The following is a 143,605-nucleotide window of genomic DNA, read 5'->3' as shown; positions in this document are numbered from 1 at the left end:
TTTGTTGGGGGGGAATGCGTTCTGATATTGACTCTTTTATTCGCAGCTGTCCTGTTTGCGCCACAGTCAAGCGGTCTCAAGGCAAGCCCCCAGGACTACTGCAACCACTTGAAACACCCTCCAAACCCTGGGAAGTAATTGCTATGGATTTTATGACGGATCTCCCTCTCAGCGGGAGGGAAACTGTTTTATGGGTTATCACTGACTTATTTTCTAAGCAAATACATTTGGTTCCTTGTGCGGGGATCCCCTCCGCTCAGAAATTGGCCCGCCTCTTCGTGTCACATGTCTTTAGACTACATTCGTTTCCGCGCAAGATAATCTGCGACCGCGGCAGTAGTTTTGTTGCAAAGTTTTGGAAAGCTTTTCTCAAATTGGTGGGGGTGGAGCAGGGATTGTCTAGTGCGTACCATCCCCAAACGGATGGCCAAACCGAACGTGTTAATGCTGTACTTGAATGTTATTTGCGCTGTTATATTAATTACCACCAAGATAACTGGGTAGAACTGTTGCCTTTTGCAGAATATGCTTACAATAATGCTGTACATCAGTCCACCGGTTTCAGCCCGTTTTATGCAATATATGGACAGGACTTCGGTCCTATCACCCCAGTAGAAGATTTGGAGGGGGAGGGGGATACTGACATTGCCTCTTGGGCACACACCCTCCGCACCACATGGCCCTGGCTGATTAGCAACCTTGACTGAGCCAAGCGCAAATACAAAGCACAGGCTGATAAACATCGGTCCCCCGGTGGAGATCTACAAGTGGGTAACCTGGTATACCTATCCACTAAAAACCTGCGTTCCACCCGTCCGTGCCATAAGCTCAATGCTAAGTACATTGGCCCATTCCCCATCACTCGCATCATAAATCCTGTCACGGTGGAACTATCTCTCCCAAAAACCTTAAGGCGTGTGCCCTCGTTTTCCACATCAGCCTCCTGAAACCCCATTTTGCTTCTCAGCAATGGCATCCAGAACTGCCTCCTGAACAGCCCATAATGGTGGGGGGAGGAGAACATTTCGAGGTCTCCAAAATCCTAGACTCCCGTATTCACCGTGGGGTCTTGCAATACTTGGTCCACTGGAAACACTTCCCCCCTGCCTATGACGAATGGGTTCGTGCACGAGATGTCTCCGCTCCCAAACTCATCAACGCCTTTCACTTTGCCTACCCAGACAGGCCAGCCCCCTTGCAGGATGGGAGGGGGCCTTAAGGGGAGCAGGATGTCAGGCTGTTATCTCGGTTTCTATGTTGCCTCTGTTCCTCTGCTGAACCGTCCAGACTTCAAGGACGGCTCCACATATCAAAGCCTGGGAACGCTACTCCTGGGAAAGTGTGCTCTGTTTATGCTTTGTGTGCTTTGTAATCTCCCGCCGTTTTCAAGCTTTATATTGCCAACTAACGAGCAAGTCACTCATAGCTGTCATCTTATTCTCAATGCACTGTATTGCCTATTTGACCAGTAAAAGCCATCTGCTTGGATTCTAAGTGTCTCTGTGGTGATTTCTGGTTCTTTGGGTCAAGAGCTCACAGTAACACAACTTGAGCAAAGTTGTTGAGGAACCCTCTATAAACATTTGTGAACCCCAAGAATTGCTGCATTTGCTTACGGGTGGAGGGTGGTGTCCATTCCACCACGGCTCGCACCTTTTCCGGATCCATGGTTAGTCCCTGGTGCAAAATTATGTAGCCTAGGAAAGTTAATTGGTCCCGGTGAAATTCGCATTTAGATACTTTGGCATAGAGTTGATTTTCTCTGAGGCGCCGTAATACTTCTTTGACCATGGCAACATGCTCCTCGTAAGTCTTGGAGTAAATAAGAATGTCGTCTAAGTAAATCACCACTCCCTTAAACAACAGGTCATGAAGTATCTCATTAATTAGTTGCATGAAGACTCCCGGGGCACCTTTTAATCCGAAGGGCATCACCAGGTACTCGAACATCCCAAAACAGCTAGAAAACGCAGTCAACGGCTCATCCCCCTCCCGAATCCTTACTTGATAGTATGCTTCAACCAAATCCAGTTTTGTAAAAATGCGCCCCTCCTTTAGCTGGCTCAATAAATCAGAGATCAGGGGGATGGGATAGGCGTTAGTTTGGGTGACCACATTGAGTCTGCGAAAGTCTATGCACAAGCGTAAATCACCCGTCTTCTTGTGCACGAAAAAGGCAGGGGCGCAATTTGGTGCGGAGGATGGTCGAATGAACCCCCACGATAGGTTTCTGTCTAAAAAGTCTCTGAGTACTGACTTTTCCTTGGGGCTCATTGGATAGATTTTGCTCTTGGGCAATGTACCTTCCCCCACTACTTCAATGGCGCAGTCCGTTCTGCAGTGGGGGAGTAGCATATCACACTCCTGTACATCAAAAACATCAGCATAGTCCAAATACTCGGGGTAGTTGAGGAGGGGTAACAGCATTATTTAGCTGCGCCGCTATGGCGGGTTCTCTCACCGCTATTCCTTTGTAATGGCGGTTGCATTGTGGTTGGGCAAATTCTATCATTCTAGCTGCCCAGTCTATAGTGGTACTGTGCCCACGTAGCCAATTCACCCCCAACACCATGGCGTAGCGAATGCTTGGTGCTATCGTGAAATGCAACTGTTCCCAGTGATGTCCCACCCCCATGGCAACTACCGGTGTGATGGTCCACCGGTCCTCCCCGAAATTCACTGCCATCCATTTGAGCAAACTGGATGGGTTGGGGTAGGTGTACCGCTTTTACTTTTAAGGCTTGAAACGTGTCCTCATTAATTAGGGTACGGGCGCAACCGGAATCAACTAGGGCCTTTACACGAATCTGGGGGGCCCCCTTGTAGGACTGCAAAATAATTTCTAGGAACATAGTGTCCTCTACATCGCTCACCATTCTTGGAGCTTCAGGTTGCACTGGAACAAGGGTCTACGGGGGTGCCCCATCCTCCAACTGGTCGAGAGTTGGGACCAGATTCAGCGCCGGGATCCCCCAAATTCCCTTTTCCTCTGGTAAGGCAGTACTGTCCCCGCTCAGGACAATGGCATTTGTAATCCGGAGCCCGGAGGGGCCAGGTAATGGAACGGTGAGATCTGCTGAAGGGACTTCTGCATCAAAATTGAGAGCGAAGGGACCCTTCCATCCGATGGTGGCGGCACGTCCAGCTGCAGTGCTCCTTCGATGGCTGTCTTTTCCCGCCCAAGCCGCACTCCCAGGGTGGGAATTCAGGACTGGCCGTTCCGGCTGTAACGGGCAGGCTGCAGCGAAATGGCCTACCGCCCCACAAATGAGACAAGCTCCACTTAGAAACCGTTCAGCCCACTCAAGTTCAGGAGCTGATCTCCGTGGCGGCGGAGCGGGTACCTTAGGGGTTGCTTGCAGGGTCGCTCGGGCTTGCTGTGGCCCCATCGCCTTCGCCTTGCGCTTACAGAGGGAGAGAAGTTGTCGACGAATCTCCACCTCTCCCGCCAACAGTATCCATTCTTCGAGGTTAGGCTGGTCTCTCTGCATAAGACTCCAACACGGTATTTCGGGATTCAGCCCCTCCCGAAAATACTGTACCCGTGTGGTTTCACTCCAGTCCACAATCTTACTGTCAAGCCGTTGAAACTCACGGGCGTACTCCCTGACTGATTTAACGCCCTGGTGCAGTTGGAGGATGGCAATTTTAGCCTTCTCGCTCCGGAAGGGATCTTCAAAGCGTCTCCATAACGCTCGCATAAAGTCATTCAGAGTTTGCACGGACCAGGCCCGAAGGTCAAACTGTTGAATCATCCATTCTGCTGTTTCTTGCAGCAGGGACAACAAATACCTGACCCAACTGTCTTCCGTGGGAAAGGTGTGTCCCTGCTCTCTCATAAAACTGTCCACATGATGTAAAAAGTAAGGCAGCCTTTCCGCTGACCCGTCAAACGTTGCTCGTAAGTCTCTTTGTGGGGCGTATGGGGGCGGTTGCGGAGCAGGCCATACCGTTTGAGGCTGACCCAGCGGCGCGAGTCCCCCTGGGTGCCCTGGAGCAGGCTGTCCTGGGACTGGCATTCCCAGCTGGCCTGTAGCCGGCATCGGTAATCCTGGTTGGCTGATCCCAGTAGACCTGGCCCTCCCAGCTGGGGTGGTGCTGGTGGGAGCGGGATGGGGGCTGGTTGAGTTCGTTGTAACTTCCCCATCTCCCACCACATGGTAGCCATTTTGTCCTGCACCTGAGTCAGTTGTTCCTGTATGTCCCGACTCTGGTGTCGTAGGTACCGGACCTCGTCCTCGCCCTCTCGCGCCTCGTCCCCTTGCACCTGAGTCAATTGTTTCTGTAAGTCCCAACTCTGGTGTCGCAAGTTCTGGACCTTGTCCTCGTCCCCTCGCGCCCGGCATGGAGAAACTGTCCCAGTCGGGGGCGTCTAGGAATCCCGGAGGGTGGTCTCCCACTCCGTCTGCCGATCCACTCGCTTCTGCTTTCGGAGGGGAAAATCCGAAGCCGAGAGCGGCCGCTCCACTGGCTCCAGCATGCGCGCCACCCTGGCCTGCCACCCAGCCCGGCGTTGGGCAAGTCGCTCAGCCCTGTTGGGCTCTGCTCATCCTCCTCCTGGATGCGGCGCTCGGCTTCCGGCCCGGCGATTGTTTCGGCCTTCTCCTGGATGCGCTGGGCCACCTCCCGGGTGCTCTGGGCCTTCTCTCGGGCACGCAGGGCCTGTACCTTAACCTCCTCCCGGAGGAGTTGGTGGAGTACTTCTCTGGCCATAGCTGTTCTCGGTCTCCTTTCCTGGGACGACCCGTCATTCCCCTCTCCAGAGGAATGGGTGAACTCCGCCGCTGCCGCCATGCAGCACTTAGGAAAGAGGCTCAAGCCCCATTCCCCACAAAACAAATCAAAGAAAAAAAATTAAAAAGGAAAAGTGTTTAGTCTCATAATGTCAGCTCTGGGCCCACTAGGCAAAATCCAGCAACCGACCTCTAGGCAGGAATTCCATAGACAGTTGGTTTATTTAGAAAATACACAGCGAGATGCAGGAATTGACTAGGAAACAGCAATGAGACTAATGGGGGTAGGAATTAGCGTACAGTAGATATAAAGCTGGAATGAAGCTGACATGAACTTTCTGGATGACTCCTGGTTGCCACGGCAACCCACCGTTCTCAGGGAGTGGTGAGACAAAACATCACAGAGTTGAACAACAAGTTGACCTTGGAATACCATCTGGTCTACTGCTGAATATCAGACAGAGTATCAGGCCATGCCTGACATTTTGGGTGCACACTTCCTTTTGCAAGCTCCATGTGAGGTGTGCACAGGATTTCCTGTTTGTTGAGATTTTAAATGGACAGGTAAAATCATTACCTCTCAACACTTTGATGGCAGTTTTTCAATTCCTGCTCCAGGGAGAAATGACCAATTTGCAGTAACTAGTTTAGTAGAAGAAGCATTTGGAAGTTTCACACCTTTGCACAAATAAAGTACCTTAGTCTTCATAACCTAGAGCCTGGTTATTGGGAGTAAGGATGCTGGGAGAATGAATTAAACCTCTCTGAGGAACAAATTCCCTGAAGGAGAAATGATACCACTTAGGGAGAATGTGCAAACAGTAAGGAAAATTATGAGAAGTGTGATGGAAACTTCATGACACTGTCCTCTACTGGCGAAAGGGAACCTGATTCCTAAATTTGAAATTCCTCTACTGCTATATGTAGATGACATCCTCCTTCTGTCTTGTACTCCTATTACGGCCCATTCCTGAGGTTGGGGGCCGAATGTGGTTGGGAGGCTTTCAGGGCCTTACGCCAGCGTAAGTGCCACTTGCGCCATCCAGAGAGGCCTGGATGCTGGCATGAGTGGAGTTCTGCTGGCAGCGGCAGGTGGTGGAGGGGGAAGGCACGGGGCCGGTGGTGCAAGGGTTGTGCCAGCACCTGAGAGTCGCAGAAGCAGCTGCTGGCAGCCAAAGGGGCATTCTCGGAGGTGTTTCTTGGCCTAGCATGGTTTCTAAGCCCTTTTGGCTGAGGAACGCCCACTTTTGGTGGCAGAGCCCATAGAAGCCCATGCACTCTCCCTGTCCCGTCTATTCTGCGCCTCATCCAGGCGGCTCTGGAATCCAACTAGGAGGATGACCAATGGGGCACACCAGGAAGTTGCAGCACCCCTGTAGGGGTGGGGCCTGGAAGGCGGGAAATTCACTCATAAGTGGCACTTCGAGGCTGGGCCTCATTTGACAGGTACGCCTTGTATGGGCTGGCATGCTGCTGGTCAGCTCCGCGGGGTGGGGACTTTGTGAATTTCCCCTCCAACTCCTAACTGTTGAGGGACTCTGCCTGGGCCACCCCTGGAAATGAGAGCTGGGGCAGCTCGGGCTTGAGTCTTCCTGGCAGACTTGGAGTGTGGGTGGACGAGTTCTCAATGCTGGCGGGAGCCTGGCCTGCCCTGACCCTCTCCACTGGAACAGTGGATGTGCAGACTTGCCCTCACAACAATGGTAGGCACTACTGACTACCTCTGGGAGTCTGCCTCTGATCAATCTTTGTGGGGGGGGGTTCAGATGCCAAAGTCTGGCTGCCAAGGAGAGGGGCTTGCTGCTGGGTCACAGACGCTCCCCCAGTCCATCCTGACAGCCGCCCTTGGAAGAGCACACCCTGCTTAACCCCCGACCCCTCGGACTGCACTGCCACCATTCACTCAGCTGCTGCCATGGCCACTGTCAGGCCTCCACAGCCTCCATGGGCAGCCTGATGCTGAGCCAGTCGGGGTCAAAGATGAGGCAGGGGCTGGGACCATCTCCATGCCACAGCTGCCAGACCTGCCTGGCCCAGATACTGGCCAGGTGTCTGGTGGGCCTCCCCCCTCACAGCCTTTTTTTGTTGCAGAGATCACCTTTGGCCAACTCAGGTCCTCCTGCCCCCCCACACACACTACCCACGAGCCTGATATCTCAGGGAGGAAGCCACAGAGCTACGGCTGCTGGCCGCCACCCCCAACAGGAAGGCCTGTGGAGACCGTTCCCATGTTCCTGCATGCGATGCCCCGGCTGACAGCGGCAGCCCCGACCAAGCGAGGGTCACCCCATGAAACAGCCATCTCCCAATCTGGGTGCGAGCTGAGACTCTGTGGGCCAGGCAGCATGAGGCGGCAATCGGCAATGGGCAGCCCCATTTGTCATCAATCTCTGTAGTGATTCCCCCACACACCTGGACACTGGCCGGACCTTCAGCCCCCTGTACTGCCAACCCGCCCATTTCCTCTACCCTCCCCTTCAGCCCAGCAGATTCTAATAAATGCTTGATGCACACTGTTCGCCTGCTCATTGCTCAGGGAAGGGGGCGGTGGGCCTGTGTGGAGCTCCTTCACCCAGGCTCGGCGGGGGAGGGGTCACCAGGAACCCCTTCTTGGGTGCCCTTGCATCTCCTGTGGACTTGCCCACCATCTCTTGGGGGTCGCAAGCGAGGCCAGAGTCTGAGCTGGGTTGCAGCACCTCAGCTGGCTGCACTGGGTGGACAGCAGGGTGGGAGGAGGTCGCAAAAGAGCCCCTGGTGCTGCAGTTCTACACCCTGACACAGCTCAGCTTCATTTGCATGGCATCCTAGTCAGCTCTCGGCATGGCGAAACTGCCTGCCCCTCCAATCTGGGGGCGCAAGAATGACACCTGGGGCTCATTGGCAAGGTCCCTGACACGTACATGCCCCTGCAAAAACAGAAAAGCAGGAAAGTGAGCTGGCGCTTTGTGCACAGAGAGGTAGGATACTGTTTGCTATGTTTTCCACTGGATCTTTCAGATAAATTCATAAATCATTCATAGTCGAGTATAAAACTTCTGTTTCACTTTCCTTCCCCATCCTCTGCTTCTTTTGTGGAGTTCTCTATAGGCCATTCCTGAGTGCTGCAGTCGCTGGGGGCTGCTGCAGCACCTTTGGGGCTGCAACCAGGCTTAGCTGGGGCTGACCTGCTAGTGGTGCCAACTGGGTTGGGAAATTCCTAGAGTTTTGGGGATGGAGCCTGGAAAGGGGGAACTTGGGGAGGGGAGCGACCTCAGCTGGGTATAATGCCATAGAGTCTACCCTCCCAAGTAGCCACTTTCTCCGGGGAAACCGATCTCTCGTCTGGAGACCAGTTGTAATTTCAGGAGATCTCCAGGCCCCACCTGGAGGTTGGCACCCTAGTTGCCACTGAAGTCCGTGGCAGTGTCCAGGAAACAGTCCTGCATTTCAGAAGCAGGGCCAGACTCAGGGGCAAAGGAGACGGCAGGAGCATGGCTGCGTGCCTTTTTAGCAGCTCAGCTGCTGCTTCTCCCTTGCAACGATGGCTTGTGGGGTCGAGTTGGGCATTGGGCCAGCCTGTTGTGCCCCCTGAAACGCCCACCCCTCCCAACCTGTTCCTCCTCCCTAGAGTTCCCTGTTGGTCTTTACCTTGAGCTTTCCTGCGCAGGTGGTTCTAGCCTGTGACCACAGTCTGTAAAAGGGGAGGAGGTCAGGTCCAATGACCGAGTGGCTGGAGGCTGGTGTTCCAATGTTTCCTAGGTGGGCAGGAAGAAGACATTTTCTTCATTGTATAGCTTTAAAATATCACCTAATTAAAATATTGCAACACTGCAATATCAGTTCAGTTAATTACTTCAAAGCAGCTATTCTTTCTTGTCTTTTTCTTTTTAAAAAAAAGGCTTTACATGGTCAACAGCCCTGCCCATAATAGGGCTGCTGCATCTGGCCCTTTTCCCTGCTCTGGGAAGAATTTCTGTGTCCATTGTGAAAATCTGGGTTTGTTGGAAATTCCTCTCTCCAACTGAATCAGCCTTTGGGATCTGTGAGACCCTGGAGACCTTTGACAAGAGCGCTGCCACCTTTCCCTTCCAAAGCTACTTTTGAAAAGTGGGGAGGGGACAGAGAAGCGCAGAGGGCCACAAAAGCCTTCTCTCCATGGGCTGAGTTGGCTGCCAAAGGGAACTGGCTCAGCCTCCAAAAGTGGAGCTGTATTCCAGGGACCCCAAGGGAGGGAGATGTTGAATGGAAAATACGAGGACAGTTTTGTGACGATTGCGGGAGAGCTAAAAAGTCTCAGAATGTCCCAAAGGAGAGCTACACTTTCCTCCAATTTGAGGGCTATGCGTAGAAAGCCAGGAAGAAGTCTCTGCAAAAGTAAGTGTTATGTATGTACATAGTTAGGCGATATGCAGGGGGAAACTTAGGAGCTTGAGTCTCAGGCGAAGGATCCTAATCCCTGCACATGCCATTGGCCCAAACTGGCACGAGCCATTGGCCCTAAGCCGGCACGCGCCATTGGCAACCCGGGGCTGTTCCCCCCTATCACAGATCAGAGAGGGTCAGGATCTGCCCTTGCTCTTCTGGCTCTATTGACTCATTAGCCCATGCCCTTTTGGAATGCCGCTTTACGAGGAACTTCGATCGTGCTATATTTCCCCCCTTTTAATATACAAATCCAATGCCTCTGTGACTGACATAATGCCTTTTTTACTAAGCGATAGGGACCCCAAGGCTACATTGTCAGTGGCGAGATTTGTTTCAGTCCTTATATCCCTCCACTAGATATATGCTGCTCAAGATCAATTGATCAAGGAGCTTCTAAGGGATAAAAGGAAAAGGATCAGAGGGAAAGTGGCCGCGGGCGGCCAGGGGGGCATATAAGCAGGGCCGTTTGCACTGTGTTCTTCTGTTCTTCATTACAATAAAGCGTTGTTGTTGGAACTCCGTCTCGACCTCGTGTGTCCTCCCCACGCGGACTTAACAGTGGCGACGAAGGCTGGTAGGCAGTCCGGCTCTCCTGCTGAGATCACTCTCTCTGAAATCACCTTCGACTTCCGCGACCTCACAATGCCCGGTAGGCAGACCAGCTCGCCTTGCTGAAATCCTCTTGGCACACCAGAGACGTAACACCTCGCTACAATGGCCACCAGAAGCTCGATAGAAGCGTTCAACTCCGCCAGCCCCAGTGAATGGGAGAGCTACGCCGACCGGGTGACGTTCTTCTTGGATGCCAATGACATCACCGATCCCGGCAAAAAGCGCTCGCTCTTCCTCAGCATGTGCGGCCCACGGACCTTCCAGCTCGCCCAGTCCCTACTGGCTCCTGCGAAGCTGGGCGAGACGCCCTTGGCCAACATCTTGGCCGTGCTGGGGAACCATTTCACACCCCAGCCCACATGGCTCGCTCGCCGCCTGCCCTTCCACCTGCGGGACCAGGAGCCCGGCGAGTCCGCCACTGCGTACCTCGCGGATCTCTGCCAGACGGCCCGTTTCTGCAAATTTCTGGACCTTGACGGCACGCTGCTTGACCGTTTCGTCTTCGGCCTGCAGAACGAGAAGGTGCGCCGCAGACTCATCGCGAGGAAGGACGTCTCCCTCACGGTGGCCGTTGAGGAAGCCACGGTGGCTGAATCCTCCACGTGGCCTGACCGTCTGGGTGACCGCAGCGCTGCGCCTCCTCTGTCTACTCTGGCTCCCGTCCACTACGAGAGCGCCAGTGACGAGGACGTCGAGGATGAGGCCCACAAAATGGCCACCCGAGGGCACCGGTTGCGGAGCCCAATGGCTCACCCGTGCGCCAGCTGCAGAGAAGCCCACAACCGCCGCACTTGCCGTTTCCGCTACGCGGAGTGCTGGGGCTGCGGCAGGGCAGGCCACATTGCCAAGGTCTGCCGCTCCGTCAAGAAGGGTCGTCTGCCCAGCTCCAGAAAGATGGCGTCGCCCACCCCATCCATGACATGGCCGACGGTGACTGTGCTTCTCCTTGCCACTGCCGCCACTCCGTCAAAAGCACCCACCTCCACAGGGTCCACGGCGTGGAGAAGGTTTCCTTCTCAGTCGAGATCGAGGGCGCCCCTTGCAAGATGGAGGGTGACTCGGGCTCGGCCCTCTCCATCATCTCCTTGGACACTTTCCGTGACCTGGGCCACCGCGCCTGCCTTCCCCAGCTGCAGCCGACCAGCAGCATCATCTCCGATTACCAGCATCGTCGGGTGCTGGTCCGGGGCATCGCTTACATGAACGTCCGGTTCCAGACATGTTCCAGTCACCTCCGCCTCGTCATGGTCGACGGTCCCTGCTGGGCCTCGAGTGGTTCCTGGCCCTGGGGATCCACCTCGCGGGCATCCACCACATCAGCCAACCCACCCTCGACTATGTCTGGTCCGAGTTCGAGGAAGTCTGGAAGGGCCTGCTCGGCTGCTACAAGGGGCCGCCTGTCCGCCTGCACGTCGACCCTGCCGCCACCCCCATCCGCCTCAAGCCACGCCGGATCCCCTTCGCCCTCAAGGACCGGATCAACACCGAGCTTGACCGTCTCATCGCTCAGGGTGTCCTGGTGTGAGCTCTAGTCCCGTGATAATCCCATAAACAGACTCAGCAGGCAGATGTCCTACAAAAAGCTGATTTATTAGGAAAGTTCAACGGAAAACAGAAGCCAAGAATCAAAAGGACACTAGTGTGGATCAATTGTACAGTGCATGGCATAAATACATAATCAAAAGACAGATAGCCCAGGGTACCATGGTAACCCCCCTCCCAAGAGCGACTTCCAGAGGTTCCCATGAAGGGAGTCAAAACACTTAGGGAAGGAATAACACATTGGCCTTGGCTGGCATCAGGCTCACCCACAATATACCATTCTCAGGCGATGCCTGACATTCTGCCTCCCCAAAGGCCCCCTTCACCCCCCAGGAGCGGGTTTGTGTGGTGGCGTGGAACTCAAACCAGACGGGGGGGCAGAGACATCGTTAGCACGCACCCATTCATTTTGAGCAGGACTGAAATGTTTCCAACAAACCAAATATTGAAGGGTACCACGGTGGATACGGGAGTCCAGGATTTCAGATACTTCAAAATGCTTATCCCCCCCCCCCCCATTTCAATTACCTCAGGAGGTGGCTCAGGGTGCCACTGAGGGGAGGGAACGTGTCGTTTGAGGAGATTAATGTGAAAGACCGGGTGAACTCTTCGTAGGGATTTGGGCAGGGAGAGTTCAACTGTCACCGCATTGATAACCCTGGAAATGGGAAAGGGTCCCACATATTTGGCACTAAGCTTTCTGCACGGGCGGGTGGACCGTAGGTTCTTGGTGGAGAGATATACCAGATCTCCCACCTTGCAATCCCACCCCGGAGATTGGTGCTTGTCAGCCTGAGCCTTGTATTTGTGTTTGGCTCGTTCCAGATTTTTAATCAGCCATGGCCAGGTTGTTTGAATTGTACGCGACCATTCGGCTACATCAGTTCCACCCTCCTCCTCTGAAACATCAATATAACTAATGGGACCAAACTCCTTACCATACACAACTTGAAAAGGGCTGAGCCCTGTAGACTGGTGCACAGCATTATTGTAAGCATATTCAGCAAAAGGTAGTAGGTCTACCCAATCATCCTGATGGTAATTGACATAACAGCGTAAATAACATCCTAAGACAGCATTTACTCGCTCGGTTTGACCATCCGTTTGGGGATGGTAAGCACTCGACAGCACCTGCCCCACCCCCACCAACTTAAAAAAAGCTTCCCAAAACTTAGCTACATAGGTACTCCCGCGGTTGCTCACCACCTTGCGCGGGAAGGAATGATATTTGAAGACATGTGACACAAAGAGGCGGGCCAACTGTGGGGCGGAGGGAATACCTGCACAAGGTATGAGATGGACTTGTTTCGAAAATAGATCAGTGACAACCCAAAGTACAGTCTTCTCCCTGCTGAGGGGGAGATCAGTCATGAAATCCATTGCAATTACTTCCCAAGGACCTGCAGGGGTTTCCAAGGGCTGCAATAGTCCAGGCGGCTTTCCTTGGGAACGTTTAGCGGAAGCACAAACTGGACAACTGCGGATGAAAGAGTCTATGTCTGAACGCATGCCCGACCACCAAAACTGTGCACAATAAATGCAAGGTTTTGATAAACCAGAAATGCCCTGTGGTTTTAGCTCCATGAACCAGATCCAACACCTCCCTGCGTAAGCCTTTTAGTACATACAGTTTAGCATCCTTGTACCAAAACTCCCCGTGTTTGGTTAACTTAGGTGGAAGGGTCTGGGAAGAAAGTTCTGCTTGATAGTTTTGTAGAAGGGCTTCCCTGAAGGACTGCGACAATCCCTCCACTCCCCACACCTCGGGAGCAGCACCCGTAGATTTCTCGGGCGCAGGTGGAGGGGGTGGAGCGGGCGGCTCAGCCGAACTTTGCACTTCCTCCCCCTTGGAAGGTGGTTGCTGTAGGGCTTGGGTTTGAGAATGAGTTTGGACAGCCAGGGTGGGTAACAACCCCCATTGAGCTGGGGTGAAAAGGGATTCAGTGGGCTGATCAAGCTTACTCGGGTATTGGGGAAGCCTGGACAGAGCATCCGCCAGTAGGTTTTGCTTTCCAGGAACATGTTTCAGCACAAACCGGAACTTAGAAAAGAAATCCACCCACCGCACTTGTTTCGCGGAGAGTTTACAAACTCCGGTTAGAGCTTCCAAGTTTTTGTGATCACTCCAGACCTCAAAGGGGACTTTAGATCCTTCTAGATACTACCTCCATAGTGTCAAGGCATGTTTAACTGCTGCTGCCTCCTTTTCCCATATCGGCCAATTGAGTTGAGATTGGGCGAACTTCTTAGAGAAGTATGCGCAAGGGTGCAGCCGGCCGTCCTCATCCCTCTGCAGAAGCGCACCCCATTGCTACTTCAGAAGCATCTACTTGAACTATGAAGGGCTGTTTGCAGTCAGGGTGTTTCAACACTGGTTCAGAAGTGAACAGTTGTTTAAGAGTGTCAAGCGGTTTGACATTGGAGGGTCCAACTCACTCCGGCAGAAGGCAGGACAGCTGCACTCCCCTTCCCCTTCGTTTTGAGAAGGTCGGTGATGGGTAGTGCAACTTGTGCGAAGTTGGGAAGGAACCCTCGGTAGAAATTTGCGAAGCTGAGAAATCTTTGCACCTGTTTCCGAGTTGTGGGTGGCTCCCAGTCAATCACTGCCTGCACCTTCTCCGGGTCCATGGTTAACCCATGATGTGAGATAATGTAGCCTAGGAAAGTCAATTGCTGTTGGTGAAATTCGCATTTAGACACCTTAGCATAGAGTTGATTGTCTCTGAGACGTTGTAGCACTTCTTTAACTAGAGCAACATGCTATTTGTAAGTTTTGGAGTAAATTAAGATGTTGTCTAGATAAACTACCACCCCCTTAAACAGTAAATCGTGTAGGAATTCGTTAATTAACTGCATGAAGACCCCCGGGGGCCCTTTCAAGCCAAAGGGCATCACCAGGTATTCAAACATCCCAAAGCAACTTGAAAAGGCTGTCAAGGGCTCATCCCCTTCTCGAATCCTAACGCGGTAATAGGCTTCAACTAAGTCCAACTTAGTAAAAATGTGCCCCTCCTTCAGTTGCCCCAAAAGATCGGAGATGAGGGGAATAGGGTAAGCGTTTACTTGAGTCACTGCATTGAGTTTCCAAAAATCAACACACAATTGTAAATCGCCCGTTTTCTTACGCACAAAAAAGGCTGGTGCCGAGTACGGTGCTGTGGAGGGGCGAATAAAACTACGAGCCAAATTCTTTTCCAGGAACTCGCGGAGCACTGTCCTCTCAGTAGGACTCATGGGATAAATTCTGCTTTTAGGCAGTTTGCCATCCCCCACCACCTCAATAGCACAGTCTGAAGGGCGTTGGGGGGGTAGCATGTCACATTCCCGTACATTAAAGACATCTGCAAAGTCCCGATACTCGGGGGGTAGTTGGGACGAATTAGCCACCTCCGATGTCAGAGCTAGAGTTAAAACGGCTACTTCTTGACGGTGTAGTTCGCATTGCGGGCTGTTGAAAGCTAAGATTTTGGCTGCCCAGTCTATGGTGGGACTGTGTCCAACTAACTAGTTTGCCCCCAATACAACGGCGTAACGAATCCCGGGGACAATAGTAAAATGACTCTGTTCCCAGTGCTGACCTATACCCATCACTACCCCACTTGTGCAACGGTTTACTGCCCCCCCTAAAACCACTGCCATCCATTTGGGCAAACCGGACTGGCGCTGGTAATGGCACAGCTTTCACTTTTAGAGCTTTAAAAGTGTCTTCATTGATTAGAGTGCAAGCACACCCCGAGTCTACTAAGGCTTTCACCTGTACCTGGGGGCCACCTCTATACTTTTGTAAAATTACATCCAAATATACAGTCTCTTCTACATCTCTCACCATTAGTGGAGCCTTGGGTCAGTGGGGGGATCTGCAGTGGTCTGCGGTGTCGCTCCGTCTACTGCATACCCTGTCCGTTTTTTGGCTGTTCGAGGGGCGTTACGAGATTCAATGCAGGGGAGTCCCACTGTCCACCTTCCTTGGATGAAGCGGAGCTGTCCCCACCCGGGGGAGTTGTAATTGTAATCATGGACCCGACGGGTCCGCCGTCGAAAGATCCTTGGAGGCCTCCTCGATGTACATTAAAGGCGCTTGGGGTGCCTTCCGCCCTAGAGTGACGCTACGATCGGCTGCAGCACTCCTCCGAGTATTTCCCCTTCCCCAAGGAGTCCCCTCCGCTTGGGGGTGTTGGGTTGGCCGCTCCGGGCGCTCCGGGCAGGCTGCGGCAAAATGACCCATGGCACCGCAAACAAGGCAGGCTCTCTTCTGGAAGCGCGTCACCCGATACTGTGAAGTTTGGGCTTGCCTCCGCGGCGCAGCAACCAGAGGTTTGGTAGGGAGCTTGGCCCCTTCCTTAGCCCGGTGTCGGGCAATGGACACGAACCGGTGGCAGCTCTCCACTTCCTCCGCCAGCAGAATCCATTCCTCTAGGGTGGCCAGATCCCGCTGCATGTAAGCCCAATTCAGGATTTCAGGGTGTAAGGCCTCCTGGAAGTAATGTATACGGGTGGCCTCGCTCCAGTCCACAATTTTACTAGCGAGTCTCTGGAATTCATCCGCGAACTCCTGGCAAAGGACCCCTGGCGAAGTTGTAGAATGGCGGTTTTGGCCTTCTCACCTTGGAATGGGTCATCAAAACGACTTCTTAACGCTCGCATGAACTCATTGAAGGAGCGAACGGATCGGGCCCTGGTATCGAATTGTAAAGTCATCCATTCAGCAGCCCTCTCTGTCAATAAGAGACAAGACAAATCTCACCCAACTGTCTTCCGTAGGGAAAGTGTGCTCTTGTTCTCTCATGTAACTATCCACGATGCAGAAAGCAAGGTAGCACTTCCGCAGGCTGCTGCCACGGCACCGCGGGTGCCACCGGCTGGATTGGGGCGGCCGGCTGAAATGGTGCCGCCGATTGGAGTGGGACCACGGGTTGAGCCGGCTGGAGAGGGACCCCCGGCTGAACCGGAGTGGCAGGTTAGAGCAGTGCCGCCGGTTGAGCCGGCCCCCCTCCAGGAGGCTCCACCAGCTGAGGCAGTGTGCCAGCGTAGGCCAAGGACTGGGCGGTGCCCGCAGTCCTCAGACGTGCGGGAGGTATTTAGCTCCCTTCGGAGCAGGCGACAAAGATTATGCTATCTACCAGGGTCAGAAGTCAGAGGCGTCGTCAAAGCAGGCAGGAGTCAACGGCCGGAAAGATTAATCAGAGGCAGTAGCAGGAACACAGAGAAACTGCACGGTTGCTTCCGCAAAGTGAAAGCATGCCTGCACTGCCTTTATCAGTCAGTGCACTTCCAAGCTAGGCTTCATCCTGAAAAGACTCAGCACCAGTTCTCTGTCTGTTTAGCCTCTCCAAGCGAGCACTCCTCCTTTTACCCTGCAAAACCACATGCTGCCGAGTCCTGATATGCCTATCAGGTTCAGGTGAGCTTGGAGGGCTGCCATTCTCAGCTTCTGCTGCAGGGGTTGGGGGAAGAGTAGCTTCTGTCTGCCCTTGTTCCATCTCTCTGCCTAGCTGTGGTTCCTGCTGAGTTGTTTCAGGCTCCTGTGCTACTGACTGCAATGGAAGTACTGAAGGCCCAAAGGCAACCTGTTCCTCCACTTCAGCTTCAGAGTCCTCCGAGTCCTCAGCTCCCAAGGCAGGGCCCATGACAGGCAATCCTGGGGTCGGCGCGGTTACAGTTTGGGTCTGGTGCAAACGTCCATACTCCCACGCTAGAACGTCCATTTTGTCTTGCATCAGGGCCATCTGCTCCAACAGTTCCTGATTCTGGTACTTCAACGATTGTATTTCCTCTTCGCCCCCCCGTACGGAATCGTGCGCATGAAGGCCCTGGCCCGGAGCTACGTGTGGTGGCCGGGCATCAATGCTGCAGTAGAAGAGTGGGTCAAGCATTGCCACCGCTGCCAGGAGTCATGTCCAGAAATGCCACGCGCACCAACCCAACACTGGGAGTCAATGCGCACGCCCTGGTCCCGCATCCCCATTGATTCCGCGGGGCCTTTCCAGGGTAAGACATTCCTGATTGTCATTGACTCCTCCAAGTGGCTGGAGGTGATAGATGTTGGGTCAATGACCACGCGCTGGCTCTTTGCGACCCACGGCTTGCCGGACACCGTGGTCTCTGACAACGGGACTTAATTCACCTCGGCCGAATTCCAGGGGTTCCTGGCCAACAACGTAATCCGCCACATGACCTCAGCCCCATTCCATCCCACCACCAAAGGCCAGGCGGAGCGAATGGTCCGAACAACGAAAGAGGCATTACGGCGCATGGATTGGGGGGACTGGGAAGTGCGGCTGGCCAACTTCCTACTGGTCCAACACATCACCCCGAACTCTGCATCCGGCAGAAGCCTAGCCGAGCTCCTCATGGGCCGCCGCCCAAAGACCCTGCTTGACAGGCTGCACCCCGATCTGGCACCGGAGTGCCCAGCCCACAAGGACTCTACCGCCACCCCAAGGGTTGTTGAGCGGGACGATCCGGTCTACGCCCGCAACTACGGGGCAGGACCTGCCTGGATTCCCGCCACCGTCCAGGAAGCAACGGGCCCGGTGTCATACAGGGTCATACAGGGTCGCCACCCCAGAAGGGCGAGTACTTCGGCGTCACATAGACCAGCTCCGCCGCCACCCCGTGGATCTGGCCAACGCTGTCCCTGGCCTGGCGACACCAGCGCGTTCCAGTGCTGCAGACCGAGAGCAAGCTGCGGCGCCGGAAATCCAGCAGCCGGAGGACCTACTCCTGGCCAGCGAGACAAGCCCCACCGACTGCTCAACGGAAGATGTTCCCTCCGTTGAGGGTGCGACCAACCCTGCTCCAACAACACCACCAGCAACCCCCATCCCAGCGCCGCGCCGCTTGCAACAAGTACGAGCACAACTGGGCTACCTCAAGGACTTTGACTGCTCCTGCATTGTCCGGACTTAGGGGGGAGGGGTGTTATGTATGTACATAGTTAGGCAATATGCAGGGGGAAACTTAGAAGCTTGAGTCTCGGGCGAAGGATCCTAATCCCTGCACGCGCCATTGGCCCTAAGCCGGCACGCTCCATTGGCAACCCTATCAAGGATCAGAGGGGGAGTGGCCGTGGGTGGCCAGGGGGGCATATAGACAGGGCTGTTTGCACTGTGTTCTTTAGTTCTGTTCTTCACTACAATAAAGCGTTGTTGTTGGAACCCCGTCTCGACCTCATGTGTCCTCCCCACACAGACTTAACAGTAAGGTTGCCAACTCTGGGCTGGAAAATTCCTGGAAATTTGGGGGTGGCACCTGAGGAGGGCAGGGTTTGGGAAGGGGAGGGATCTCACTGGGGTATACTGCCATAAAGCCCCCCCCCCCTCCAAAGCAGCCATTTTCTCTAGGGGAACTGGTCTCTGTAGTCTGGGGTTGTAATTCCAGGGGATCTCCAGGCCCCACCTGGAGGTTGGCAACCCAAATAGGCAACTGGCCTGTGTGGCTTGCAAAGAGGAGGATGAGTAGTGGAGCTTAATAAAGGTTTGTAGCCTCTGTAATCAATTGCCTTCACTGAGCAGCATAGTAATTGACTGGGCCTCAAGATCGAACTTGACATTAATGTCCCTCACATGTTTTATCCAAATGTGAGCAGTGGGAATTTTGATCAAGTGGCTTAGTTTATCAGGTTTTTTTTTTAAAGTCACCTTTTCTCAAAAGAGAGCATGTGTTGGGCACTGCCAACCCCCTGCATTCTCACAACAACCCCACAAAGTAGGTTAGGCTAAGAGAAAGCGATTGTCTCAAGATCAGCCAGCAAGCTTCAGAGCAGAGCAGGGATTTGTCCTGAGCTCTAACCACTACACTACATTGGCTTCAATATTGCTGCTATTAATTCATATTAAATCTGGCTGTCAGGTATAATGTGTATTTTAGTGGTTAGAGAGTCAGACTAGGTCCCAGGTTCGCACGCCCACTCTGCCAAGGAAGCTTACTGGTGATGGTAGATACTCCGCCTAGCCTACCTCACAGGATTGCTGAGAGGATAAAATGGAAGAGAAGAGAGTGACGGAAGCCACTTTGGGTTACCTATTCTCACCACCTAGGGATATATTCTGGGAGAGCAATGGAAGCAATTTTTTTAAAGCAGTCTTTATAACAATTCCTGAAAGCTGAAACTTCCAGGAGGGCACATGGAAGATCCCCAATGGGGTGAAGTCCCGCCAACGGCCCCTCCAAGCTAGGTCCCTCAGCCTTTGATGAGGAAGACAGAGGAAGCATTACCTCTGCCTTACCAGGAGGTGTCACTGAACAGTTGCAAAGCACTCAAATTATGCTGCCTTTATGGATCAAAAGAGCACTGGTTGATCTGATGGGAAATGCGAGATCTATTTCGTATGCATGTTCCTGTTGGAAACGAGCCAAAAGAAATATAAGAGAAGTTCTCTTCCAGGACAGAGGCAGTTCCCTGTTTTTGTTCGAAAGAACTGTAGATTAAGATTTCCTGTTAATAGTGTTGCCAAACTCCAGGTGGGGTCTGGAAATCTGGAATTACAGCTGATCTCCAGATGACAGAGATCAGTCCCCCTGGAGAAAATGGTTGCTTTGGAGGCTGGACTCTAGGGCATTATACTCTGCTGAGGTTCATCCCTCCCTAAACCTCACCCTCCCCAGGCTCCATCTCCAAATCTCCAGGAGTTTCCCAATGATGAGTTGGTAACCCTATAGGGGTGTGAGAGGCACGGTAGAGCTGCCAACTCTGGGTTGGAAAATTCCTGGAGATTAGGGGGTGGAGCCTGGGGAGGGACCTCAGCAGGATATAATTCCAGAGTCCACTCTCTGAAGCTACTGTTTCTCCAGGGATACTGATCTCTGTGGTCTGGAGATAAGTTGTAATTCTGGGAGATCTCTAGGCCCCACCTGGAGGTTGGCAACCTTACAAACACTGCAAAAATGGCCCTTATCTGGCTTATTTCAGTTTCCTGCTCTCTGGTCTTCTGCTGTTACATTTTAGCCCCTAACTTCTCTTTTGATCTCTGCAACCAAAATCTTGACCATGTTTTGAGCCTGTTCCCTTTTTGTCTTCCATTCTGCTCCTGGACTGAGCACAAAATCTTACGCTTTCCTTGAAAAGTCTTCCATGGCCATGAGTCCCCTCACCTTTTCCTTTTCACATCCCTGGCTTTCACCTTTGCTACTCCACTCAGCCACCCAAAGGTCTGCTTGCTCACACAGATGACTCTGCCCTTTCTCCCTCTTGGTGATATAAAACATTATTATTATTAAACACATCTGTAAATTAGAAACTTTTGTCACTGGTTGATTTGATACACATTCGGAAACATTGATAATTTTACAACAGATGCTTGTGTGAGCAAGTGACCATGCTTAAAGATCTATGACTGGTGCTACTACTTTACATCTGGCCACACAAGATACAAGGGTTTCTAATTTCTGGATGTGTTTTTAATAATCATGTTTTATATATATGGCCACTGAGGAAGGCCAAAGAGGCCAAAACGCATATGGTCTGTTAGTCATTTATATTATGTATATCATCAACTGGTTGTATTCTGAACCCTAAAATATACACAGTGAAATAAAGAAGATGTAAGAAGCAGTCTCTGTAAGTGCATGGTTTATTAATGACTGCCAGTTCAGGGAAAGATGGGCAGGCAATTAAAATTACCTTGAGGCCTTTCTGTCTTAAAATGAGGCTTGTGGAAAACAGAGCTTGGAAATGCCTGGGCAGGGACTTCCTTGAGTCTACTGCCTGTCCATGAGACGGGTATTTCTGTTCTACATCAACAGACACATGCATAGCATACTGGTAAATTAAGACAACATTCTGCAGGCACAGGTCTGGGTTCCTGTATGGAAAGTTTCCCGTTCCCCAAATCCTTCCGCTTCTCTGGATTCCACCCCACATGTGCTTTGGTTTGTTCCATGTTGGCTGGCATTATGAGGTAAAGTTCCTGCCCAAGCTGGACTGTTGCATGTAGTGTTCCTTTCTTCCGGGTGGCCTTGAAGTACTTTAGTTATTTGGAGGGGGGGTGCAATACCCAGCCCTCCATTTCTAGGGACAGTTGTATGCATGCCTTCTTTGCAAACAGTTTAATTAATCAGAATGTCATGGAATACATAAGTACCACATTTCAAGTGCTTAGGCAGCCTGTAAGACATGATCCTGATCTGGATAGCCCCAAGCTAGCCTGACCTCCTCAGACCTCAGAAGCTATGCAGCGTCAGCCCTGGCTAGTATTTGGACAGGAGTCCTCCAAGGAATGCCAGGGTCGTGAGGCAGAGGCAGGCAATGGCAAACCATCTCTGAAGGTCTCTTGCCTTGAAAACCCTATAGGGTCACCATAAGTCAGCTGTGACATGAGGGCAAAAAAAAAAGACACACAACCATTTTCAGTACATTGCGTCCTCTGTTTTGAGGCATAAAAAGGCTCAGTTTCTAGATTTTACTAATAATCAGTGTGAGCTGCATTAAGTGTATCAAATTTCAGGACTCTACCTCATTGGGTAGTATCCAAACATGTAAATCCTCTTGGGAGTAAGGAGTGATCTCAGATGCATGGTTAGGATCTCTTGCAGTTTAGTAAAAAGCTCAGGACCTCTGACAGAATCACTCTATTTGGAGGGTTTGCTTATTTTCACACCTTTGGGTTATTTGTGCTTTCCTACATTTTTAAAAAACCTGTGGATGGATAGAATGTGAATGCAGGATTAGATTTGGGTTTAATACTACATATTCTTTACCTACTGAGGAAATGAATTGCTACAGTGACAGAGAAACACAGAGAAGGACTCAACTTACAGGAGAACCGAAGGAACATAACAATGGAACTTGCGGAAAATGAAGACGGAGCAAAACCATCTAAATCTGAGAGATCTGCAAGGAACTGAGGCATGGGGCCCAGTAATCCTATATAAAGGGAGCATATAAAGTGGTTCTAAAAGCAGGCAGTAGAAAGGGGGAATTCAGATCTGGCCTGTGGTGCTGAGGGCCTGCCATCTCCAGATTAGGAATTCCTGGAGATTTGGGGGTGGAACCTGGGGAGGGGAGAGTAGCAACCTCAGAAGAGTATAATGCCAAAGAGTCAATCTTCCAAAGCAGCCATTTTCTCCAGGGGAACTGATCTCTGTAGTCTGGAAATCAGGTGTAATTCCAGGAGATTTCAAGGCCCCACCTGGAGGATGGCTACCCCATGGGAGAGGGTGTAATCCTTTCTTCAGTGTTGTTTTCCCAATCTCAATGGGCTCTTTCCCCACAAGCTACTGTTTGTTCCAGGGATTAAACATAAAGATACTCATGGGAGTACCTGACTGTTTCTCCCCAGGGAATGACTTAACAGCTCTGGAGGAGCACCAGCAGCTGGGATCATGCTGAACCCAGCCTCCTGTAGTGTTGGCATCACTAAAAGTCAATTCCTCTCAGACCTGGGCTGTGGCAACCAGCTGGTGAGCCCACAGCCACTCTCATCACAGCCAAAGCCCCAGTCCAAGCTGAGCAGACCCGTCACTTGGCTCCGCTTCCTGCATGGCTTTCTAAAAGTCCCAGTCTGTGACGAGGGAAAGGATGACTCCTCCACCCCTTTCCCTCCTCTTTGTGTCCAAACAAATATGCCTTCTTTTTTTACTATAGGACAGTCATCCCTTACTTTAGCAATGCCTCTCCAAGAAGAACGTGCTTTACTCAACATCAAGAGGTCACTTTGTGTTCAGACAGAACACTCTTGGAAGAAATCCAAGCGACCCCAGCCAGGCGCATGCTACACTGTGGCGTGGGAACCTCAATCAGGGCAAAAGCCACACTCCCTTCCAGAGAGCCGGAAATGCTCGAGACCCTCCCCTTCCTCTTGTGTCTCAAACTCTTGGAGAAGGGGTGAAATTGCTTCTGGGAAATCATCTCTGTGCACATTTCTTCCTCCTCCCCCCACCCCCTGCCTGTTTGGCTTGCTTTTTCCCCTAAGTGCTTCCCCACTTGACTATTTTAGCTAAGATTTCCATTTCACAATTCTTGATTAAAACAGCCTGTTCAGAAATCTTAAAAATTCTGTCTTTTCAACTGATTCATTGTCTCCTACAAGTATGTCCCACACCTTTACTCCTACTCCTGGAAAGGTGCAATCTGAGAACTGAGAGGAAGGGGAATGGATCAGACTCTTTTGGGTGAACCTACAATCATCCTCCTGAGAGCAACACCCCTAAATGCTCCTTCCCCTAGGAAATGGGTGAGGGGAATATCACTTCTTTTCTCTGCTTTTAAGGATCCATCAGTGCCATGAGCCGTTGCGCTAACCAGTCTGTGCCCCCATCTCAGACCCATTTGCATACTTAGCAACCAACACACCTTACACTAAGGAAGGGGCTACTCTGCTTTGTTTAACAGGCCTGGAGATCTCACGCTATTACAATGGATATCCAGACAACCAAGATTAGTTGCCCTGGAGAAAATGTCTGCTTTGGAGGGTGGACTCTATGGCCTTTTAGATATTGTAAAAGTGGCTGGGCCTCTGATCACTGTCCATCCGACATGGCAGAGGGGATCATAATGTCTCAGGGATTGCAGCTGGTTGGATTTAATTGTTAGGAAATTAGCTGTTCAAAGAGCCCATTAGGGCTTGATTGAGATGAACCCTTCTCATGGCAGAAGGGAGTCTGCCTCTGAAAAGGAAGTGGAGTTTGAATGCTGTCAGAAACAGAGCGCGCGCACTGCCCCCAGGTGGCAGAAGCACCTGAGTGGTGCACGATATTTCTCTCACTCTTTGGGTACATGCTACCCCTGGAACTTCTCACTGCTCAGATAGGTGGGATGCATGTGATTATATTCACATGCAGTTATACTCCTTCTTTGTCTTAGCTGTTTTGGATGCAACTTGAAAACCTGTTTTGTACCCAGCCCTATCTAATCCAGTTAAATCAGCAACACATCCTCTGTTCCATTTGGAGGCCCCACGAGCTGCAGAGCTGGGACATTTTTGGCCTGCCCTGAAATAACCCCCCACCCCCGCTGAACATCCAGCCTGATGAAGACTTGTGGACAACTTGCACACCGGTTCTTGTAGGTTATCCGGGCTGTGTAACCGTGGTCTTGGAATTTTCTTTCCTGACGTTTCGCCAGCAACTGTGGCAGGCATCTTCAGAGTAGTAACACTGAAGGACAGTGTCTCTCAGTGTCAAGGGTGTAGGAAGAGTAATATATAGTCAGAAAGGGGTTGGGTTTGAGCTGAGTATTGTCCTGCAAAAGTATTGTCCTGTAAGTATCAAGATAATGTGCTAATGAGGGTATGGTATGTTAATATGGAACCATTGTATCCTGAAGTGATCTGTTAATGTGTGTAATCCAAAACTAATCTGTATGGCTATTGTTGAATGTTGTCTTTGTCTGGAGGTTTTTCAGGGCAGGAATACTGCAGACTTGGCCAACCTGAGAAATCAGCAGTGGCTGAACATGGACTGACACAAACAGGACACAGGGTCTTATTCCAAGACACTGAAAGACTGGACAATTCTACCAACTATTTTGTCAGATTGCACAGAGAAGCCATTGAAATTCATAAACATCAGCACAACTTTAACAGAAAAGAGGAGAGTTTAAGAATGAATAAGGCTTGGCTTCCTGCCCTGAAAAACCTCCAGACAAAGACAACATTCAACAATAGCCATACAGATTAGTTTTGGATTACACACATTAACAGATCACTTCAGGATACAATGGTTCCATATTAACATACCATACCCTCATTAGCACATTATCTTGATACTTACAGGACAATACTTTTGCAGGACAATACTCAGCTCAAACCCAACCCCTTTCTGACTATATATTACTCTTCCTACACCCTTGACACTGAGAGACACTGTCCTTCAGTGTTACTACTCTGAAGATGCCTGCCACAGTTGCTGGCGAAACGTCAGGAAAGAAAATTCCAAGACCACGGTTACACAGCCCGGATAACCTACAAGAACCAATGAACTCTGACCGTGAAAGCCTTCGACAATATTTTTAACTTGCACACCGTTTTGCGATATTTTGCTTGGTTCTAGTAAAAGGTGTTACACAAATTTTGTTATAGAATTTTTCTGTGGACTTAACAATCTTTTTCTCCTTTACACAACCATTAAGAAAACACTCCATCCACCCCCCTCACATCTGGTTACCCCTGTCTTTGTTTTTAGGAGTGACCTGAAAGTTCTCCACACCACCTTTAATGCTACCTTTTTATGGCTTCTTGTTATTATTCACAATCATTTCCCTCCTCCTTTCAGCAAGGTCTGCTCATGACCTTCCCGACAGAAGTCGGTTTCAGGTAGCCGGCTCAAGGTTGACTCAGCCTTCCATCCTTCCGAGGTCAGTCAAACGAGTACCCAGCTTGCTGGGGGTAAAGGGAAGATGACTGGGGAAGGCACTGGCAAACTCCCCATAAAAACAAAGTCTGCCTAGTAAACGTTGTGATGTGATGTCACCCCATGGGGTCAGTCATGACCTGATGCTACCTTTACCATTTTTTCATTCTTTAAGTGACCTCAGCTACTTGGGGATCATATACTTAACATGCTGACCTCCCAACTTTATGTAACCAGTCATATTTCAGTAGGAGTGAGTGGGTTATGATGTTTTAGTGTCTGAGTAGGATCTGGGAGACACAGGTTCAAATCCCTGCTCTGCCATGGAAGGTCGCTGGATGACCTTGCGCCAGTCACTCACTCTCAGCCTAACCTACCTCAAACGGTTGTTGGGAGGATAAAACGGAGTAGATCAGAATAGGGTTTCCACCTCTGGGTTGGGAAATTTCTGGAGATTTTGGGGGTGGAGCCTGGGGAGGGTGGGGTTTAGGACTAGAATCCACCCTCCAAAGCAGTCATTTTCTCCAGGGGAATTGATAGGATTGCCAGGTGGGTGGTTTCAGTGGGCAATTGCCTGCCAATCCACCCAGCTTCTCTGGAGTGGGGATTGTGCAGCCACGCATGATGCAATTATGTCACTTCCGGATTTACTCCCAGAAGTGACATAATTGTGTTGTGTGCAGCTGTGTGCATGATTGCCCCAGCTCCCTAAAACTTCCTGCCAATGAAGAGGGGGTGCCTGGCAACCCTAGGAATTTATCAGTTGAAATTCTGGGATATTTGCAAGCCCTGCCTGGAGGTTGGCAGTATAAGCCCCTTTGAGTCCCCATTGAGGAGAAAGAAATGAAGTAAATAAAATTAATTAATTGATTGATTAATTAACAGTGAGAGTAATGTATCTTATAGGTCAAGCGGGCAATCCTAGCATACAAAACAGACTCTTGAGAAATCGCTTAAAGCAGAAGCTTTTTTACATTATTATTTTTTTGAATAAAAGGACCCCCTAAACAAACAAGAATAAAAGTGGTCGTGCAGCTGACTCACATGCAGCCCCCCCTTAAATTAGGCATGACTCACTCCTGGGTTCTGACTCACTAACTGAAGACTTCTGGATCTTTGGGATTTCCCCCCACCAAATCAGAGTTCAAAGCAACAATCAGAGATTTGCCACAAAGAACTAGAAATCTGGGCCCCAGACAAGGTGCTGTTTGGCTGTGTCTGTGACAGCTCAATGGCCCATCCCCACACATCTGGAGGGCTGTCAGGTTGTAATCAAAAACACAGCCTGTCCTCCCGGCTCAGTCAGCTTTGGCCTGCTTTGCAAAATGACCTAATACAGATTCTCTACCCAGTGAAGGAAAACACGACCTGTTGGAAAAGGCTGCCTTCTACCCATCTGTTATCATATCTGCTTGTGGTCCGCACAATTCTTCAGCTGTCAGGCATAGATGTAGGATTGCCAACCTTCAGGTGGTTACAAAAAATAGACACTTCTGTGCAATAAGAAGCTAAACCCAAAAGCACACAGAAAACTATATAAGTATATCTTAATCAATCTCTAATGCACTAATTATCATAGAATTATCATAGAAACATACGAATTACTATATACAATGTCAATTAAATATAGATGTTATATACACACAAGTAACATCATTCCAGAGTTCATAATAAGGTAAGTCAGGTAAGTACAACCATAGCAATATATCTAACAATGTCTTTTCTATTCTTGGACTAAAAAGGTTTGAAGTCCCAAGTGAGGCACGAGGTTGAAGAGGAAGATGGCCGTTTCAGTTCTTAATTTTTCATCAGTTCCCCTTCAGGCACCTATAACTTCATAAGTACTACTGAAGGATGGGCTGTGGCTTTGAACACCTGCAAAGAGGTGCTATGCCTCTGGGACCTCGCCCTCACCATTCCAGCAGGAATCTGAGTACAAGCAGAAGGGATGGGTTTGCATTATGGCCAGAGTTAATTGAAATGGAAATTGAATTTGAAGAAAGGAGAAATAGTACTTATGAAGTAAGTATGTTCCAAAAGGTTTTGAAGTGTAAGGATGTGTCACTGGCCACCAAGATTAGATAAATTCATGCCATCGTCTTCCCTATTACTATGTATGGGTGTGAAAGCTGGACATTGAAGAAAGCTGATAGGAAGAAAATAGATTCATTTGAAATGTAGTGTTGGAGGAGAGGGTTACGGATTCCGTGGACTGCCAAAAAAACAAATCAGTGGGTTCTAGATCAAATCAAGCCTGAACTGACCCTAGAAGCTAAACTGAGGCTATCATATTTTGGTCACATCATGAGACGACAAGAGTCACTGGAAAAGACAGTCATGCTAGGAAAAGTTGAAGGCAGCAGGAAAAGAGGAAGACCCAACAGGAGATGGATGGACTCAATAAAGGAAGTCACAGCCCTCAATTTGCAAGATCTGAGCAAGGCTGTCAAAGATAGGACATTTTGGAGGACTTTGATTCATAGGGTCGCCATAAGACGGAGGTGACTTGACAGCACTTAACACACACACACACACAGTTCTTCTGGTTACCAGATCTGAGCCACTTTGGTTGCCAACCTGCAGGTGGGGCCTGGAGATTTCCCAAAATTTCAGCAGATCTCCAGAGTGCAGAGATCAGTTCCCCCTGGAGAAAAGGGCTGCTTTGGAGGGTGGACTCTATTGCATTATGTCTTGCAGAGGTCCCCCTCTTGCCAAACACCACCTGCTTCACCCCAAATCTCCAGGAATTTCTCAACACAGAGCTGGAAACCCTACTCGTTTGGCAAATAGTAACCAATCTCTGCAAGGCAAAACTGACCTGTTGGGGGATCTAGCTAGCAGCAGTGTTTTGAGATGGAAAAGAGGTTACTTGGGCAGTATAGAATCCATACACCCCGCACTCCACAGACTTTGGCCATATAGTCACAGCAGCTGACTGATGAAGAGCTCCTCATGGGGCCTTTGCCTTATATTGGAGAGAGGCTCATAACAGCCTCTTAAGACACAAAGGCCATGGGTTAAGTCCTGGGCCAGCATCAAGCAGATTAATGGGAAAGGAGTGGTATGATAATAGTGTTGCCAGCTCCGGGTTGGGAAATACCTGAAGATTTTGGAGGTGGATCCTGAGGAGGGCAGGGTTTGGGGAGGGGAGGGACTTCAATGCCATGGAGTCCAATGGCCAAAGCGGCCATTTTTCCAAGTGAATTGATCTCCATTGGCTGGAGATCAATTGTAATAGCAGGAGATCTCCAGTTAGTACCTGTAGGTTTCAACCCTATATAATAATCTTCACGCAGTCACTTACCTCTCACTCTCAAGCCCCATACTTTTATTGTGGCTAGTCCCTCATGACCCCTCTCTGACTTGAGGATACTCCCTGGCCTAGTAGCACACCTTATGCATCCCTTCCCTTCTCCACTTCAATCACGTTCACTTGCATGGCTCATCACACCAGCTGTAAGCAAGGGGCTTGTGAGTGGGTAGAAGTTTGTCCCCTTGCCTTCTTTGGTGGGAAGGCAGGTTGTGGTCCAACTGCCTCTGGGTCACTCTGCCTTCCTCAAGCCTAAAATATGAGTGAAAGCAGGCCCTGGGCTGTGATTGTTATCCTTATCGATTTATTAAAACAATTCTATCCTGCCTCCAGCATGCCAAGAAGGGGTAAAGCAGCTCACAAAGGAGGCACCTTGAAGAACAGAAAACAATACTAAAACAATTAAAAAACTAAAATCATCATAAAACAAAACCAGACAAAGGAAAGTACACACGAAGTGTCCTCCATGAACAGCCCAGTAAGGCAAGTAGAAATCAAAACCTGAACTTCCTCGTCTTCTGGGATGTCCTGAAGTTCTGGGAACTAAAAGGAATTTGTGAACTTAAGAAACTAATTCTGTACCATCTAAGCCATCTAAGACCTACGCCTTCTCTGAAGTGAAACTTAAAAATTAGCTCTGGTTCTAGGCTTTTTCTAACCATCATTTTCCCTCCAAAATTCATCTCTTGTACAGTGTTCAATAAAATCTCTTTTACTTGTTTGTTAACTTGGAAAAAAAGCCTCTGGTGTCTCATTTCTACTGAGGTAAAATAAAGTAAAGGGGACTAAAGAGGAAAAATTAAACTCCAATCAAAACATTTGACAAGCAGTCTCTCTCTCCCTTAGCACACATATGGAGGCTGTAACTATAAAATGATGAGGAGTTGCTAGGTTTGAGGGACACTAGAGCAGAAAATCTCTCTAATAAAACCCCATCTGGTGCACAAAGACCAGTACTTGCCAGGCCGATCCTATCATAGTATACTATGCACATGTTGAGACCAACCTGTTCTCATGAATCCCAAGACCTTTTGTAGCTCTCCATCAGAGGTGGTAAGAGTCTGTAACTGTTGAAGGAAGGAATCCAAAATTGTCTTCGAGCATTGCACAGAGGTTTCATAACATGCAACCTCTTCTACAAGTGTAAATGAATCAGCATCAATAGTCTTCAGTGGATGTCGTGACAGTGTATCTGCGACAACTAAAGTCTTGCCTGGACGGTATTCCGCCTGTGGGTTACATCTCATCAGATGCAGAAGAGTCTGTGGCATCTTATTGGTACTTTGTTCAAGTCTTTACAATTTATCAAGGGTATGATTTGTGAAAAGCTGGAAGGAGGCTAGACCGTGAAGATATTTGGAAAACCTTTCACATGTCCGAACAGCTGCTAAACAACTCCTTTTCAATTTGGGCATAACAAGTCTCAGAATGTGTCAGTATTCTGGAGCAAAACATGACAGGTTTCAACTCTCCTTCAAATTCTTGGAGGAGCGCACCGCCCAGGCCTAACCTGCTAGCGTCCGCACACACAGTGGCGCGGCGAGTGATCTCATAAAATGCTAGTACAGGCATCTGAGTCAGAAGCTGTTTTATCTTCAAGAATGCTGCATCTTGGTGTGGGCCCCAGAGCCAAGCAATTTAAACAAACCCACGCGGGTGTGAAAAGCTGAGTACTTGGGCGTAGAGGCAAAACCAAGCCCCAAATTAAGCACATCCAGCTCTGCGTTGGAGAAAGACCTGTTAGACAGATTTAAGACTAGGTTCTCCCGTTGGGGTTCCTCCTGCCTTATTGTATTTTCTTATTAGCTCCCAATGGAATGGGCTGCTAATGTTTAAGGGCGGATTCACGGCGTTAAGCACATATACTTCCTGAGTCCGATCACATGTTTGCTGACACACTCATTGGTCAAAGTTCGTAAAGGGGACGAAGACAAAATAAAAATGGAATAAGTTGAAGAACTTTTGAATTCAACCTGAATAATCTCCCATAAGGAATACATACTGGTGGGCTTAAACCTTATTGCTGAGGTAAGAATGACTAGCTTTAGAGACTTACCTTAAACTTTGTATCTAATGTTGTATGATAAGCCGGCATGGTAATATGTAATTTGTATAATAACATTTCAGACTGATGAAGCCAAATAATTGGTGAAAGCGCTACAAATATCCGGGATAGCGTTCCCTCTGTCACCTTCTTTGGAGCAGCAAGAGGTGTTCCAGCAGACGTTGATTCTTGACACTTGATTTTGGACCTTGTTTCATTGGAAGAGAGCCATTGTGCTTTATTTAAATATTGCGTTCACATTGTGAACAGCTTTGTATATAATTGTATTTTTGTGATAGTTTTCATGTATTAGCACTGTTGTTTGATGTTTTGCACCTTTCTAGAATATATGTTTTTGATATATTTGCCTGCACTGTTTTCTTCCCACCATCTGGAGGTTGGCAACCTTAGCCCTTTCATTGTGCTGCAGTTAATTGGGTGGTGTGGCTGGAGAACCAATCCTGGGCCTGCTAGTAGGACTCCTTAGTAGATGGGCTTTATTGGCACCGTGACCCTAAAGTTGGCCAGTCCCAAAAGAAAAAGGCCAAAAGTCTTTGTATATATTTTTAAAAAGATGAAAGGGGGGGTTTAAAATGTATACATCAATCATTTATGTATATCTCCGCTTCCTGTGGCTCCGGGGAAATTAATCACAGGACGTGTATCCTAAGCTGTGGTTTGTGTGGTGAAGAAATTTATTGCTGAAATATCATAAAAGATCTGGCCATTATGTGGACTTAAACACACACACACACACACACACACACAAAAGTAAAAAAAAAAAAAAGCACCGTCCTGGATTGCTAAAGGCTAATTTAGAGAAGCGGAGGCTGATGGAAGACAGACTTAATTGGAGATGAGTCGTGCTGCTCTGGGATAAACTTCGAAGCATTCCGTTCACTGAGTGCCAGTGAAACGAAGGACTGAATTGCTCTTGACAGACAGGAGCGGATTAGCCCTTTAAGACCCTGGGAGAGTTGCTGGTGGGCTGCTGCCCTACAGGTAGCTGGCAAGACAGGAGCAAGCTCAGCCAAGCCCCTGGGGCAAATTCTTGCAGTAAAGTGGCCCTGGGGTAGGGTTGCCAACTCCAGGTTGGGAAATACTTGCAGCTTTTGCAGGTGGAACCTGAAAAGTGTGGGTTTGGGAGGGATCTCATTTAATCTTAGATTAAATGTGATCGTTATGAAATCTGTTTTTTGGATGTCTGGATCAGTTGGGATGGATCTTCTATTTGTACTAATATTTATAAGAAACTTACAGATGTTAACTCTTTGCTGACTTTTGACAGTTTCCACCCTCAACATCTGAAACGGAATTTACCTTATTCTCAGATGTTGAGATTACATAGAAAGTGTGTTAATATTACAGATTTTTTAAGACAGACCCATGTGTCGAGGGGAGGGATCTTAGCAAGGGTTAATGCCATAGAGTCCACCCTCCAAAGCAGCCCTTTTCTCCAAGGGACTTGATCTCCATTGTCTGAAGATCCACTTAATTCCAGATTTTCAAGCCATACTTGGGAGTTGGCAGCCTTACAAGCCAGAAGGCAAGAGCCAGGGTTCTTTGGGTCCTTTGGCTCTCAGGGGTTGCCAGGCCTGATAACCGGCAGGATGGGGGGAGGCAGGTACCATGGGGGGGAAGGGATGATCACTGTCTCCCCCCCCCCCATTTGGCTGGTCTGCTTCCACCCATCAACCAGCTGAGCATCAGTTGGCAGCGGTTGCAAATGCATACGTTTGTCTACTATAACCTGGCAAGCCTGCTTAGACCAGGCTTGTAACATGGTATCTATGGTGCTCAGCTTGGCAGGCCCAGCCCAGAATGAATTGTGATTCTTTTGTTTGTTTATTTCTCATACGATTTTGTAGTTTAGTACTTCTTGTCTTTTTTTTAGGCCACTTTGGGGCCCTTGAGAGAGAAAAGCAGTCTTAAAATGCCCAAATAAATCAACGTCAACACTGTTAGCCAGGTCTGACTGAGCACAGTAGCCCCTGCAGGACTGCCAGCACCACTATAGGGGGTGTTAGGCTCACCTGCCCCTGGGCCCTTTGGGCATCCCAGTCCGCCCTTGCCGATGATGAACACATTTCTGTTCACTCAGTTCATAATAGCTCATTCCATCAGAGCATTCCTCATTCGCCCTTCCCATTAGGGTGCCCTGGCCATGCAAAGCCGGTTGGAATAAGAAGGTCCTACTCTGCCCCTTCCCTGATATGGGTAGCTCAGGATAGCCCAATCTCATCAAATTTTGGAAGCTAAGCAGGGTTGGATGGATGAGAGACCACCAAAGAAGTCCAGGGTTACGATGCAGAGGCTGGCAATGCCCAACCACCTCTGAATGTCTCTTGCCCTGAAAACCCTACGGGGTCGCCATGAGTTGACTGTGACTTGATGGCACTTCCCACCACCACCACACTGCTTCTGAAAGGTTCCAAAACTGGGCTTCATAGTAGGTTACTGAGGCCTGACAGGGTCTGGGATCTACACAGTGGGCCCCTGTGGACATCTCTTCTGACACAGATGGCAACAGGCAAAAAAATTCAGCCTCTGAGACCGGCAGGCAACCTCTAGGTTAGCCATGCCTGGCATAAATGGCAGCAGCCTTTGTTTGCTAGGTCAGCTGTTCAGGACTGCCTGTTCACTGCAAGTCTCGCTTGCAGTCCCAAGGCTTGCCTTGGGTTTAAGCCTTCTTCTTGGGATAAAAAGGGATCTAGAGAGCTGGAGGTTTTCAGCTTTTGCTATTACTTTTTGCTTGCCCTGTAGAACCCCACGGATAGAAATGCTGCTGTGGATGTGTGATGGTATTGCCACTGATATTCTTCCTAGTGGAGGTGCTACAGAATAAAAATGGAACAAAAGACATGCTGGCTCAGACCAAAGCTCTGCCTAGCCCAGCACTTTGTTTCTAAAAATGCTGAACAGGAGGTCTCAGTAAAGCCAACATGCAGTGCCTGATGGAGAGGACGCCCTGTTATTTAGACCCAGCATCCACTAATCAGAGAGAGGCTCTGTCTAAACATGATCCGCTTAGCCGCCACAGGCTGTTATTAAGTGTGCACATAGCCTGTCAAACCTTATCAACTTGCAGCTCTGGAGAGTCCTCCATAGGCTTTTCCTTCAAAATAGGAGTTGCAAAGCCATTCCATTGACAGTGGTGATACCTGGCGATCTCCCAGAGTTACAACTGATCTCCAGACTACAGAGGAAATGGCTGGTTTGGAGGGTGGAGTTTATGGTATTATCATTATTTGGTTATTTATAGTCCTCTTTCCTCACGGATAGTCCACTAAAATCCTTCCCAGACTCCATCCCCAAATCTCTAATAATTTCCCAATCCAGATCTGGGAACCCTAGTGTTTGTGCGTATGCACACACACGCACACACCACCATTAGTGTGATGGATCTGCAAGGTTCAACTCACAGAGGTCACCAACTTGGTTGAGAACGTGGGAGCTTCAACAATTTTGAGAAAGGGTCTGTTAGCTGGGCTTTTTATGACCCAGGGATGGGCAGCACATTCAAGGCAGACAAAGGAAGTACTTATTAAACAACATATTGTACACTTATGGAACTCTCAGCCAGTGTGGTGTAGTGGTTAAGAGTGTTGGATTAGAATCTGGGACACCCAGGTTGGAATCCCTACTCTACCATGGAAGCTTTCCAAATGACCTTGGGCCAGTCACAGACTCTCAGCTGAACCTAGTTTACAGGGTTGATGTGAGGATAAAACAAAGGAAGGGAAAATGATGTAAGTAGCTCTGGGTCCCCATTGGAGAGGCAGGTGGGGTATATAGAAAGTAAATAAATAAATGAGATTGAATGGTGTCTGCTAGCTCGGACCACTTTAAGGGGGAATTAGAGGAATTCATGGAGGACAGGTCTATTACAATGCAACCCTAAGAAGAATTAGTTTTTATATCCTGCTTTTTTCTATCATAAGGAGCCTCAAAGCTCCTTCCCTCCCCCCCACACACACACAACAGGCAGGTGGGGCTGGGAATTCTGAGAGAACTGTGTCTGACCAAGGTCACCCAGCAGGTTTCCTGTGTAGGAGTGGGGAATCAAACCCAGTTCACCAAATTAGTCCGCCACTCATGTGGAGGAGCAGGAAATCAAACCCAGTTCTCCAGATTAGAGTCCACCACTCATGTGGAGGAGCTAGGAATTGAACCTGGTTCCCTAGATTAGGTGCTCTTAACCACCACACCATGCTGGCTCTCGCTTTTCTGAAAATAAGCTGCATTGTTAGACTTCACTAGGATTCTGAGTCAGCCTGTTTAGGATTGTATTGTTCATGGCTATTAGGATGGCTTAAGGGGTCCTCCATTGTTAGAGGCAGCACAGTTCTGAGTGCTTGTTTCTGAGGGGCAGAAGCAAGAGGAGATTTTGGCCTCTGAGCCCCTGCTGTGGTTTGAGGGCATCTGTTCAGCCCCTGAGAGAAGCACAATGCTGGGCTAGGTGACCTGTCATCTTGCTGGTGGCATTCTCTATGAAACCCACCATGAACAAGGCTCCCAAAATGGGCTGTTCATACTTGCAGCCACACATCCACCATCTTCTTGAAAACCATGCACGTTCTAATTCACTTAATAGATTTGCGGTAGTTGCTTCTCATTGCCAAACTATTCCATAACAGTTTGCAATTTTAGGTGGAATGTTTGGTCATACGAACTGGCATCAAGTGTACACAAAATTGCCACCATCCAACAAAGAGTGACGAATACTTATTCACAGATTTCTCCCTCAGTCCCCTAAATTGTTTGCAACTCTGCTTAAAATGTTGCATCTCTTTAATAAGGCAAAGGACAATCATATGCATGGAGAAATGTATATGTGGAATTCTGGAAAACAGGGAAAACCCAGAGCAGAGGGGAGGGACAAGACCAACAGACTGAAGCAGCATTTGATTTGTTGATATGTACATCTGTCATGCAAATCAGGAGAACTTCTTTAGTGGGCGAAGAATCTGCTATGACCTCTCTTTTTAAGTGATGTCTGTCTCCACCACCAGAGACCTCTTTACCAGAAGGGTGCAGCTTCCAAGGTTTGCCACCCACCTTTGTAGCTTCCGCGTCATAAAGGAAGGCTGTCACACACAAAAGATGCTGGCCCAGAAACATCATAAATAGGTATAAATATGAATCATCTCTCCTCCCCTCCCCTCCCTCCAAGCTACATCAGAGTGTCGTGGTTGATTTCCCTTTGGAAGACAAAGCCTGTTTGAGCCGCCTTTTCAAGTCCTGCATGTTTGGGGATTTTGGTCGGACAAGGTGGAGCCCTCTTCGTTTCTCCCCGTTGCAGCTGCCAATCATCCGGCTCATCTCCTGGCAAAGCTGCTGAAAGGCTTCGTGGACCCCCTCACAGTTCTCCCGTGCAGACACTTCAGAGTAGGTGCAGCCCAGTTCGTTGGCCAGCTGGTGGCCTTCTTTGGTGGACACCTGCCTGGCTCGCAAGAGGTCTCCTTTGTTGGCCATCAGCAGCAGCGGGATGTTGGCATTGGGGTGGATCTTGCGGACGTGCTGGTGCAAAGGGCGGACGACACGGTAGCTGTCATAGTCTGTGATGGAGTAGACAAAGACAAAGCCGTCTGCCCAGTAGATTGAGCGGTTGATCTGCTCTTGGCAGCAGACGTTGTCGCTCTCGTCCTGCTGTCAGAACCAGAAAGGACATGTATTAAAATAAAGCAGGGAAACGATACTAGGGATGACTGCCCATCCAAAAAACCTCGGGTTGCCTGCTCTGAGTTGGGAAATTCCTGGAGATCTGGGGGCAGTGCCTGGGAAAGAGGAAGTTTTGGAAGGGGAGGGATATCAGCAGGGGTATGAATTTAGGGTTGCCAAGCTCCATGTGGGGGCTGAAGATCTCTTAGAATTACAACTGACCTCCAGACTACAGAGGCCAGTTCCCCTAAAAGAAATAGCAACTTTGGAGGATGGACTTTATGGCATTACATCCCCGCTGAACTCCCTCCCTTCCCTAAACTCCGCCTTCCCCAGGCTCCACCCCCAAATCTCTAAATTTCCCTACCAGGAGTTGGCAACCCTAGATTTGATGCCACAGAATCCACCCTCCTAAGCTACTATTTTCTCCAAGGAAACTGATCTCTGGCGCCCAGTTGTAAATCTGAGAGATTTCCAGACCTCACCTGGAGGCTGGCAACCCTATCAACACCAGAAATAAACCATTATGTATCCAGGTAAGAGATACATCTTGTCATGAAGCTGGGCCTTCAGGCTGCCTTCACTTCAACAAATGGAACTCTTTCAGCTACAAAGGCTCTCTCCAGACCAAATACCTGCCGCCTATGTTTAGAACTGTGCCTGTCATTCATACTCATACATGTGACCAGACGGGGTCACAAAGATCAAGCCTAAGGAGCCACCCTACATTCAGCTCCCAGAAGCCCACTTATCGCACCATTTTGATGGTATGGCACAGCTGTAGTGCAGAAAACAGGGGGAAGGGAAGGGAAGAAGGAAGGAAGGAAGGCCTACACTACAGTGTTGTAATCATCCACCTACCCACTCACGCACCCTTGGTCCTTCTGCTAAGCGACTTTCATCCCTACTCTGATTGCACGCAGCGTTTCTCTCCGCCTAATCTCTCACTTTCCATCCTGAGTTTTTGCCAAGAGCACTCTGTTCTGCTGGCTTCTCCAGGGCCCTGCCTTTGGTTGCCAACTCTGGCCTGGGAAACTCATGGAGGTTTGCGGGGGGGGGGCTGGGGAGGGCAGGGTTTGAGAAAGAAAAGGACCTCAGGAGGTTATAATGCCATAGAGTCTCCCCTCTGAAGTAGACATTCTCTCCAGGGGAACTGATCTTTGTAGGATGGAGATCAGTTGTAACTCTGGGATATCTCCAGCCTCCCCCCCCCCCAAGTTTAGCAGCCCTAGCCCTGCCCCCCATCAATTCCTCTTATCCACTTGTCATTTGTCCACACTCCCCCTGCCGGAGTCGCTAAATAAAACACAAGGAACTCTTCAAAGGTCCTTTTCACACCTGGATGGCTTAAGTATCTAGACAACCTTTGCATGGTAAAGGCCTAACCTTTCTTTTCTTCTACTAGGAAATAGAATGTGCTATCACTTTTTAGAACTAGGGAAAAAACACACCTGACAAAACACACTTGACAAAAAAGAGGTGTCCTTTAATAGTAGGATATCTGGTTCAATAATGGGGTGGGGTGGGAACCATGATTTGTACTGGTACATCTGAGTGGGAGAAAGAACCACTGACTGGAAATCAGTATTTTGGAACAGATCTAAAGAAAAAAGCAAAGAAACATCCATCAGCTCCTTCAGTAACTGGAGGAAATGGATGCAATAGTTCAAATGGAATGTGGCAGAATGCAAGATAAAGCACTCATAAGTTATTTTTAGAGGACATGCCTCCTTAATCATCTCATTTTAACGGCATACACAAATAGTTACTATTTTTTGGTCAGCAGTTCATCAGTCAACAACCTCCTTGATCTGCTTTTGGCTTCTTTTGTTTAAAAACAACAACATTTTAGGCAAAGTTGTGCCTGACCAGTTCCCTGCCACCCCACAGCACAGCAAGAATGTGCCATTCCGACTCTAGTTAGGAGATGCCTAACCATTCCTGTCAGAGTTCCGGCAACCCTGGGTTAAAATTAGGAAATATTTCTATACCCTCAGCCTGGAGTTTGGCTTAATTTTTTTCTTTTCTGGACAGCATGAGAGAGTAATTTTTGTTGGCAGTGTATGCACTCCTCCCCCCACCCTTGCCTTTGATTAAACAAGTTTCGCAAGATTTTGGAAACCTACAGTACTTTAGGTCATAAAATTTTAATAGGATAATAGAAGTGAGCAAGCATAACAGAGCTGTAATACCTCTATCACTCAAGCCTCTCCAAGGGCCTTGATAACAAAGCCCAATACGCTTTTCTCCAGAAATGGAAAACAGCTGCAGAGAGGTTGGTTGAACCTGGTGTGGGGAGTAACCTGTGGGAGAAGAACTTGGGTGAAAGGTACATCACTGCGTGGTTCTCATTACCCAGGGTTTGTGAGGTTGCATCAGGAAGGGACTTAGAGGGAGGAGGGAAGAGAATACCTGGGGAGAAGGAGGGGACTCGTTGGAAGAGCAAACATGGAACTCTAACTGGGCTCAATTTCTGACTTATTTTTGGTGATATTTATTTGGAAAAATAAGAAGTTAGAAAACTGGGCATGCCAATTCTCCTTTTTAGATGCAATTATATGAATGAAATATATTGCTAATTTTTTTTTTGCCGTCAAGTCATAGCTGACTTATGGCAACCCCGTAGGGTTTTCAAGGCAAGAGACATTCTGAGGTGGTTTGCCATTGCCTGCCTCTGCGTCACAACACTAGTAGTTGAAGTGAAGTGAAATTTTTATTGTATATAGCCATTGGCCATCACAATTTACTAAAACAAATAAATAATAATACAAATACAGTAGATTAGCAAATAAAATATTAAAATAGAGAATGGAATATCCCTCGCTGGCACTGACTCCTCCACCCATGCAGCCTACCGGTGCGAGTCCCAAGGTGCGGGGACCCGAACGTCAGGTCGAGCCATCCACCCTGCTCCCCTCAACGGCGGTGGCCCCTCCTCCCTCCGAGATGCCCGTCAGCATGGTTCCCAAGGTGCAGGAAGTGGAGGGGCTTACTGATTCCTTCAAGGAAACTCTCCGTCGCAGTTGCCAAGCAGAGCTTTCTGCCCAAACCCTCCCGGCTTTTCTGATTGAACGCGGAGGTTATTGGTACAAAGATTCAAAGTTGTATGCTCCTAAGATACTGCGGGGGAGGTTTTGGGTCTGGTTCATGGAGCTAAGACCGCAGGACACTTTGGATTTCTCAAAGCGCTACATTTGCTGAGGAGACAGTTTTGGTGGGCGGACATGCGATCAGACGTGGATTCGTTCATCCGCAGTTGCCCAGTGTGCGCTGCTACCAAGAGACCCCAGGGAAACCCCCACTAGACCCTGGGAGGTAATCGCAATGGATTTTATGACTGATCTACCCCTCAGTGAGGGGAAAACAGTACTTTGGGTGATCACAGATCTGTTTTCGAAACAGGTGCATCTTGTACCTTGCGCAGGTATCCCTTCCGCCTCAAAATTGGCCCGTCTCTTTGTGTCACATGTCTTTAGACTGCACAGTTTTCAGTGCAAGATAGTGAGCGACCGCAGGAGCACATATGTGGCTAAGTTCTGGAAAGTTTTCTTAAAATTGGTTGGGGTGAAACAAGGACTGTTAAGCGCTTTCCATCCCCAAACAGATGGCCAAACGGAACGGGTGAATGCTGTGTTAGAGTGCTACTTGCGCTGTTATGTTAATTACCACCAAGATGATTTGGTAGGACTGTTGCCCTTTGCTGAATATGCTTACAATAATGCTGTGCACCAGTCCACTGGATTTAGCCCTTTTCAAGCTGTGTATGGACAAGAGTTTAGCCCCATCGGCCATGTTGATGTTTCAGGGGAGGAGGGAGGTGGCGATGTGGCTGAATGGGTGCACACAATTCAGACAAACTGGCCATGGCTGATAAAAAAATCTGGAACTAGCCAAACGTAAATATAAGGCTCAAGCTGACAAACACCGTTTGCCGGGTAAAGAGTATGGGGTGGGCGATTTGGTTTATTTGTTCACCAAGAATCTACGATCAACCCACCCGTGCGGCAAACTCAGTGCCAAGTATGTGGGTCCGTTCTCCATCTCCCGGATTATCAACCTGGTGATTGTAGAACTCTCACTCCCCAAATCTCTAAGAATTCATCCCGTGTTTTATGTCAGTCTATTGAAACCGCATGTTCCCTCCCCGGAGTGGCATCCTGAACCACTGCCTGCAGCGCCTGTGATGGTGGGGGGGGGGAGGAACATTTTGAAGTCGCAAAAATCCTGGACTCGCGTATCCACCATGGTTCCCTCCAATATCTGGTCCGCTGGAAGCACTTCAGTTCTGCTCAGGATGAGTGGTGCGTTCTCGCGATGTTTCCGCCCCTCGCCTGGTCTGCGAATTCCATGCTGCCTATCCTCACAAGCCAGCTCCCGGGAAATGAAGGGGGGGGCTTTTGGGGGGGCAGAAAGTCAGACATGGTCTGAGAAAGGAATGTTGTGGTTTCTCCAGGTGCTGGCCTTGGCCATCTCTGTGTCCTGTAAACAGTGTGTTTAGACTGCTCTCTGTGGGAAGTCTCCTAGCACCCTGACAGCTTCTGGGAGGGGGGTTGCCATGGTATCCAGATCTACCCCAATTTGCCCTTTGCTCTTCCATATATGCCTTGTACTGTTCCCATAGATTTCACTAGTGTCCATTTGACTCCTGGCTTCTGTTAACCTGTGGATTTTCCAATAAATCAACTCTCTTTGGACTGCCTGTCTGCTGATGTCTGTTTATGGGATTATCACGGGACTAGAGCTGACAGCTAGTTTTGTATATGCAGGAAGAATAGGAAAAAAAAGTAGGGAAGCATTCAGAAGTGGGATGTTCCCCTCCTATTCCGAAGTGGTACAGTTCATTCTACCAACTTCTTCCCACCCTATTCAGATGCATGTGCAAATCTAGCTCTCACAGTATTTTAAAAGAGGGGAGTTCTCCTTGTAAATACATATCTATCCATTTATTTAGTTTTCTGACTATCCAAAAAAACTTTTATTCTGCTCTTGTCTTACAATCCCTAGATCAACTTACAATAAAATTCTCAACTTAAAACATCAAAGTGTAATAAATTGCTACCACAGAACAAAAATTGAGAGTGAGAGATATGGAATCTGCCAGATGATAAATACCCCCAAACCCCAGACATTGTTCAACAAGACTGCAAGACTGTGCCCATTAACTTAAATCCAGCGCTTGCTGGGGTTGTTTCTAAAGGCCGGAAGAGAGGAAGTAAAACGAGCTTTCTGGGAGACAGTTTCAGAGGGTAGCTGTGTCGGGCTGCAGTAGAACAGCCAGATTCAAGTCCAGGAGCACTTTATAGAGACCCACAAGATTTTCGAGGTATAAGCTGTTGAGAGTCTGATAAAGGGAGCTCTTGACTCTCAAACGCTTATACCCCCAAAATCATGTGGGTCTCTAAGGTGCTACTGGACTCGAATCTAGCTGTTGTGGGGGACAGAATCCCACAATCTTGAGGCTGTCTCACATCATTTTCACTGCTGTACATCTGAGCAGCACACCACACATCAGGGATTCTCCAGCAGGGTTGGACTGAGATGCTAAAATGGACACCAGCAATGAAATAGTGACCAAGGACAAGGGAAAGCCTTCAACTGCATTTTCAAGCCTGGGCGGCCATTTTACCTCCAATGAAACAAAGGGCGTGTCCTGAACCTGCAAGGAGATCTGCTCTCCATCGACTGTGAATTTCCTGGAATACAGGGCACCTAGAAGAAAAGATAGATCATAACGGAAACACCAAATGCACAGCAAATTTTCTACCCTCTGGCTGGGATGACCCAAACACACCAGCCAACTAGGAAGTGCCTGGATTGCAAAATTCCCATGGTAGCTGACTCAGCTATAGCAACATTTCTATCAGTGGAGGAGCAAACCCGCCCTGACCTGGATGGGCTAGGCTAGCCTGATCTCATCAGATCTCAGAAGCTAAGTAGGGTCGGCCCTGGTTAGTATTTGGATGGGAGACCACCAAGGAATACGAGTTGTTATGCAGAGGCAGGCAATGGCAAACCACCCCCAAAAGTCTCTTGCCTTGAAAACCCTGCTGGGTTGGCTGTGACGTGACAGCACTTTATACGCACACAGAAGCAAAACCCCTTCTCTGTACTTTTAGGGGACACATAGATGAGGGTAGCCCAACAGCTCATTGGCTGGGAGGTATTCCTGGGGACATTATTGAGAAGCACCTGATCTCACCTGGCCACCCTGGATACATGAATACATTGAAGAAGTGGCAGGCATTGATGTCAACAGCAAGAAAACAGGGTCCTGGTCAAGCCACCCAGAAGAATGAATGAATAAATAAATGGGGATTATTTAACATACTACTGTTATGCTCAGCTTATGGCAAAATATGGGGCAGGGGTAATTCAGGCAGGGGAAAACAAAACACACACACAGCTCTGCTCTGAGGATGCTCCCACCTCTGCAGAGCATACTCACTGCACAGTGCAAAGGGCTACCAAGATAATTGCACTGGGCTAGTTAGACAATATAATAACTGATTACAAAATATCTATGAAGGAGGGGAGTCGAGTATAATGTGTGTGTGGGGGGGGGGTTGCAATAGGGTGTTAGGGGCTAAGGCACAACGAGTCTGCCCTGCCCTGTTTCTCTCCACCCCTTGGAATCCTTGACAGTGAAGGAGGCTGGGATGCCAAATGTAATGGGACAAAACGGGATGAATATGTGGCTGGTGACTTCCTATCACAACTGTATCCCCCACAGAGCACCATGTCTACAGGGGTGAATATTAGCCATTCACTTATATGGGGGATAGGAACAGGGTGCTGCATTGGGGTGGAGGAAACAAAATTTGTCCCCAGATCCGAATGACTACACTTTGGGAAGGTTTTGTCCTTTCCCAAATGGTTTCTCTAACTGTAGTCCATTCATCTGTCTGATAGAATTCAGTGGCTTCTTTTCATTTCTGTGGCAGAAAGTTACAAGTAGAGTTGCCAACATCCAGTTTGGGCCTGGTGGTCTCCCAGAATTACAATTAATCTCCAGATGACAGAGATCAGTTCCCCTGGAGAAAATGGCAGCTTCGGAGGGTGGGCTCTGTAGCCTCACATGCCTGCTGAGCATCCTCCCTTCCTTAAACTCTACCTTCCTGAGGCTCCACCCACAAATCTCCAGGAATTCCAAAACAAGGAGTTGGCACCCCTACAAGCTGGGCAGGCAGGGGGCAGGCAGTGCTGATTTGCAGTTTGGCAGCAGCCTTAAAGCCTTGGACTCGCAGGCTGGTAAGCTGGCTTCCAACTTCTGTATAGCCAGATGAAGGTACCCACAGAAGGCTGCTCAGGAGAGAACAGAGTCAGCCAAAGGTGCTAGGAAAATTAAGGGCAGAGGGGACTTCCGGTGATGAGCTGGTCCTAGCAGACGTCCCTTGGGAAAGCTCCCAAGGGAATCCAAGAAATGCTTCGAATTGGAGTGCTTTTTAGCACACCAACCCGGTTCTAAATAGTGGACCGGGGTACAGGAATTCCTCTGCAGCCTGAAGAAAGCGGTCTGACTCCCATACTCTCCGAGGGAGCTTTTTTAAGTCCCCCGGAGGTGTGGATGGTGTCCCGCTAGGCATCGAGGGGAGATTGCATCACCGTAAGCGTTCTCTTTGGCATTAGGCTTGGACCTCCATTACCTATAACCACCTTATGAACTGTTTTAATGAAGAAAAACCTCACCCCCCAAAATCTAAGTGAGTAACAAGAATTTTTTTGATCTTACTGGGAATAGAAGGTTGAACTGACTGGCAGAATTAACTGGGAACTCTGCACTCTCCCCCCCATCGTATAAAGATCTCTCTGCTAAGATAAGATATCAGATAAAGCAGCAAGGACTCTATCAAGTTGATCTGGGGGTAGACTAAACAAGTGAATTCTTTGACTGACGTGGCAAGCGCCAATCAGATATTGTGACGTTTGAGGGGTAGGGAGAAATAAAACCCTTCCTCCCCTTGGTCATGCTACCTTTTCAGGGCCGGGACGGTCCTCCAGCCATGTTCTTAAGATCTATTTTGAAGTACCGGAAGACCTCTAGGAAACAATACTATCGCAATGCAAGACGCCTGCTGACAACAGGGAGAAGGGAAGTACAGAAGCACGCAGGACCGGAAGTGAATTCCCTTGGTGCACCAACTAAAAGGTCTGCCATCTAAAACTACAAAAAGGGAACGACGGAAGGTCCGCAGATACACAGTTTCCGGCCGACTTCCTACTTCCTGCTCCTTGCCGATCTAGAGCGTCTAAAACAATTCGATGGTACTTCAAATTTTAAAAACTTATTTTCTAGCTGTTTTTTGAGGATTTCTAGGAGAACGTCTTAGTGACTAAGCTCAACATGAACCACTAATCTATCCATACTCTGGAAAAATACTCTTTCAGACTTGCCAAAATCGCTGAAGTAAAACATCAAAATATCTTTAATTCGTCAAACCCTCGCAAGGAAATATGGAGGAAAAAATTGAAGACATGTTTGCTCAGCAAAATAAGACATCTGCAAGACAGCACGATCAGCTGTTAAAACAACAGGAGCAGATGTCAAAACAGATGGAATGGATAATTACTATGATGAATTCTTTTACCCAGTTAATTACTCAAAAAATGAAAGAAGACCTTAAATACCTAAAAGAACCTCTAGATCACAAGAGAGACGAAGAACAGAAGAATTCTGTAGAGGAAATGAGAAACTTCAAGAATCTAAGTGTAACAATCCAGCTGTTAACAAGAGATTTGAATATGTGTGAATTTGATCTCTGTTTCTCTAACCTGCCTGATGAACTTTTCAACATCTGCTTCGAGGACTCAATGAGCAGGAAAACTGGAGCTGCCAGAATCTTCTTTTTTGAATCTGGGATGGAACAGACTACAGCGTGGATTTACTATGAAGACCATCTATCTGCTGAAAGGGCTTCACTAACAACTTTCAAGAATGATCTCCAATGCCTACTGATAATGGGGAAAAGAAGGAAATGCTGGAAATTCTGGGCAAAGGGACTAATTTAAAGGAGTTTGGTCTTTCTCGGCGATATGGAACTGGTTAAAAGGACTGGCTTAAACGGAAATACAATAATATTTGATATTGATTTACGAATTACATTATGTTGGAATTTAGTGCTGGGGCGAAATGGAAAATTAACAAAGCAACTAATTTTTAATGGAAAAGGAGGGAGGTGTAGGGGAAGTTAATATTCTTTTTATTTTTTACTTTATTTTTTAGACTATTTATAAATACTTTTTAATGGTTCCTGTTTGTCTTTATCTTTTATATAGTACCTCAATTGTTAAATTGAGTGTTTACTTTTGGGAATAATTAATTTTCAATGGGACCATTTAGAATTTTTTTTGATCTAATCCCTTATTTACATCTTTTATTAATCTCATATTAACTACTGATTTAATGATGTCTACACTTTTTATTAATTTTATATTAGGTATTGATCTAATAATGCTGAATACGATTAAAATATATTAGTTAAAATATACTTTGTAGTAACCTTGTATTATGTACTGATTTAATAATGTTAATAATAAAAAAACAAAAAAAAACATTGGGATTAGTTCCATTAGCAAAAGTTTACACGATTTATTTTTAGATGGAAGAGGGTGAGGGGGAAGTCACTATATTGTTATATTACTTGTTTTTTTATTGTTACTGTTATTCTTATTATTGAATATTGTCTTTATGTTTGGTATGTTAATTGAAGAAAATAAAAAAAATATTTCAAGAAAAGAAAATTAAGGGCAGAGGGGTTTAGGAAAGCAAAGCTGGGAAAAGGACTGGTCCAGAAGAGGCAGGAGTCAGAGAGAGATGGAATCCTTGGGAGGGCAAACAGGCATCCAGGAGAGAGTGAACCACACATATTGATCAGAAATCCCCCATGACATCTAGGCTGCAGCAGCCTTGTTCTGTTCTGGAATGAGAACACCATTTTAAACAGCCCTAGAGAGGCTGCATAGCCCAGATTTCTTGTGCTGATGAAATCTTTCATGGTAAGGAGGTAAATAACATCACCTGGTAAATAGGAAGCCATTAAACCTCTATGAAAAGGACAGGACATTTGTTTTCTCCAGGCAGTCAGCACCCCTAGCTGCAAGGTGAACTGAAGGGGCCACTTTATACAGTATTCCCCATAAAGATTTGCCCACATACAAGAGCCTACTATATATTTCTTCAGAAGTAAGTCTCTTTAGCAAACAATTCACTTGTCCCTGCAAATTAATTACTTCTTATACTCTTGGAGCTGGCTGATACCCTCTCTGGGCAGTAACAAATCATTTGTCAGTTCTTGTTCTCATAGAGAGGTGTTGGACTTCAGTACTGCTTTCCACTTTGTAGCTATGCAAAAATCACTGCTCATTTTTATTGTTTAGGATTATAATAGCACACTTGTGAAATAACAGTCACTACAAAATAAAATAAACAGAAGCTTTGTTTGCCTGGAATATATTTTAAAACACAGTACTTAAGTCTAACCCCCCAAACAAGAGGTGATAATTTATAATTGATTTATGAATCTGCTCACCAGAAGAGAAACAGGAAATTATTGATTAAGCTGACAAAGGAAGGAGAAGGGCAAAATTTAAAAAGACAGTAGCCTTAAGTCTCAGAAGTGCTTTGACTGTCCATATAAGGCAGCTGGGGGATGCAATTGCATATTAAAAAAATCACTACAAATCAGGTGTGAAAGAATATGGGGAAATGCCCCAGAAAACATAGGAGTGCATGAGATTGCCAGCAATATTGTCTAGGTTGTCCATTAAACCTGAGTGAGCAAATAACGGCAATTCCAAATTAAAAAGCTATGGAACCGCTCTATGAAATGAAGATCATTCAGCATGCAAGTTCTCTTTTGAATAGATCAACTATTTTGAATAGAAAGAACCAGGGACTTCTAGACATTAATAGTGTTTGGTCCAAGTCTCCAGCAATTTGAAGAACAGTACTTATCTGCCACAATATCTGCTACAGATATTGCCTGTTTTCAGTCTGCTTCAAGCACTGCAGTAGGGCTGGTTGCTTAACTAAAACAATATGCCGTCCCCATCCCTAATTCTGTAGTAGCAAATGACCAGCATTCTTGTAGCTCACTCCTGCCTATTTCTCCCCAGAGGTCAGAGCCAGTGAACTCCCTTCTGAGTCCACGGGAAGAGGACAAGGCTGTTGGAAGCCCAATAGAAAGGGGAAGAAAGAGAAGCGATGCAGTGCACTTTGCACTGGGAAATGGATGGGTAGATGATGCCACCAGTTTATCATTAATAGGCCAATGAAAAAGAATTGGCTTTTGTTTTGAGTGTCCCTACTACCATGTTTTTTAAATCTCCCATAAGGTTTTTGGAGCCAATTTTCATAACTAAATTGGAGGCTGAATTGTCAAGGACTGTCATGTTCCAGAGCTACATCTCCATGCCAGGGAAAAAGAATTACCTGAACTTTTGCTTCCAATGAACACCAGCCCTGCCTGGGGGGGGGGGGGAGTGGCAATTCCATGAGCTTCTTATGTCAGGGAAAGGCACCACCAGCTGTGGGATGCAACCCATAAACTGAATCATGGAGCAGTTAAAGCACCTGCCCCACTATATTAAAATACCACACCCACATTCTGTAAAAGCAGTGAAGAATCCTTGGAACCATAAAGACCAAAGAGAAGCTTCCCTGCACTATAGCAGGGGGTTCCAACTCCATGATTCTATGCTAGTCAGCAATCTCGCTCCTGCACGTACAGCTGAAACTTCCAGGCAGTCTTCAAAGCAAGCCCCAGGCAGAGAGCATTGCAATAGGCCAGCCGAGATCTAATCAGAGCATGGATACCTGTAGCCCAAAGGCTGCCACAGAGGCCTCAAACTAAGCTGGCCAAAGGGGTGCTGACAGGCCACAGAGGAAATCCAGGTCTCTATCTGGAAGCAGAGATCTAATAGCCACTGCAAGCCTGCTCCTTAACAGTTTTGGGTGTTGTGCATTTACGTGTTTGTATGCTTTTACTGAATTATTTTAACTATTACTTCAAATGCTGTTTTCATGTTCACCGCCTTGGGGACCCTGAATGTCGACCTTGCATACTGCAGTTAAAGGTAAGGAATCCCAGCAAGGAAGCCTCCTTAGCAATGGAGTTCCACAAGGGGTGGGCTTTGTCACGTAAGAGTTTCTGTGGAGAGCCTGTGGGAGCCTTGCAATAGAGGATGACCATCCCTGGTCAGCTCTCTCTTGATGTAAGGAGAACGTTTATTGGGGGGGGGGATCAGCTAGGTGCATTCCCCAAGGACCATCCTAGCAGTGAGGGGGCAGCTCTTTCCTCTGCCATGGAATTGCCCTTAGGCGAGCTGCCTTCTTATGCCCCTCCCCAAAAGCATTATGGGGATACTGGTCTACATTGCAGGGCTATGATACACTTAAAAAAAACTAATGTCTATAGATCAAGCAGCTGTTAAAGGCATTTTAATTATAGATGCCAACCTCCAAGTAGGGCCTGGAGTTCCCCTTGAATCACAACTAATCTCCAGCCAACAGAGACCAGTTCCTCTAAAGAAAACGGCAGCTTTTGAGGGCGGACTGCGCAGCATCACATCCCTGCTGGGTTCCAACCACTCCTCAAACTCCACCCTCCTCATGCACCGCCCCCACATCTCTATGAATTTCCCAACCTAGAGATGGCAACCCTTACTGGAGTAGACCATGCTAGGCTTCGTCTCTGATCAGTTTGCAACCCCGTTTGGGTCAGCCGAATCTTTCAGACTTGTGTTTTGTAACGGTACCAAAACAGACACCTCTGGGCTTGCTTTTTTAATTTAAAAGAGGTGTTCAGTTCCATTATTGGCACAACACAGAAAACAGGATGGAGTTTGCCCTCATTTGTTCAGCTGACGCCAGCAAGATTCTTTGATCCTGTTTGCCAGGCACACCTCTCCAATTCAAAGACATTCCCCCAATTCTTTTCCATTAAAGTGGATATAATAGTGACTAAAAATAGACTGTAAATAGCAGAGCTCTGATTTATCACTTCTATAGCCAGAGCCAATTAACTAAAATATGAACCTTTTGGATGCCTGAAAAATATTCTGCCTGCACGCCCGAGGTTTTAGAAGGGCACAAAACCAAGAGCCAGGAACAGAAGGGGTGGGGGAGCTCAAAGAGCATCCCAGAGGCCTCTGACTAACAGTGCAATCCCGTTCAGAGTTACTACAGTCTAGGCCCATTCAAATCAATGGCCTTAGTCTGAAGTACCTTTGTATAAGACTGCACTATCTGTCACTTCTGCAAGCAAACCAACTACACAAAATTCTTTTTAAAATACTTTCAACTTCTTTTTTAATGTTAATAAGCACCTGAAATATGTAAGCAGCCTGTCAAAATCAATGGAACTGACAGGGGGGCAGCCCCACAGTCCCACAGTAGCAGAACAAAACTTTAGTCCAGTGGCACCTGAAAGACCAACAAAAAATTTCTAAGGTATAAGCTTTCATGAATCACAGTACAAATGAGAATAAAGGTCAGTTAGCTTGGCCGAGGGACCTTCATTCTCACTCAGTTGTTTCTGACACAGTAAGGTTTGATACATGAAAGCTTATACCTTGGGAAATTTTGTTAGTCTTTGAAGTGCCACTGACTCAAGAAGAAGAGCTGGTTTTTATACCCTGCTTTTCTCTACCTTAAGGTATCTAAGGGGCTTCAAATCGCCTCCCCCACACACACACACAACAGGCGCCTTGTGAGGTAGGTGGGGCTGAGAGAGTTCGGAGAGAAGTGTGGCTAGCCCAGCAGGCTTCATGTGGAGGAGCGGGGAATCAAACCCGGTTCTCCAGATTAGAGTCTACTACTCTTAACCATGCTGGAAAAAGTGTGCTTATTACATGATCCAAATCTAGGTTGGTAAAACAAGTGACAGTCCCATTAAGAGATTTTAACACAATAAACTGATGAATAAAACATCCATAACTAATAATATAGTTAATTGGGGGGAGGGGTCTACATGCCATTGGACACGTGCGCCCCTCCAGCTTGTTAATCTTTTACAGCAAGAAACCACCACCCCCTCCTTCAGTTCCTTTCCCACCCCATTCTGAATCTCTTGGGATACCTATACTGGATCACGCCTAGCTATTTATCGTATGCATCCAGCCGCAAAAAGCCTTGTTGAGACTATGGAGAAATCAGATACCCAGCAATGCTTTTGTTGGGAGAGATCAGTCTTCCCTGTAGACCACTCCCCGCCCCCCACCTTCGGTGTGCTCTGGGCCTCTGGCAACTGCCCTACCTCACCACCCTCTGGAGCCAGCCCTGCAGTGAGGACTTTGAAACAGAATCGAAATAGCACCGTTAGAAAGCAGACTTACCAGTATTGGCCTCATAGTCTCCAATGAATCTCTTTGTGAGAAAGCGGACGATCAGGGCTGCAAAGCAAGGATCCGGATTAGAGTCCAGAATTGCCACTGGCAGTGGCAAGCAGGTTTAAATGTGGCATTTAAAAATTCTCTTGGCCTCCTCTGAATGTTCCTGTATCTCATCAGCACTTGAGGAAGGGAAATTAGTTCAGCAACAAAGAGCCATCAGAACTAGGCATGTGCAATGAGACAGACCCACAGCACATGGTGCATAACCTCTCGCACACGTACACTACGCGGTAAACATTCTGTAATGAAGGGGGGGGTCCGTCCAAGAAAGCTTATGTTGGAATAAAGTCCGGTTAGTCTTTAAAGTGCCGGAAGACATCTGTTTATTTTTACTTCTTCAACTATTATCTTACTCTTGAACTGTCAACCCTCCATTTGAAAAACCTAGATTTGGTTTCTCAGGGCCAAGCCATACATTTTCCAGCAGCAATCTTTGCCTGCTGTGTAGTACAGACTTCTGGGGCTCGCTGATGCACGCGGCTATATAATATACATATTTGCAAATGTATGTTGACCGTATGCACATGCTGCTTTTTAAAGCGTACACTTCAAAAAGAACATACTGAGTGGAATAACCCTAAAAAACACTTGAGATGAAGCTTTCAAAAAAGAATCAAAAGATTTGAGTTCTGGATTTCTTGTCCCATGCCTTTTTGATTTTGTAGATCTCAAAACACATTTTAAACTTTTTACCAACACGTTTCCAGTATCACAATGGCAAGAAACGTACTGCCTTTCAACAATTAATAGCCAGAACTCTCTGGGATTTGACAATAGCCCATAAACCACAGAAAAGCCATCAAGTCTTGCCCTGATGATGCCATTTCTGTGACATGTGAGAGATCATTCTAGGCCTACAATACGGCAATCACAATATAGACCTATAGCAAATTAAGCCACATATTCTACTGGTTTTAGTAGAATTACTAATGAGATATTCTATCTATCTGGAGTTATTCTGGGAGTCCAACTGTAATCAATAATTCAAAGTAAGCCTCTCGTTGGGTTTTGGAAGTGGATTTGGGAGCTGAGCTAAGTTTCATTCCACACTGATGTTCTCAGCGTATAAGAGTAATCACAAAGAGTAGTTGTAGATTTATTAACCAGGAAAAAAATTCCCGATGATTAAGGTGTGAAGCAATCACAGTCTGGCCCATTTGGATTTAAGGTTAACTCTGTTGAAACAAACTGCACTGTTAGCTGCCAAGTTCAAGGTTACTTGTACTTTTCATGTATTCCCTTTCTCTGCCTTCTCTCGTCCCTTTCATAGGGAGGCTTCAAAACAGCCCTCTTCTCTCTACAATAGGGGCCTCAACCTTTTTAAGCCTGAGGGCGCATTTGGAATTATGACACAAAGTGGTGGGCGCAGGAGCAAAATGGCTGTCCCAGGAGGCGAAGCCAGCAACAAAATGATTGCTGTATCATAAACTCAGCCATTTTTGTGCTGTGGTGGCAGCTGCTGCCAAAGCGACAATTTAAAAAGTCTACACAGCCAATGATATCTCCAATAGCCAATCAGAAGCTCTGCTGGGCAAAACCCCCACCTGGCCCCACTCACTTTCTAACAAACAACTGGTGGGTGCCAAAAAAGGTATTGGCGCCCACGGGTACCATGTTGAGGACCCCTGCTCTATTAAATTAAGTTTCCCCCTGAGTACTTTTCACTCCAGGTGATTGTCTTGGGAAAACAAACTACATGATATAAATAAAATTCAACTCTAAACCTTACCACCATGCTCCCAGGTCTCTCTTGGGCACTGAGGAAAGGTGGGATATAAATATTTAAAATAAATGAATAAATAAATCGGCTTTCATGCAACCGCCAGTTGATACTTCCTGAAAGCACACATTCTAAGGTGACTCCATCTCCGCATTTGACTTGTAATGTTAATTTGCCATGGAGAATCATTGAGCAGATGGGGGTGCCCAAACCCTCACACGCCCACTGATTCTCCCATGCAAATGCTTCCCCACAGCCTAGGATTGCCAACTCCAGGTTGGGAAGTTCCTGGAGATTTGGGGGTGGAGCTTGGGATGACAGTTTGGGGAGAGGAGGGAGTTCAGCCACTATGTGATGCCATGGAGTCCACTCTATAAAATTGCTATTTTCTCCAGGGGAACTGTAGTCTACAGATCAATCAAAATTCCAGGAGAACTCCAGCCCCCACCTGGAGGTTGGCAACTTTACCCATGCATGCCTGTTACAGCCATTTTTCCCCCAGTGGGTATGGGGAGTGAGATCTGCTAGGAAAAATCAGTGTGCACACAAAGGGTTAAACAACCCTCTTCCAGACAGGTGATTATTCCTCAAAATGCCACCACCAAACACTTGTGCTTGCTGAGTCAACAAGTAGTGTCCCCCCCCTTTTTGCGAGGGGGGGAAGAGGAGGGTGAGAGGCCCCCTATACCTGGAAAAGCCAGGCATGTTCTCCAGAGCATTCTTGGCTCTCCCAGGGTGACAGGGAGGCCAAAAAGTCCACAGGAAATGAGTTGTGTGGCCTGGAATGCGTTGCAGAGTCCTGGGCAATGTGTAGATGGGCAGACCCCAGGCATTCCGACACTGCCTGCAGAAAATCTGATTCCCACCTCCACTGGCCCTTCCTCCTTTGCCCTTCTGCCCAACACATGGACCAGGAGGGCTGAGGCTCTTTCCTTCATTCCCTTGCCCATGGATGAGTTTGTATGTCTCCTCCCTGCTGTTTCACACACCCCAAACCCACATTTGTCTTCCATTCTGTTCTTTATATTGGCTGCATTTTCTGTTTTCTGGCACAAAGTTTCCCCTGACAGTGTCAGCATTTTTCAGTCGTATTTGGGAACTGTCATTATATGGTCAATTCTAAATGTCCTGCATTGTATGTATAAAGAGCTGTTTATCGAAACCATACGGCAGGCAAATGCAACAAAAATCAATCTAGAAAGCCAACGGTTGAAAAGCTGAGAACCAAAAGCAATGAAAAAACCCACCGGTTATTATCAAAAGATATGAAAGAGAGAACTTTCTCGCACTCCCTATTCCTTGTGGAATTCTTGCTCGGCCTGTGGAGAAAGGAGAGGCTGGGGACCTCCAGCCACTTCTTGGCTTCCATTGAGAGTCACTCACTCAGTCCCCAAGTCTGTGACTTTTCTGCACCTTCTTTCCTCCAAATAGGGACCCCAAGACCTGGATGGCCCAGGCTAGCCTGACCTCATCAGATCACAGAAGTTAAGCAGGGTCAGCCCTGCTTAGTACTTGGATGGGAGACCTGCAAGGAACCGCAGGATCACTACGTGGAAGCAGTCAATGGAAAACCTCCTGAAAACCCTACTGTTCCTCAAGAGACCTGTGGGATATCTTATTTCCTGACCTGGATGGCCCAGGCTAGCTCTCTTTAATCAGATCTCAGAAGCTGAACAAGGTCAGTATTTGGATGGGAGAACACCAAGGAAGTCCATGGTTGCTATGCAGAGGAAGACAATGGCAAAGCACCTCTGAACATCTCTTGCCTTGAAAACCTTATGGGGTCACCATAAGTCAGCTGCAAATTGACAACACCTCCCACCATCAAGGACCCCAAAGCACACTTTCAGCACTACACAATCTACTGCGCTTCAAATAAGAGGGGCGTGTGCTACAGACATCAAACAGTACACCAATCTATCTACCTGTAGGAGATCTTCAGGTTGCCTCATCTGCCAAGGAATCTCTGCAAGTCTGCCGCAGATCCCCAGTGCACTGCATATAATTCTGGGCGTTTCAGGGCACCGGGCACTGGCCAGGTCAGCTGATGGGTCTCCTTAGAAACCATGTGATCTAGAACACCCTCAATCCTTTGGATGGCAGCAAAAGGGCAAGATTGGCAACTGCCCATTCATGTGTATTCTCAGTGACCACTCTCCCCTTGAGGAACAGCCTACCTGAGGAGCTCAGGAAGGCCCCCCCCCCCACACTTCTATCATTCTGCAGAATGTGTGAAACAGAAAGGTTCAGGAGGGCATTTTTGTAAGGTGATTAGAACCATCATCTGATGGAACGCCGCAGGAGGTTGCTTTATGAGGGCTAGGCTCATTATCTTTGGTAATGTTTATTTCTTTATTTATTACTACCTTTCTGTCTTATGATATGTTAAGCCTTAACCAGTATTTTCTTTCTTTTGGTTTGGTGTCCACTTCTGTAACCCGAATCCTGGTTTCAGAGAGCAGCCGTGTTGGTCTGCAGTAGAGTAGTGAAACTTCAGTCCAGACCTGGCTGGCCCAGGCTAGCCTGATCTCGTCAGATCTCAGAAGCTAAGCAGGGTCAGCCCTGGTTAGTATTTGGATGGGAGACCACCAAGGAATACCAGAGTTGCTGTGCAGAGGAAGGAACTGGCAAACCACCTCTGTTAGTCTCTTGCCTTGAAAACCCGAAAGGGGTCACCATAAGTCGGCTGTGACTTGAAGGCACTTTACACACTTTTATGAGTCAATGCTCCCTTTGTCAGACCTAAGCCTGGGGGCGGTTGAAAGTGCCATCAAGTAGCAGCCAAAAGAGACAAGAAGAGGTAGTCTCCCATTGCCCCTGCGTAGCAACCCTGGGCCTCCTTCGTGGTCTCCCATCCAAGGACTAACCAGGGCCGACAAGATCTGATGAGGCTGGGAAGACCTTAACCCCCCCCCCCGCACTGTTAGGTGGAGTTCTCGCCTACCTGAGTCTCACCCAGAAACTCAGGCTACAAACACAGTAAAGAAATACTACCGGGTGGGATCGAGCGCCCTGGAGAACGGTTTCTTAGGGCTGCTGGTTGCCCGTTGGTGCAGCCCCTGGTACCCTTCCTCCACTGCAAAATCCTCCCGGGTAGTCCAGTCCCCTGCAGTGCCCCTGGCTGGCTCCGACCGCCTTCCGAGGCACCCGCGGAAAGGTTTCCCCTCCCCTAACGGCACCCATCTCCCGGACCTTGATGCCGCCCGCCCTGCCCGCCCTGCCCGCCCACTTACCCGTCTTGCCCACGCCGCTGCCGCCCAAGACGACCAGCTTGATGACCTTGTTGGGGAGGCACTCCAGGACCGGGTACTCGGGGATGGGCACCAAGAGGAAGTTGGCGGCGCCGTGGGACATGGTCTGCCCGGGGGCGGGAGGGGAGGGGGGCCCCCGGCCTCTGCCCTGCCCTGGGGTCTCCCGGCGGGGATCAGGGGGGCGGCCCCCCGCCTCCCCCAGCTTGGGCTGCGGCCGCAAAGCGACTCCGGCCCGCCGCAGCCAATCCGGAGGCCGGGCCGGACATTCCAGCGGCCGGCCTCCCGGGAGGGGCGCGCCCCCGCCTCTCGCGCGCCGCCCCCCGGCCGCCTCTGGGGCCGCTCGCGCCTTGGGACCCGCCAGAGCCCCGCGAGAAGCGGCAGGCTGCGGCGGGCGGAGGGGGAGAAGCCGTCCAGGGGCCCCCCTGCGGAGCCACAGGGCGAAAACGCCCGGCCGCTGGAGCCGCCTTTCTTCCCTGTTCCAGCCAGGACTCAGCCAGGATCGAACGCACGGACGTGCGTTCGATCCTGGCTGAATCCTGGCTGGAACAGGGAAGAACGTTCGTGCGTTCGATCCAAGAACGTTCGTGCGTTCGATCCAAGAACGTTCGTGCGTTCCAAGAACGTTCGTGCGTTCGATCCTGGCTGGAACGTTCGAAGACCGTCCGTGCGTTCGATCCTGGCTGGAACAGGGAAGGAAGGCGGCTCCAGCGGCCGCGCGTTTTCGCCCCAAAGCCTCCCCTCCCACTGTCCCTGCCACCCTCCGCGTGAGTCGCGCCCCAATTCCGGGGTCGGACGGACAAAAGGCCCGCAAGACCTTGCGCACGTCTGAAGGGTGGCCTGGACATCCGAGTTCCCCGGGAGCTGCTTCTGGTTGGCTGGGGCTGCGGGCAGCCGCGTTGGTCCAAAGGGAACTCCAAACACAGGCGCCAGGAAAAACCTTTTCTCCTTTTGTTGTAGTGGTATCTTTGGAGGAGGCCAGTTCAGCACATCTGGGGGGGAGGTGGGGGTGGGAAATGCCCTCAAGTTGCAGCGGACTTATGGCGGCCCTTTGTGGGGTTTTCAAGGCAAGTACGTCCAGAGGTGGTTGGCCATTGGGTAGCAACCCTGGACTTCCTTGATGGTCTCCCATCCAAATATGGACCAGGGCCCACCCTGCCGAGATCTGAGAAGATCAGACTAGCTTCGGCCATCCATTTCATCTGAGGTAGATTATGTCCTTTCTCTCAGAATGGTCAAAAGCACATCATTGGTGAGGATTTTATTTATTTTGTTTGGATCTGGCCTTTCTTCTTTCATGGACACCACAAGGGCTGCACCAAGGAGCCCCAGTGGGTCTCCCTCCAGGGCCCAAGTTGGCCTGGACCTACTTAGCTCCAGCAAAGTTCTTGCGCCGTCCAACCATGCCCCAGTTTTCAATCTGTAATTTATTTTAATTCAACCAAGAAATTGTTAAAAAGCGAGTACTATATTTAAATGGTGGACACCTAACTGGTTGGTTTCAATTGCATTGGGTATACCTGAAGCCAGTTTCCATGGGCCAATGGAAGCAACGATCCAGCTCTCTTCTGAAGCTGTTGTCCACGCATAAAGGAAACACAGTTTTTACGGGCCTGTGTTGTATCAGATTTTTAATCAATTGGTGGCCACAAAGGAAGGTGGATTTACAGTTACATCCAGAAATGTTGGTATTACTTTTGATCAGCCATGTTCTGTCCAAAATGCATTTTCATCCTTCATCCATCATTAGCTCCCAAAGACTTGCACACAGTTGGAAACAGCTTTAAAAAATGAACTGTACAGAAGAGTCTCTTTGGCCACCCAGAAGGGAGAAGAAAAGAGGCTCTTCAGGGAGTATCCTGAAGCAAACAATTTTTTTTTCTTTCTGTAAAAGAGAGGGAGAAGAGCAGAAAGGAGCAAGCAACATAGGTTTTTTTGGTAACCCCCCCCAAAAAAACTACTGTGAGTTGAGCAAAAGAAAAGGGAACACAACACTAGTAAGCTCCTACAGTCCCACATTTGCCTTTGCCAAAGATGCCTCCCACAGTCACAAGTATGTCTGTGAATATACTGCTGTCAAGTCACATCCCGCTTATGAGGCCCCCCGCATGAGGTTTGCTAGGTGTAGCAACCCTGTACTGCCTTGGTGGTCTCCCATCCAAATACTAACCAGGACTGACCTTGCTGAGTTTCCAAGATCTAACAAGATCAGGCTAGCCTGGGCCATCCAGGGCAGGGCATGAATATATATGCAGGATATGCCCTACACACACACACATGTATGTGTGTGTATAGATAGATATAGATAGATATATAGATATAGATATCTTTAAAAGGTACATAAGCACCTTACCTCTTCCACATCCTGCAGTCATAAAGCTGGAAACCTACTCATTCCACGGCTGTCCTCTTTTCTGCCTCCTTGAACACTTCTAAGTGTTGCTGTTTAACAAGCCATGGATACACAGCAGCCCTGGGGTGCAGGGTTACATTTTAATTTTAAAGGAACAAAGCACTCCAGAAATGAAATGGACGAGAATGCTTGCCTTAAATGCTAGGTTTTACCTGGCAGCGGCAAGAAAAGCAGAACAGCTGGGTGGCACACTGACTGCGCCATCCTGTGTGCGGTTCTGGTCACTGGATCTCAAAAAGGAAATTGTAGAACTGGGCAAAGTAAGGAAGAGTGCAACTGAGGTAATCAAGGGGCTGGAGCACCCTTTCTGTAAGGAAAAACCTGTCTGGGACGTTCAGCTTAGGAAAGAGACAACTAAGGCGGGGTGACAATGTAGAGGATAATAAAATTATGCATGGGGTGGAGAAAATGGATAGAGAGGACTTTTTTGCCTTCTCCCAAAATCTAGAACTCAGGGACACCCAATGAAGTTGATGGGCAATAGATTCAAAGTGGACAAAAGGAAACACTTCTATACTCAATTAGTGACTATAAGTGTAGAATTCTCTGCCAGATGATGGTAACATGCATAGATTGGCTTTAAAAGGGGATTAGACAGATTCATGGAGGAGAGGTCTATCAGTGGCTACTAGCCATGGTGACTAAAGGGAACTTTCACATTCAGAGGCAGTCAACCTCTGGATACCAGTGCCAGGAGGCAACATCAGAGGAAGGCCTTGGTCTCTGGGCCCTGTTGCTGGACTTCCAGAGGAACTGGTTGGCCACTGGATGTGACAGGAAGGATGCTGGGCTAGATGGTCCACAAGTCTGATCCATCAAGGCTCCTCTTATCTTCTTATGTTTATCCTAAGCAGAGTTATCCCTTCCTATCCATTAAAGTCAATGGGTGATGCTGCAAGACCTGCCAAGAATCTAGGTATATTAGCCGGGTAGGCAGGCTGGGCTGCGGTTGCAGCACAGTGCGAAGAGAGCTGAGGAAGGGCGTGGCAGGGCGCTGAGGGGGAAACGGAACCTGAGGCTTCTGCAGCCGGCTGGCTGCACTGAGCAAAAGAGAGAGCAGGAAAGCACAGGTCAACTCCAGTCCAGAAGTCAAGCCGGGGGTGTCACTTATCAGGGTCTAGGCAATAACGTCATTGAGTAGGCAGTCCGTGGTCAAGGTCACTAGCAAGGTTGTTCAGAAGTCAGTCCGAAGTTAAAGACAGGCGAGGAAATCCTGAGGTGTGTCAGTCTCAGGCGTCTGCCCCTAGCATCCCTCAAGCAAACTCATCCAGACAGGTAGATCTGAAGCAGTAATAATAAGGAACTAAAAGGCAAATAAAAGTAGTGACTGCACGCAGGCAGGAAAGGTTAGCAATGGAGTAACCCGTACAGGTTACTTGCTTAAAAACACTAGGACCAGAGAATAGATAAACATTGCTAGGCAACAGTGAGATAAGCAGTTCCCATGAATGAAGACAAAACACGCCACAGCTGTGAGAACCGGCACAAACAAGTATACACAGGAGCTCCCCAACCATGGGAACCAAGGACTTGACTCGTGGCCAGAACTTATGTCAAGAGCCTGACTGGATCTTGCATTCAGTGAAGAACCTGACAGGTCCCGGGTGGGGCTAGGAGGCTGGGTAGTCGTGCGGTCCAAGGTCGAGTCAGTGGAGATCAAAACAGGAGTCCAAACATGTCCAGAAGAAGAGTTGTGAATCAAGCCGAGGGTCGGAGTTCCAGGAATTCAAGCCGGTCGGAGAAAGGGTCAGGAGCCAAAGTGGATGCAAAGCAGTCCGGAAACTGAATCGTTGCTTCCACAGAGAAACCTCCAACAGCCTGGAATATATGGTTCTCTGGTGGTGCACTCCTTTGCCCCACTAATTACCTAGCCTGGCTCCTGTCAGTAGTGAGGGCTTTGTGTTCGTCTATACTCCCGTGCATTCCTGCGGCGGGTGTCTAAATCTTTGTGTAGTCTTTCCCTCAGCCTAGCTACAGGCGGGGGTGATTCTACCAGCTGCAGCTGTCTCTCTTCCTCATTACTCATACTAGGAGCGGGGGCTTCACCTTTGATAGAGACCATTTGCTAACTTCCAAGGAGGTAGAGGGCCCAGCGTCTGCCTCTGCCGCCAACTCATCCGGTAGCTCTGTCTGTTCAGACAGAGCAAGGTGGAGCATCGCTGACCACAACAAGGTGGAGCATCGCTGAAGTCCTTTGCCTGCTTTGTTGTTTCCATCGGCTCTTTCATTTCACCTGATGTTTCAGGAGGTTCGGCCACTGCAGTCTCTGGAGAGACTGCTAATTGCTCCGGCTCCTCCTCAGACGTGTTGGGGTTTGGCAGGGCCATGACACCAGGCCTGAAATGCTGCACGCTCTGGTGCAGCCATGGGAGACCACACACGCCTTGAGACCTTCCTGATTATCGTCGACTCATATTCCAAGTGGCTGGAAGTGATCCCCGTCACGTCCATGCCGGCTCGGATGGTTGTGTGGGCACTGCAGCAGGTCTTCATGACTCACGGCCTGCCAGACACGATCCTGTCGGACAATGGGGCACAGTTCACATCCACTAAGTTCCAGCAGTTCATGTCCCAGAACCTGATCTGGCATGTAACATCGGCACCATCCCACCCTTCAACAAACAGGCAGGCGGAGCAGATGGTGCGAACAATAAAGGACTCTCTGGGTCGGCTAGTCTACAGGGACTGGAACATGCGCCTAGGACCAGCTCCAGCCGAATGCATGGCAGCAGCAATGAACCGTGCTGTTCTCAACAGGCCCGGTCATGACCAAGCAACCTGCAGGACTTTGTTTGTTAGGTGGGTTAGTTCTATCTTAGGGGGAGGGGTGTAATGTATGCAGTAGAAAACAAGGCTCCTGATGAGCTTGCTCTTTTCCCCCACGCTCCTTCGCCTTCATTTCTGATTGGACTATGAACTCTAGCCGCCCAACTACGGACTTGGGGGGCGTAGCTCCGGGGGGTTGGGATTGGCATAAAAGCAGGACGTTGTGCATTGACAGTTCAGTTCAGTTCTAGGTTGTTAATAAAGTGGTTGTTGTTGGAACTCCGTCTCCAGCCTTGTGTATCACCCACGCATACTTAATAAAAACATAGTCAGGGTTCTCCACCATTTGAGACTGTCAGGGACCCTCTATTAGGAATCACAAGTGCATTTAAGTATGGCTCTGTTTAGTTTAACAAACATGTTTTTATATTAAACTCCCCAGGAAAATAATAGTTTTTAGGAAGAACCTCAGCTTCCAAACAGTTCCTGGTGGTTTCAAGCAGGCCCGGCCCCTACTGTTGTATCTTAGAGCACTTAATGCCACACCACTCAGGCTGGCTTGTCTTTTTTATCTCATCTTCCCAGGGTTAAGAAGAGGGAAAGCTACAGTCATTTTCTGTCTTGCTATAGGACTATATAAAGAAATAGAAAATTAAAAATAAATCTGCATCAAGGGAACCCAAGTTCTGCCTACAGAAAAGGGAAATTTGAGAACAGATATTCTGTATGCAAATCTGCACAGAATTGTAGAATCATAGAGTTGGAAGGGACCATACAGGCCATCTAGTCCAAGCCCCTGCTTAATGCAGGATCAGCCTAGAGCGTCTCTGACAAGTGGTTGTCCAGCCTCTGCGTAAAGACTGCCAGTGAGGGGGAGCTCACCACCTCCCTAGGTAGCTGATTCCACTGTCAAACAACTCTTACTGTAAAAACTTTCCCCCCTAATATCCAGCAGGTACCTTTCCGCCTGCAATTTAAACCCATTACTGCGAGTCCCATCCTCTGTTGCCAACAGGAACCGCTCCTTGCCCTCCTCTAAGTGACAGCCCTTCAAATACTTAACGAGAGCAATCATGTCCCCCCTCAGCCTCCTCCAGATTAAACATTCCCAACTCCCTCCGCCTTTCCTCCTAGGGCTCGGTCTCCAGCCCCCTGATTATCCTCGTCACTCTCCTCTGCACCAGCTCTATTCTGTCCACTTCCTTTTTGAAGCGAGGCCTCCAGAACTGCACACAATACTCCAGGTGTGGCCTAACCAATGCAGTGTACAGCAGAACAATGACATCTTGCAATCTGGATGTTATGCCTCTGCTGATGCACCCCAAGATCGCATTAGCTTTTTTTGTCACTGCGTCCCACTGGCTGCTCATATTTAACTTATGGTCCACCCGTACCCCAAGATCCTGTTCGCACACACTGCTGCCCAGAAGTGTACCCCCCATTCAGTATGCATGTCCCTCATTTCTGTTACCCAGATGTAGAACTTGATACTTATCCTTGTTGAATTGCATCTTGATCTGCCCACTTCTCCAGTGTGTTCAAATCTTGTTGAATTCCATCTCTGCCTTCTGGTGTGTTTGCTGCTCCTCCCAATTCGGTGTTATCTGCAAATTTAATGAGTAGTCCCTCCACACCCTCATCCAGATCATTTATAAAAATATTGAAAAGTACCGGGCCCAGAACCAAACCCTGTGGCACCCCACTGGACGCCTCTCTCCATTCAGATGAAATGCCATTGACAACTACTCTTTGAGTGTGGTTCTGCAACCAGTTCCCTATCCACCTAACTATCCTAAGGCCCAGTCCTCAGTCCTCTAGTTTACCCATCAGAACATCATGGGAACTCTGTCAAAACCCTTACTTCAGGTAAACAACATCAACCACATTCCCGCGATCCAGTAAAGTGGTCACTCGACAAGCAATCTCTCTCCTCGCATACAGTACCAGTCCACCGCCTCTTCGACCTTTTTGGTTTTTCTTGAACAACTTATATCCATCCTCTACTATGTTCCAGTCATGGGAATTGTTCCACCAAGTCTCTGTAATGCCTACTAAATCATATCCCTCTGACTGCATTAGAAGTTCAAGCTCTTCTTTTTTATTGCCCAAGCTTTGGGCATTGGTACATAAACAACTGAAGCCCCACACCTTTGGCTCCTTTAGACCCATCCCTCCCAGGTGGCCTCTGCTGTTTGATCACCTTCATTTAAATCCCTACTTTGGTCGTCTCCTTCCCCTTGCGGTATTAGTTTAAAGCCCTCCTGATGAATCTCTCCAGGTTTCTTCCAAAAACATTCTTCCCTGACCTTGAAAGGTGAATTCCATCGCGTGCTAGTAGGCCATCATCCAGAAAACCTACCCAGTGATCCCAGAATCCAAATCCCTCCTGCCGGCACCACCAACGCAAACAGTGGTTCACCTCCATTATCTTTTGTTCCTGTTGCATTCCCCTTTCTCTGACAGGAAGGATTGAAAAGAATGCTATGCCTTCAGCTTCCTCCCGAGAGCTTCATAGTCAGCTTTAATGTTTTCAGTGGTGTTCACGGCTGTATCGTAGGTTCTCACATGGACCATCACAAATGGGTAATTGTCATAGTCCTCCAGCACACAAACACTGAACAGTTTCAAACCTCACAGGGGAAAGTCCAAGGGTACTCCAAAAGCCAAGTCCAAGGGTTCGAGCCGAGGTCCAGACAGAGCAGACAGTTCACAGCATGGTCAAGAGTAGCTAGATGTGTTGCTTCCACACAGATAGCCCTTTCCAGCTGCTCTGGCTTAACGCATTGGTATATGTAGAAGATCTCCCCTTATTATGTTCTGGCCTGTCCTGTATGTACTGAGCCCCGGAACAAGTTTTTGGCAAACATTATTTCAGCATCGTCTGATATATTTGTTATCAGATATGGACACTTATATTTCCCAAAAAATGGCACCGTTTGGCCTGGCAGCCAGGAAAATCAGGGCGAAGCAAATCACGCAAGGTGGTAAAGCTGGATAGAGCTGAATGGGCTTATTTTGATTCTGGTTTTGTATATTTTAACTTGCTGTTATATTGTTTTAGGTTGTGACGGCCTATGGCCTTATACAATAAACTTGATCTGATCTGCACTTGTCAGCCACCTGCTTTATGACGTATTTGAAAACGCAGACAAAACGGTCAGAAACGGCATGCATAATCAAAACAAAGATTCAAAGTTGTCAGAGGGGTGACTGTGAGGGAAACAGCCATGCATAAAAGGCTTTGGTTGGGTTTATAGAGTGCTTGATCCATTTTTGATGTGTTACTTGATTTTATTATATGGATTTCTTTTGATGGCTTGTAAGCCACCGCAGTGGCCTGTCAGTTGAGCGCAGGATAGAAATATGTAAATAACATTTAATGGTACTGGATGTTGCTTTTCGCAGTATTGGGAGTCCGGATTAAAGACTCCTAGCCTCAACCCAAAGACTAGAATGGTAGTTTGGGGGCTGGGAGGCAACCTGCAGAAATCTTGTGCACCATTGTAGTGGGCTTTGGAACACACACACACACACACACACACAGTTCTCACAGGATACTTGCTGTGCTTCTCAGCTGTAACTCACCTGACCAGGGATGCCAGTGGTTCAGCAGGCAGAGAATCCCAAAATGGGAAGAAACTGAAGAGCTATATGAGAAACTTCCATAGGATGGATTTGACCCCAGTACATAGTTTGCCCAGCTCTAGCTTAAACTTTTGTCCTAAATTTCCTGGAATACATATAGACTACACCCACTAAGGAAGAGAGTGAAGAATTTCTAGTTGACTAAATAGGCTTGCCAACTTCCAGGTAGAGGCTGGAGATCAACCGATCTCCAAACTATGGGGACCAGTTCCCCTAGAGGAAATGGCAGTTTCAAGGGTGGACTCTGTGGCATCACATTCCTGCTGAAATGCCTCCCCAGGTTCCACTACCAAATCTCCAGGAATTCCCAAACCCAGAATTGTCAACCCTACCAATGAGCACATGGTATGATGGCTATCTGGAACTTTGTTATGCATATCTGTGACAAGTTGTCTTGCTCATAATGTGGAAGTTATGTTCATGGTGGCAAAGTAGGAGAAATTTATCACTAGGTAATCCCCATAAATAAATCATCTGGTGGATTCTAGAAACTGGAAGATCCTGTGCTCCTGTTCTCTCCTAGCAATAGGCAAGACATTGTAGTTGGATTCAGCCCATCAGAGCTTTACATATTATGTTTTTCCCTGAGTACCAGTTGCAGTAGGGTTGCCAGCCTTCAGGTGGCGGCTGGAGATCTCCTGGAATTACAACTGATCTCCAGGCGACAGATCTCAGTTCCCCTGGAGAAAATGGCTGCTTTGGAATATGGACCCCATGACATTATACCCCGCTGAGGTCCCTCCCCTCCCCAAACTCTGCCCTTCCCAGGCTGCAACCCCAAATCTCCAGGAATTTCACAACCCAGAGATGGCAACCCTAAGGCAGGAGACAGGGTGTGGGGGAATGTAAATTGCTGTCACTTTCATTTCTGGCTCAAACCCGGATATGATGCCATCACCTTTGGATGACTAGAGCGTTGGTGGAACTGTAGAGCACCATAACGCCCGCCAACACCTTTTCTTGTGCCTGCTAAGTGTTTTTAGGAAGTGGGTGGGGCCAGGTATGATTGGCTGTGCAGCTTTTTAAAATGTTGCTTTGGCAGCAGCTGCCACCACAACACAAGGATCTCCACTGTGTTACTGAAATTAAGCTGTGCCAATCCTGCGGCAGCCATTTTGTGACAGCCATTTTGTTGCTGCTCCCACCGTGCCGTGTCAGGTTTCGAAATGTGCCTGCAGGCTCAAAAAGACTGGGGACCCATGCTCTAGCAGTGATGATAATGATGTCACTTCTGGGTTTGCACCAGAAGTGATCTCAGGACAGTAATTTCTGGGGCTGCTGGGCTGGCAGTCTCCCACCAAAGAGGAAGACCTGGCAGTCCTAGTACAGTCCCTGGATCAGGTCACAAATATCGTCTGCAAGCCCCATGCTTCCTAGGCACATGGGGGGCTAACTTGGGACTGTGGCAAGCTGGGAGAAGAGGCTTGGAATCCCCTCAGCTGCCGTTTTCCCAACTGAAATGGCCCCAAGGAGCTGGCATTTGCCCTGTTGGGGGCTGCAAACTTCATTCCAATTAGTGATTCTTCCGAGGGTAGATTAGGGATTCTTCCACTACTGTCGCCCCCTGCCTTGCCAGCACTCTGCCACCCGTGCTCCCAGATGCTTGCATTGCTAGTGCCCCTGGGGAAAGGGCTTCATAGGCAGCGCAGATGGCTGTGAGCATTGGCAGGTGTGGTGCTGGTGCTGCAAGCTGGCAGGGGAAGGACACACAGGAAGAAGAAGAGTTGGTTTTTATATGCCGACTTTCTCTACCATTTTAGGGAGAATCAAACCAGCTTACAATCACCTTCCCCTCCCCACAACCGACACCCTGTGAGGTAGGTGGGGCTGAGAGAGTGTAACTAGCCCAAGGTCACCCAGCTGGCTTCGTGTGTAGGAGTAGGGAAACAAATTCAGTTCACCAGATTAGCCTCTGCAGCTCATGTGGAGGAATGGAAGCCAAGTGGAAGGTATGCATATGGGTGGGAAAGAAGAAAGGTGTGAGAGGAAGGCCTGGAGGTTAGCAGGGGAGTGGCCTGGGAACTCTCAGCCCCCCCAATCCCCCCCAAATGGAGCCAGCCCTGAAACTGTGCATGCTGGGCTCAGATTTTGATTCCTTTCCCAATGTACACCCCTATTATCTCTTATTTACCCAGCCAACATTAAGGGTGCCATAGGGTTGGGCCGGCATCTCTGGCAGCTTCGATCAAAGCTAACGCTACAGTTAGGGTTGCCAACTTCCAGGCACTAGCTGGAGATCTCCTGCTATTACAACTGATCTCCAGCTGATAGAGATCAGTTCACTGCTTTGGCAATGAACTCTATGGCATTGAAGTCCCTCCCCAAACCCCACCCTCCTCAGGCTCTGCCCAAAGTATCTCCAGGCATTTCCCATCCTGGAGCTGGCAACCCTAACTACAGTGCTGATTGGTGTAATAATTATGAAGAATTCATTTTTTTATGTGCGGTGAAAGTAGATCTAATAAAGCAGCTAACAGGAGATGAAAATGGTCTCTCTGGAGTTTCTGTCCTGATCTGCCAATATCATTTTCACCTCTCTGCTCTTCTGCCTAGGCTTCTGTAATACAAAGAGGAGAGCATTGCTCCGCTGCAACGGAGCTTCCATTCTTTAAGGACATTGGGAGCATCAAGTCCCTGGCGCTGTAAAATGTTATTTGTGGAGCTCTGTTGTGCTCGCGGATGCCTGTTTGCCAAGCAAAACAGAACCAAAAACACATTTTTAAAGCCAGAGCCAAATGAAACACGGACTCTAATGGTGATGAAAAGACGTTGCAAAATTAAAGCAGCAAAACCTCTCTGACTGCTCCCCCCTCCTCCCATCTCAAGACACACATTTAAATAAAGACTGTAGCCTTATTTGGAAATCAATCCCATTGAAATCTTATTTGGTTGCATGTATGTACCTGTGGGGAGGTACATAAATGGCACTGTTTTCATTGCATGACAGAGGAGTGGTGGCCATGATCTACAGCTGTGAACTCTGTCACCTGGAGATCAGTTGTAATCTCCAGGCCCTACCTGGAAGTTGGGAATCCAAAGAGCCCCTAGGGGAAAGTGTGCCAGGATTAACCTCCTCTGGGATAGGGTTGCCAACCCTGGGTTGGGAAATTCCTGGAGATTTTCGGGTGGAGTCTGAGGAGGGTGGGGTTTGGGATCAGGTGGGACCTATGTGGGGTATGATGCCATAGAGTCAACCCTCCAAAGCAGCCACTTTCTCCAGGAGGGTGGGATTTGGGGGTGGAGATGAGGTGGCAGGCAAATAAACACTTGCAAAGTTTACATAGAATCATAGAGTTGAAAGGGGCCATATAGGCAATCTAGTCCAAACCCCTGCTCTATGCAGGAACAGCCTACAGCATCCCTGACAAGTGATAGTCCAGCCTCTGCTTAAAGTCTGCCAGTGAGGGGAGCTCACCACCTCCCTAGGTAGCTGATTCCACTGTCAAACCCCCCTTACTGTAAAAAAACCTTTTCCTAATATCCAGCCAATACCTCTCTGCCTGCAATTTAAACCCATTATTTTGAGTCCAACAGGGCTCCCTGCTCTCCTCTAAGTGACAGCCATTCAAATACTTAAAGAGAGCAATCACGTTCCCCCTCAACTTCCTCTTCTAAAGACTAAATATTCCCAACTCCCTCAGCTTTTCCATTTAGGGCTTGGTCTCCAGGCCCCGATCATCCTTGTCGCTGTCCTCTGTACCCGCTCGATTCTGTCCACATCCTTATTGAAGTGAGGCCTCCAGAACTGCACACAATACTCCAGGTGTGGTCTGACTAATGCGGTGTACAGTGGAATGGTGGCATCTTGTGATTTGCGTGTTAAGTTTCTGTTGGTGCACCCCAAGATCGCATTTGTTTTTGTCGCTGCATCAGACTGGCTGCTCATATTTAACTTATGGACTACTGAGTTGTCTTTCAGATGCTTGCAGATTGATCTCTTTAATATCTGCTCCAGTAGCTTCCCTGGGATAGAGGTCAAACGGCCTGGCCTGTAGTTCCTGGGTCATCCCTCCTCCCTTTGTTGAAGCTTTAGGCCTGTAATTGGCATATGAGCTCTTTTCCTATCCATCAACAAGTAGATAGCATAGGAAGTCCAGGACTAAATTCTGGCCTGATTTCCTCTTCAGCTCAAGAGCAGTTATTGCCCCTAGTGCCTGATGTTTTTGCAGAACTGAGTGCAATCCTCAGAACAAGAAACAGGCTGTTTCCACAATAATAACTTACCGCAGAGTATCCTCATTGTCGATCTACTAGGCTTGGCAGCATATTAAAAAATTTTGTCTGCATGCTGCTTCTTCCTTTCCTCCTGAGAACGTTTTGCCCTGTTAAAAAACAACAACCATGGGTTCCCAGGAGAGTGTCACGTCATTTGTGATGTGCAGGATGCTCCCCCCTCTTCCCCACTTTTTTGTTTTTGGGCATGCGCTCTAGCTACCAGCCAGCGTGGTTTCTATTCCGCCTCCCCTCTTCACCACCAGCAACCTCTTTGGGCTGCCACTCTTTCGGGTAACCCTAACCTTAAGGAAAGCAGAGAAAGCAGACAAGCAGAGCAGTGGGGAGCCGCGAGTGCACTTTTTTGCTCACGCCGCTTTTTTGGGAGCTCACATCACACACTCATCACACAAGCGAGGACCTCTCTTTGCCCTGCCACCCCCTTGTGGGTAGTCTGCCTACAAAATGCATAAGAAAACATAAGAGGCCAGGAAAAACATAAATCGTGCCCCAGCGCAATGCGGGGGGGGGGGGAGTTAGTCCAACATTCCTTTAGACCAACACTCCAACGTTCTTTTACTAGACCAATTGCATTTAACAAAAAAAAAATTACAAAGCACAGAAAATAATTAGTGAGAGAGGTAGGGGAATTGAGAAGGCAGTGGGTGTGTTCAATGGAGGGGGCAGAGAAATGAAAAGCATCTAAATATGTCCATCCCTCAGGGGAAATCATCCTAGAAATGGCAAAAAAGGAAAAATTGTAGTATTAGTGTTTGTAGTAACATGGCAATTAAAGATTGCAAAATGGCTCCACCCCCAAACGGAGGGGAAATAATGCGGACACAAATAAATAAAAGTTTCATTAAACATTTTTAAAAGTTGGTGCGGAAACGGTCACAGTCCTTTCCGATTTCTTGACAAGGAATGTCCTGTGTTCTTCTCAGGAGACATGTGAATGTGCTTCTTGTTTTGTGACTGACAACCAACCATATGTGGTAGCACTTGGGAAACCCTTATTTGCAGCACTTTTGGTGACCTGAGTGACAATTTTGTGGATTGTTTTTTTCTTGGTAGATACAATTTCTATGGGATTGACAATGCATTTGACAGATACAAGTCAGAATCTCTCAAAGAAGGGACAAGGTATATCAAAAAGACACAAGCCAATTCAGAGATTTGCTGGAGACAAAACTGTTTGACTTCCAAGCAACTGGGTCTACTACAATAAGGCTGATCTTTCTTGCTTCTTTTTTGAACATCTACACTCTACACCTCTGAGAACAAAACTATAATTGTTCAAAGATTATGACAAGTAAAGTCCTCCAATACCACTGGCGATGCAAGTGCACTGGTAGACTGATAGAAGAATCATACTTTACTGGATGCACGCCAACGTTGTTTCGGCATGTGACACCGATGTTCATGTACAGTTCATTTCAGCAGAATGACATGTGAACCCCTGTGAATAAATTCAGGCACAGCGGTGAAGGGTAAGGATATTCCTGTGTCCACCATTTGTGAAAAGTTGTCCAATTCAATATAAGGTCTGACTGACCATGTCCCTGGTCTCCCACGTTGCTGGGAAACAGCTTGGGAAGCATTTTGCTCAGATGTTGGTCTTCTTAAAAATCTAGGCACAGGCCACCTACCTCAAGAAACCTACATGTCAGCAGAGAGACTTGCTGCATAATCTTCCTAATGAAGGCAGCTGTGATAAAGCAGGAGTGGTTTTGCTTAGCAAATGTTTGTTATCTGAAGCATGGCTTCCTACAATGATGCACATAGGACCACATGAAGGTCTTTTATGCATGGGAGTTTTACCTAGGGTTCGATGCTCACTCTACCCACACTTTTCTGTTGCAAATCCAAAAAATGCTATGCACTAGCAAAATCACCAGCTCAAATTCGGAAGTGTCTGAGTCCCCGCCCCTTGAAAATGCTGCTTTGTAATTGGCTGTAGTGCTTATTGTGAGAAAAACATCTAGTTCCCCTCTCCCCAGGCGGAAACCCAAGTGCCATTTTAAAAACCATTTCACAAAATGGAGCTCTTTAAAAGGAATGGGGTGGGGAGAAACCCAAGCATCGTTTTAAAACCTATTTTTATGCAACAAATGTCTGCTCAGAAAAAACTCCAGGTGGGAGACAAAAATCAGGAAGCATTTAAGTCCCTGCCCCTTGAAATGCTGCTTTGTAATTGGCTATAGTGATTACTGTGAGAAAAACGTCACCCCCTTCCCACCTCCCCCCCGGGCTGATCTCAGAAGAGATCGCAGAATCGGGTTTTAACAGCATCAGGAAGACCCGTGATTTGCATGGGCTGGGCGAGAGGTCATCTCTAAGGGATTGAAAACTCATGCATAACTCCAAGGAACAACCGAATCAGTCCAGGGGTGAACGTGAGCCAAAGTACCCATGCATAAAAGACCAAAGTGAGCTCATTATCAGCTCATCTGGCTGCAGTGAAGAAAGAAATGTCTGGCCCTAGACTGGGCCCTGGGGAAACTGAGGCCTTATATAGGAGGCAACATTTCACTCTCAGGAAACAGCACAACACCAAAAGGAATAATGGGACGCTCCTCAGGTGAAGTTTGATTTTGATATAATTCACATCAAGGGACATTAAAACGTTGTAGCAGACACTTTGCCAAGGTTAGAACAACCCTAGGTAAACCTGCTAAACATCACAAACTACATGTATATACTTTTAACTTGTATGTTTAATTCTGCAGTATATGTTCGCAAGCCCTTTGAGTATACTGTTGTAAATGGTTTACCTTTACCTTGTAAAATAACATTTTACATGTATGTGTTTTATTGACTGGACCCATTGTCCAGGAGAGACTTGACAGAATCTCTCTTGTAGCAATGAGTTCCATAGGAGGGGCGAGTGTGGCCATCATCCTGAGAAGTCCCGCCTCTCCTCCAGGGCTCTGAACTAATCCCTGGGATTTTGGCTTTATGCAAATCCCAGTGATTGTCAGCCAATCACAGCCCATGGATCTCCACTGGATGGGAGGGGGTGAGCCAGCCTCAGCCTTAAGGAGGGTGAAGAAAAACCTTTGTTCCTTTGGGGATTTTGTGGCTCTGGAAAAGAGCCTCCGCTTAGCCGGGTGTTTATCTGGCTTTGGGTTCGGGGGCTGGGTGAGGGGAGAAAGCTGGCTTTAGTGTGGCAAACAAGCATCTTGTTAAGGGCCCTTTGTTCCCAACTATTGTGTGTTGGTTCTGTGGGAAGGCGCTCTGTGTGGAAAAGGACATCCTTGAACCTGCTGGGAAGTCCTGTCCAGAGAAAGGGGAACCAGCTTTACTTTATATATTGAAGTCAACCACGCATCCTATTTGCCTTATTAAATCCTTCCTTTTCTGTAAAAGGAACCTTTGTGGTTCATCTCCATGTGTGTCTCGTCTGTCAAGTCAAACAGGTAGGTTGCACTATGTGCTGTACTTTGCTGACGTCTGATTGTAATTGTCTATACTTACCCTGTGTGGGAAGGAATGACGGCTACGTAACAGCGCTTTTGTAATAAGGACTGAAGAAAGGTTTCCACTGCTGTGGATCTGAAACGGCCGTATCCATCGAGGATTGTGGCTCTTATCAACTTTACACAAGGATTACAATATTATTATTCATTTGGTAGTCAGCTGAGACCTTTGGAACTTTTCCTACATTTTCTGTGTGAACTGTATATATTGTATATAATTGTGTTGTGTATATGTCGCGTATATGGTCTAGGTTTCACCTCAGTAGCTTATAAAAATTTGCACTTTGTGTATACACAGTTTCCTGTACTGTTTTTCTAAACCTTTTGGTACGAGTTTTTCTCCCCCCCCCCCACCTCACCGCCTGGAGGTTGGCCATCCTATTCACGGGGCTGGTGCCAGCATAGGCCAAGGTAGGACAGCTGCTGGGGCTTTTGGAGGGCCCCACTGCTGCTGCCCCCTGCCTGGGCCCACCACCCACTTGCAAGCCCTCCTGCTCCAGGTTGCAGGTGCTGCCCTCACCCCCGACCTATTGGAGTCTCTGTATGCACGGGAGGCGGCCTGGGCCTCGACTCTCTGACATGTCAGCCTCATGGCGCGCAGAGGGGCTGACTTTCGAGTAGGCGTGCACAGGCTCGTGCTCAGCGGGGGCTGCAAGCCGTAAACGGCGGACACGAAAGCGAGCCCGATTGGAGCCAACCGGGTTGATGAACGAAGAAAATGCATAGGGGTGGCCTGTGTGTGTGTGTGTGGGGTGGGTGGGGGGTCCTAAGCTGCGATCCTAAGCTGAGCTCCATTGCACGCCCAGCCTTACACGAAAGCAAGCCCCACGGAAACGAAGCGCCGAGTGACCCCGGGTCGTCCCGGGAGGGCGGCGCCTGCGCCGCGGCCCGGAACCAACGGGGAGGGTCTCGGGAGCGGGCCGGGCCTCCTTGGCCGGCGCACGCGGGGCCGCCCGGGCCGCTTTGGCTGTGGCGCCACCTGCGGCTGTCGGCGCTGTCAGTTGGGCGCGGGGGGGGAGGGGAGGGGAAGGGACGGGGGGAGACCCAACATGATGGCGGCGGCGGCGGCGGCGGCGGCGGGGGGCTCCGGGGGGTCGGGCGGATGGAAATACTGATGACGGTCCGGAGACTCGCCTCCATCTGTACCATGGTAAGCCCCGGGACGAGGCGCGGAAGGGGTGGGGTTGGGGGGGGGGGTCCGTTGCATGCAGAGCCCCCGCCCCAGAGGCTGCCCCGCAGGCAGACCAGCCTCTCCCCCCCCTCCTCCTCCTCCTCCAGTAATCCTAGCCACCCCCAAATATTTGGGAGCCCCTGCCCCTCTCGGTGGGCTGGAAACGGCGACAATAAAGAAAACTGGCACCTCATCGTAGGGTTGGGGTGTGGTTGTGTTTTCGAAGCCCGGGCACTCTAACGGTCTCGTGCCTCTGAGTTTATGCAGAGGGCTGCTTTTCCTCCGAAGGGGTGCGTGCGTCTGTCTGGCACCTGACGAGGTGGGCGAAAAACGCTCGTTCTGGAATCAATAGCGCGCCAGTGTTTAAGGTGTGACGTTCAGGGCCCTCTTCTGGGCGGGGGGCGCTGCCTTTTGCTCGCCTGCCATCGCTGTATCTGATGCCAAACGAGCTGGCGGCGATGTGGATCAGGAACGCCGGGCTACACGGCCACCGGCAGGAAAACTAGGGGCCTCTAGGCACTCTGGGGGAGGGGGCCCAGGTATGCAGAAAAATGACTTTGTAAATTAACCTTATGGGGAAAATATACCTCTAAAAGCAGCCTATTGAGCACTGACTATCCTCCAAAAAAGGAGGCAGAATGCTGTGTATGTGCGGGGGGGGGGGAGTTGATTAGTCTGTTCAAGTCCCTGAGAGTGTGCAGAATCCTGGAGGGGGAGATTTGGGGGGGGTGTGGACAAAGACATTTCCCCGCTCCTCTAATTTTTCATAAACCCCCAACTTGTAATAAATACCAGTAAAGAAAGAGTGCTTTTGAGTATGTACACAGTGTCCCTGCCTTCTCTCCCTGCCCCCCCCCCCAATAATGTATTGGGAATTAAAACATTCATCCCACAGAAAATGGGGTTATGGAGAGACACAGTCGTGTTTTCCCTGGCTTTATATCCTGCTGTTTTGACAACTGAAGACGACAACATTCTGGCCAGGTGCCACGGGTAATGTTGCCCTCTCGGAATTCCCGAATCATTCTCTGCCTTGCCAGTATTGCATAGTTTGCAAGAATTTGTGCTTACAGCAGCATTTGTAACCCCTGGATTGCATGGTGACCATCTAATATTCTGCCGTTGGCAGAGTCACTGTCTACACATCACCTCTAAGTAAGAAATTGTATGCAGCTTGTATGTGTGGTGTTGGGGTGAGGATCATGGCTGTCAGCATGTAACTGGCCTTCCTAGGGGGGTATACGTGTGTGCAATCCATTGTAGCTTCCCAGTTTTGGATGCTGGGTGAATTATACATAGGGCATGTACTTGATTTCTGGGTAGAAAATGTGTACTATATGGAACAGACTAAAGGAGTAAACTTCCTAGAAATGTTGAAGCCATGGAAAAGAACATTCTTTTTTTCCTGGGCCTTTGCATCTCTTGTTCAGAGTCCAATTGTGGTGAGTCAGCACATCCGTCCATCAAGTTACTTCATAGCTAGCGTCCCCTTCCCCGTTGCGTGCACAAGAATGAGCATCTCACTTGGAGGTTGTATCAGTGCTCCTTCTAACTGAATTATTCTCACTTCAGAAATTGTTTTTACAGAACCTCCTCTTTCCCATCTCCCCCTTCCTTTTGGTGAATGTCTTCAGAACTCCATCATGGCAATTTCTGTATCCAGTTTTCCTGAACTCGTTTTTGATGTACCTTTCTCCAGAGCCAGAAATCTGATTCCCTGAGTAATGCTTTTTCAAAAAGGGGTAGAGATCAGTTTTCCCCATGATGTTTTTCTGGCTCATACTGCTTTGTCCATGCCAGTGTGCTTACCACCCACTAAGTGTTACCCTGAGAGGGAGATCATATTTCTTCCAGTTCACATTCAGGCTACTTGAACTTCACTCATCAGACTACATTGGCCTGCATTGAGAGCCAGCATGGTGTAATGGTTAAGAGCGGTGGACTCTAATCTGGAGAACCGGGTTTGATTCTCCACTCCTCCAGATGAGCGGCAGACTCTAATCTGATGAACTGGGTTGGTTTCCCCACTCCTACACATGAAGCCAGCTGGGTGACCTTGGGCTAGTCACAGTTCTCCCTGAACTCTCTCAGTCCCGCCTACCTCACAAGGTGTCTGTTGTGGAGAGAAGAAGGGAAGGAGATTGTAAGCTGGTTTGAGACTCCTTAAAAGGTAGAGAAAATTGGCATATAAAATCCAACTCTTCTTCTAATGTTAGCTTAATAGTCTTTTTCTCTTGCAGTGTTTTTGGAAGAATGTTTTTGGGAGGAATGTTTTTGGAAGATTTGGGGTGGGAGGATGACCTTTCCCATTAAATTTCCCATCCGGTTACTTTTTTAGCCCCCAGTGTTTGCCTCCCAAAACTGGGTCTAAAATCCTGCTGGGGGAATGTTTCAAGGGAAAAATGGCTTTATGTGAAGGGCTATCAACCCTCCCCACCTCTTCTCTGCTACCCCTCTCCAAGGGTGCTTTAGAACGAGGAGAGGCCATTGAGCTACCCTGACACTGAACTTACGTGTAATGTTCCACTTGACTCTCACGCTCCTATCTTGGTGAACTATCCACAGCAGGCCCTTTGTGGTCACCCATAAACAGATCTCCTCTGATGACTTCTTCCCTTATCCAAGGTCTTTCTCCTCCTATGTGATAGTTTCCCATAACTGTTCATCTTTCTGCAAAGTTAGTAATACTATTTTTCAAAGAGAACCCAGAATGCTATAAATAACTGACATGTTTACAGTTATTGTGCTGTTCTCTCTTTCCCTCCCTGGGGCTGTGTCTTGAAATGTGATAGATTTTTATTGGAATATGTTTAGAGAGAATATCTGCAGCACATAAAGGGGAATGAAGAGAGTTATCAACTGTATTAAGAATATGTGTGTCTCTTACGTGCCTTACAGTGCAGAATGTCGCACTGGTTCATGTGTGCAGACATCTTGTGAGAGGATAGGAAGAAGCAGAGTATCGAGCATAAGGCAGATGAGTGAAAAGGGAGGTAGCACACCATCTGTGTGAGAGGTCAAAACCTGGGCCCTTGTCCTATAGTGAGTGTCAGGCATGGTCTGAGAAAGGAATGTTGTGGTTTCTTCAGGTGCTGGCCTTGGCCGGCTCTGTCTCCTATAAACAGTGTGTTTAGACTGCTCTCTGTGGGAATGCTCCTAGCTCCCTGACAGCTCTGGGGAGGGGGGTTGCCATGGTATCCAGATCTACCCCGATTTGCTCTTTGCTCTACCATATATGCCCTGTTCTGTACCCATAGTTTTCACTAGTGTCCATCTGACTCCTGGCTTCTGCTACCTGTAGATTTTCCAATAAATCAACTTTCTTTGGACTGTCGGTCTGCTGGTGTTTATGGGATTATCACGGGACTAGAGCTTACAGTGAGGAACAAATGAGAACCTGCAAGGGCTTGCAGGGGGCATTTCATTTCCACCTCCCCCACTATTTCCTCTTTCCCTTCCCTGAGAGCCCCCATATCCTCTCCCCTTTTACTGCTTCCTTTCTACCCAACAGCCATCCTGCCTTTATCTGCCGCTCTGTCTTAAGCTTCCAACCCCCCTCCCCCCAGTAGCCGCTGCCTAGGAAAACAGTGGCCCAGTTGTGTGGTGCTGGCCACTGGGTCAGGCCCATTTGCACAGTGGGGGGCATCTCACTTTCCCCTGTATCTGCCTCCTGGCAACCCCCATATCATCTCCCCTTTCCCTGCCTCATTCTCTCCTTCTCAGACATTCACTGCCCTACCTTTTATTTGCCTTCCATCTTCAGCTATATTATTTATTTACTTCATTTCTTAAGCCAGCGCGGTGTAGTGGTTAAGAGCGGTGGTTTGGAGCGGTGGAGTCTGATCTGGAGAATCGGGTTTGATTCCCTACTCCTCCACATGAGTGGCGGAGGCTAATCCGGTGAACTGGATTTGTTTCCCCACTCCTACACACAAAGCCAGCTGGGTGACCTTGGGCAAGTCACATTCTCTCAGCTTCACCTACCTCACAGGGTGTCTGTTGTGGGGAAGGGAAGGTGATTGTAAGCTGGGTTGAGTCTCCCTTAAATGGTAGAGAAAGTCGGCATATAAAAACCAAATCTTCTTCTTCTTCTACCCCGCCTTTCTCTGCAGTGGGGACCCAAAGCGGCTCCCATCATTCTTCTCTCCTCCAGGGTTGTGGAATGATCTGTCTTGTCCGTTCACAGCTCCAGTCACTGGATTTAAATATTCTCAGATTTGGCAGACTTCACTATTAAAATATACACGTGTGGGCCTGTGAGGCTTGTGGGGGAATCCCATCTCCCCCTCCCACTTTCTCTCTGGGCCTTGCCATGGCTCCTGGGATCCGCCACAGCCCCACCCAGCGTGGCTCCTGAGCTCTGCCACAGCCATACTCAGCACTGCTTCCAGCTCCACCGCAGCCAGCAACAACCACGCAAGAGGTAGGTGCGTTCTCTGAGCTTATGCAGAGAACAGTCTTTTATTTGTGTGTGTATATGGGGGGCAATTTAACCACCCAATGTATTTTTTTAAGATTTCAGACTTTTCCTTAAAACCTGGGTTTTCCCCCAAGTTTGCAGGAAAATCTGTTGAGTGTCAATGTGACCCTGATCCACAGATTTAGTTGTCCACAGGTGGGGGCCACACTTAACTATCAGATATGTAGATGATGATGATATGATGGTAATGGAAGGTTTCCTTTACATCTAAATGGGACCAGACTGATATCAGTAATTACAGTACGTAGTTTGAAGTATGAAAACTCAAATGTACCTTCACTTGTGTAATCTCAGGAATCTTTATAACCGCTCGGGTAGGTAGCCAAAGGGAGGGGCCAGGACTCCGTGGCTGGTATGCAGAAGGTCCCAGGTTCAACCCCTGGCATTTCCAGTTGAAAGGTGATGTGAAAGACTGCCACCTCAGCCGTTGCCAGTCAGAGAAGACAATACTGAATGATAGGCCAGTTGTTTGGTTCAGTGCAAGGCTGCTTCCTGTGTTGGTGTTATCCCCATTCTGCAGATGAAGGGCTGAGGCTGGGTGACTGTGGTTTGGCTAAGGATTGTTCCACACATTATGAAGGGCAAAGCTTGAATCAGTCAACCCTGCATTCCTGATGACTGTACCTGCATTATGTGGCTCAGTGGTAGAGCATCTGCTTGTCATGCAGAAGGTCCTAGGTTCAATCCCTGGCATCTCCTGTTGAAAGGACCAGGTAGGAGATGATGTCAGAGACCCCTGCCTGAGACCCTGGTGAGCTACTGTCGGTCTGAGTAGGTGAGCAATAGTGACCTTGAGGGACCAGTGGTCTGATTCAGTATAAGGCAGCTTCACATGTTCATGCCTTTATTGACATATATAAATTCGTTGTATTCAACATTATGCTTTCGGATATACCACTTAAATAGCAGAAGTATACACCTGCTAATGTAATGTGTGAAGAGTCCCAAAGGACTGGTATGCGTCAGTAGGCACTCATATACCATGTCTCATATCATATCATGTCTCATATACCAGATGCTCAGGGGGCCACATCAGAGCTTTTCATCCAAACAGTCAACCCTGTCTGAATTCAGCCCCACTTGGGTGAAGTGAATTTAGGCTGCTGTGGTCCACTGTAGGGATCCCAATAAAGACCCCTGAGACTTTAGGATTGGGTGTTATCCCACCAGAAATACCAGCGCAATCCAAAGATCTGTTTAAGTATGCCACAACTGCTGCAAGAATTGATTTAGCAAGGAAATGGATGCAGGTGTTGCTTCCAGTTATAGAAGAATGGAAAGAAAAACTCTTTGGATACGCTACCATGGCTAGAATGACCAATTTGGTAAACAGTGATCAGAGCTACAAGCTATTTCACGAAAAATGGAAACTATTCTATCGATATATTAAGGTTTAATAATAATAATATTAATTGTTAGAAAAGTTAATGGTAGTTGATGATAAAATTAATTAGGCAATGAAACCTATATCCACACTCATAAGCTAGAAAGGCAATATGTGTATGATACTGTAATAGATTTTCTCTTGTCTTTGATTTGTATAGCCAAATTTTCCCCTTTATTTCTACACTGCCTCCCTTCTTTATGAAAAAAAAGACTTTGGGATTGGAGCCCCCACCCAGCCTGTGCAGTTATGGTTCAAGTGGGTTTTTGAATTGTACACTTCCAGCTGTCACAGTGAGCCATGGCACTGTACCTTGTCCTTGGTTTGTACCTGGTTGGTATGCTATGGATGAAGAAGAATAATAAGAAGAGTTGGTTTTTATATGCCGATTTTCTCTACCTTTTAAGGGGATGTCAAACCGGCTTACAATCACCTTCCCTTCCTCTCCCCACAACAGACACCTTGTGAGGTAGGTGAAGTTGAGAGAGCTTGAAGAGAACTGTGACTTGCCCAAGGTCACCCAGCTGGCTTCATGTGTAGGAGTGGGGAAGCCAACCTGGTTCACCAGATTAGAGTCTGCCGCTCATGTGGAAGAGTGGGGAATTGAACCCAGTTCTCCAGATTAGAGTCCACCACTCTTAACCACTACACCACACTGGCTCTCATAGGATAATCAGTTTGTCAGTCACTTTAGTGTTCCCTTAGTTCTTGTTATAACATTTTTGTTCATGCATTTTGTTTGCGGTATAGAATTGAACCATTAGCACATTCAACAGTGCTTTGAAGAAAGAAGGATTAAAAAAACAATAAGAACTGCTGTTTGAAGGGATTCACCAAGAATCTAGGCAATATCAGATTGTGTTTCCAGCTCCCTGTCTGTGGAGCTATGTACCTTTCATCAGCTAATCGAAGTTGCATATTGAATGTCATTTAATGGATGGCATGGCTTACACTCCATGCCCAGGAATGCAATCTCTCTCTGGTCCAGAAGCAAATGAGCTTCTGATGCGGTTGCACAAGGGTTTCAGTTTATAATTTCCTGTATGCTCTGAACCCTCCCTATGTGGGGATGTTGCCCTCCTCCTGAAGCAAATTCAGTACTTAACAAGGTCTCTGATTCATCCACTGGCATCTTGGGTTAAAAAGGGCAGTGGGGCTGGGCAAGACATTGGCCTGAGATTAATCGGAGTGGGCAGTCTTGGGCTAGATGGACCAACTCATCCTATGGCAGCTCATGAAGATCAAAATGGATTTTTCACCTAAAAGACAGCTAAAGGATAATGTTAGAACTATTTTGGATGTTTTGGAATACCTGGAAAAGCATAATGAAAAACAAGCTGCCTTGGTATTTTTAGATGCCGAGAAAGCGTTTGATAATTTGAATTGGTCGTTTTTGTTTAAGGTTTTGGAAAATGTGGACTTTGGAGAGGATTTCATTAAATGGGTGAAATCAATATATACATTGAAGACAGCACAAATAATTGTTAATGGAGAATTAACAAAATCTTGTGAGAGACAGAAGGGAACAAGACAAGTCTGTCCGTTGTCTCCTCTTTTGTTTATTCTGGTTCCTGAAGTATTGACTAGACACATAAGATCTGATGAGAGGATTGGAGATATAAAAATTAAGAAGGAGACCTATAAGTCACGAGCATTTGCAGATGATTTGGTAGTTATGTTGGAAAATCCATTAAAGGGAGCAGAGTTTCTAATCTTGGAGTTGAATGAATTAGGTGCACTAGCAGGTTTTAAAATTAATAAACAGAAAGCAAAAGTATTAACAAAAAATATGACATTACAAGACCAGATGGAACTGATGAAAAAAACAAGCTTTAAGATGGAGAAAAAGGTGAAATATTTGGGTATTAAGATGACAAACATAAATTGCATGTTATTTCAAAATAACTATGTCAAGACATGGAATGAAATTAAAAAGGATTTTACCAGGTGGAACAAACTTCAATTATCACTGCTGGGGAGAATTTCTTTAATTAAAATGAACGTTCTGCCCAGAATGTTATTTCTATTCCAAACAATACCTGTCTTGACAAATGGTACCATATTTAAGCAATGACAGAAAGATATATCAGCATTTGTGTGGCAAGGGGGAAAACCTCAGGTAAAATATAAAATCCTACAAGATGCTAAAGAAAGAGGAGGATTAGGTTTACCTGATTTAAAATTATATTTTGCTGCCAGCTCCTTACTTTGGTTGAAGGAATGGGTTATGTTGAGAAATGGAAGATGGTTAGAACTAGAAGGTCATCATTTAAGATATGGTTGGCATACTTATCTTTGGTATAATAAAGTCAAAGTAAATAAGGACTTTAATAATCATTATGTTAGGCGTGCAATCTTGAGAATATGGAATAAATATAAATTTAGACTGTGCCCAAAAACTCCTTTGTGGTTATCACCAAAAGAAGCCTTACTTAGATGACAAATGATACATGAAAACAGATGGATAACACATCGGGATATGTTAGAATTTTCACAAGAGGATTGTAAAATGAAAAAGAGAAGAAATAATGACAGACAGGAATTGGTTTCTCTATGTACAATTACTAGATAGATATAAAACTGATGAAAGATCTTATGGTTTTGAAGATGGTAAAACTGAATTTGAAACAGGACTGTGTAGAAGTGATAATCATGTCATTGTTAAAGTGTATAAGCTCTTGCTGAGATGAGAAATGGAAGAAGAACAAGTAAAAGATTGCATGGTGAAATGGGCTATTAATTTTGGACACAACACACAAATGGAACAATGGGAGAATATGTGGTTAAAGGGTCTTAAGTTTACTTTAAGTTCTAGTCTCAAAGACAATTTTTATAAAATGATGTATCGTTGGTATTTGGCCCCAGATAAATTAGCTAAAATGTATAAAAATGTCCCAAATACATGTTGGAAATGTGAACAGCATGAAGGGACTTTCTTTCACCTATGGTGGACCTGTAATAAAGTTTAAAAAATTTGGTCACAGTTACATTCTAGAATACAGAAGATTTTGAAGGTTTCATACAAATGAAACCAGAAATGTATCTCTTGGTTTTGTGGATAGCCAGTTTTGGGGTGTGGGGGGAGGATGTTTGGTTTTATATATGATTTCAGCAGCAAGAATATTATATGCTCAAAAATGGAAAAATTAATATATACCTACAATAGAAGAATGGCTTGTCAAGATGTTAGAATTAGCGGAAACAGCCAAACGCACTGCATTGTGTTTTCTGGTGTCTGGGCACAACTCCCTAAGCATATTTGGTGGTGTGTTTGATGTGTCCTCTTCAACAAGGGTCTCTGTGTCATTCTTTAGAGAACATATTTTGAAGCATGCTGGGCAGCATTGCCATGGCAGGGGTCTCCCAGGCAGAGTGTTGACGTGGGTGGAACACACCCAGCTTTTGCTTGCTTCACTGTCTTTTCATTAGTGGCTCTGGCAATCATTGCAAATGTTTGCATTCTGTCTTTCAGCGTATATTGATCCAGTTGGTTTTTATTTGTCACAAAATTCGTTCAGAGCATAAGGTGGGTTCTTGGAAAAGGCAAGCACCAGTCTGACCCCTTGCGGTTTGATGCCAGAGCTGTCTGGTGTCACCTAATCTGTGTGAGTCGGCAGCACGTTTGACACAGAATGCAGATGAGAGACTTTAAAATCAGAGCCCGCAGCTCCCCCCCTCCTCTCCCTGTTTTGTGGCTATGTTTTAACACTCAGGCTAATTAAAAGTTCAAGGGGAAAATATTTGCACCCTACTGTATGGCCCTTTTTTTCTTGGTCCTACTAAAAGTTAATAATAATAAAATAATTATGTTTGGGCATCACCTGTGATACGATAGAAGCTTTGAGTAGCTGTGAATTGAGTCAGTCAATTAAAAGATGTTTGAGGGGTCTTGATTTATAAGACTATACTGGTTAAATTTGCCGAGTATGTTCATCTTTTTCAGTTGGAATTCTTTCCCTGATAAAATGCCAAACTACCTGTTTGAATTATCTCTTCCAAAGTATAGAAGGGCATTTATGCTTGTGCGTTTGAATGCCTTGCCATCAGCAGTGTTGACAGGAAGGTTTAACAGTATTCCATACTCTAATAGATTCTGTGGATGTGGTACTAACCACATTGACTCTATAAACCATATTCTTTTGGGTTGCCCTGATTGGTCAGATTTGAGAACTGAATTGACTTTTTCCTTTGTTTAAACAGGATTCTGTCTCTCTAGAAGCTAAGTCTTCTTGGTCATGGGCAGCCCATTCCTGGGGGCGGGGAGCTGCGTGGCAGCCAGGAGTGGTGCAGTCGTGCCGCTGCCAGACAAGCTTCCCAGCCGCTGCAAAGAAAACCTGATTTTAAAAAATTAAAAAATAGAAAAAGGGCAAAAAAGCCCCATTGCCATTAGCAGGGCTATGCCACCAAAAAAAGTGGCATAGCCATGCCACTGTGCTGAGGGGCATTCCCGGTCTATGCCCTGGGAATGCCCTAGGAACGCCCCCCCACGCCAGCGTATGCCGCCTCTTATGTCTCCACTCTGATGTAAGTGCTCCTTATCACAGGATAAGTGGGCTCTGGTGTGGGGGCACGCCGGCTCCTAAGGAGCTTCCCCCCCAGGAATGCACCCGAAGCGATGAAGACAAACAAGTATCTAAATTTGTGTGGCTAAATTTTTGGCAGCTGTAGAAAAACCGTATTGTACCTCAGGTAATAAACCTTAAGCATCCCTTTTAGTGTGTGATGGCTTGCGGTTTATGACTTTTCTCGTGAACACAATAATTAAGAAGAAAAAGAATCTTTATTATAGAATTAAAAAGTTGATGAGGACTAACGACCATCCACCTCAACCTCCTGCACCATGCAGGGTAACCTAAAATACCCCTGACATATAAATGTCCAGTCTCCTCTTAAACACCTCTAAAGAGGGAGAACCCACAACATTCTTGGACAACGATTCCACTACTGAACTGCCCTTATTGTATTATATGGTTTATGTTTTTCTAGTGAGCATGATTGAACCCCATTATATCTTTTATTTATAATATTTGTATCTTACCCTTCTTCTAAGGAGCTTGAAATAGTGTGAGAACCTCATTGTCTAATATTTATAGATAGTATATCTGGCTTGTCTCTCTATGGTTAAAAAGGTACACAAGACAGTTTGCACTGTTAGAATTAAGAATGAAAGAAACAACAGCAGTGTATGGCAGAACAGGCTGAGAGATTAGGCCATCCTACCCAAAGCTATCCAGAGAATTGGGTAACTGAGCAGGGGTTTGATTACATCCCAGCCACTCTGGCTCTCATGATTCATGCGAGTCTGTGCTTCAACCCATGTTGTTCTTTTGGTTGACAGTCAAATAATTATATCCACAATTGCATGTTAGTATTCCAACTCGAAACACTGGTCCTGGAATAACACATGTGACATTTCTCCCCTCTCCCCTCTCCCCAGTTACACTTTCTGTTCCCAGGAACAGACTACCTGGCTGATGCAGGATCAGCTGGGAGTCGGGCTTCTGATCTCCAGCTGCCTTTGGGGGGGTGTTGGGAGCTGGCAGTTGGGTTCTTCTGAACTGCTGTTCTGGAAATGTTTTGGTGACCCAGACTTGTTGAGGTGCAGCACATTTGGTGGGGGAGAAGGAGATCAGAAGCCCCAGCTTGTTTTCTCTCCAGCTCTCGGCTTGGGCCATAGAAAAAATGAGATCTCTCCTGTCCACTGGATCTGAAGCTCTCAGTATGGGGCAAGGGAAGAAAGAAACAGATCACTTCTCTCCCCCCGCCCCAAGCTATCGGAGATAATGAGAGAATCAATCTTTCTCCTCTCTCTTTTGCGATGGGTCAATCAGAAACTGCAATGGGTCAATCAAAAACTGGTTAATTCTGATCTTCAACTTCATTGTATATCTGTTTTTCTGGGCGGGGGGGGGGAGTGGTGGTGGATCAGAACCTGAATCCCAGTGGATTCCCCAAACAACTGAGAGTCTGCTTCTGACCAACAGCTGGCTGCAAAATTCATGGCGTCTCAGCCCAAAACCTCGCTTTATCCTAAAGGGATAAGTTTGAAGTTTTCCAGTGAAAGCCCCTTTCCCCCTCCCTTCTTTTCTCCGTTAATAAGAGTTGGTAAGATGGCCACTGTTCTGGCCTGATATAATTTCTCATCACACTCACTTTTGATCCTAATGCCTCCAGTTCTCTGTTTACCTCTCCTTATCGCCTCCCTTCCACCACATGATCAGTCTATCCTTCTCCTCTTGTCCCTTCCTTCTGCATGCCACCACTTCTCATTATATTTTTATACATCCCCCTTCTTTGTCTTGATGTTAACCCCCCTTACTGCTTTCTTCCTTTGCTTCCAGACTGCAGTTCACCCATGTAGCTGACTTTTTAAAAACATAGCTCTACTCTTCAGTCTGGCTTTCATCCTTTAGTCTCCACTAACTATCCTTCTGTGCTTGAGCCCGGTAGCCCTCCCCCCCAGTGCCGTAGGTTTACTTTACTTTTCTTAGGTGCCTCTCCTCTGATCTCCCAGATCACTTGTTGAGTGTTTCCCCTGCTATTTCCTCTGCTGACTTTCTCTCCTTGTGTGATCTCATCGGTTCCCATAATTTCCATTGCCATGTACATGCTCAAGTCTGCCTCTTCACCCCAGACCTCTCCCATCCTGGTCTGGCCTGCACCTCTACCTGTTTGCCACTTGAACATCTTGTTGCCACCTAAGATCTGGTTTCCACATCCGTTAATAATACCATTGTGAAGAAGGCAATAGAAACCAGGAAGCTGTTCTTGCCTTAGAGGCAGTTGATTGACAGCTAAAGGGAATCCTGGGAGTGGCTAGTGAAAGTATTCAGCTCTCAGTGAGTGGTTCAGTTCAGCTCCAGAGTTCAGGACGGACAGAGCTCTGAGAAGCTAGTGGCAGCTGTGTGCTGTGTGAGGATTAGTCCTCCAGATTGAAACATAAAGGAATATGATCTTAAGGTGTTTGATTAATTCAGAATCAGCAAGTGGGTCATAAAGATGTTCCCTCTGAATGAATAGAGTGTTTCTGGGTTTTGACATTGGGAGGTAGCGCTGAGGAAAAAGAGAGTTCTCAAAAACCCGAAGAGGGAAGTCATCTCAGGTGTATTGAGTGATCCCTAAATAAGGTTGAGGAGAATTAGTCTCTGGAGTCCTGAGTAATCCCAGTCAAGATTAGGTGTTAAACTGGTGAAGAGTGTCATGTAGTTCCTTACTCCAGAAACTGAAACTGAAGTGTGTTCTACTCAAGTGAAATCTAAACAAACGGACAAAAACAAGCCTCTCAGAGAAAACAAAGATTTCGCATCCTGAAATGAATTTAGCCATACCATCTAGAAGAACCAAACCTCTCTTGTTTAAATATATATTATTGTGAAGTGCCTACTCTCTGTTTGTTTTTGGAAGATCCTAATACCTTTCTGAAATCCAAGTTTACCTGCCTAAACCGTCATCCTGCCTTTCTGTTATAAATAAATTCCTGTTGTTTTGAACTTTGCCACAAGCCTCTGTGCGCCATCAAATGTCAGACAGTCCTTATTTCCCTGAAAAAATGCAAGTCTCCCTTTGAGCTGTCACAACCACTGTTCACCCTGGGGGACAGTCTTGGCCTGATCTTTCATTTCTCCCTGTTCTTTGCCCCCCACATCCGACCTGTTACCTTGTTGTGGCACTTCTCTCATGGCAACATTACAAAACCCCACCAATTTGTCATTATTCTCTCAATCAATCAATTAATTTATTGCGGTCAATAGACCAAAACCAGTTTAAAATTCAGGGCTCTACAGCAATCGTGCATCTCCACATCAAATATACAAATATACAAATCCATAGAGCTTATTAAAATGATTAAAAAATCAATCACATACAATAATAAACAAGTGCAAGTGATATCCTTAATACACTAACTAGTAGGCTCATGAGTCCCCGTCGAGAACTGGAGTAATAATATGACTCGGTTTGGCCTTTCTTGCATTACACACCAGTCTACAAAACCTGGCCACTTGTTTTGTCCATTGTTCTCTCAGCTAAGACTTGTTTTCATGCTTGGGTCAGCTCCCATCTTAACTGCCACGACTTACTTGCTTGTTCTCTTTCCCCCAGCTCTCTCCCCAGTGGGGACCTAAAGCAACTTACTTGGTTCTCCTTTCCCCCAATTTATCCTCATAACAGCCCTGTGAGGTATGCAAGGCTTAAAGCATATGACTGGCCCAAGGTCACTCAGTGAGCTTCCTGACAGAGAGGGGATTCTTCAAACCAGTCTTTCCTGGATCCTAGTGTGATGGTCTAACCACTACAACCACACCAGCTTTGGCCTTCTTGCATGCCTCAGTCCCCCAATCTCTGTCCAAAGCTTTGCTGCTTAAAGTCCTCTCTCTCTCCTGGCACTCCAGCTGTGAGTCCTTCCTCAAACCCCTTCACTGGCTTTCCACCTCCTTCTATGTCTAGTGTAAAACATCTCATTCTTATCTTTAAAATTCTCCATGGTTTTGCCCCACTGATTTGTTTGATTTGGTTTACGATTGAGTTTGTTAACTAAGCACATTGGTAAACTACCGGTAACCAAATTAGTAGAATATTTAAAGGGATGATGCCTTGAAAATGTTAATTTCCCCTTAGACTTGCATTTGTACTAAAAGATCCTGGCATACAAATTGACTGCTGTTTTGAAAGAACTTTTGGCATAAATCTCTTCTGGATTGAATCTCTACTTTGACACTGCCCAAAGTTTTTACTATAGGTAGGTCGTTATATGAATTTCTTGGGACAATGTCTTTTTAAAAAAGGCAGGGCCCATGCAACCGGGAACTGGAGCAAAAATAAAGGATGTGCTTTCTGCCTCTTTACGAGAAGGATTTATATGTGTCGCAGATAATAAATCTGTTCTTAGTATGCCCATGAATGGATTCCATTGCTCGGCAAAATGAATTGTTACAGCAGGCAATGATGTTGTGAAGGACGGGAAAGTACAAGAAGTTCCTCATCAAATCAAGTAGGGAAGCTGGCTTTAAATAGTGGGATGTAGGTTTTATTAGATTTCATAGTAATAAAGAAATATGCTATGTGTATTTAAGAACCTGGGTCTGGTTTAAATCGAGTCTTTGAGGTTTGAATTTATAGCAATGAGTCACTTTGCCTATAAAATCCCTCTTGTGCCTATAAAGCAGGTCTGTATATAGACATTCTATAGAGACTTTTTACCATCCATATTTTGTATTGCTCTTAAATCCCGTACGTGTGGCACTAGTGTAGCTGTCTGGCCACATTACAACACTTCTTGGCTTCCATTTTAAGAAGGCAATGAGCTTCCATGAGGTCACTTGTATAAGGGAACAGAATTTTGGTGTATTACACTGCTGATTGTATGTATTACCGTGTTTTTACAGGTCTCTCTTCTGCCTTTGTAACTCACTTTTTGCATTATGGTATGTCACGCCTAGGTTTTTTTCGCCCATTGTTTTCCAGTTCTGTAGTCCTACTGCATTGATTAGACAGCAGAAGACATCGGATAATCAAACTGAGTCTGAGCAAGAAAGATGGGCTACAAATATACATCCTGGATACAGATATAACATTTCTAGAAATTTTGAAGCCAGTGTAGTGTAGTGGTTAAGAGTGTTGGACTAGTATTTGGGAGACCTGGGTTAAAATCCACATTTGTGCTGTGGAAGCTCATTAGGTGGCCTTTGGCCAGTCACTCACCCTCAGCCTAACCTAACTCACAGGGTTGTTATGAGGGTAAAATGGAGAACGATGGAGAACAATGTAAAGCCATTTTGGGTCCCCATTGGGGAGAAAGGTGGGTTCAAATGAATTAAATAAATGTTTTGGGGGAGGCAGAAATTTGGGAGGAAATTAAAATATATGCTAGTACTTACTGTGCTATCAGACCTAAGCTTATTTTTACTGATTTAACAACATAAAATTTGTAATATATAAAATGTAGGATTTGCCATATTTGTGGAATTTTTTATAAGAAAAATTGTGGAGTTCTCTATAAGAAAAATTGCAAAAATACCCAATACTTGAGAGAAAGTTGTGTATTGCTGTAACCTATGCTACCATAGCATGTGTCTCCAATTTTTACCATCTGAAAGAATAAAAGTTGAAAGTAGAAAACAAATTCTGCAGTAAACAAAGGAGTGCATTATTCGAATAGAAACTTTCTTAGCCACAATAGGTAGGACTCCCAGTGTGTTTCGATAGTCAGTTAAATGTTCTAACATTGAAAAGACTGAATTCTTTAATAATATATTATCATTAAGCACTACAACATGTAAATATTTTGGACAACAATGAATATTTAAACAAACATTCTTGAAAATGTTGTGTGTCTACAGTCTAAGAGCTTTTTTCTAGCACTCCCAAAATTCCCCATTTTTTGCCACTGGAAAAATTGAGAAAGTCCTCAAACTTCTTCATGCTATACAACTTGAGTACGAAAAACCTTGTCTTAAGAAGCGGTTTACTCATTCTAAAAGAGAAAATATTTCATAGGAATATTCTTTGAGTGCTCCTCCAAATTGGGGGGCTTTTCAGTTTTAATCCCACCACCAAATGGACCAATATGACCTATAAGCGGTCGGTCTTCAGCTGATTGCTGTTTTCTTAACAAATACCTTGCTGGTTTTGACTAATCTGTGTCTAAACGGTGTTGTTGTTGTTTTTGCTGTGTTTATGAATGCAGAAATCCAACTTGTAATATTGGTGTCTATATATGGAGCTTTGTATTGCCTATTGAATATATTTGGTACAAGCATAATAGTTATGATTTGCCAGAATGGGCAGCTTTAAGGTGGGCTTTTGCCCTGGCCTTCCAGAGCAAAGATTTGTGTTGCAAACTTTGCATGGAAAATGAATGTTGGTTCTCCAGCCTGAATGGTGCCTTCTTTGTTTATTTTGCTCAGAGGCAGAAACCCTTCCCATTATTGGGGAAGAGCCACTGCTTTGCATGCAGAAGGTCCCAGGATCAGTCCCTGGCATTTCCACTTAAAAAGGACCAGGCAGTTGGTGATGTCAAAGATCTTTGCCTGAGACCCCGGGGAGAACCACTGCCAGTCTTCTTCATCATCATCGTCGTCTTCTTCATCATCATCATCTTCATCTTCTTACCAGTTTTCCAGCTGCTGAAAACCTTAAAAAGGCTTTTTTATGTTTAAATGGGGGCTTTCGCCCCATAGAGAACAGCAAGGCTACGTCTGCTAAAAAGCAGGCGCAGTCGGTGTTACAGGGCGAAAGGGGACAGGAGGCTGAGCGTTTGCGAGTTCCCGTCAGGGCTTCTAAGTTTTTTTGATCCGTCCAGACCTGGAAAGGGGTATCTGCCCCCTCTAGGAAATGTCTCTGTACTTCCAAAGCGTGTTTTACCGCAGCCGCCTCCTTTTCCCAAATGGGCCAGTTCAGTTGGGATTGAGAAAATTTCTTAGAAAAATAAGCGCACGGGTGCAATTGCCTGTCGTCTCCTTCTTGCAACAAGGCCCCTCCCATGGCTACTTCTGAAGCGTCTACTTGGACGATGAATGGTTTTTGACAGTCTGGGTGCTTCAGCACTGGTTCAGTAGTAAACAATCGTTTGAGAGTCTCAAACGCCGTTTGGCATTCTGCCGTCCACTCTACCCAAGCGGATGGCTGTGTAGCCGCATTCCCTTTTCCTTTGGTTTTTAGGAGATCGGTGATGGGCAACGCAATTTGGGAAAAATTGGGGGGAAACCCTCTGTAAAAATTGGCAAACCCAAAGAACTGTTGAACTTGCTTGCGCGTTGAGGGTGGCTCCCAATCCACCACTGCGCGTATCTTTTCTGGATCCATGGTTAATCCCTGGGGTGAGACTATGTATCCCAGGAAATCCAACTGGTCACGGTGAAACTCGCATTTGGAAACCTTAGCATAAAGCTGATTTTCTCTGAGACGCCGCAATACTTTTTTGACCATGGCAACATGTTCCTCATAGGTTTTGCAGTAAATCAGGATGTCATCTAAATAAACCACCACCCCTTTGAACAATAGATCGTGTAAAACCTCATTGATTAATTGCATGAAGTCCCCTGGAGCGCCTTTCAACCCAAATGGCATCACAAGATATTCAAACATTCCAAAATAGCTGGAAAAGGCGGTTAATGGCTCACCCCCTCCCGAATTCTTACACGATAGTAAGCCTCAACCAAATCCAGTTTGGTGAAGGTGCGTCCCTCTCGTAGTTTGCTCAATAGGTCGGGAATTAGGGGAATAGGGTAAGCGTTGGTTTGAGTGACTGCATTGAGTTTACGAAAGTCAATGCACAAGCTCAGGTCTCCCATTTTTTGCGCATGAAAAAGGCTGGGGCGCAATTCGTTGCAGTGGATGGACGAATGAAACCTCGAGCTAAATTCTTGTCTAAAAAGTCTCGGAGCACAGCTCTCTCTTTGGGGCTCATGGGATAGATTTTACTCTAAGATTTTACTTAAATTGCCTTCCCCCACCACTTCAATGGCGCAATCCAATTGTCGGTGTGTGTGGGGTAACACATCACACTCTTTGACATCAAAAACATCAGCAAAGTCCGTATATTCGGGCGGCAACTGAGAAGGGTCGAGAGGGACACTCGATTTTGTCGCCAAGGCGGGTATTGGGTCTGCTACCTCCCTGTAAGCTCTAGTCCTGCGGCAAACCCATAAACAGACTCCAGCAGACGGCGAGTCCACGAAAGCAGTTTTATTGATTAAGCACGACAGGTTACAGAAGTCATATTCAAGATGTTACTAGTGAGGGGCTAAGGGAAAGCATTTGGCATATATACAAAGCAATAAGAGATAACCAGTAACCCTGGCAACCTCCCTCCCATGGCAGGAAGGAGTACTTGGCAAATCTCACACTGAAGGAATCTATGAAGTCTAAACACGGGGCATGGAGTGGTGATCTAATCTGGCCTTGGAGAGAACTGCAAAACAACACCTGAGAGCGCAACCATGAACTGTCTTCATGGCCTGCTCCTGACACGCCCGCCGATGTCGTTTGCATTGGGGTTGGCTAAACTCAATTGTTTTTGCTACCCAGTCAATAGTGGGACCATGCCCACATAACCAGTTCACCCCCAGGACTACCGCATAACGAATGCCTGGCACTATAGTAAAGTGTATCTGTTCCTAGTGGTGCCCAATTCCTATGGCCACTCTGCCAGTGTGCCGGTCTACTGGCCCTCCCCGTATGTCACTGCCGTCCATCTGGGCAAATTGAACGGGTTGCGGCAGACAGACCGCTTTCACCTTTAAAGTTTTAAACGTCTCTTCATTGATCAGGGTACGGCCACAACCAGAGTCTACTAGTACCTTCACAGTAATTTGGGGGCTCCCCTTGTAATGTTGTAAAACCACATCTAGGAAAACTGTGTCCTCTACCTCTCTCACCATCAGTGGAGCTTTGGGCTGCACGGGTGCAGCGGTCTGCGGTGGCGCTCCATCTACCGCAGACGCAGTCCGTTTTTTGACTGCTCGAGTGCGGGAGTCAGGTTCAGTGCAGGAATTTCCCAGGTCGTCTCCTCCTCCGATGAGGCAGCGCTGTTCTCAACCGCGGCAGCGGTAGTTGTAATCCGTACCCCCGATGGGGTATGCAAAGGCGCATTTGTAATCCGTGACTCGGAGGGGTTGAGTATCTGGGTAGTGGAATTCCTGGGAATCCCTGCATCAAGCGTAAGAGCAGGGGGGGCTTTGTTCCCGGCAGTGGCGGCGCATCCGATAGCTGCGCTCCTCCGGCGGTGGTCTCCACCCGCCCGAGTTGTACTCCCAGGGCGGGGACTCGAAGCTGGTTGTTCCAGTTGTACTAGGCAAGCTGCCTCGAAGTGGCCGTGGTCCCCACACACGAGGCAGGCTCCACTTTGGAATCGCTCACTGTCGGGAGCCAGTCTCCGGGGAGATGGAGCGGGTGCTCGTGGGGCTGGTTTTGGTGGCGCGCGGACCTGCCATGGTGCTGTGTCCTTAACCCTGTGTCTGGAAAGGGCAAGGAGTTGCCGACGACTTTCAGCTTCCTCCGCAAGCAGAATCCACCCTTCGAGGGTAGGTGGGTCTCCTTGCATGAATCCCCAGTACAAGATTTCGGGATTTGGCCTCGCTCCAGTCAGCGATCTGACTAGCGAGCCGCTGAAACTCACTTGCGTACTCTCTGACGGACTTTGTGTCCTGGTGTAGTTGGAGAATGGCAGCTTTAGCCTTTTCGCCCCGGAAGGGATCCTCGAAGCATCTCCGTAGCTCTCGCATGAATCCTGCGCAGTGTGAAATCACAGCCTGTCACTGTGTGAACAAGCCTGGAAAGTCCTTGGGCAACCATGCTGTTACTTCCTACCCTCTTGCCCTGATATATAGTTAGATATTTATGCCTTTGAAGCACAACTGTAATTATCTGGCTGTACATATGAACCTTGCCAAAGAGAAAGTACTTCTTCACTCAATGTATATTGGGAATTTGCTGCCACAAGACATGGTGATGGCTTAAAGCTTGCTGGCTTTAAAGGGGGAAATTGAAGAGCTTTCTGGAGGAGAGGGTCCGTCAACAGCCATTGAGCACACAGGAAGCTGCCATATACTGAACCAGACCATCATCAGAGTCAGTATTGTCGACGAAAATCGGCAGTGGCTCTCCAGGGTCTCAGGGTCTTTCACATCACCTACTTATAGATCCTTAACTGGAGATGCCAGGGATTGAACCTTGGACCTTCTGCCCACCAAACAGATGCTCTACCACTGAGCCACAGCCCCTCCCCATCAACTCAGATCTTGACAAATTTCGTTCGGCTTTACAAGCCACCCCAAAATTTAGGAGCCAGATTTATTTTTCAGCCTTCAGGGTTTTATATTTTAATAACCATACTTACTAATTATTGCTGCCACAAAACCTAACCTTAAACTTCTTACTATTTTTTTAAAGCCATATCAAAAGTGTTGTAGCATGTAAACAGCGATGAGGTAACTCTAGTTGTCATCATGACAAAAAGCTAACCTCTATTCCTCACCAAGATGTCCTTACAATAAATGATTGCTGGAAGAAGTTGGTTTTTATATGCCGACTTTCTCTACCACTTAAGGAAGAATCAAACTGGCTTACAATTCCCTCCCCTTCCCCTCCCCACAGCAGACACCCTGTGAGGTAGGTGGGGCTGAGAGAGTGTAACTAGCCCAGCTGGCTTTGTGTGTAGGAGTGGGGAAACAAATCGAGTTCACCAGATTAGCCTCCGCTGCTCATGTGGAGGAGTGGGGAATCAAACCCAGTTCTCCAGATCAGAGTCCACCACTCCAAACCACCGCTCTTAACCACTACACCACGCTGGTGGATTAGGCACCACAGTGAAATGTCTAGGTGCCTTGGCACCTGGGAATTGTCAAGCCCTGCATTAACCCTAATGGATAAATGAAACTTCTTTGTTTGGAGGCAATTGCTGGAGAGCCACAGTGGGTGGGAAGGGCTGTTGCCATCACACCTGGCTTCTGTGTTTCACAGGTGAGGGTTGGCCACTGTGAAAAGCAGGCATCGATGGACTTTTTGGGTCTGATTCAACAAGGCAGTTCTTATATTCTTGAAAATGTGATTTGTGAAATACAGCATCTCTTCATTGCTCTGACCTGGATAGTCCAGGCTAGCCCGATCTCATTAGATCTCAGAAGCTAAGCAGGGTCGACCCTGGTTAGCATTTGGATGGGAGACCACCAGGGAAGTCCAGGGTCACTACGCAGAGACAGGCAGTGGCAAACCACCTCTGCTCGTCTGTTGCCTTGAAAACTCGATAGGGTCGCCTTAAGTCGGCTGCGACTTGACAGCAATTTCCACCACCATCTCTTCATAGATAAATATTACCTCTGCATAAACGGTTACTTCCAAGCATGTACAATTGCTGTAAAAGAACCACTGGATATTGTCGTTAAATGTGATAGTGGATATGGGCATGTGTCTTGTATCTGTGGGCCCGCCTCTCCTGGTATACTCCCCAGGGAAGGTTAAGATCATCCAATACCAACTTACTAGTGGTTCCCAGCCCGAAGAGTGTCCTGCTGGACTCTGCCTCGGCCAGGGCCTTTTCTGCTCTGGCCCCGGCCTAGTGGAATAGTCTTTCCAGTGAGACCAGGGCCCTCCGGGACCTTATAGAGTTCTGCAAGGCCTGTAAAACAGATCTGTTCCACCAGGCCTATGGTTAAGGTCAGCCACAGTTTCCCTATAAATGCTGGTCTCTCTACCTTACTCCACCGCTGCTGAGTGCTATTTTAGTGCAGGCTATATATTTGTTTAGAACTGCCTGCAGGCCATCCTGTGGCCTTATATCACAACTTTATGTGCCATTTAGTAAATGTGATTTTAATCTGTTAGGGCTGTTTTAACCTGTTGTTTTATGTGATTTTGTAGTTTTATTGTATTTTTTCTGGTTCTCCGAGTCCGGCTTTGCTGGGGTAGAGCGGGTTATAAGAATGATAAAATAAATAAATGTAGATTTTCCTTAAATGTAGATTTGGGGAGGGGTGTGTGAATTTGCTGCCCCTTTGTCACGAATGGGTTGCAGGCAATTCAATAAAAGCTGGGGATGCACAGCTAATGTAACACAACCAATATCTTGTATAAAGAGACTCATCCTGGTTTAAAGCATTATGCTGCACTGGCAGTCTTGCATGACTTGAATTCTGTCCAGTGGTTCAAAGGGGAAATAAGCTCTCACATCACTGAGAAGGCCTGACTCCAGTCAGAGTGTAGGCTGCTTCACATCTACCACCATTGGATGGATCTGCTCCAATAGCATTTTAATTAACGGTTTCTGCTTTCTAAGAGATGTGGATGATGAAGAACTAAGGTTAGCCATTTGCAGCCCATTCTTAAGGGGTGGTGGTGCGCCATGGACAGCCCAGTTGCACCTCCCCTGTGAGGTTTCGTAGCTGGAAAAATGGAGGAATATAGTTTGTAAAATGCAAAACCAAAAAAAGCCCCATTCACTTTAGCAAAGCTATGCCAGCAAAATAGCTGGTGTAGCAACACTGTAGCGTAAGGAGGCTTTCCCGGGATGAAAGGGGTTAGGAAGCTGCTTAAAGACAGCTCCGCCCCCAGGAACGCCTCCCAGGACTCCGGCGCAGGGAGTTGTGCCATTGAAATGCTGCCAGGGGGCTGTGCTGGTATCTGAGTGCCTCGCAGCCACTGGCATCCAGGGGGAGCTGTGTAAGTTGCCCTATGCCAAAGTCCATGCCAGTTTGGACGGCGCAAGTGTATAGGGCTCACGCCAGTTCCTTTGCAGCTCCCCCCTCAGGATTGTCACAAATGATGTGGTCAACTGACTGCTCAAATATTGGTCCTTTTAAAAAAAGCATTAACTTTATTAGAACAACAAAAAATATACTTTAATAAATAACAGGTTTGATGCTTAACACCAGCTATGAAAGGAAATTAGTTAACTCTTGTTGTAAAACTTTTTATTGAAATGAAGTTATACCTTTTAGTAATATACGGTAAGATTTCTATAAATGTGAACAGTTTGCTGAACAGCTCTTTGACTTTTTATTCTGAAACACCAAGACTAGCCTACAATTAGAAAGTTGTGGTGGGGATTAAAACACAAATAAAGCAAAGCAACAGCAGCTATTTTTCTTTTTCAAGAAAGAGTTCTGATTTTAAAGGCTGACAGTCCAGTTTTTCCCATCTGGACGTTCCTACAGTAGTAGGAAGGGGCCAGCCCCAAGGCTTTGTGGTGCTGCCGGGCCTGGTGCTGAGGGCTGTAGGGCGGGGGGTGGGGCAAGCAGCCCTTGCTCCTGGCCATGTTCGAACAGATGACACCTGAACAAGATAAAGAAAAAGCAAGCTGCCACCTACACCGAAGCATTCCTGGCTTGGGGAAATATTGGACTGCAGTCAGATAAACAATCAGCTGAGCAGTCAACTGCCATTATTTGTCTGTTTCATTGCCAGGCACTCTCCGACTGTGTTTAAAATGCTTTTAAAACTATTTATCTTTTTTCCCTTGCCAATACACCATATTTTCTGATTTCCTAGGGCGCCAATGCCTCTGCTTTGGAGAAAGAGATTGGTCCGGAGCAGTTTCCAGTGAATGAACATTACTTTGGCTTGGTCAATGTGAGTGGATTTTCTGTGCTGTGTAGGGGTTTGTGTTCGGTGTTTCCTGCCTGCTTCAGCCTTTGGGTTCTGAGCAATGGGGCTGTGGGAGGGGGGCTGTGGGCACAAAAGTGAAAGAGGTTCAAATCAGGTCTATGAGACATGCAAGCGAAACTTTACAAAAGATATTATTTATGAAGTTAACTAAAGCAAACTTATCAGACTTTGTTTTAAGCAGCTATCGATTCCCTGTTCAGGCAAGCATTTAGTGACATACCGTATATACTCGCGTATAAGCCGAGTTTTTCAGCCCCAAAAAAGGGCTGAAAAAGCCGAACTCGGTTTATACGCGGGTCAATACGGTAGGGGAGGGGAGGGGGGAGGAGGGAGGAGGGAACTTACTGCCGCCGCCGCCGGTCCCACGCCGCTTCCTGCTGCCAAGAGCGGCCTGGGGCGGCCTCCTGCAGCTGCAGGGAGGCTGCCCCGGCCCTCGCCCGCCCTCGCCGCCGCTGCTGGCGGCCGAGGGCGGCCTGGGGCGGCTGCCCCGGCCCTCGCCCGCCCTCGCCGCCGCTGCTGGCGGCCGAGGGCGGCCTGGGGCGACTGCCCCGGCCCTCGCCCGCCCTCGCCGGCGCTGCTGGCGGCCGAGGGCAGCCTGGGGCGGCTGCAGGGAGGCTGCCCCGGCCCTCGCCTGGTTGTGTCGCCGCCGCCGCCAGGCCCGCGCCGCTTGCTGCCGGGAGCCCAGGTAAGCCTGCGGGGGGGGGGGAGGGGTTATAAGCCGACCCTCGGCTTATACGCGGGTGCCTAATTTTTCCCCATTTTTGGGGAGAAATTAGGCACCTCGGCTTATACGCGGGTCGGCTTATACACGGGTATATACGGTAGTAATTGCAAAAACTTGGGTAGAAATTTTGAATCTGTTCTGGCGATACGTGGGCAGCTGACTTGAGCAAATTTTTAAAAAGTACTTGCTCTCAGGAATAACCTGCTTGGGTGAGTAAAATAACATCAGATCTGTGAACTCATGAGAGCATAAGAGCAGCTGTTCTGGATCACGCCAGTGGTCCTTTGAGGGCAGCATCCGGTTTTACAGAGTGGCTGACTTCTGGAAGTCCAGTGAGTAAGGCAGAGGCCATCACCTCCCCTGTTGTTGCTCCTCATCACTGGCATTCAAAGTGTAACTGCTTCTGAATATGGAGGGTTCTACTTATTTATTTATTTGAAGAATTTCCATGCTGCTGCTCTGCAGAACCTGTTTGAAAGGCCTCATTATGATGGCTTATTAGTTGTTGCCGCTAGTAGCCATTGATGGACCTGGCCTCCATAAGTGTGTCTAATCCTTTTTCGAAGCTAACTGAACCAGTGGCTGTCACTGTATCCTGGGCAGTCAGTTCCACAAGCCAGTTCCTCTTAGTATTAACAGCTAATTCATTTTGCCCCTCTTAATCTACTGCCCATCAACTCCGTTGGATGCCTGCGAGTTATATTCTCTTCTTCTCCATTTGCATAATTTATTATGGGAAAGGGAGATGCAATTATCAATCCCCTTTCTCCACCCCATGCGTAATTTTATCAACCTCTGTCATGTCACCCCTAGCAGCATTATTCCCGCATGAGCTCTCGTGAGTTGAAGCTACCTGTTCCATTTTCATCTTACTCTTCTTCCAAGAAATTTAGGATGATATACATAGCTTTACCTTCCTCTGTTCTCGCTCAGGAGGGACGAGGGCATCTTTACTGTGGGTGTTTTCCTTTCCCCTTGCTTCAGGAGGCAGGAATCAAAACTTCATTTCCTGTCACTTGAGGGAAAGGCCCCCCCTTTACTCCTTCAGTTTAGTTTTGTTTCCTGCCTCGTTGGGAGAGCAGTCTTATATTGCAGCTCTCAGCTTGAATTCTTTAGGAAACTAACTTCAACCTTTAAATTTCTAATCTTATTTATCCTATTCTATTACTTCTATTTCGACTATTCCATCCCTCCTTAGAGTCTTTTCTTAGCTCTTTTCGGGGGGGGAGGTTGCTTTCCCACAAAAACAAAATGGCGGATCCGCAATCCAACACCTTTATTGCTCCAGGAGACCTGGACCCGGGTCTCCTCGTGGCGATGCCGTCAATCCAGGAGCAACCTTCGTGCAGTTCCCTGTCAGGCATATCAGTGTTGTTCGCTTTGTTCACATCCTGCCATCCAGACTCAAGGAATGTTATCCCTACTGAACCACAGCCAAGGTTGCAAAGACTGTTATGCCTAACACTTTCTGTTTGATGTTCTGGGAACCTACTTTGCTCTGGGAACTTACTTTTGTTTTCAATATGTAATCTCTCACCCTTTCCATGCATCTATAATACCAGGTTTCAGCAAGACAGTTTCATAGCTGTCTCCTTTTCCTTTATGCTCTGTTATTCTATTTGACCAGTAAAGACCAGCTTCTTTGGACCTAATTGTCTATGTCGTGGTTTCTGGTTCTTTGGACCAAGGGCTCACATTGAGACAGCTATCACTCTCTGTCTACTTCCCTTCGTCAGGCTGGAGCCCAGGAGGGTTCGCCTGCCACTCGGATGGGAGCGTGGAGAGCGCTCTCCGGGTGATTCGTCTCAAACCAGCTGGTTGTGATCCCCGGACTACGGGTGTCTGGACCAACCCTGGAAGGTGACAACCCCAATCTTTTACGGGACGTACGGGGGGACCTGAGGGCGAGGTACACTTGTTGCGACCGCAGAATCGAGAATTATATGACCGTGTTTGTTCCAGGAAAACGAACGGTTACAGCGGGCGCAGGTACCTCCGGCGCAGCCCATCCTTCCCAGGCCCGCCGCACCAGTTCAACCGGTGGTGCCACCCCAACCACCAGCTAACCTCCCCATCCAACCACAGGTTCCCGGAGCACCAGTTGTCCCAGGCCCCGGGGCACCCGTACAACCGGGACAACCCATACCCGGTCCATGGAAGCAACCTCGATTGAAAACGACCTATGATGGCTCGCTCAAGACTCTACCCTGTTTCCTACACCAAGTGGATAGTTATATGCGGGAACAAGGGCACTTCTTTCCCACAGAGGATAGCCGGGTCCGCTTTGTAGCTTCTCTATTGACGGGGAAAGCCGCTGACTGGATGGTCCTCCAATTTGACACCCGGTCTCCGTCTATCTGCTCCCTCAACAATTTTATGACTGCCTTGCGGAGACGGTTTGAAGACCACTTCATGGGAGAACGAGCCAAAGCAGAACTTTTACAGCTCAGACAGGGCTCTTCTCCAGTCCGAGAATTTGCTGATGAATTCCAGAGACTAGCCAGTAGAATAGTAGACTGGCCGGAAGCTACCCTTATCCACTACTTCAGGGAAGCCTTACACCCTGACATTCTGAACTGGTCATATATGCGAGGCGATCCTAATACCCTCGAAGATTGGATTTTGTTGGCGGAAGAAGTTGAAAGCCGCCGGCGTTTCATATCCCTGGTTCGGCAACGACACAAGGATAAGAACTCCCAGAAAGCCCCATCAAGAGCGCCGCTCCCCAGCCTGCGGAAACCAACGCGAACCAATCGCGAATCACGGTTCCAGAGGGGAGCTTGCCTCGTGTGTGGGGAATTAGGCCACTTTGCAGCAACTTGCCCTCAACGACCGGAGGCCACCCGCCCCAGCATGTCACTCCGAGCTCGAGGAAGACCTCAACGCAGAGGCACCGCGGCCACCCGCAGCGCCGGGACAACCCACACCCTCTGCACTTCACGTTGAGGAATCGGCTAACCTCTCTGCACCAAACGACCCCTCCGGGTCTCGGATTACAAGTGCCCCAGTGGGGGACAACTCTCCGTCTTCAGACGAAGATCAATGGAATGCTCCAGCTCTAAACCTGGAAACCCCTCTTGATTTGTCAAAAAACGGATTCGGTCTGTGGTGAGTGGAGCGTCTCCACAGACCCCTGCAGAATCTCCTGCTAAACCCAAAGCTCCCGTCAAGGTGAGTGAAGTGGAAACCACTGTTTATGTGGACGCAGTATTACAACACTATAAAGGGGGCCCCCAACTGCCTGTCAAGGCACTTATTGACTCTGGCTGCGGTCGCACTTTAATCAGTGAAACCACATTCGCAGCTCTCAAAGTCAAGTCCGAGGCACTACCCGCTCCCGTCCAATTTGCCCAGATGGATGGAAGCCCTTTCAAGGGGGGGCTGGTCGATCATCGCACTCAGGGAGTGGCGATGGGTATAGGCTCCCATTGGGAACAGATAGACTTTACCATAGCCCCCATTCGGTTCGAAGTTGTCCTAGGGATTAATTGGCTCAAGGGCCATAGTCCTTATATAGACTGGGAGACGGATACTATTTCCTTTACCAATCCTATGTGCGAACAACACCGGCAAGGAGTCGCAGTGATGTCTCCACCTACTCCGACTTTAACTTCCAATACTGCATCGCCACCGCTTTTGCCCGATGCCTACAGAGACTTTGCAGACGTCTTCGATATTAAAGAATGTGACGCCTTGCCCCCCCATCGTACCGCTGACTGTGCCATTGAGGTAGTTAAAGACTGCACACTGACTAAAAGCAAGATTTACCCCATGAGCGTTTCCGAACGCGCTGTTCTACGTGACTTTTTGGATAAAAATCTTGCTCGAGGGTTCATTTAGCCATCGAACGCTCCCAACTCAGCCCCAGCGTTCTTTGTCCGCAAAAAGGAGGGTGACCTGCGTTTATGCATTGACTTCCGAAAGCTTAATGCAGTTACCCAAGCCAACGCCTACCCCATCCCGTTAATCTCAGATATCATGGGGCAGTTACAGGAGGGTCGTGTTTTCTCCAAGTTGGACTTAGTGGAAGCTTACTACCGCGTCCGAATTCGGGAGGGAGACTAACCCCTCACCGCCTTCTCTAGCTGTTTTGGAATGTATGAATTTCTTGTGATGCCGTTCGGGTTAAAAGGGGCCCCGGGGGTCTTCATGCAGCTCATTAACGAGATCCTCCATGATTTGCTGTACCGCGGCGTGATGGTTTATTTGGACGATATTCTTATTTATTCAAAAACCATGGAAGAACATGTTGCTCTAGTCAGAGAAGTTTTGCAACGCCTACGTAACCACCAGCTTTATGCAAAACTGTCTAAGTGCGAGTTCCACCAAAAACAGATAACGTTTTTGGGCTACATAATCTCTCATCGTGGCCTTAGCATGGATCCCGCTAAAGTCCAAGCCGTACTGGACTGGACTCCGCCCTCCACCCGCAAACAAGTACAGCAATTCTTGGGCTTTGCTAATTTCTATCGAGGTTTCATTCCTAACTTTGCTCAAGTGGCACTGCCAATCACTGACCTCCTGAAAACGAAGGGCAAAGGGGTTTCTGCAACCTTGCCCTCTGCCAAAATATTGTGGACGGCTCAATGCCAGGCTGCCTTTGTAGCCCTTAAACGACTTTTCACGTCTGAACCGGTCCTGCAACACCCGGATCCGAACCAAATATTTATTGTGCAGGTCGATGCATCTGACGTAGCCATGGGGGGGGCCCTACTCCAAAGAGGACCGGACGGTCTCCTGCATCCCTGTGCCTACTTCTCGAAGAAGTTTGCGCATTCCCATCTAAACTGGCCCATTTGGGAAAAGGAAGCTGCAGCCGTCCACCATGCCCTTACACTGTGGAGGCAATTCCTGGAGGGATCCGGGATCCCCTTTGAAGTTTGGACAGATCACAAGAACCTAGCTGCCGTCACTGGGACCCATAAATTGTCCGCGAAACAACAGCGTTGGGCGGACTTCTTTGCTCAATTCCGTTTCGTCCTCAAACATGTGCCCGGGAAACAGAATGTGCTTGCGGATGCCCTATCCCGGTTGCCCCAATACCCGGTAAAATGTGATCAGCCAACAGACTCTTTATTTACCCCAGCACAAAGGGAAGCCCTGCCCCTGCTGGTTGTGCAAACCCGAGCCCAAACCCAGCTCTGGCAGAAAAGCCATACAGCAGCCGACAAAATGTCCAGCCTGAACCAGCAGGCTCCCTCGCCTACCTCCCCACCTGTTTCCAGCGCTCCGCAGCAACCAGTCCCTCCTCTCCCTCCACCTTCACCAGTTCCTAGTTTGCCCTCTACTACGAAAGGAGAGGGGGTGATCATCTCCAATACCTTCCTGGACTCCCTTCGAACTCAGTGCCTAGCCGAGCGCACCGCCCAAACCTTGCCCCAAGGTGTACTTGAGAAGGGGGGTTGTTGGTACAAAGACTCAAAACTTTATGTGCCTAAAATACTCCGACGAGAAGTTCTACAGTTAGCCCATGGAGCCAAAACTGCAGGGCACTTTGGGTTTCTGAAAACTCTCCACTTGTTGCGCAGACAGTTTTGGTGGAGAGGAATGCGTTCTGATATAGACTCCTTTATTCGCAGCTGCCCCATCTGTGCCACAGTCAAACGATCTCAAGGCAAAACCCCAGGACTACTGCAACCACTGGAAATTCCCAGCAAACCCTGGGAAGTGATTGCCATGTATTTCATGACGGATCTCCCCCTTAGTGGGGGGAAAACTGTACTCTGGGTTATTACTGACTTGTTTTCCAAACAGGTACATTTAGTTCCGTGTGCGGATATTCCCTCCGCCCCCAAGTTGGCCCGCCTCTTCATGTCACATGTGGTCCGGTTGCACTCGTACCCGCGCAAGATAATTTGCGACCGCGGAAGTAGTTTTGTGGCGAAATTCTGGAAGGCGTTCCTTCAACTGTGGGAGTGGAACAGGGGTTGTCAAGTGCTTACCATCCCCAAACGGATGGACAAACCGAACCTGTTAATGCTGTGTTGGAGTGTTATTTACGCTGTTATGTTAATTACCACCAAGATGACTGGGTAGAGCTATTACCTTTTGCAGAATACGCGTACGATAATGCTGTCCATCAATCTACAGGGTTCAGCCCTTTCTATGCTGTGTACGGTCAGGACTTCGGTCCTATTGCCCCGGTTGAAATACCTGAAGGGGAGGGGGATTCCGATATAGCCTCTTGGGCACATACCCTCCGCACCACTTGGCCCTGGCTGGTAAGCAACCTGGAGGGAGCCAAGCGCAAGTATAAGGAGCAAGCAGATAAGCATCGCTCCCCCAGCAAAGAATTCCAGGTCGGGGAATTAGTATACCTGTCCACTAAGAACCTACGATCCACCCGACCTTGCCATAAGCTCAGTGCCAAGTACGTTGGACCCTATCCCATTGCCCGGATCATCAATCCTGTCACTGTGGAGCTGACCCTTCCCAAAACCCTGAGACGTATCCACCCAGTTTTTCATGTCAGCCTCCTAAAACCCCATGTCGCCTCTTCGGAATGGCATCCAGAGCCACCTCCGGAGCAGCCAGTGATGGTGGGGGGGGAGGAACAAAATCCTAGATTCACGTATACGACATGGATCCTTGCAGTATCTTATTCGATGGAAACATTTCCCCCCTGCCTACGATGAATGGGTGCGGGCCCAGGATGTCTCCGCCCCGCACTTAGTAACCGCCTTCCACACCGCCTACCTGGATAGACTGTCCCCCTCGCGGGCCGGGAGGGGGCCTTAAGGGGGGCAGAATGTCAGGCATATCAGTGTTGTTCGCTTTGTTCACATCCTGCCATCCAGACTCAAGGAATGTTATCCCTACTGAACCGCAGCCAAGGTTGCAAAGACTGTTATGCCTAACACTTTCTGTTTGATGTTCTGGGAACCTACTTTGCTCTGGGAACTTACTTTTGTTTTCAATATGTAATCTCTCACCCTTTCCATGCATCTATAATACCAGGTTTCAGCAAGACAGTTTCATAGCTGTCTCCTTTTCCTTTATGCTCTGTTATTCTATTTGACCAGTAAAGACCAGCTTCTTTGGACCTAATTGTCTATGTCGTGGTTTCTGGTTCTTTGGACCAAGGGCTCACATTACCCTACCGAATCCAACTCCAAGGGTAAGGTTAAAAAGGGGGCAAACAGATCGGGCAAGTGGAAGCTAGTCGGTTCGATTAAATCTCAGAGCTCTAAGCGCCTTCTAACCGCCGTCCGCGTTTTCCAATCTTCAGCCGTGCACAGGAACGGTGGCCGGGAGAATACAGTGGCCATAGCTGCTTCTTCAGTACCTAAAAATACTGGCCGGGAACCGGCAGTGGCTGCAGCTGTCTTTCAAGCCGCATTTAACAGCAGTGGCCAGGAGATTACAGCGGCAGTAGCCGTTCCTTCTGTAATGTGCAGCGGCCCAGAGTTCACAGCGGCTGCTTGCCGCTTCTCCAAATGTGCGCGCACAGGGGCTTCCTCAGGTGGTTGGTGTCTCACCAGCAATACATACTGCCTTAATTTCAGGCGTCTCGCCTTTCATCAGCCCTGGAGCGGCCACGGGCGTCTCGCCCTCCTTTTGTTTTCGGCCAAGACAATGCAATGACCTCCATTGGACCTCCTTTATTTGATGCAAGTGGCTTGTCCTTTTTAAAAGCAGAGCTCACCTCTCTTATTAAGGACGCTTTTACTGAGGGTCTGCATGCAGCCCAACCCACCTCCCCTGCCCCTTCTGTTCTGGGAACCCAGCCACACACACCAGGGCCCCTCTCTACCACCCATGGGAAGAGAGAAAGTTCTCAACCTAAGGGCCAGGACTGCACACGCTGGCCTACCAAGGCAGCGCTAAAGTCACACCCAGAGCCCCAGCCACGCAATTCAGAGCGCTCCAGCTCTCCCTTTTCTACCGGGGATGAGGCAAGTGACAAGGAAGAGGGCAAATTCTCTTCCGATGGAGAAGATATTGTAGAGGAACCTAAGCAAAATAGAATTTTTAATGCAGAGGAATTTCCTCTCCTACTAACCAAGACACTGGCAGCCCTTGATCTCTCTGAAGAATCAGAGTCACAGGGCACAGAGAAAAAGAGGGGTACCAAGGAATTTTTTCACATACATGAAACCCCAGACAGGGTGGTACCCGTCCCAGATTATTTCCATTTATCTCTGTTGAAATGCATTTTATTAGTTTTAGCCCAATTCTTCAGCCTGTCAAGATCATCCTGTATCCTGACTCTACCATATTTGCTACCCCTCCCAATTTAGTGTGATGTGCAAATTTAATGAGCATTCCCTCTATTCCTTCATCCAAATCATTTATAAAGATGTTGAACAACACAGGGCCCAGGACAGATCCCTGAGGCACTCCACTAGTCACTCCTCTCCAAGTGGATGAGGAACCATTAACAAGCACTCTTTGGGTGCGATATGCCAACCAGTTACAGACCATCTAAAAGTAATAGGATCTAAACCACATTTTCCCAATTTGTCAACAAGAATACTATGTGGAACCTTATCAAAAGCCTTAGTGAAATCAAGATAAATTATGTCTACAGCATTTCCCTGATCCAGCAAGGTAGTAACTTTCTCAAAAAAGGAGATAAGATTAGTCTGACATGACTTGTTCTTGAGAAACTTGTGCTGGCTCTTAGTAATCAGATACATCCTTTCTAAATGCTCAAGGACTGACTGTTTGATGATTTGTTAAAAAACTTTTCCTGGTATAGGCATCAAGCTGATGGATCAGTAGTTACCCGGATCCCCCTTTTCCCCCTTCTTGAAGATGGGGACAACATTTGCCCAAGATGGAGACAACATTGGCCCATGTCTAAACTGTTCAGCTGGTGCTCTGAACCTCCACTTTGAGTGGTGGATATATCTGATAGTGGTTATAATATTACACTTGGGTCCAGAAATCTCCTAGCTATTGAAGGAGTGGATGGACCCTTTTTAATAGGCAGTTCCCCTTATCACATTAGCTGTTGACTATGGAGGCTATTGTGACTGTAGCTGTTGTTTTGTCTATCATCTTCCTCCTACTGTCAACTTGCTGCCTGTTGTACTTTGGAAGTGGGGCAGATTAGCGGCAGCCTCTACTCCCTGCTTGTCAAACCAAGCGGGAGTTGCCTGTCCTTGCTTCCTGGGCTGTGATACTACACTTTGCCCTGGGGTGAGTGAGTAGGGTGGGGTCTTCCTGCCAAAAGTGGTTGGAAAGTGCCAGCAGCCATGCATGCTGGCCCTCTGTCGAAAGGGTAAACATCAGTGATGATTCGCTAGGATTTCATTTGTGAGTAAATATTCTAAAACTTGATTTGTTTTGGTTGTTTTTCTACTGAAATATTAATTCACAATCCTCTTCAGAGGTCCTGCTTCACTGCCTCCATCGTCTGGGGCTAGATGGGTGACAATCCGAGAAAGGATAGAGGCATCGAAATTATGGAATTCCTTCTCTAAGGAAATTTGCTTATCCCCCTCGAAGGCAATGAAAGTCTACCTAAAGTTGCTTATTTTAGAATTAGACTTCCAACTCTGGCCCTCATTTCACTGCACTCTGTGTAGCAGATCCCAGAAGGGCTAGGTTCTTCAAATTTGGAACCCCTGTGAATGAAACGTGGCTTTAGTCTTTCAGTCAGAAAAGTGGCTCTGTTGATAAGCCTTCTGCTACAATTATTTGTGCATAGATTTTGGTGATCTCTGGTAGCTGAATTCCCAGACATGCCACACAGTGGGATTCACAGCCTTCTGCAGGCTTAATTAGTTGTATGTTCACAAGTTCACAAGGTTGGAATAGACCACAAGGGCCATCCAGTCCAACCCCCAACCATGCAGGATCCCACAATCAAAGCACTCCTCTGACAGATGGCCATCCAGCCTCTGCTTAAAGACCTCCAAAGACGGGGACTCCACCACCCTCCGAGGCAGTGCATTCCACCATCGAACAGCCCTCACCGTCAGAAAGTTCTTCCTAATGTTTAGGTGGAATCGCTTTTCTCTTAGTTTAATTCTGGTTTTAAAAGAGGACATTCATGTCTATGTGAACAGACTCCAAAATAAAACAATGTCTTTGGAGACAGAGCTGTATAGTTTAAATCCATTACTCCGTGTCCTAGTCTCTGGAGCAACAGAGAACAAGCAAGTTCCTTCATCAACATGACATCACTTCAAATATTTAAACATGGCTATTATGTCACCCCTTAACCTTCTCTTCACCAGACTAAACAAACCCAGCTCCTTAAGTCTCTCCTCATAGGGCATGGATTCCAGACCTTTGACCATTCTGGTCGCCCTCCTCTGGACACGCTCCAACTTGTCAACATCCTTCTTAAATCGTGGAGCCCAAAACTGGACACAGTATTCCAAGTGAGGTCTGACCAATGCAGAATACAGTGGTAATATTACTTCCTTTGATATAGACACAATACTCCTATTGATGCAGCCCAGAATTGCATTGGCCTTCTTAGCCGCCATATCACACTGTTGACTCACGTTCAGTTTGTGGTCCACTAAGACTCCCAGATCTCTTTCACATGTACTGTTGTCAAGCCAACTATCTCCCATCCTGTACCTGTGCCTTATGTTGTTTCTGCCTAGGTGAAGTACCTTACACGTCTCCCTATTGAAATCCATTTTATTGCTTATGGCCTAGCTCTCCAGTTTATCAAGGTCATTCTGAACTCTGACCCTGTCCTCTGGGGTATTAAGTACCCCTCCTAACTTGGTGTCATCTGCAAATTTGATTAGCATATCCTCTATTCCATCATCCAAGTCATTTATAAAAATATTAAATAGTACCGGTCCCAGAACAGACCCCTGTGGCACCCCACTGGTCACTCCAGGATGAAGTTGTGCCATTAATGAGCACCCTTTGGGCTCCGTTGGTCAACCAATTACCAATCCACCAGTAGCAGTGCCCAGCCCACATTTTACTAGCTTTGTTTCAAGAAGATCATGGGGGACTTTATCAAAGGCTTTACTGAAATCAAGGTACACTACATCTACAGCATTCCCTTCATCTACCATACTTGTCACTCTATCAAAAAAGATATGAGATTAGTTTGGCATGACCTGTTTTTGAGAAATCCGTGTTGACTGTCAGTGATCACAGCATTTCTTTCTAGGTGCTTACAGACCGTCTGTTTAATTATCTGCTCTAGTATCTTTCCTGGTACTGATGTCAGGCTGACTGAGTGATAATTGTTTGGGATTTCTTTTCCCCCCTTTTTAAAGATGAGGACCACATTTGCCCTCCTCCAGTCTACTGGAACTTCTCCTGTTCTCCAGGAATTCTCAAAGATTATTGCCAATGGTTCTGAGATTACTTCGGCCTGTTCTTTTAACACCCTTGGATGCAGTTCATCCGGCCCAGGAGACTTGAATTCATTAAGAGTAGCCAGGTATTCCCGTACTATCCCAGTGTCTATACTATGCTGTAATCCCTCTACTGCATCCTCTGCTCATTTATTCCCAGGTTGAGCACTATTTCCCTTTTGGGAGAAGACTGAGACAAAGAAGGTGTTAAGTAATTCTGCCTTTTCTGCCTCCCCTGTTAATAATTCACCATCCTCTCCACGCAATGATCCCATCATTACCTTGATCTTCCTTTTGCTCTGGACATAAAAAAAAAAAAAAAAACCTTTTTTATTATTTTTAACTTCCCTGGCAAGCCGGACCTCATTCTGTGCTTTAGCCTTCCTGACTTTCTCCCTGCATGTGCTGGCTACTTGTTTGAATTCCTCTTTGTTGATTTCCCCCTTTTTCCATTTCTTGAACATGCCCTTTTTAAATCCTATCTCAACCAAAAGTTCTTTAGACATCCACCCTGGTTTCTTCAAACCTCTACCATTTTTTCTCCTCATTGGAACTGATTGAAATTGCACCTTCAATATCTCACTTCTAAAAAGTTCCCATCCTTCATGTACTCCCTTCTCTTTCAGTATTCTTACCCACGGGATCACAACCAGAAGTTCCCTAAATTTATTGAAATTAGCTTTCTTAAAGTCTAGAATGCGTGTCTGACTACTCCTTGCTTCTCCTGTCTGCTGTATAACAAACTCCAGAATATGGTCACACCCACCTAAGGATCCTACTCCTTCTACCCCATAAACCAGGTCATCATTATTGGTTAAGATCAGATCCAAAATGGCTGTTCCCCTTGTTGCTTCTTCCACTTTTTGGACAATGAAGTTGTCTGCAAGGGAAGTGAGGAATTTGTTGGACCTTATTGTCTTGGCAGAGTTTGTCTTCCAGCAGATGTAGTAGTAATGGGAGATTTCAATTATCCTGACATCTCTCTTTTTTGAATGCTTGGACTTCTGTTCCAGGAAGGCATCACCTAACTCTTCAGTCTGGCTTGGGGATCTATAATAGACCCCCACAATGACATCACTGTTTTTCTCCTCCTTAATTTTTACCCAGATGCTTTCAAGCTGGCTTCCAATGTTTAAGTCCTGGACCTCCTTGCAGGTGTAATCATCCCTAACGTATAATGCTACTCCTCCCCCCTTCTTATTTGGTCTATTTCTCCAAAATAGCTTCTACCCTTCAAGTAATACATTCCAATCATGAGACTCATCCCACCAGTTTTCCGTAACGCCCATTATATCATATTTGCTTCATTCTGTTAAGAGTTCTAGTTCATCTTGCTTATTTCCCATGCTCCGTGCGTTAGTGTAGAGACATCTTAGACCACAGGTCCTTCTTTTTGGCAGCTTGTTTAAAATTATTTCCCTCCCATTGTTGAGTTTTTGAACTGTCTTTTCTTGTGTATGCGCTACCCTCCTCAAATCCTTCGTATCTATATCTGCAGTTATTGTCCTCGTGAGGCTTTAAATTGACGTCTGGCTCCCCTGGAATATTTAGTTTAAAGCCCTCCTTATATGTTACTTCTGTTTGTTGTAAGTATATCACTCAGTATGATCTGGAGGTGGAGATTCTCATCAGAAAACTAACCTGAGGTTTGGCGGTGTCTTAGGGGGGGGAATGTTTGTAGGGGACTGAAACTAGATTATGCCATCTAATCAAACTGGTCTTATTCTCACACAGTGGTGAAAATTGAATTGCTCACATTGCTATGAAGAGCCAGAAACAAAGCAGACTGCCAATAAATTAATACCCTCTCTCCCTCTCTCGTTTTTTTTTTGTGGGGGGTTGCTATAGAAAGGTATTTAATAGCTAGATTTGAGTCCAGTAGCACCTTAGAGACGAACAATTTTTATAATTGTGTATTTTTGCATTGCCCTGACCTGGATGGCTCAGGCTAGCCCGATCTTGGCTCTTGGACGCAAAGCAGGGTCAGCCCTGGTTAGAGCTTGGATGGGAGATCACCAGAGAAGCCCAGGGTTGCTACACAGAGGCAGACAATGGCAAACCACCTCTGAATGTCTCTTGCCTTGAAAACCATGCGGGGTCGCCATAAGTCAGCTACGACTCGATGGCACTTTACACACACACATGTTTGCATTTTGTAAGCCTCCCTGGGCATTGTGGAAAGGTGCGAAATAAAATGTATTTATTTAAAATATTTATCCTCACAACAGACCTGTGAGGTGGGCTAGGCTGAGAATGTGTGTGACTGGCCCAGGGTCACCCACCGAGCTTCCATGGCAGAGAGGGGATTCAGACCCAGATTTCCCAGATCCTAGTATGACACTCTAATCACATTTTTAGTAGACATTGTATGATCATAGTGTTTTGTTTTGTTCTTTTTTTTTTTTTTTTTTTACTTTCTCCTCATCAGTTTGGCAATACCTGCTACTGCAACTCCGTTCTACAGGCACTTTATTTTTGTCGTCCGTTTCGGGAAAAGGTTCTGGCATACAAGGTTCAGCCTCGCAAGAAGGAAAGTCTCCTGACGTGCCTCTCTGACCTCTTCAACAGCATTGCCACGCAGAAGAAGAAGGTGGGGGTCATCCCACCCAAGAAATTTATCTCCCGACTGAGAAAAGAAAATGGTAATTCAGCACTGTAATACTGCTAGCACACTCCCTAGCAGTGTCTGACATGACCTTTATAGACATATGCTCCTTCTTCATGGTTCCAGCAGCATCAGTAGATCTGGGCTAATTTATGGCAGCCTTCCTTCTCACAGGACTGTCATCCTTCCTTGAGGCTCGGAGCAACGCTGGCATGGGAAGGAATGGCGGTGGACTTCTGAGGCTACTGTAGGGTGCAAGAAGGAGCCACCCAGCAGTGAATCTAAGTGTGAGGATAATATCAGAAGGTGCCCGTGGACATCGCAGGTCTTTGGCAACTTTATTCTCCACTTTTTTTACATAGTTGACTAACTTCAGTTGGTTTGAAGCAGGATGGGTGTGGCTTGGTGCATCCCAGATGGGTGTTGGGCCATGTGGCACATATGGTCTCTGGAGGATCTTCAGAATATGGCCGAAGAGTGGTCCAGAGTGGTGCATTCCCAAGTTGGAATAGCCCCGTTTCTTATGCTCCAGAAAATAGACTGAAGAATACACTGCGAGAATACACTCTCGCAAACTACCCCCCTTCCCTGATGGATCAGCTCCTAGAATCATAGAGTTGGTAGGGGCCATACAGGTTATCTAGTTCAACACCCTGCTCAAAGCAGGATCAGCTTAAAGCATCCTTGACAGCTGTTTGTCCAACCGCTGCTTGAAGACTGCCAGTGAAGGAGAGCTCACCACCTCCCTAGGCAGCTGATTCCACTGTTGAACAACTCTTACTGTAAAATAATTTCCCCCAATATCTAGCTGATTCCTTTCTGCTCATAATTTAAACCCATTATTGCAAGTCCTATCCTCTGCTGCCTACAGGAACAGTTCCTTGCCTTCCTCTAAGTGACAGCCCTTCAGATACTTAAAGAGAGAAATCATGACCCCCCTCAACCTCCTCTTCTCCAGACTAAACATTCCCAACTCCCTCAGTCGTTTCTCACAGGGCTCGGTCTCCAGGCTCCTGATCATCGCTCTCCTCTCCACCCGCTCGATTCTGCCCACATCCTGTTTGAAGGGAGGCCTCCAGAACTGCACACAATACTCCATGTGCAGCCTGACCAATGCAGTGTATAGCGGGACTATGACATCTTGCGATTTAGATGTTATGCCCCTGTTGATACATCCCAAAACTTCATTAGCCCTTTTTGCCGCTGCATCACACTGACTTCACATATTCCAGTTACACCCCAAGATCCACACCCCAAGATCTTGTTCATACACACTGCTACCGAGAAGTGCATCTCCCATCTAGTACCCAGATGTAGAACTCGGCACTTATCCTTGTTGACCTGCATCTTGTTCACATCCGCCCACTTTTCCAGTGTGTTCAGATCTCCTTGAATTCTGTGTCTATCTTCTGATGTGTTCACTGCTCCTCCCAATTTGGTGTCATCTGCAAATTTAATGAATAGTCCCTCCACACCATCATCCAAATCATTTCTAAAAATATTGAAAAGTACCAAGTCCAGAACTAACCCCTGTGACACCCCACTGGGCACCAGATGAAATGCCATGGACAAATACTCTTTGGGTGTAGTTCTACCACAGTCCTCCAGTTTACTCATCAGAACATCAAGGGGAACCCTGTCAAAAGCTTTATTTAAATCCAGGTAAACGACAACAGCGTTCCCACAATCCAGTAAACTCGTCACTCGATCAAAGAAGGAAATGAGATTGGTCTAGTAGGATCTGTTGGGGACAAATGCATGCTGACTTCCCCAATGACCAAGCTAACCTTCAGATGCTCACAGATTGACCCCTTTAAAATCTGCTCCAGTATCTTCCCTGGGACAGAGGTCAGACTGATGGGCCTGTAGTTTCCTAGCTCATCCCTCCTCCTTTTTTTGAAGACTGGGATAACATTTGCCGTCCTCCAGTCTTGTGGGCACATCTCCCATCCAGCTTGGAATTGCACACATGCTTGTATACACTCTCTCACACACGCACCCTCCTAGAAGTTTTTTCTTTTGACTACAAGGCATAGATTGTATCATCCATTGATTAAAATCTGTTAAAGTTGCTAGAAGCCAGTGAAAAGTGCTTCAGTGACTATTTTCTTGCCATGAACTGCCAGTTGACCATCCCTGTGCCAACAAATCCCTTGCAAGTGATTTCCAGTGTTGAAGGTTGCCAGTTGCAGCAACCAGGAGAATGGAGTCAGTTCTGCCGTGGTGAGAGCCACCTGAGGTAGAAGAATCAGCCAAAAGGAGAGGGACAGATTTGTCTCAAGGGGTACAATCCATTAGGAGAGTCCTTTTCAAAGACTCCATTGAAATGAATGGGAGCCATACAAGAGCTTTTTGTGCCATTTTGTGCATTAATGCTGTGAGCATTAATGGGTTGGATCCTGTTGTACTAGGAGCCGTCTTCTGTCGCAAGGGTTTTGATCCATCCCAACTAAAGAAAGAGAGGTGAGGGCGCGCTCTTAGGTGTTCCCTCCACAATGACCTGTTTATCCTCCCTGAGAGAGGAGTTATGGGTCTTGAAGGGGGCCTGATGCTGCCAGAGCCTCGAGAACAACCAGAGGTTTGCAGCACAGGTGCCCTAGCACCCTGATGAGCCATTTCTTGTTTCTCTTGCTTCTCTTTTATTTCCAGAATTGTTTGACAATTACATGCAACAAGATGCGCACGAGTTCCTGAACTACCTACTGAACACAATTGCTGACTTACTGCAAGAAGAAAAGAAGCAAGAGAAGCAAAATGGCAAACTCCAGAACGGGAGCATCGACAGCGACGAAGGGGAGAAGACAGACCTCACCTGGGTCCACGAAATCTTCCAGGGGACCCTCACCAATGAAACCAGATGTCTTAACTGTGAAGCTGTAGGTTAACCCCACCACCACCCAAATGCTAATTTTCGCGATCCTTTCCAAGGAGTTGCTAATGTTTCCCCCACACACACACACTTTCAAAATAGTAGCCTGCATTTAACTAGAATGTGTTTCTCGCTTTATTGGTAAGTAGAGGGTGGGCTACTGTGAGCAGAGCTAACTGTTCTTCAGTTCTGGACTGCCAGTTGGAAGCCTTGCTAGGTTAAAGCCCCACCGGGACCCACCTACTTTCTAAAAACACTTGGTAGGTACCAGGAAAGGTGTTGGTGGGTGCCGTGGTGCTGACAGGGCACCCATGGTTTAACCTCTGGTGGAACTGGAATAAATGCTGACACATACTGTCTAAAAGTGTATTCTGATATATCTACCTGCTAGGCTTGAGTCATTTTCCAGTCATGGTAGCATAAATTCACAGGTCTGTGATGTGCTGCAGCAGTGGTTTGAACACCGGAAGCCCTCCTATTCAGTCAGGGCAAACTCCTGTCAGCCACAAACCCACATCATTTTCTGCAGTTAAACTGATGCAGCCATGGGCCCTGGGTCCTAAGTGGCTGGTTCTGGATTTGTCTTTCTCCATCTATTATCTCTTATGCCACACGGGAAACCACTTTGGAGAGGAGAGGCATTTCCAAAATGGTTCTGTGATGCAGCTTCAGGATATGTTGTTCAGAGGAGGAACAGTTTAAAAAAACACATTACGAGCAGGCCCAAGCCCCGGGGACATGACTCAAATAGCTCTCTGGATCAGAAAAGGAACAAAGCCCTCTGCAGAGAGGTGATAGGGTTTCTCCAGTCTCAAACCACTAAAGTGTGGCTGGGCTCTTAAAGAGACGTTAATGGAGTGTCTGCTACAATTCAACCATGTCTCTCTTTTTAATTTTTTTGCACGTATCTGTCTGTTGTGGAGGACGACCTTAAGCCTGATGCCGGTGAGGGCAAAAGCATTTACATGAGGGCCTCTGCACTCACTCAGCATTTCACCATGCCTGGGCTGGCACTACGCCTGACTCATTTTATTTCTTAAAACATTGACGATCCTGCCTTTAAAGAGGCTTGAGACCGCTTTCCAAAACAGCAGCCTGCCCCACAGTGGAAAAACATGCCAACAGAACAATAGCCCACTTTTTGACCACTTAAAAGAACCATTTCAGCCTGGCTCCAAAGACTTCCTGGACAGTGCTGTTTGGCAGGGCTTCCTGCTAGGGTGGAGTCTCTCCTTTGCCACCTCTGGAAGACTCTCCTGCAGGGGGGATGCCACCATCCAAACTGTGACCGAACTGTGGTTGAATTGATGGCCTCCTTGGGGAGGCGAACAAAAAGGAGAAGGGAGGGGGGGGGGCAAGCGGGGTCATTCCTAAGTAGCTTTGTCCCTTAGTTAGCATGCCTGAGGTCTGCTGTGGGGGGCGGGGTGAGCTGTACCAGGATGCTTAATCAGGCACACAGAGCTGCTGTGCACAGACAGAAGCCTAGTTTAAATCAGATTATTGGCATGGACAGACGTCTCCAGTTACGTGCCTTTGCCCTGCCAGCAGCACCTTTGTATCAGGCATGAAGCGTGGCTGCCTTGTGCCGTTGGGTCACGTGCTTCTTGCGAGGAAGTTGAATTTTCCACTCAGCTGCCCCTTTGAAAGATTTTTCTTGCCTCTGAATTGACTGAGAGCGCTCCCAGTTCGGACCAGCTTTCAGTAGTATGTGAGTTGTTACGAGGAAGAGAATTTCTTTTTCCAAAATGTCCCTTTTTCTAGATATAGCCAGTGGTTCCTCATATTCTCTCTTTTTTCCGTTATAAAAGCGGGATTGTTCTTTCATTTCTCTCAGAGAAATCAACTCACCCTTTTCGAACTTCATCCCTTGTGGTTATTTTATGTTACACACCACTAGGTGGTGCTCTGGTAGGAGGGTAGGAAGTTTGGGAAGACATTGCCTGCCTCTGAGCATGTACAGAATAAAATTCTGAAATTTTGCAGAACCTTCTGTCCTGCCCTGCCTCTTTTCTAATTTCTTTTTGATTAAAGTGGAACTGATTAGAAACAGGTTCCAGATTCCTAAAAAGAGAAAACAGAATGTTGGGTTTCAGGGGAAAACTGAGCAAAGAGGAATTCAAAGAACTTCTCTTAACAATGCTACATTCTGTTTGGAATTTTGCCTGACTTCTAAGAAACGTAGGCATAGGAGGGAAGATGTGTTTCTCTAGGGGTAGCCCAAGACATTGCTATTTGGTCCAGGAGAGATGTAGCAGAGGAGTCTGGATGTTGGTACATCTCCAGCTGTGATCCAGTGGTCGAACCCAACATTCTCTTGTCAGATTGCAAGGGATTCTGAGATGCATCTACTTTATTGGTGTTGCTTCTGCAGTTGTTGGTTCATGAGTTAGGACTTAGAACATCTGACAAGTCTGTAACTTTCTACATTTTGAAGGATAACTTTTGAATTTTAAAACGCCCAATTTACTGGCAGAATTACTTTAAATGTAAACTTTTTAAATACTTGTTTGACTGAAAGTCTTTGTGATGTCCCTCCCCCACCCTTTCTCTCTCTCTTTTTTTCAAGGTTAGTAGCAAAGATGAGGACTTTCTAGACCTGTCTGTGGACGTGGAACAAAATACTTCAATAACGCACTGTTTGAGGTAAATCTGGGTTAGGGAAAACCAGTTTAGGGGTAGATCCTGTGAGCAGGCAGAGTTGAACTGGTTGATGGTGCTGGCTGGATCTTGCAACAGCGTTACACCCGTGAATATTTTTTTTCATGCAACACCACCGATGCAGAGTGTTTTAGATGGGCCCACCACCAAGAGGTGTCTCTGCCCTGAGGAGCATGTAGCCTAAATTTTGACACAGGTGAGAGAGAGAAGTACCAGTAGCAAGGGGCGGATGTGGGGAGGCCCAGCAATCCCAGCCTTGGATTGGCTTTAGAGGGCGAAGTTAAAGGCCTTGTGTGAAAGGAGGGTTTTGAGGAGAAGCAGCACAGTGTTGGGGTTCTGGCCAAGCACTCCAGGCAGAGGGGGCATCGAGGTGGGTGGTGGTAGTGGAGTGAAGCCATTTAAGGTCATGCAGCCAGTGCACACACTTCTTTGGGAGTAAATCTGATTAAACTGGGTAGGACTCTATTCTGGTTAACTTTCCCAGTCTGAGGCTGTGCAGAGACAGGAAACTGGAGGACTGCTGAGGGTGGCAGGGATGGGACAGCAAGAACTGCAGGCAGAGAATGCTCTCTAAACCAGTGAGAAATTGCTGCCCTGCAGGCCCCTTCCAGGCAGCCGTTTCCTGTGCTGTTAGGACCATTTGGCAAAAGGGTGCAGGCCTGCAAGGGAAAGCAATAACATGTGCCAGGCTTGTCACTAGCTGACTTGCCAGGCTGTTAGTGGTGCCTGAAGACTGCCCCCAAGGAGGCCAGGCTGTAAGCACTTGTCCCATGACAATTCCATAAACAACATCCACAGACGAGGAGTCCAAAATAGAGTTGATTTATTGGAAAAAGTCTACAGGTTTACAGCAGCTATAGGTAAATTGGCACGAATGGGGGGCTAGAAACACAGTGTAGCTTATATGAAAGAACATTGGTCATATCTAGATAGCATTGGTAGGCATGGTAACCCCCCTCCCACTGAGGTTAGATTCCCATACAACTCAGAGTCATAACAGGAATTCGGCGGTTAGCAAAGCAGTCCTTGGTCAGCACCTGGCAAAACCAAAACAACCCCAGTCTGGCGCTCTCTGCAAATAGCAGGCCTGACACAGGCAGGGAAATGGGGGTAAATCAGAAGGCAACTTGTTTCCATCTTGTTTCCACTCACCTACTTGAAGGATTACATTTGTCAGCTTCTCATAGCTGATCTGTATATGGTATGTATACACAGGAAAGCAGAGCTGTTTGCACTGTTGCGTGTGATTCACTCCTTTCCCAGTAACATCAGCGCCCTGCGGGACCTTAGAGTTCTGCAGGGCTTGTAAGACTGAGTTATTCCACCAGGCCTATAACTGAGGACAGCCGCGGGTGTCATCTGTGCTGGCCTCCCTACCTTCCCCCATCTTTTAGTTATCTCGGGGGGGGGGGGAATGTCTGGCTGCAGTGCTTCTCAGCAGCAACTATTCTCTACTGAGCACCATCTGTTGTTTTAGTACAGTTATTTATGGTTGGCTTTGTTGTTTTAATGAATGTATTATGATTGTAAGATGGTTTTAATGCTGTTACCCGCCCTGAGCCTGGCTTCAGCTGGGGAGGGTGGGATAGAAATTTAAAATAATAAAACAATGGAGTTTATGCACCAAAGTGGCTTCCTCCTGCAGGTGAAGGAGCACCTGATCATGACCTGCCAGTTTTCTTGGATATTTGGATCCCATGAAATTCTTAAGGCAGTTACATTAATTCCTACTGAAAGAGAAGTTGGAAATGGTGGTTGTATATAGATATGTTCTTAAGTCTGACATAACCTCGATGGCTTGTTAAGCACCAATAGCAAATTATGTGCATTTAAAGAGGAGTTCTGTTGTCCAGCAACTGAAGGGAAGGCACATAGAAAGTGCCTTGAGGGAAGACAGAACGCTGTCTTGATTTGCTAGAGATTGCTCTTTCATATCGAACAACCTCCCAGTTTTATTAAGCATCAGACAATAAGTACCAAAGTTAATGAATAACAAGACAATGGGGTATTGTAAGCTCTTGACCCAAAGAACCAGAAATCACCACAGAGACAGTTAGAATCCAAGCAGATGGCTTTTACTGGTCAAATAGGCAATACAGTTCATAGAGGATAAGATGACAGCTATGAGGGTCTTGCTCGTTAGTTGGCAATATAAAGCTTGAAAACGGCGGGAGATTACAGAGCACACAAAGCATAAACAGAGCACACTTTCCCAGGGGTAGCGTTCCCAGGCTTTGGTATGTGGAGCCGTCCTTGAAGTCTGGACGGTTCAGCAAAGGAACAGAGGCAACAGAGAAACCAAGATAACAGCCTGACATCCTGCTCCCCTTAAGGCCTCCTCCCATCCTGCAAGGGGGCTGGTCTGTCTGGGTAAGCAATGTGAAAGGCGTTGACGAGCTTGGGGGCGGATATCAGGCTGCTATCTCGGTTTCAGTATTGTTTCTGTGTCTGTACTGTACTGTCTAGCCTCAAGGTCGACCACACATACCAAGGCCTGGGAATGCTGCTCCTGGGAAAGTGTACTCTGTTTATGCGTGCTGATGCTGTGTAATCTCCCGCCATTTACTGCCTTATATTATCGTTCAGCTAGTGAGACTCTCATAGCTGCCATAGTTCCCTGTATGCACTGTATTGCCTTTTTGACCAGTAAAAGCCATCTGCTTGGATTCTATATGACTCTGTGGTGATTTCTGGTTCGAAGGGTCAGGAGCTTACATTATGGCAGCTATCCCTCACCTTCTTCATAGTATTACTAGTCAGGCTGGAGCCCAGGGGGGTTCGCCTGCCACTTGGATGGGAGCTGAGAGGCTCTCCGAGTGACCTACTACCCTGGATTCCTCTCGGAAGGATCCCACCCTGTTACAGGACATAGTCGCTGAACTTTTTAGGACTACCCTAGAGGTTTGCCGCTTGAAGGGACTGGTACAGGAACAGTGGCGATCTCTAAAAGGGATTCTCTGGATGTTGACGTCGGAGGATACTGATACTCGTTTAGATCTTCAAGACTTGGATCAATTACTGGACGATGCCCGGTTGGCAACTGAGGATTTACAAGTACTAACTGGACTTTTGGATAACCTTATTTCTCGAGAGACTCTTTCCTCTAGTTCTGCCATGGCAGGAGCCCCGCCAGAGGGTTTTTCCCTAATACCGGATGCGGCCAGCTGTCAGGCTGAAGCCAAGCGGGTCGCTATTCGCACCGCTCTTCTCCTTGTGGAATGTACAAAGGACACCCCGGTAACCACCTTGGCTCAAGCTTTGACCTCGATTTTTGGAGCCGATGCACCCGCACTGGCGGTTCGAATACAACCCTTGCTGGGCGGGGAACCCGACCCCATACTCACACTCCTGGAAACAGAACTTTTACCGCGCATTACGGCGGAGGCTGCCCTAAGACTTGAGAACGCCAAAGTTCTTGCGGATAAGGAAGCCGCCGAAGCGGCTAAGGTCGCAAAAGAGAGAGAAGCTGCTGAAGCAGCCAAGGCGGCAGCAGCAAGGGTTAGGGATCGGGCGAAAATGGATACGCGCCCCAAGGACAATGTACAAGGGCTATCAGGTCTGTCTTTTTCCCCGGCGTTTGTCCCGTCGCGCGCGACCCAACGCGCACGCCGTCTGGCTGACCGACGTCGAGACTCAGGAGAGTCTGAAGACGAGGATCTATACGGAGACAGCTCTCAATGGGCCACGAGCTTCCGGACCAGTAAACCTCATCTTACTGGTGGCCCAAGTGAGGAGGTTCACCTCTTACGAGCCCAGAATCGGGAGCTCTCCGACCGTGTTGATCAACTCCAAGAGCTAATGGAACGTATGCTTCAGGATAACAGGCAATTACAACAAACCCTGATAGCCCAGGCACAGCCCGTTCCGATACCGGGTCAGGGGGTGCCCATCCAGCCACCCGCTAATGTGCCTGCTCCACCCCTGCCTCCCGGAGCTCCCGTTGTTCCTCCACCCGGACCACCCGTGCAACCGGGCCAGCCCGCGCCCGGCCCTTGGAAGCAACTCAAATTGAGGACTACGTACGACGGATCTCTCGAGACTCTGCCTTGTTTCTTGCATCAAGTGGATAGTTATATGCGAGAACAAGGACAGCTTTTCCTCACGGAGGATAGCCGGGTGCGTTATGTAGCTTCCCTTCTGACAGGTAAAGCAGCTGACTGGATGGTTCTCCAGTTCGACACCCGCTCTCGTGCTATCCGTTCCCTCAACAACTTCATGACTGCTCTGAGAAGGAGGTTTGAGGACCCCTTCCTGGGGGAAAGAGCCAAAGCGGAACTCTTACAACTAAAACAAGGCTCTGCTACAGTTCGAGAATTTGCCGATGAATTCCAACGACTAGCAAGTAAAATTGTAGGTTGGCCCGAAACCACCCTAATTCACCATTTCAGGGAAGCCTTACACCCTGATGTTCTGAACTGGTCATACATGCGGGGTGATCCCGATACCCTTGAAGACTGGATTCTATTGGCCGAGGAAGTGGAAAGCCGCCGACGCTTTATTTCTCTAGTCCGTCAAAAGCACAAGGAAAAAGGCGCCCAAAAGTCCCAATCCAAGGCACCACCGCCCGTCCCACGAAATCCTCCACGTCCACCCCAGGAACGTGAAGCCCGATTTCAGAGAGGTGCCTGTCTTAATTGCGGCGAAATGGGCCATTTTGCAGCTGTTTGCCCACACCGCCATGGATTATTTCGTCCCAGCACGATAACCCGAGCCAGAGGTCGTCCACCACGCAGAGGCACCGCGGCCACCCGCAGCGCAGCTCCGGGAAGACCCACACCCTCTGCACTCCATGCTGGAGACCCAGCCTCCCTGCCTACTACAAACGACCCCGCCGGGTCTCGGATTACAAGTGCCCCATTGGGGGACAACTTTCCCTCTTCGGATGAGGAAAATCCATGGAATTCTCCAGCCTTAAACCTGGAATCTCCCCTCGACTTGTCAAAAAACGGCTCCGGTCTGTGGTGAGTGGAGCGTCTCCACAGACCTCTCCAGATCCTCCTGCTAAACCGAATGCTCCTACCAAACTCAAAGAAGTGGACTCCACCGTCTACGTGGATGCAGTTTTACAACACCTTAACGGTGGCCCCCAACTACCCGTCAAAGCACTCATCGACTCCGGTTGCTGTCGCACTCTCATAAGCGAAGCCACTTTTGCTGCACTCAGAGCCGAATCTGAGGCTTTACCCGCCCCTGTCCAATTTGCCCAAATGGACGGGAGCCATTTCCAGGGGGGTCCAGTTGATCACCGCACCATAGGGGTGGCAATGGGAATTGGCTCCCACTGGGAGCAAATAGACTTCACTATAGCCCCTATCCGTTTTGAAGTGGTCTTGGGTATTAACTGGATTAAAGGACATAGTCCCAGTATTAACTGGGAAACAAACGCTATCTCCTTCGCTAGTCCCATGTGCGACCAACACCGGCAAAACTTTGCGCTGTTGTATCCGCCCGTCCCAGCATTAACCTCCGAGGTCCCAGCACCTCCAATCCTACCTAATGTATATCGAGACTTTGCGGATGTTTTCGACCTTAAAGAATGTGATGCCTTGCCCCCCCACCGGGTCTCGGACTGTGCAATTGAGGTGGTCAAGGACTGCACATTAACCAAAAGCAAGATTTACCCCATGAGCGCTTCCGAGCGCACTGTCCTCCGGGACTTCCTAGACAAAAACCTCGCCAGAGGGTTCATTCGTCCATCGAATGCCCCGAACTCGGCCCCTGCGTTTTTCGTCCGAAAGAAGGAGGGCGACCTTCGTCTGTGCATTGACTTCAGAAAACTCAATGCGGTCACCCAAACCAACGCCTATCCTATCCCATTAATTTCTGATATTTTGGGACAGTTACAGGAGGGCCGGGTATTCTCCAAGTTAGACTTGGTGGAAGCTTACTACCGAGTCCGCATCCGAGAAGGAGATGAACACCTCACTGCCTTCTCTAGCTGTTTTGGAATGTATGAATTCCTCGTGATGCCGTTCGGATTAAAAGGGGCCCCGGGGGTCTTCATGCAACTTATCAACGAAATCCTTCATGACTTACTGTATCGCGGGGTGGTGGTTTATTTGGATGACATTCTTATTTATTCGAAAACCATAGAAGAGCATGTAACTCTGGTCCGAGAAGTTCTGCAGCCCCTGCGCAATCACCAACTCTTCGCAAAACTGGCTAAATGCGAGTTCCATCAAAACCAGCTCACATTTTTAGGATACATAATCTCCCACCAAGGTCTTCGCATGGACCCTGTCAAAGTCCAAGCCGTTCTCGATTGGACTCCCCCCACCAACCGCAAGCAAGTACAACAGTTTCTGGGGTTTGCGAACTTTTATCGAGGGTTCATCCCTAACTTCGCCCAAGTGGCCCTACCCATCACTGATCTCCTAAAAACCAAAGGAAAAGCAAACGCGTCTACCTTACCCTCTGTAAAAATCCTGTGGACTGATCAATGCCAAGCCGCGTTTGTGGCCCTCAAACGTCTCTTCACATCCGAACCCGTACTACAGCACCCAGACCCAAACCAAATGTTTATTGTGCAAGTCGATGCCTCCGATGTAGCTATGGGAGGGGCCCTCCTCCAGAAAGGTCCGGATGGTCTCCTTCACCCTTGCGCTTACTTTTCGAGGAAATTTGCGCACGCATAATTGAACTGGCCCATTTGGGAGAAAGAGGCAGCGGCCGTTCACCATGCACTGACTCTATGGAGACAATTCCTGGAGGGTTCCAAAATCCCCTTCGAGGTTTGGACCGATCACAAAAATCTAGCTGCCCTCACAGGGTCCCATAAACTGTCAGCGAAACAACAACGTTGGGCGGAATTCTTCGCTCAGTTTCGTTTCGTCCTAAAGCACGTTCCTGGAAAACAAAACGTTCTCGCAGATGCCCTCTCCCGCTTGCCGCAATACCCGGTAAAACTCGAGAGGCCAACCGACTCTCTGTTCACCCCTACGCAAAGAGGAACCCTTCCTGTACTATCCGTGCAAACTCAATCTCAACAACAACACCCCAGATCCAGCTCTCCAACTCCTCCAACCCGATCGACTACCCAACCGCCTCCACAACAACGAACCGGCGATTCCACCCCTCCAACCCCACCGGCTGCCCTGCCGCCTGCAATCTCCGCACCACCGCACGTAAGCACTACCCCCATCGCAATTCCTAAAACCACGGTAGCGGGGGGGGGGGGGACTCGCCAAGGTTCCCATCTCCGAATCCTTTTTAAATACCCTTCGGGACCACTGCCTTTCAGAACGCTCTAATCACACCCTACCCCCTGAGGTAATAGAACAGGGGGGCTCTTGGTACAAAGACTCAAAATTATATGTACCCAAAGCACTCCGAAAAGACGTTTTACACTTAGCTCATGGAGCAAAAACAGCTGGACACTTTGGATTTCTAAAGACTCTCCACTTATTGCGCAGACAGTTTTGGTGGGGGGGAATGCGTTCCGATGTTGACTCTTTTATTCGCAGCTGCCCTGTTTGCGCCACAGTGAAACGATCACAGGGCAAACCCCCGGGGCTACTACAACCCCTGGAAACACCCAACAAACCCTGGGAAGTGATTGCTATGGACTTTATGACTGATCTCCCTCTCAGCGGGGGGAAAACTGTATTATGGGTTGTTACTGATTTGTTTTCCAAGCAAATCCATTTAGTTCCATGCGCAGGGATCCCCTCTGCTCAGAAACTGGCCCGCCTCTTCGTATCACATATCTTCAAATTACATTCGTTTCCGCGCAAAATAATCTGTGACCGCGGCAGTGGCTTTGTTTCCAAGTTTTGGAAAGCATTTCTCAAGTTGGTGAGGGTAGAACAAGGATTGTCTACTGCATACCATCCCTAAACAGATGGTCAAACTGAACGTGTCAATGCTGTACTTGAATGTTATTTACGCTGTTATGTTAACTACTACCAAGATAACTGGGTGGAACTATTACCTTTTGCAGAATATGCCTACAATAATGCTGTACATCAATCTACAGGTTTTAGCCCATTCTATGCAGTGTATGGACAGGATTTCGGTCCTGTTACTCCCAGAAATAATGTGGAGGGGGAGGGAGATCCTGACGTTGCTTCCTGGGCACACACCCTCCGTACCACCTGGCCTTGGCTCGTTAGCAATCTCGACCGTGCCAAGCGCAAATACAAAGCACAAGCCGATAAACATCGTTCCCCCGGGGGCGATCTGCGAGTGGGTAAATTGGTCTATCCACCAAAAATCTACGTTCCACCCGTCCGTGCCTTAAGCTCAATGCTAAATTCATTGGCCCATTCCCCATCACACGGATCATAAATCCTGTCACAGTGGAACTAGCTCTCCCCAAAGCCCTGAGGCGTGTACATCCCGTTTTCCACATTAGCCTCCTGAAGCCCCATACTGCCTCTCCACAATGGCATCCCGATCCGCCTCCCAAACAGCCCATTATGGTGGGGGGGGGGAGGAGCACTTCGAAGTCTCCAAAATCCTTGACTCTCGTGTTCACCATGGAAACCTACAGTATTTAGTCCGTTGGAAACACTTCCCCCCTGCCTACGACGAATGGGTTCGTGCACGAGATGTCTCCGCCCCCAAACTCGTTGATGCCTTTCACACTGCCTATCCGGAAAGACCATCCCCCTTACAGACTGGGAGGGGGCCTTAAGGGGAGCAGGATGTCAGGCGGAGACATCTCGTGCGCGAACCCACTCGTCATAGGCAGGGGGGAAGTGTTTCCAGCGAACTAGGTATTGTAATACTCCATGGTGAATACGGGAGTCTAGGACTTTGGAGACCTCGAAATGTTCTTCCCCCCCCCCACCATTATGGGCTGTTCGGGAGGCAGTTCTGGATGCCATTGCGGAGAAGCAATATGGGGTTTCAGGAGGCTGATGTGGAAAACGGGGTGCACACGCCTTAAGGTTTTGGGGAGAGATAGTTCCACCGTGACAGGATTTATGATGCGAGTGATGGGAAATGGGCCAATGTACTTAGCGTTGAGCTTATGGCACGTCGGGTGGAACGCAGGTTTTTGGTGGATAGGTATACCAGGTTACCTACTTGTAGGTCCCCACCGGGGGACCGATGCTTATCGGCTTGTGCTTTGTATATGCGCTTGGCTCGGGCAAGGTTGCTAATCAGCCAGGGCCATGTGGTGCGGAGGGTGTGTGCCCAAGAGGCAATGTCGGCATCCCCCTCCCCCTCCACATCCTCCACAGGGGGAATAGGACCGAAGTCCTGTCCATATATTGCATAAAACGGGCTGAAACCAGTGGACTGATGTACAGCACTATTGTAAGCATATTCTGCAAAAGGTAACAGTTCTACCCAGTTATCTTGGTGGTAATTGACATAACAGCGCAAATAACATTCAAGTACAGCATTAACACGTTCGGTCTGGCCATCCGTTTGGGGATGGTATGCACTAGACAATCCCTGCTCCACCCCCACCAATTTGAGAAAAGCTTTCCAAAACTTTGCAACAAAGCTACTGCCGCGGTCACAGATTATTTTGCGCGGAAACGAATGTAGTCTAAAGACATGTGACACGAAGAGGCGGGCCAATTTCTGAGCGGAGGGGATCCCCGCACATGGAACCAAATGTATTTGCTTAGAAAATAAGTCAGTGATAACCCATAGTACAGTTTTTCCCCCGCTGAGAGGGAGATCCGTCATAAAATCCATAGCAATCACTTCCCAGGGTTTGGAGGGTATTTCAAGCGGTTGCAGTAGTCCTGGGGGCTTGCCTTGAGATCGTTTGACTGTGGCGCAAATAGGACAGCTGCGAATGAAAGAGTCAATGTCAGAACGCATTCCCCCCCACCAAAACTGTCTGCACAATAGGTGAAGGGTCTTTAGGAACCCAAAGTGCCGTGCGGTCTTCATTCCATGGGCCAAGTGTAAGACGTTTTTTCGGAGCGTTTTGGGTACATACAATTTCGAGTCTTTGTACCAAGAGCCCCCTTGTTCAATTACACCAGGAGGCAGGGTTTGAGCAGAATGTTCCATAAGGCAGTGTTCCCGCAGGGACTTTAAGAAGGAATCGGAGACGGGAACCCCCCCCTCGTTCAAAGTGGTAGTAGGAGCAGGTAGGGGGGTTGGCGAGGGGGAAACGCTTACGTGTTGCGGTGCGCAGACTGCAGGCGGCTGGGCGGCTGGTTGGGTTGGAGGAGCCGGAGCCGGAGCCGGAGTCATTGTGGTGTTCCGTTGAGGAGGCAGCAGGGCAGTCGGTAGGGTTGGAGGAGTTTGTCCGCCGTGTGTCGTCGCTGGGGCAGCGTTTGGGATCGGGTTTGTACAGCCAATACGGGTAGGGCTTCTCTTTGTGCGGGCGTAAATAAAGAGTCTGTTGGTCGATCGAGTTTTGCCGGATATTGAGGCAATCGGGAGAGAGCATCCGCGAGAACGTTATGTTTTCCTGGGACATGCTTCAGGACAAAACGAAACTGAGCAAAGAATTCCGCCCAACGTTGTTGTTTTGCGGATAATTTATGGGTCCCTGTGAGGGCGGCCAGATTCTTGTGATCGGTCCAAACTTCGAAGGGGACTTTGGACCCTTCAAGGAATTGTCGCCATAGAGTAAGAGCATGGTGAACAGCTGAGGCTTCTTTCTCCCAAATAGGCCAGTTCAATTGGGAGTGCGCAAACTTTTTAGAGAAATAAGCGCAAGGATGAAGGAGACCATTTGGTCCTTTTTGCAGCAGCCCCCCCCCCCCATAGCTACATCGGAGGCATCGACTTGTACAATGAACATTCGATTAGGGTCTGGGTGCCGTAGCACCGGTTCCGATGTGAAAAGGCGTTTGAGAGCCACAAAGGCGGTTTGGCATTGATCAGTCCACAGTATTTTAGCGGAGGGCAATGTGGCAGAGTTTTCTTTGCCTTTGGTTTTTAGAAGGTCGGTGATGGGCAGTGCTATTTGGGCGAAGTTTGGAATAAATCCGCGGTAGAAATTAGCAAAGCCCAGGAATTGTTGTACTTGCTTGCGGTTGGAGGGAGGTGCCCATTCAAGGACAGAACGGACCTTGGCCGGGTCCATGCTAAGGCCATGGTGGGAGATTATGTATCCCAAGAAAGTTATTTTGCTCTGGTGAAATTCGCATTTAGCTAGCTTTGCGAAGAGTTGGTGGTTGCGTAGGCGGCGTAGAACTTCTCGGACCAATGTGACATGTTCGTCCATGGTTTTTTAAAAAATGAGAATGTCGTCTAAATAAACCACCACTCCGCGGTATAGCAAATCATGAAGGATTTCATTGATAAGTTGCATGAAGACCCCCGGGGCCCCTTTTAACCCGAAGGGCACCACAAGGAATTCAAACATTCCAAAGCAGCTAGAGAAGGCAGTGAGGGGTTCGTCCCCCTCTCGGATGCGGACGCGGTAGTAGGCTTCTACTAGGTCCAGTTTAGAAAAAATACGTCCCTCTTGTAGTTGTCCCAAGATATCCGAAATTAGTGGTATAGGATAGGCGTTGGTTTGAGTAATCCGGGACCCAGTTGGGTCAGTTGATGCAGGCAGAACGGATGAGTCTCCAGCGTGAAGTGCAGAGGGTGTGGGTCTTCCCGGCGCTGCGCTGCGGGTGCCCGCGGTGCCTCTGCGTTGCGGTCGTCCCCTAGCTCGAGTTGTCGTGCCGGGACGAAAGGGTTCAGGGCGGTATGGGCAGACCGCTGCAAAGTGGCCCTGTTCCCCACAAATGAGGCAGGCACCCCTCTGAAATCGGGTTTCGCGATCCTGGGGTGGACGCGTCGGCTTCCGTATAGCGGGGGGTGGTGCCTTGGGTTGGGGCTTTTGGACGCTTTTCTCCTTGTGTTTTTGGCGGACAAGGGAAATAAAGCGCCGGCGGCTTTCCACTTCTTCGGCTAATAGAATCCAATCCTCGAGAGTGTCGGGATCGCCCCGCATGTGCGACCAGTTCAGGACGTCAGGGTGTAAGGCTTCCCTGAAATGGTGAATTAGGGTGGCCTCGGGCCAGCCCACAATTTTGCTCGCCAGTCTTTGAAATTCATCGGCAAATTCTTGGACTGGAGTAGAGCCCTGTCTTAGTTGTAGCAGCTCTGCTTTGGCCCGTTCCCCCAGAAAGGGGTCCTCAAACCTCCTACGTAAAGCAGTCATGAAATTGAAAACAGAGAAACCAAGATAACAGCCTGACAGGTATTCTATTAGAAGTTTACGGGAAAACACTCTGGTAAAAAGAGGTTTATGGGAAAACACTGGTAAAAGGATTAGCTTAGGCAATGACATAATCATTCACAGTACTACGTGACCAGTATCCAAAGTGGACTTTGACCAGGATCCTTCCAGAGACAAGATGCAGAAAGTTGTTGTAAGCAATGCTCTCGTGATCTGGGCGTGCCCACCAATCACGCATTGCCTGTAAGAACTTCTACAAGCAACGAGGCCATGTAAGATTATAGTCAGACAGGTGTGTCTCTGAATCAGTTCTGGGAAAGGTTTCTAGATTCTTCTTTGAATGCACCCCTTGAATATTCATGGAAGGCACAAAATTGTGCACCTTGAGGCTCAGTTCTCACATCACTGCTTGGCATGAGGATGTTGCCAAAAGAGGATTCTTTCCAGATTAACTCTGTGGCAATTCTTTGGATTGAATCTGTTCTTGCAAATTGTGTATGTATTCAAATAAAATGTCTGCTCTGGAGCATTGGTACAGCAAAATCACCTTGCAGTGACTTCTTCCCATCTGTAAGGAATGTGAGAACCGGGCCTGAAAAAGACATGTGGAAAAGACAACCTCTGTTTCCTCAGCTGACTGTCTGGTCAGCAGACAGTTTCCTTGTGTGAAGGGAGATTGTGCCACGGTGTGGAGTGCACAGTGGGAAGACTTTGGTCAGATGTAGAAAGCCTCCCTGATTAAGGCAGCTAAAGATAAGAACTCCACACTTTTTTGGCACATCACCTCGAACTGTTCTAGGTCAGATTATACCCCATTAGATTCTGTTATCTCTCCTAGAACTTGGATATCATATTTTCATAGCTTGTTCAATGATCCTCACCATGACACCTTCACTGTGGAACTACCAACGGGGACTCCAGAATGGCCCCCTGTCACACAGGCTGAAGTTAGATCTCATATAAGACGACTTAAAAATGGGAAGGCCCCTGGTGAAGATGGAATCCCACCTGAGCTTCTTAAAAAACTTGAAGACTGGTGGGCTCCACTCTTGGCGGCTATGTTTACTTACATCGATTCTACAGGTCATATTCCAAACGGCTGGGACAATGCGGTGGTGATTCCATTTTATAAGATAGGGAATAGGAAGGATCCCAGTAATTATAGACCGATACGTTTATTAAACATCATTGGGAAAATTTATGCCAGTCACCTCCTGGAAAAGTTTACAGCGTGGCTTACCCAGGAAATGATAATAACACAGGCTCAGGCAGGGTTTAGAGAAGGGAGAGGTACGTTGGAGCATTGTACAATATTACAACATCTTAAAGAGAAATACAGCTCTAAAAGCGTAACATCCCTTTATGCCACTTTCGTGGATTTCAAAGCAGCCTTTGACTCAATCTCCAGGACCCGCCTCTGGACCAAATTAGGAGAATCCTCCATAGACAGGAGACTTCTTTTTCTTATTCAGGCTTTGCATAGGCAGACATTTATCAAAATAAGATGTAATAGGAGCGGGTGTCTAACAGATCCTATACCTTCAGTTAAAGGTGTTAGACAAAGCTGTTTGCTTGCCCCGTCGCTGTTTTCATTTTACATAAGCAACATAGTAGACTTTTTAAGTTCTGAGGATTTGCATCCCCCTAAAATAGCACAGCATAGTATCCCTCTGCTTCTTTATGCAGATGACATTGTGATCCTTTCTCGAACCCAGGTTGGCATGAAAAGAGCGTTGAGGAGACTAGCCAGTTTTTGTAAATCTGAAGCTCTTCATATAAACTATAAGAAAACCAAAGTGCTCGCCTTCGGGAGCCACAGAAGAAAGAACAATTGGTCGATAGATGGAAATAGCTTAGAGCAGGTCATGTCGTTTAAATACCTAGGCGTAACATTCCAGGCAAACGGCCTCCGAGCAGAACATCATAGACAGGTGGCGTTAACCGCTGAGAGATCCGCCTATAATATATTAAAATTCTTTAGGACAAAAGGAGCTTTTTGCATCCCAGCAGCTCTAAAACTCTTTCAGGCTAAGTCAATTAGCCAAATGCTATATGGCACAATCTTAGGCTCAACTAAATCCAGTTATACTCCTCCGGAGAAGGTACAATCCAAATTCCTTCGGGTGATCCTTCAAGTCCCCCGCCTTGTTTCGAATTCCTGGGTCCGCTTGGAAACAGGCATGCTAAAAATCGAGGCAAAAATTACTCTAGCCTCAATCTCCCTTTGGTTAAAAGCCCACGAGGCATCTGAGGGATTCTTACCACTGCTTAGTTTGGACAATTATAGATCCAGATGGTGGATACAGTCTGAAAAAAAAAAGGAGAGTCTTGGGTTTGCACCTCAATTCCTCTTAGAGCAAAAAAAAGATCATGCAAAGCTCCTGATTAGACAAAGGATCTTTGATATAGAAAGACAAACAGAGCTTATGAGTTCACCAGCGTACCTGGCTCCAATTAAACACGCTTTCGTTTAGCGCCAGCCAAATATTTATCTGCCATCGAGCTAAATAACCAAAGGAGAGCATTAACCCTGGCTAGAGGGTCAGCCTTGCCCTCAGCAATTCTGGAGGGAAAGTACAAGAAGTTAGCAAGATCTGAGTGGGCATGTCCTTGTGGATCAGGTGAAATGGAAAGCACTAGCCATGTTCTATTTAGATGTATTTTTTATGAGGGAATTTGTCAGAAACTAATTCTACCTCTTATTGACATGATGGAGACTAGTTCAGAGGAAGAGAAAAATTAATTACTCTTATGGGAGGGAGACTCTCAGCGATCCTTGCAAGTAGCCAAGTATTGCTCTGTAGCTATTAAAATTCGTTCGGAGAAGGGTATTAGCGATTTTAATTGATTTTAATCGTTATATGCCTTGTGAATATGGTGATTTTTAATTGGTACAACTTTATCTGTATTATGTATAGAGAGGTTTTAATCTAATTATTTATTTATGTAATCGATTTTAACTGATAAGGTTTGTAGTTGGTCTGGCTATTGCCATAATAATAAAATCATTCATCATTCTTGAAAGCCTCCCTGTGCTGACCAGGCTCCAATTCCTCCTTTTCCACAGGGGGTTCAGCAATACAGAGACGCTCTGCAGCGAATATAAATACTACTGTGAGCAGTGCCGCAGCAAACAGGAAGCTCAGAAGAGGTAAGGTGGAGATTGGCTCTGGGGAGTGGCAGGGCTCCTTTTCCACACTGCAGTCTGGGTAGTACAGAAAGTAGGGTTGCTAGCCTCCAGGTGGGACTTGGAGATCCCCTGGAATTACAGCTCATCTTCAGATTTTCTGGAGGAAATTAGGTGAACTTTATGGCATTGTACCCCATTGAGGTCCCAGTCCTTCCCAGGCTCCATCCCCAAAACGCCAGAAGTTTCCCAATGTGGATCTGGCAACCCTACAGCCCCACCCGTCCCCCACCGATTTCCAGCGGGGACCTGGCAATCCTAGAAGAAAGGTAGCAGGTGGGATTGTGGGGGCAGATTCTTTACTTTCTTTTTTAAAACATGCATGCTTCTAGCTCTGCTTGGTGTGCTCCACCCAGGGATGGCCTTGTGCAGTTTCCCTGTGGCTGCTGATACAAATAATTAGCAGTTGGCATATTGTTATTGTAACTTCATAACTCTATAGCTTTCATTTTTAAAAAAGTAAGTCTCTAGCCCATTTTATTGAAGAGATTAAGGCGGAGAGCATAGTTCTGCAACAAAAAAGATCTAGAGACTTTAAAAAAAATGAAAACTGGGAATGTAGAGAACAGTTTTTATAACACTGAAACGATATTCATTTGTTGATTTATCAACTCAAAAAAGTTGGGGAAAGTATTTGCGGTACCTTGTCCCTCTCTACATCTAGGAAGCCCAGAATAAATGATGCTAAATAATAACCAAAATAAATACAGAATAGAGCTGATACAGAACATAATCGGGTAGACTGCAGAGTTCAGCCTGCTGCTAAGAAGACAGTATCTGGCACATGGTCTAAATTAGGAGCATCTTTTGTTGTTGAAGCAAACCAGATTCTCCAAGGCTCAATCTTACCTCTTGCCAGAAAGGATGGCCGATATGACCACTTTTGTCTTTTGCTGGTCAAATCAAAACCATTTGATTCTGATGTAAGAGAAAGGAGAGCTTTTCTCCTCTGTCTTCTCTCTTGCTCCCACATATGGAGAAGAAAATCCAGATTTCACATTGCTCAGTTTAATAATTGCCAGAGCAAAGTAGATTCATCGCATGAAGAAAGATGACTGATTATAGTTGTTTTGCATTAAAATGTCACTTAGCAGTGTAAAGATTTTCCACTTTATTCTGAAATTCTTCTGAGTAATCTTTCACCTTCATTTAACTTTGAATTTTTAAATTTTGGCAAGACCTTTTCATCTTCCTTTCCTTTATTTCTGTTCTTTATGCTTGCGCACCAACAGGTCATGAGCAAATCAAATTCAGTACACTCGGTAATACAAACATAATCAAACATACAGAAATACAAAATCCAGAATATACAGTTATCATTAAAAGCCATAGATAAAAATGTGTCACCACAAGGGTTACATTTGGATCAGTATCAGCCAATAACTTTGCTACTATTGCTTTCGAGCAGGTCCCCACTTCTGAATGTATACTGTAATCCATTTATCCCTGGCAAGATCATACTTTTTACAATCAATTTAAAAAAATGCTAAACGGTATCCAAATTACCTGATTTAAATTGCAAAATCATTCAGAAAAAGGGATCCCTGAAAGCCTGCCTGCTAACTCTCTCAGTGGTAGTACATTTAATCTAGCCTTGTTGAACAGTATTCTATATTTGGGACAGTTAAAAATTTACAATAAGCACGTAAGATCTTTGAAATAGGAAGGCCCTGATGGTACAAGGAGCATATACCCTACACGCTCTATACAGCCAGTACTCCATTTGTCAAGTTGCAACACTCTAGATTTAACCAATTTACATGCAGAGGAATATTCCATTTGTTTTAAAATCTCAAAAGACAAACTCAGTCTCAGCAATCTATCATCAACTAATTTGAACTCTAAAAACAATCTTTAACAAGTAAATTCAGATAGCACTCCTCTGAACAATAAAGTATTTTTTAATCTGAAGAAAATGTTGCAACCCAAGCTTTGGTTTCCAAAGATGGTTCCACAAATTCCAAATGAATTGCTGGGCCAGACATACATGTTGGCAAGTTGGACATGGAACATAAAAAAGAAATTAAGCAGGAATCATATTTCTCATTAACTTTGGCAATGGCCAAATAATGGGGCTACCTTAAATGCCTGAATAGCAGCAGGTATATAATTGCCTCCTGAGGTCCGAAAGAATCTCAGGAGGGCTGCTGAGTGTACAGATGCTAGCTTCATGGCAGCAGTCGTATGGCCTGTCCAGGACATGTTGTAAGAGAAGAGAACACCCAGATAACAAAATTTATTAACCTGCTCAATTAAATGACTATCCATATTCCATGAAAAATGATGAGATGGAACACCTTTACAGAATACTATGACCTTAGTCTATTGGTAATTTATATCTGAGGATTCTTGAGAGCAATAAAATGCAAACACATTTAGTAAACGTCTTAAACCCACATGAGATCTTGAAATCAGCACAGCATCATCTGCATAGAACAAATTTTAAACGGGTGTTTGGGACAAGTGAGGAGGATGAAAATGTTCACCTGAGAGGTGGCTGTCGATGTCATTTATAATTACATTAAAAAGAAAAGGAGCCAAAAGGCAGTTTTGATGAACACTTCTGTTCACTTTGATCTCTTTGGTCAATTGGCCACTATTTCCACATCTCACCTGTGCTTTATTATTCAGAAACAGTTTGTGAATTAGCCAAAGAAGCTGATGGTCAGTAGAAGTCCTTGCTCATTTATCCCAAAATCTAGCCGAGGGTATACAGTCAAAATCTGTTTTTAGATCTATGAAGGCCACATAAAGTTTTCCTCCAGGCGGTTTAGAATATTTTTCAACCAGATGTGCATGAACAGCGCAATGGTCCAAATCAGAGAGCCTTGTTTTAAAGCCAATCTGGGAAGGCATAATAATCTGGTTGTGTGTCAGCCAGTTTGTAATTTTATAACTAAATAAGAGCTAAATAATTTTACTAAACAAGACAATAAGCTAATTGGTCTGTAACGTTCAGAAAGAGAGTGGTCCCCTTTTTGGAAAATGGGAACAATGATCGAATCGTGGTATAACATTACAGATGTTAGAAAAGAAAGGTGCCAAAATCTTACTCCAGACAGGAACATTACTCTTAAAGAGTTTATTAACAATGAAATCTGGGCCTGGAGCCTTACCCATTTTAGGATTTCTGATAAGGCTGGCCACTTCTTTCTCTGTTATTGGGGGCCAAGGAGGAAGGTTATCTGAAAGACTGTATAGGCTACTGTTTGCAGGCATGGTGGATGAACAAAAGATTTTTTCAAAGTAATTTCCCCATGTATTAGGAGCAATATGGCAGCATATTTGAGAAGTTACTGCCAAGCCCTTGTTACCAAGTGCCCAGAAGCCAGTAGCGTTGTGGTTGTTGATAACTGTAATCAATCTTTTCCAACTGTAATCAGTTCTCAAGATTGATTCTTTCTTATTGTTCTATGCTTTGTGGGACCAGGATGCGAGTGAAAAAGTTGCCCATGATTCTAGCTCTGCATTTAAAAAGGTTCAAATACATGGACCAACTGCATCGATACACCAAACTGTCCTATCGCGTAGTTTTTCCTCTGGAGCTTCGACTCTTCAACACATCAGGAGATGCTACAAATCCCGACAGAATGTACGACCTTGTGGCTGTAGTTGTTCATTGTGGCAGGTAAGTGTGCGGGTGCAGAGAAGGTCCAGTTTGTGGTCCCTGGGCAAGCAGAACCGCATAGTGAGAGCCCTGCTGGGTTGTAGCCAAGAGCTCCCTTCTCCTGCACTCTCCTGCACTCTGCACTCTGTGCCAGAGGTTCCAGAGCTGCTGAGCTGTAGAACTAGTAGGCAGCATCCCTCTCGCTCTCTCCCCCCCCCCCCCCGGATCTCTCATGCCGAGGAATGTTGCCTCTGGGCAAAGAGGTCCTGTTTAACTGCCCTGGTTAATGGCTGCTGCTCCATCTCCATGATACTGTCTAGGGTTTTTTGCTTTTAAATCTGGCCAACACCTCATTGAAGACCAAAAATGCCACTGGTGATTGATGCATGAGGCTGATGAACAGGACCTGCTCATGCTGTCCATCACGCTGAAGTCCTGCTCATTTTACCATAAGCCGTCTGCTCCATCTGCTTATTTTACCACAAACCCCACCTTCTCCTCAACTACAGCCCTACACAGCCCCAGATTGCTCTCTCCTTCCCATGTGCCCAATGGCCCTCCATCTTTTCTCCGCCCATTTTGTATCCCACCCCCTTTCTTTCACAGCTCCCCCCACTCGGCTGCATTGCCCAGGAAGGTTTTTGTTAAAGGAGGGGAAAACAATGAAGAAAGGCCATGGAAGGCTTCCTTTGGGACCAGTGGCTTGGGCAGAGGCTCGACACTTCTTGTATGTTGTTGTAACAGCTGGATGCTTAGTACCCTCTCCTTTTTGAAAATGATTAGGAGAGCAACACATTCTATTTTATGTTTCAAAAATGGTTAGAATATTAGTACATTCTCTTAATGTACAGAGGGGGTTTCTCTTCTGAAAATGCTGAGCTGTTAGGAGAGGCCAGGTGTGAGTTCACTCACCTTCCTTCAAGGTAAAATTAAATTAAAGCTGCCGTTGGAACAATTAATCTATTTTAAACAGTTTAGTTTGTTTTTATAATGCTCCTGCCACCAAGTGGCTAAACGGTGCATGGCTGAATAGGTTAGAGCATAAATGAATTGTCTTTTCTCAACACTGAATTGCCATTTAGAAATTATAATGGGAAGTACATTTTTATGGAGCAAAAGTGTGTTGTACAGAATGATACATTTCCCTTCATGTGACCGACAACATACCTGCTTAACCACACTATACGTCTGAAAGACCTAACCAAGCCCATCCCGTAGTGTGTTTGAAAGTTATGCTCGGTGAAATGGAATCGCCAGACACTTTTAGTCGTGATTGGCTTGGATTCTGAGCTGTACTTCTGCTTTTACTTCTTTTCATGGTGGTGGTCTTCCACGGCGGACCACGTTCCTCGAGCGCTGGGCACTTCTTCTCTCATTGAAAGACACTTGTCTTGTGTGAGCAGAAGTGCCTAATGCTGGATGAATGCCTTCTGCAGCAGGGGACGGCCTCTCCAATGGGCAAGGGCGCAACAGAAGTGGAAACGAGGCTTGGGATCGAAGCCAGTTTAATTTGGGCTCTACTTACCTATCTGAATTGTGTTTCTTATTGAGGCAGTGAAGCTGTGTCTGGCGATACTACTTCAGTCTACTGATGTTTTAGTACACAAATGGCCGGTTTTGAGAGGAATGTATTTGGGGCGAGGAATTATATTGCCAGAGATCGTAATTGCACTCTTCTGCAACACGGAAACAGCCCACCCACCTAACTAAAAATACTTTTTTTCTAAAGATGTGGGGTGAGTTTTAAAGGGGCCTGGTTCTGCTCCTGTAAATGTTTCCAGTATCACTAAACTCCCATCCCAGAGAACAATTTAGGAGGGCCAGATTTGTAAGCACGTCTCATTCCAGAGCTGGAGTTCCATGCTTTTGGCTAATGATGTGGCTACTTCCTTAGTGAAAATGGGTCTTCAGCGAGCGTAACCCCTCTTTCTTTGTCACAGTGGTCCCAACCGCGGACATTATATCACCATTGTCAAAAGCCATGGGTTTTGGTTGTTGTTTGATGACGACATCGTAGAGGTAGGTGTGTTGCGATTCCTTCTGTATTTCTCCCTGTCCCAGCTACTTTCTTCTATGCTTCCTCACTTTTCTAAGCCATTATTCTGAACTGGGAAGACATGGCCGGTCCTCAGGTGGGCTGCATGACATTCAGCTGCCCCCCCTTGCCTTCGTGGAGGAGGGTTTCCTCTGTGTTTCTTGTTTCTTTGCTGTTAACAGTTGAAGAAGGAATGAGAAAACCTGCACAGTGCAGGGAGGGTCAAGCAGTGCCTGCGCTGTTGCACTGGAGCAGCTGGCGCAAGGCCTGGCTCAGGCGCATAAAGGAGGGAAGAGCGGGGTGGGGGGAAGAGGGCAAAATGAATAGTGGGCTGCTGCATTTTGTAGGATTGGCTTAATTGGGAGCTTCTGCATTTCAGTGCTGTTTTGGCAGTCCCTGATTTAGGCCATGACGAGCCCAGCTTGCTCCCTTTTGTGTATGGGTGATACGGCCAAGTTCTCCCAGATGATTTGGCAGCACATTTTTTAGGCGTCATTTCCAGGTTCCTTCATTAATATGGTTTGCGACCCCCGGTTTTGATAGCTGGTTTATAAGAAGGGTGCCCATGAATATGAAACTGCGATCAATACCAGAAAGGGAAGATTGCTCTGAGCAAGAGTGCATATTCGCATGGCAGGGTCCTGGTTTACAAACCAGGGGTTTCAAGGAGCCAGCAAGCAGATACAGATGATCTTGTACCTGAAGGTTTCTTAGTCATCTGTATTACTAAAGACATGTAACCTTTTCTAGCGGGGAAGGGGGGGAAGCACACATTTTACATGCGGTAAAGTTTGGAGTTGAGGATCCCCCATTGGGTTGGATGATAGTTTGTGGCTGGTGCAGTCAACTGGAGCAGTTACTCCCCTCATTTTAGAGACTTTGGTGGTAGAGCAGTCTTTTCTCCTCTTTTTTCCATGGTTTTCAGATTTCACAATACCAGGGGTTGTTTATGCACTCTGAAAGTTCTCCAAAGCAGTTTTCAAAAGGCGGTACTTAGATAATTAAAGACTTGTCACTCATTCACTCAGAGGCCCTCATAAGTGATTGAAGGGGCCCAGTGCTGGTCATTGGAGGCAGCCAAATTCATTCCAGCATCAGCATCCTCTGCCTTCTGTCTTGGAAATGGCCAAAACCCCTGCTCTCCTGGCCTCCTGTGGCAGGGAGGAGCTGTTCTCAGGATCCAGATAGGGTGTGTCTGTGAAATGGAAGCCAAAAGGGAAGCAACTTGGCAACATTATGTTTGTGTTGCAGCATGCACTTTCCAGTGATGATTTAAGACTCTGAGAACAACTTGCCAATAAGAGGGATAGAAATCCTGAAAGGAAGCGCAGTGGGCACTGCCTGACCAAAGTTTTACCCCTTCTAAAGTCCTGTTGATCTCCGAGTGCACGCTTACATTCCTCCCATTGAACCGAGTGGTCCTTGTGCCCACTAAGCTGTATTCCTGTGCTCATAAGGGGCAACATGGGAAGGGGTGGGGCTGCCTTGGCTGAGATCCAAGCAGCTGTTCGAGCAAGCCCAGGTTAACGTTGCATGACTCACCGTCCTGCCTGATGAAGATAACTTGAAAGCTTATGCACTGTGTTGTGTTATTTTGGTTGGTCTTCATAAAAAGTATTACATTGCTTCTGGGTTGTTGTTGTTATGTGTATGTGTGTATTTTTCTAACCTGCTGGTTCTCTTAAATTACAGAAAATTGATGCTCAAGCAATTGAAGAGTTTTATGGGTTAACATCAGACATTTCCAAAAACTCAGAATCTGGATATATCCTCTTCTATCAGTCCAGGGACTAAGATGTCACATTGAAGCATCTTACAAGTGTACAAAAAAGGGATCAAGGTTGTGCCCAGGTGGGACGTCGTAGTGATAGTCAAATCGATTCTTTTTCATTGCCATATGACCACAGGAGACCAACAGGAGGCTGGCTGGGCCATTTCCTCAAGGAGGAACAAGAAGAGGTTCCACTCTGATCTTCTTTCTGGGCTATTTTATATGTGCTAACTTCCAAAATCTGTTACCTCTACTTGAAATAAGGATATGCAGTTGTTCAAGAACCAAGGAAAGGTTTTCAAAGTAGCATTGCAGAATTTGCTCACAACTCACTGATACAGTTGTTTTTCTGTATATTAGCAGAATGGGTTATGGTTTCAATATTCCTTATTGGCTGAAGATGCTTTTTCAGATATGAGCCGCAGAAAGCAGCTGAGTGGTTTGTGCTCTGAGCATCAGAACCACTATGAGGTTAAGTCATATTGGAAACACCACATCCTTAATCTTACATATGAAAGAAGGACAAAAAGCTGTGTCTGGTATTGTGTATTTCCAAGAAGAGTCATCTTTATTTCAGATAATGCTGTAGTTCTCATCTACATTTTAAAAAAAGTTTTGACTGCCTTTTCCCAAATTTCCTTGAAAGATATTAATTTTATATACTTATTTTATTATATTTCGTTTCTTTCTTATTGAAGAGAAGTTTGACTTAAAGTCACAATACTGCAGAAGTCAGGAGAGCAAAGAAGAGTGTGGAAGTCCTTGAGGTCATGTCTAGTAAAAAGTTAAAGTTACTGTATTTCTTGGAGCTATTACTTAAGCCAAAAGTGCCCTCTGCTGAAACAGGATCTGTTTGGTGTTCATTTCACTGTACAGTACATTTTTTAAAGAAGCAATTTTATGACTGAGTGTTCAAAATGCACATTGAGTAACACTAACGGTGCGTGTTAACTAAGGTAATTACAATTGTCTTTTTAAACAATAGGGGTGGAGCTAAGAAATAATCAACTGACACAATGCCTTGTGCTATATTTTCCCATGCCCCCCATAATTGTTGCCCATTTTCTTATCTGCTGCTGCTTTAATGGGGGCGGAGTTAAATAGTCTTGTGAAGACTGAATTTAAATTAATGTCCTGTGCTGTAAATTTTAACCCCAAGGATTATTAAAGAAAATATGTGCAATTGAGAATTTTAAAATTCTTTTTGAGCTACGTCAAAAGTTTATCTCAGCTGCTTAAAACGTCCTAGTGGCCCAGCTCTGAAGCATATACTGCACTACCTAGAATGACTGTAGGTTATTTGAATAGAGACATTTTGTACAAGATTGGGGAGAAGGAGGGTCAACTGGTTCTATAATTACATGAAAAGTGTGTGCCTGTCCCCATAGCAGCCCTTCTTGTAACTGGGAGGGCAGTCCCTGAGGAGGGAGACATGCTTAATCAAATTCCCCAATTTAGGCTCTGGTGGAGATGCACTGACCAAAACGTTGCCCTTGTCCAAACAACCTGTGAAAGCTTGAGTAGAAGCCACAGTGCTGGGAAACACGGGCTAGCAAAAGGACCCGGAAGTCTTCAGGGTTATGTTTGCTACCTTTGGTGTATCCTGCAGTGCCTGTTACCTTGTTTCCCCTCCCTTTGAGTGCCCAATGACAATTCTGTAAACAACGCATTCTGCTGTTTAAAACAGGAGCCTATTTTCTGTTTTCAGAATTAGAAGAAAGTCAAATCATTCACACCTCAGTGATTTCAGAAAGAAAATCAGCAAGATGGGTGAACTCACACTTTTTAATATGCAAAAGGAATCTTTTCATCAAAGCTTGTCATCTGAAACAAAATAGTTGTTGATTACTCAACAATAGTACACTACATGCAAGTTTTCTCTTGGATAGGAATCCTCTCATAAGGGCCCCGAGTGGGTCCCTGACAGGAATTTGTCAACTGTAGGCCCTGCAAAAAAAAAAAAAAAAACCCAAGGGTGATCACACTGAAACAGCAAATACAACAGAGTAACTTAGGAGAGCATTAAACTTGTATTTTGTATATTTGGCGATAACATTTTTACAGATAAAATACATGATTTGAGAGAGAGAGAGAGAATATTGGAAGAGATATACTATAGATTAAAAGTACACTTTTGCTACAAATTTATAAGGAAATGAAATGGGCTTAAGTTGGAAGATAATGGTGCAATGTTACTTCTGTATGATAAATGACCCCCACCTGTCTCCAATAAAGATCATGTAGGGTGAAATACCACAAATGTGTGTTTATTGGCTATGAATGGTAGGAGGCTGCTGGATCGAAAGAACCCTCTGTGGAGCATTGCAGGACAGATGTTTCCTGCCCTCCCCCTTCTTTTGTGGTGCCCCCCCACCACCACCCAAAAAGCTGGGCTTGAGGGTTGGGGGTCCTTGGCTCCTGAAGATGCTGCAGTATGGGACCTGCAGCTTCAGGTGGACGTCATGGATTACATCCCCCACGCCACCCCAGGTAAGAGTGGAGAAGTGCCTTCCACTTGCACAAAGCGTATTCTACTCACCAGCCCAACTCGCATCCTCGTAGCATTTCGCATTTGCATAATGTTTTTGAATGTGCAAAAGGAATGCTGAGAATTTGTTTTTAACATGGTCAGCATTTAAAGGCATCATGATTGACAGCACCCTTTATGTTTGCGCCAAGGCCCTTGGCTGTATTGCTTGGAGAGTTTGCTGGAAATTCAAACTGGCTGCCTTGTGGAACATCTTTGCCACCTGCACGGTTGGCGGCATTTGGCCTGGCCACCAGATAGCCACTGCTGCAGGCTTCCCCACGTAAGTACCAGCGTGGTGTAATGGTTAAGAGTGGTGGACTCTGATCTGGAGAACGGGGTTCAATTCCCCACTCCTCCACATGAAACCTGCTGGGTGACCTTGGGCTAGTCACAGCTCTCTTAGAGCTCTCTCAGCCCCACCTACCTCTCACAAGGTGCCTGTTGAGGGAAGAGGAAAGGAAGGTGATTGTAAGCTGCTTTGAGACTCCTTATAAAGATTGAGAAAAGTAGGGTATAAAAACCAACTCTTCTTCCTTTGTATGCTATAGGATCACTAGTAGGGCGTGCTTGAGAAAATAAGCTGTATATGTAAATTAAGTGTTACAACGTGGCAGCAGTGTTTGCACCTTCACAGCCTGTGGTC

At 47.3% G+C, this 143,605-nt stretch overlaps 2 protein-coding genes and 1 non-coding gene across 5 annotated transcripts; 2 read left to right on the top strand and 1 right to left on the bottom strand.

Annotated features, from left to right (window-relative positions):
• Positions 1 to 36,052: 36,052 nt before the first annotated feature.
• LOC130486466 (ras-like protein family member 11A-like) lies at positions 36,053 to 57,356 on the bottom strand. Its single transcript, XM_056859735.1, has 6 exons — positions 57,322 to 57,356; positions 56,700 to 56,943; positions 55,937 to 56,336; positions 50,927 to 50,983; positions 42,222 to 42,304; positions 36,053 to 36,580 (listed from the first exon to the last, which is right to left on the bottom strand). Exons 1-6 carry the CDS (start codon positions 57,354 to 57,356, stop codon positions 36,113 to 36,115), a joined length of 1,287 nt encoding a protein of 428 aa, XP_056715713.1. The 3' UTR covers positions 36,053 to 36,112.
• A 16,169-nt stretch (positions 57,357 to 73,525) lies between these two features.
• On the top strand, positions 73,526 to 140,553 carry LOC130486127 (ubiquitin carboxyl-terminal hydrolase 12-like). Of its 3 annotated transcripts, none has more exons than XM_056859331.1 (9): positions 73,526 to 73,616; positions 97,484 to 97,564; positions 112,104 to 112,248; positions 114,861 to 115,087; positions 117,647 to 117,723; positions 132,900 to 132,983; positions 136,450 to 136,647; positions 138,567 to 138,645; positions 140,354 to 140,553. In XM_056859331.1, the coding sequence occupies exons 1-9, from the start codon at positions 73,569 to 73,571 to the stop codon at positions 140,453 to 140,455; spliced, it is 1,041 nt and encodes a 346-aa protein (XP_056715309.1). In that variant the 5' UTR covers positions 73,526 to 73,568; the 3' UTR covers positions 140,456 to 140,553. The 3 variants fall into 3 exon arrangements, with proteins under 3 accessions (XP_056715309.1, XP_056715308.1, XP_056715307.1); XM_056859330.1 differs by having other exon boundaries at positions 112,071 to 112,248; XM_056859329.1 differs by having other exon boundaries at positions 112,035 to 112,248.
• TRNAD-GUC (transfer RNA aspartic acid (anticodon GUC)) lies at positions 78,744 to 78,816 on the top strand. The gene has a single exon. It is a non-coding gene; the product is annotated as a tRNA-Asp (tRNA).
• Positions 140,554 to 143,605: the final 3,052 nt, after the last annotated feature.

Source organism: Euleptes europaea, chromosome 13, assembly GCF_029931775.1.
Source record: "Euleptes europaea isolate rEulEur1 chromosome 13, rEulEur1.hap1, whole genome shotgun sequence".
Classification (NCBI taxonomy): domain Eukaryota; kingdom Metazoa; phylum Chordata; class Lepidosauria; order Squamata; family Sphaerodactylidae; genus Euleptes; species Euleptes europaea.
The sequence above is the reverse complement of the archived record's forward strand: the minus strand, read 5'-3'. Positions and strand labels throughout refer to the sequence as shown.

What these genes read in the sequence shown, in the direction of transcription:
- LOC130486466 (XM_056859735.1), bottom strand. Translation starts at nt 57,356, where the DNA reads ATGGTTGGACGGCGCAAGAACTTTGCTGGAGCTAA. An exon ending in CAGCGGCGTGGGCAAGACGG is followed by an intron (nt 50,984 to 55,936) that starts GTAAGTGGGCGG and finishes CTTGCTTTGCAG; the next exon opens with CCCTGATCGTCCGCTTTCTC. An exon ending in AGACTATGAGGCCAATACTG is followed by an intron (nt 42,305 to 50,926) that starts GTAAGTCTGCTT and finishes CTTTTCTTCTAG; the next exon opens with GTGCCCTGTATTCCAGGAAA.
- LOC130486127 (XM_056859329.1), top strand. Translation starts at nt 73,569, where the DNA reads ATGGAAATACTGATGACGGTCCGGAGACTCGCCTCCATCTGTACCATG. An exon ending in TCGCCTCCATCTGTACCATG is followed by an intron (nt 73,617 to 97,483) that starts GTAAGCCCCGGG and finishes CTGATTTCCTAG; the next exon opens with GGCGCCAATGCCTCTGCTTT. An exon ending in TCAATAACGCACTGTTTGAG is followed by an intron (nt 117,724 to 132,899) that starts GTAAATCTGGGT and finishes CCTTTTCCACAG; the next exon opens with GGGGTTCAGCAATACAGAGA.